At 44.8% G+C, this 143,148-nt stretch overlaps 4 protein-coding genes across 7 annotated transcripts; all 4 read right to left on the reverse strand.

The window, feature by feature from the left end:
* Positions 1-10,672: 10,672 nt before the first annotated feature.
* LOC307206010 (olfactory receptor 1B1-like) lies at positions 10,673-23,045 on the reverse strand. 3 transcript variants are annotated; one of them, XM_079958808.1, is made up of 2 exons: positions 22,885-23,045; positions 10,673-12,190 (listed from the first exon to the last, which is right to left on the reverse strand). In XM_079958808.1, the coding sequence occupies exon 2, from the start codon at positions 12,183-12,185 to the stop codon at positions 11,241-11,243; it is 945 nt and encodes a 314-aa protein (XP_079814934.1). In that variant the 5' UTR covers positions 12,186-12,190; positions 22,885-23,045; the 3' UTR covers positions 10,673-11,240. The 3 variants fall into 3 exon arrangements, with proteins under 3 accessions (XP_079814934.1, XP_079814935.1, XP_079814936.1); XM_079958809.1 differs by lacking the exon at positions 22,885-23,045 and adding an exon at positions 15,974-16,062; XM_079958810.1 differs by lacking the exon at positions 22,885-23,045 and adding an exon at positions 12,398-12,581.
* Positions 23,046-25,456: 2,411 nt separating this feature from the next.
* ICAM5 (intercellular adhesion molecule 5) lies at positions 25,457-52,775 on the reverse strand. 2 transcript variants are annotated; one of them, XM_079958688.1, is made up of 12 exons: positions 52,640-52,775; positions 52,187-52,270; positions 44,264-44,536; positions 42,185-42,502; positions 37,790-38,068; positions 34,626-34,868; positions 33,411-33,653; positions 32,799-33,041; positions 31,559-31,798; positions 30,449-30,691; positions 29,083-29,346; positions 25,457-27,346 (listed from the first exon to the last, which is right to left on the reverse strand). In XM_079958688.1, exons 2-12 carry the CDS (start codon positions 52,266-52,268, stop codon positions 27,129-27,131), a joined length of 2,646 nt encoding a protein of 881 aa, XP_079814814.1. In that variant the 5' UTR covers positions 52,269-52,270; positions 52,640-52,775; the 3' UTR covers positions 25,457-27,128. The 2 variants fall into 2 exon arrangements, with proteins under 2 accessions (XP_079814814.1, XP_079814815.1); XM_079958689.1 differs by lacking the exons at positions 42,185-42,502; positions 52,640-52,775 and having other exon boundaries at positions 52,187-52,631.
* Positions 52,776-62,964: 10,189 nt separating this feature from the next.
* LOC307206004 (intercellular adhesion molecule 2-like) lies at positions 62,965-83,207 on the reverse strand. The gene is made up of 6 exons (XM_079958799.1): positions 82,892-83,207; positions 81,744-81,809; positions 79,976-80,233; positions 70,410-70,727; positions 67,476-67,796; positions 62,965-65,940 (listed from the first exon to the last, which is right to left on the reverse strand). The coding sequence occupies exons 2-6, from the start codon at positions 81,805-81,807 to the stop codon at positions 65,831-65,833; spliced, it is 1,071 nt and encodes a 356-aa protein (XP_079814925.1). The 5' UTR covers positions 81,808-81,809; positions 82,892-83,207; the 3' UTR covers positions 62,965-65,830.
* Positions 83,208-89,067: 5,860 nt separating this feature from the next.
* On the reverse strand, positions 89,068-106,266 carry LOC307205976 (intercellular adhesion molecule 1-like). Its single transcript, XM_079958727.1, has 7 exons — positions 106,026-106,266; positions 99,412-99,675; positions 97,254-97,574; positions 96,381-96,659; positions 94,622-94,897; positions 92,855-93,097; positions 89,068-91,863 (listed from the first exon to the last, which is right to left on the reverse strand). Exons 1-7 carry the CDS (start codon positions 106,171-106,173, stop codon positions 91,679-91,681), a joined length of 1,716 nt encoding a protein of 571 aa, XP_079814853.1. The 5' UTR covers positions 106,174-106,266; the 3' UTR covers positions 89,068-91,678.
* Positions 106,267-143,148: the final 36,882 nt, after the last annotated feature.

Below are 143,148 nucleotides of genomic sequence, written 5' to 3' on the forward strand. Positions count from 1 at the left end.
TCTCTGGATGTCAAGATCCAGGTTTGGGGCAAGTACTCTTTGGTGAGAGAGCCCCAGCAGAGATCTAAAATCACAAAACATGCAGCGAAGCAAAGTGTGGAAAATATATAGTCTTCTAGACCTTTATTGGAAGCTGCCCCTCCCTGCACTGAATATTGTTACCTGCCTGCCTGAGGTGGGAAATATATATATGTATATATATATATTATTAATTTTTTAAGAGAATTTTTCTTTTACAAATTATATAAACACACTCATATTCAAAATGATAAACAATTTTTTTTTAGACTTCCCCCCGCCCCCTCCGCAATCCTCATACTTTTATATTTATTCCACATTTCCTTTATAACTGTATTGCCAGTTTGTAAATCTTTACGGCTCTTTTCCCTTTTACAATACCCTTTCTCATTCACAAAGCCTCTTTAAAACCAACTAGCGTTGTCTGCTCATCACAAATATTTTCCAGATAAATCGTAAACTTTCTCCAGTCCTGAGTGAACTTGTGGTCTTTTTGGTATCTAATTTTTCCTGTCAATTTGTCTAGTTCAGCAAAGTCTATCAGTTTCCGTCTCCATTCTTCCAGTGTCGGTAGTTCTTCTTGTTTCCATTTTTGGGCCATTAAGATTCTTGCCGCAGTCACTGCATATTGAAAAAGTTTATAGTCACTTCTATTGATTTCTCTTCCTGTGATTCCCAACAAAAAGGCTTCTGGTTTCTTCACAAACGTATATTTAAACATCTTTTTCAACTCATTATGTATCATTTCCCAGAAACCTTTTACTTTCTTACACTCCCACCACATATGGTAAAACGACCCTTCCCTTTCCTTACACTTCCAACATTTATTACAGGTTTTATACATTTTTGCTAGTTTAACGGGAGTGATATACCATCTATATACCATTTTCATAATGTTTTCCTTTATCGTCATACATGCAGTGAATTTCATGTTTTCCTTCCATACTTTCTCCCAATCTGCTAGTTGTATATTATAACCAAAGTCCCTGGCCCAATGTATCATAACCGATTTAACTTCTTCGTCTTATGTTTGCCATTCCAATAACATTTTGTACATTTTTGACAGTACCTTATAATCATTATTTATTATTTCTTTTTGAAATCTAGACTCTCCTTCAATATATCTCCTCTCTTTACAATCCTTTTTAAACATTTCATTTGTTTGGAAGTAGTGCAACCAATCATATACATATTTTTCGGCTTGTTCATATGGCTTCAATTTCCACTTCCCCCCTTCTTTAATTACAATGTCTCCATAAGTCATCCAATCCTCTCTCATGTTTATCTTTTTAACACTCATGACCTCCAGTGGGGATAACCAATGAGGTACATTCGGTTCCAAAATATTTTGGTACCTATCCCATATTTCTATTAGGGCACCTCTAAAAATGTGATTGGCAAAACCTTTATGAACTTTCTTCTTCCCCAACCATAAATATGCGTGCCAACCAAACCTGTTGTCAAACCCTTCTAAATCCAATAATTTGTTGTTTTTTAGTGTTATCCAGTCCTTTAACCAACAGAGACAAGATGCTTCATAATAAAGTTTCAGGTCTGGCAGGGCGAAGCCACCTCTTTCCTTCGCGTCAGTTAGTAACTTAAATTGTATTCTTGGCTTTTTGCCCTGCCAGATATATCTTGAAATCATTCTTTGCCACTGTTTGAAGATCTTTGTCCCCTTGATTATTGGGATCATTTGAAATAAGAACAACATCTTTGGAAGCACGCTCATCTTAATTGAAGAAATTCTGCCCCAGAAAGATAATTTCATCCTACTCCACACTTCAAGGTCTCTCTTTATACTATTCCAGGTTGTCACGTAATTGTTTTGAAATAAATCAATATTTTTTTGGGTTAACCATATTCCTAAATATTTTACCTTCTCCGCCACTTCCATCTCTGTTTCTCTTTGCACTTCTTCTGTTAGACTTTGATCCATATTCTTCACCATTAATTTAGTTTTCCTTTTGTTTAATACAAATCCGGCCACCCTTCCAAATTGATCAATTTCTTTTATAACTTCTTTTAAACTACTTATCGGATCTTCTACCGTAATTACCAGATCATCGGCAAAGGCTTTTATTTTATATTGATTTCGACCTACTGTGACCCCCTTTATTGATTCGTTTTGCCTGATTGAACTAAGCAGGACCTCCAGAACCGTAATGAATAACAGTGGTGAGAGAGGGCATCCCTGTCTTGTACCTTTCTTTATGTTCACTTCCTCTGTAATTACATTGTTTACAATCAATTTTGCTCTCTGTTCTGAGTAAATTGCCTTTATACCATTATAAAAGTCCTCTCCCACTTCAATCATTTCCAAATTTTTCAACATAAATTCCCATGAAACATTATCAAACGCTTTCTCTGCATCCACAAACATTAATACGGCTTGTCTCTCATTACTGGCAGTCAAATATTCCAAAATATTTATTATATTTCTTACATTGTCCTTCATATATCTGCCAGGAAGGAAACCTGCCTGGTCTTCATGGATATGTTCTTGCAGTATCTTCTTTAATCTTTTTGCCAAAATACCCGAAAAAATCTTATAATCTGTTGTCAGGGACTCAGCGGGAGCGCAGCGAGGAGAGGAGATGGAGAGCGAGGGGGAGCAATCCGAGGGCAGCGTAGGAGAAGATGACAGCAGCCCGATAGATTCCATGAGCCTCTCCAGCGAATCGGAAGATTCACAGAAGGGGGCGCCGATGGGCAGGGCAAGGGGCGACCCAAGGGGGACACCCCAGAAGCAAGGGGCCAGCGGGGACTCCCAGAGCAGCAGTTGGAAATCAGGACCAGCTTCCCCACCAGAGCGTAGTGGGGGGGAGGAGTCCCAGGTGTCAGAGCCCACATATGCACCACCAGCGAGAGAAGATGAGTCAGGGTTGGCCACCCCTCCATCGGAGAGCGAGTTAACGGTCAAGAGGAAAGTTGCAGGCTGGGCGCGCACGCCAAGTTCAAATGTACAGGCGAGCGGCACAGAAGGTAGCCCGGATAGGGAACCAGGTCCTAAAGCCCGCCGGAAGGAGGGGGAAGAATCATCAGGGTCAGCGTCAGAGGAGTCCAGGAAGGATGGAACCCTAGTGGGCAGGAGGGCCCAGAGGAGAAAGGAACTTAGGAAGAGGTGGAGCAAAGCGAGAGTCTTAAACTGGTGTGGAGGGGGCGGAGACTCAGACGGGACTTCGCCGGTCTAAGGTCGAGACGTAGAGCTGCACGCTGCGGCTTTAAAATGGAAACTGAACCTCAATAAAGACTTTTGTACATAACTACAGCCTAGCGTTGGTCCTCTGTGAGCTGGGACCTGGAGGCAGCTCTGACATCTGTGTTTAGCAGAGATATCGGTCTGTAATTCTTAACTTGTGTGAGATCGCAATCTTGTTTTGGTATGAGTGTAATAAAGGCTTCTTTCCAGGTTTCCGGTATATCCTGTTGTTTCAAAATATTATTCATAACTTCTTTTAGTGGTACCGTCAAGGAGTCCCTCATTTCTTTGTAGTAAGTTGCTGTAAATCCATCTGGTCCTGGTGCCTTCCCTTTTTTCATCTCTTTTATAACTTCTACTATCTCTTCCTTCTCTATTGGGGCATTCAGTCTGTCTTTCTTTTCTGTTGGGATCTTTTGCACCTTTTTTTTCTTTTAGAAATTTCTCTATCTTCTTTATATTATTTTTTTCTCGTTTTGCATACAAATGTTTATAAAAGTCCAAGAATCCTTTTCTAATACCCTTTGGGTTTTCTATTTCTTCGCCATCCACCATAATTTTGTTAATTGTACTTTGTTCTTTCCTTTTTTTAATTTGCCAAGCAAGCCATTTTCCTGGTTTGTTTGCGAATTCGAAGTTCCTTTGTCTTAGTCTTTTGATGTTCCATTCGACTTCCTTGTTTATGATCATGGCGAACTGTGTCTGCAAAACTTTAATATTTTGTTTTATTTTGATGTTATTTGGCTTTTTAATTAACTTTTGTTCATTGTCCATTATTTGTTTTAAAATTTCCTTCTTCCCTTTCTCTCTGTTCTTATTTTTGATCGCATTCTGTTGAATAAAGAATCCCCTCATTACCGCCTTGCTTGCGTCCCAAACTATACTGATCCTTGTGCCTTTATTCATGTTATCTGAAAAATATTCCATCAATTTTTTACGGGCTTCTTGAATAATTTTTTCATCTTCCAAAAGGTAGTCATTCAATCTCCATCTGAATGTTCTCTCTTCATACACTTTTATCTCCATTTTTATCGGATTGTGATCCGAAATTACTCTGGGTTGAATTTCTATTTGCTGGATTCTGGTAGTTAATTCATTCGAGATCCAGATTTGATCTATTCTTGACATGGACTGATTCGGTTCCGAATAAAATGTGAACTGTTTTTCTAGTGGGTGTCTAAGTCTCCAGATGTCGATTAAGTTAAGATTTTGCACCAATGAGAAAAAAGTCTTCGGTAATTTACCTTCTTTACTGTCACTTTTTTCTCTTAATCTGTCCATTTCTGTTGATACAACTCCGTTCATATCTCCCATTATTATCATTTTTTGATCCATGTATTCAAACAGTCTTTCTTCCAATTTCTTATAAAAATCAGTCTTCTTTCCATTGGGTGCGTAGATCCCGACAATTATTAATTTTTCGCCCTGCCAATTGATCTGTATTGCAATTATTCTTCCTTCTTCGTCTTTGAAGATCTGTTGAGCTTCTATATTTTTCCTTACATAAAGAACTATGCCTCTCTTCTTTTCTTTGTCTGAGGATATAAATTCGTTTCCCAATCTATTGTTGATCAGAATTTTTCTATGTTTCCTTGCCACATGTGTTTCTTGAAGACAGATGATATCCAAATTTTTCCTTTTTAAATATTGTTCAGTGTTATTTCTTTTCTTCTTTTCATTCATTCCATTAATGTTCCAATTCCATAATTTCAGTGCCATATTTTCTGTTGATTAAAAAATATAAAATTTTTGTTCTGGTTTATCTTTTTATAATTCCTCCTCTTTTTCTTCTTCCTCCTCCTCTTCTTCTTCTTCCTCTTCTTTCTCCTCCTCTTCTTCATCCGTCCCTCTGTTCTTTTTGTACTTTCCTTTTAAAAGTTTTCCTCCCATCGGGTCAATTCCTCCTACCGCACCTTCTTCCTCCTCCTCCTCTACCGTTAATTCTTTGTATCGTCTCTGAAACTTACTTGTTTCTTCGGGACTTGTAAGTCTGTGTCTCTTGGCTTTGTATATGAAAGAGATCCCCTGAGGGAATTCCCATTTAAATTCAATCTTGTTTTTCTTCAGAATTTGGACCAATGGTTTATACGGGTCTCTCCGTTTCAACAATCTGACCGGTATGTCTTTAAAAATAATTATGTAACTCCCATCGATGTTCAGACGTTTCTCTCTATTTTTTTGGAGTATTAAATTCCTCATATCTTTGTCTTTAAAGGTGATCAGGCAATCTCCTGTAACCTTCCTTGTCTTCGTTGTCCTTACTCTCATCCTGAATGCATTCTGAACCCTCTTCTCTACATCCTCTTTTTGTAGTTCCAACCATTGAGCAATTTCCGTTATTAATTTAACTTTAATATCTTCTCCTTGAACTTCTGGAACTGCTCTCAGCCTTAAGTTCACCTCCCGTTGCCTCAATTCATTCATGGAGATTGCATCCCATAACTCCTCCTGTGTTTTATTTATTTCTGAGATTCCTGCCTTCATCTTCTCCTCTTCTTTTTTAACTTCTTTTATCTCCACTTTTGTCCTTTTTAGTCCTTCCTCAACAGATTGTGTTCTCTTAGTAACTTCTTTTATTTGGCCTTTCAATTCTTTTACTGTATCGTCAATTTTTTGGTCCATTTTCCCAATTTTATTATCCACCTGCTCAATTCTAGTATCTACATGTTCCAATTTATCCTCCAGATTCTTCTCACTTTGTCTAATTTCTGCGAACATCTTTAAGATTTCGGCTTTGAAATCTGCCTCAGGTTTTGAACCTCTTCTTTCTCCCGGTGTTCCTCCCTCCCCAGCTTTCTTTGGTAAGTGAGACATTTCCTCCTACTTTTCCAGCCCAGTCCCTTTTCCGTTAAGTCAATCCCACTGCCTCCCTATTTTAGTTGGGACCAACCCCCAGTATATAATTATATCCCTCCTCAAAACAATTCTTATATCAAACATATAAATGACACTTTTCATCAAACATATAAATGACACTTTCATCCAATCAAAGTCAATCAAATTCAGTCCAAATCAAAATGTAATCAGATTAAGTCCCAGCAGTTAGAGTTGTCTGCAAAAGTCTTCTTGCCACCAATTAGGCTAATCCAAACATGCAATTATTTATTTTAAATGTAACCAACTCTTGCCAATTGTTGAAGCCAGGAGGAACTATGGGGAAAATTCTTAAAATGTTGATGTCAAAACCAATCTTCTGCCACTAATTAGGCTAATCCTTATATTAATATGAGTTAATAGTTCTTTTAAGCCAAAAAGCCAAGAGTTGTTTGTCAAACAAAAAATAAAAGTCCCAGAAGAAAAACAAGTTGTTGTATGTCTTCTGACCACTAGGGGCCAAAGATCCCAAACAGCCACCGTCTTAAATTGCTCAAATATTCCAATAAAAAGAAATTGCAACAAAGAAAAAATAAAGTGTTAAAAGGTGAACCAAATTATAGCCAATCCTAAAAGGATAGTCCCGATCAATTTAAGAATTTAAGAACCTTCCTTCCACAGCAAACATCAGACAGTCTCATAGATCTTATAAGTCTTTAACAATGGAGTCTGGAAATCCCCTTTCTGTTGCGCAGTTTTTATTTTACCACGACACCAAAGTCTGGTTGCGTTAACTCAAATTCACAAGCTCCAAAAAGGACTTAAATAACTCCGTCTTGTTCCTCTGTCCCCCCTTTTATTTTAAATCTTCTTTGCTAATTTGTATCTTCCCAAAAGGGTTATTTTTTTATCCAGTTAAAGGGGAGAAGAAACAACAGCCGCCAGCGGTAACTTACTTTCACTTTTGATCGCTTTGTTGTTTGCATGCGTCTAAGCTGATTGCAGATAAAAAGCCGGTCTCGTGAGTTCAAATTTTTTCATCCGGTTTCTTTCCTTAATTTAAATTCCTTCTTTACATCCAATTAAGTCCGAATTTCTTCCAGATCGAGAATTGAGAGCTCTCCTTGCAAGCCCGGGGCTTCGTTTCTCGGAGGTAGCTATGGCATCCCTGCAGCCCGCTCCCCCCCCGCCGTTCTCTTCACCCCTTTTAGGAGTTACCTGACGGCCGGGTGGTTCACGTTTCGGCTGCCTGCGGGAACCTGAGTGTCAGAACACCCTCCTGACACTACTTCGAGGGGTCACTGCGCCCTGTGACACCCCCAATCCTCCGAAAAACCCGGGATTCCCCGAGAGGGAAAATCCCCGCTTGCGCTCGGATCGCTGTCAACCGGAAGTCCTCTGAGGTGGGAAATATATGTAGGAGCCACAATAAAATGAAAATGTTACCTCATCATTGCCTAGGTTTTCCTATTTTCTTTTGCCCTGGGCTAGACGGGCACATCAAAGACATACAAAAACAAGGGGGTGAAGGAGCAGATCTAGTCCATCTTCAAAAAGCAGCAATTTCACATTTGGAGCTACAGGTGGTCCTTAATGAAGGGGTTGTTTATGTGTGAGCTCCCATATTTTAAATAAGCATAAGAGACACACACAAAAAGGTGATCCATAATGAGATTTGGGGTCCTTCATACTGGTGGCTTTTAGTGGGCATATTCTGCAGAATGCCGTTGACACAATAGGATATGCAGGTCCCACTTACCAAACACAATGCATTCTCTGGAAATCATTTGTTGGGCAAACTCCAGCTGTTTTGTTTTGTTTTTGAACATATTTATTGGTTTTTCAATTGATTTACAGCCATCCTTTTCATACACAACAACATTTACAATAAATATTTGAGATCTCTCAACATTACACCATTGAATATGTATGCATAAACAAAAAAATGTTTCAGCAGGAAGTTAAGGACCTGCACCAACTGAAAACACAGTAGCTTGTCTGTCCCTGAACATCTGCAAGTGCAACCAGTTACCATCATGATCACAAATCATCATGAATGCTCAATTCAAAAAACATCTGGAAGGGCCCTATAAAGGGGGAAACAATTCATGTTGATATTTATTATCCTATACATTTATTTATCTCCAAGACACCTGATGTTGCCTCAGGCACCATACAAACACCTCTGGGATCATAACCAGGTCACAAAAGGAACAAGTAATGTGAAAAGTAAGCTTAAAGAAAAATGCTAGATATATTACGAACAATACAGATGTAGATACATTTGCCAGATGAAAAAGGAGTCGTCAAGAGGGAAAAGGGAGAGCAAAGAGTTTCAAGCAGATTCAGAGACTACCATAGTAGACAGTAGCAAATTGACTATTATGTAGCTTTTTATATTATAATTATGAGATCATGCATTTGGATATCTGGCCCCAGAACCAAGCTGGATGCAACAGTGGAAGACTCTCAGTGTTTGTTCTCAGGGAAATTCCTCAGAGAAAAAGGATTCTTTCCCTGGAAAATGGTATATAGAGAGATCTATATATAGATCTCTAATGATATAGAGAGAGATGATCCTGTTCCAATTTGGAGCCCCCCCATCCCACATCTGCTATCCATTTTTTTTTTTAAAAAAAACAACTGTGAGAGATCTTATTCACTGAACTCCTACCATCTTGTTGTACCATTTGTCACCATTAGGGATGAGAGAGAAATTCAGGGACTTCAAATCCAAAATTTCTGAAACAGTATGAGAACCAATACATGGCCATCTTTTGAAATTTCTACTTATCTGACTTTTGCAATGTAATTCTCCAACAAAACAGCATTTACAAAAATGCATATATTAGTGGAAAGTATTAAAAAAAGATATTTAAAGAAATAACATTAAAGTATTATATTAGGAGAAGTGGTTTGCAAAAATGTATGACTTGTTCAAAACTGCATGTGAAAATGTGCTTTCTTAAAAAAAGAACACACAAAAATGCTGACAAATCTTCATTAAGACTCTTTTTAAAATGTCACACATTGTTGCAGAACATTGTGGAGAACTGAATTCAAGACTGGAAAAATGAGAAATGGAGAGAACCCCAACTGGCAGATCCTTCCACCCATGAGTCTTCACCATGAGTCTTGGGGCCCCTTTTCCGAAAGGGGAAGCAAGAAATAATGGCCAAGTGGAAGAGAAATCATTGGCTTCACTTAGGGCTGGAGGCCCTGTGGCCCTCCAGGTGCTGCTCCATCCCAACCACACCTGAAGGGCCACAATATGGAATCTGACTAGAGTGGGTTATTGGGGAAACAGTAAAGAAAGACAGATAGAGGTGAAATGATTTTCAAAGAGAGAAAAAGCATCATATTACCAGTTGGTACTTCAATCACCTATGTCAGAGGTTTTCGACCTTTTTGAGCCCATGGCTCCCTTGACCAACTACACTCTTTCTGTGGCACCCCTGTGGGGCTCAGGAGCCCAGTTATGTCACCCCTTGCCTACAGAGGCAGCAGCCCCTCAACACTTTTTGAACACCCTCCCATGTGGAGTGTTCCCTCAGCCGCCTCTCCTTGAGAGTCCTCCGGGCAGCTGCAGCTGCTGCCTCTGGTCTCTGAGCTGCCCATCCTGCCCCAAAGAGAGATGTCTCCTCACACTGCCCCATAGGGGCTTGGGACAATAGCAAGGGCTGGCAGACTGGCTGGCTGGCTGGCCTAACCTCGCCTGCCTGCCTGCCTGCTTGCTTGCTTACTTACTTTGAGGCCAGCCTGAGAGGCACCATTTGCTTGTAGCCAGGGCTGCTGCAACAAACAGCTGTGCAAGCTTTTGGGAGGCAGAGACAAGAGAGGGCATCAGAGGAGGGAGGGAAGGAAAGAGGGACAGAGGCCAGTGTTCCCCACGGCACCCCTGACCATCATTCAAGGCACCCCAAGGTGCCACAGCACACTGGCTGAAAACAACTGATCTAGTGGAAGTTCATTGCATGGCTTGTTGAAAACCATTGACTTATGTGATTGAAAGGGGTGGTGTTGATGTGCCCAGATACACAGCTGCCTTCATTTTCATGGTGAGTTGAATACAGATGACCCCTGTGGCAAATTACCACAGTACCCAAATCACAACACCATGGAGAGCCAGTGCGCCAAGTAATGAGGAGTAATTTTACCATCACCATCCTTTTCAATTGGGAAGCAAAGAGCAGCTCTTTCATCTAAGGCAACAGTATGGGGTGAAACTGAAGGTTTCCAGCTTGGGCAAAATGCCAGAGGAATCCTGAGGTTAGTAAATTCCCCTTCCTCTGAAGTAAATACAGTACTCCATTGGACTATTTCAAGGTTATCTAACCCAAGGGGAAAGGCAATAGCTTACTTCTTTAAGCTATCTACTTCGGAATCAGATGCAGTATCTTATGGTTAAGGAAGGCAACATTTTCCATTCCACCCTCTCAGCATTTCTCTCGCTGTCTGCTGTGCTGAAATTACAAAACATATAATTTTGTCACAATGGACAGTGAGCCAAATTATGAAGCTTACATACAGTAATTTGCACAATTCATTATGTAAAATGTGTATGTATTGTTGTCATCACATTATACCATTCCATTCATTTAAATGTGAATGAAATGAAATGCAAATGGGGGGGGGGGGACCACGCAACATCACCAGTTATCTATTATCTGAGGACTGAAAGCAACAACAACAGCAAATACCTACTGAATTTGCTGCACTGATTTCCATTCCAGACAGGAGAAGAATAGGGAAACACCAGGAATTTCTGCTCCTGTTTCTGTTTTTGTTGGAGTTTTCCAACATCCCTATTCATAGTGCACTTAGGCTGAGGACAGGTTCCAACACGGCGCACAAGGCCATTTCCCCTCAAACCATGCCCACCTGTACCACAGCTGAAGTCATGTATGATGTCATACATGATGGGGCAGGTAAGAATGCAGCTCCAAAGGAAAAAATGGGGTCATAAAGTGAGCTCCCACCTGTTCATTTGCAAGTGGGGCTCGCTGTCAGCACCCATCAGTTGACTGGTCTTGACAGTGAGTTCCACTAGGATCAGCTGTGATAGGGACAGTGCACCTTCAAAAGGGCCTGCAGACTGGTGGTGACAGAATGTCATATGACTGCATAATCTGTAGGGGGTGGGGGGATCCACTTTCCCACCTCCATGGTAGTGGACACAGTGGGAATGGAAGGAACATGTTAACTCTCACGGTTGCTGTTGAGAAAAGACTCTCTTTCCCAGGAGGTGTCTAAGGGCCCCTTTCACATCTTTATTCCTTAGGCTGTAGACGTAAGGGTTGGACATTGGGGTGATTACAGTGTACATGATAGCAAAGACTGCTCCTCTTTGAGCTGAGTAACTGGAGGCAGGTTGGAAGTAGACACCAATGATGGCCCCATAGAGGAGCACCACCATAGTGAGATGGGAGCCACAGGTGGAGAAAGCTTTGCGCCTCCCCGAGGAAGACAACCTCATGACAGCCACCACAATGCGGACATAAGTGAGGATAATGAAGACAAAGGGTCCAAGGATGATAAGTCCACCTTCAAAGAAGATGGCTGTTTCATTGATGCTGGTGTCTGAGCAGGACAGCTGCAGCAAAGGGTCGTGGTCACAGAAGAAGTGGGCCAAGTGGTTGTCTCCACGGTAACTGAGACGCAGGAGGAGGCCAGCATGGAGCATGGAGTGGAGGGTAGAAATAATCCAGCAGCCGGCTACCAAGTGTCCACAGACCTTCTGGTTCATTACCGTGGTGTAGTGCAGTGGATTGCAAATTGCAACATAGCGATCCAGAGCCATGACACTCACCATTAGAAGGTCAGTCACACCAAAAACATAGAAGAAGAAGAACTGAGCCATGCAGCAGTAGAAAGGGATAGTCTTGGACGTGGAGATGATGTGAGCCAGCATCTGGGGCACTGTGACTGAGATGAAGCCCATGTCCACCATGGAGAGGCTACGCAGCAGGAAGTACATGGGACTCTGGAGTCGGGCATCCAGAGAGATAAGAATGATCATCATGACGTTGCCCAGAAGCCCTGCCCCATACATCAGCAGAAAGAGTAGGAAGTAGAAGGGCTGCTCTTCAGGCTGGGAGGAAAAACCCAGAAGGACAAACTCAGCAACATCTGTGCCATTCTCACAGTCCATGGGATCTGCAGAGAGAACCAATCATCAAGTCAGAATGAACAAGAAGATCTCAAAACCAGTGGTGGCTGATACCCATTGGGACTGATGAAGAGAGAGGAAAGCAGGGAGGCTAACAGGTGGATCAAGAGCCAATGAATCCAGCTTTTGTCCCCACCTTCCTCTCTGCGATGTTTTTCAAGGGCAAAACTGAGATTGAGAAGAAGGAAGCTGACCATCAGGGCCACCCCGGGACTGGTTGTAGGTGGAAATGGGGGTTGTCTGGGGGTAGGCTGAGGCTCACAGGGCAGTGACTTATTTGCCCTAATGGGCCAGATTCCACTTCTCATCATAACATAACCTATGACCACAAGGCAAGGCCATCTAGAGGTAGAAGAAAATGCTGAATTAGTTGCCATAGAAAATTTCAAGGTTTGGATTTTGAATTTGAAAGCTGATCACAACAGCTGAAATTTTAATGCTTTCTAAAGTGCTGTAGTGTTGTTTGATCTTAAAAACTATCAGCTCACAGATGCTGTCAGATACTAGGTACCATTGCGCTAGCTGTGAAAACATAGTACATCACTGAATACTGTTGTGTAACAATTATCAGTGCAGGAGGACAATGAAAGGCTTTAGGGTGATATCCATACATGACTTCCTTTTGCAGAAATGGAACTGCCCCTTCCTCTTTCTCCTCTGTGCATTGCCAGCATCCCCTCTAAATCTGCAGGGGAGGCTGGAGAACAATTGCTTAGCTGAACATCTACTATTAATATCCCCCTGAAGAAATATTGGGATTTGGATATTAGTCATTTCAAATGCAATAAACTGTAAGTGCATTTATTATACAGTGGTACCTCGGGTGAAGTACTTAATTCGTTCCAGAGGTCTGTACTTAACCTGAAACTGTTCTTAACCTGAAGCACCACTTTAGCTAATGGGGCCTCCCGCTGCTGCCGTGCCACCGGAGCACGATTTCTGTTCTCATCCTGAAACAAAGTTCTTAACCTGAAGCACTATTCTGGGTTAGCGGAGTATGTAACCTGAAGCGTATGTAACCTGAGGTACCACTGTATTCTTATTATTTTGCATGGCAACAGTCAAATAATCCCAGATACTAAGTATTGTTGCTTATCAACTGTCAAATATGAACAGCCAAGCATCAAATGCTGTATTTTTCCATGTATAACACGCCCCCACCTATAAGACGCTCCCTATTTTGGGCAACTCCAAATTAAGAAAATGGGGGGAGATTGCCCAGTGTATAAGACGAGCCCCAATTTTTAACCTAATTTTTAAATAAAAAACCTAGACTTATAGATGGAAAAGTACAGTAAAATATTTTCTATAGATTTATATATATAATGAATGTATATGCTGCTGTTATATGCTACTATATTCTCTCAGTAGCTTAAAACATATAACAACAGTTTAAAACCATATTAAATATGAAACAATGCACTAGGCAGAATAGTAGCAGTGTGGCTGTAATAATAATGATTTTATTATTCATACCCTGCCCAGCCACTCTGTGCAGTTCTAACAGAAGCCATCCTGCATATTATACTTCATATATTCCAGAGCTCATGTTTCTAACATGGATTTAGGTTCTGGGATTTTGTACTTGGCTGAGAATAGTTCCTGCTTCCAGGGAAGGTTGTTACATGAATAAGAAGGGTAAGAGATATCTGTGAATATTATTATTATTATTATTATTATTATTATTATTATTATTATTATTAACAATTATATCTCAGCTTCCCTCCAAGGACCTCAAGATAGTGTACATGATTTTCAACCCCTCAGCCTCCATTTGACCTTCACACCAACCCTTTGAGGTAGGTTAGACTGAGAGATGAGTTCAAGATCATTCACTAAGCCTCATGGCTAAATTGAAATTTGAACCTTGATCTCCCCAGTCCTAGTCCAACATTCTAATCTCTAATCTCTGCATTTTAACAGCAGTGTTTGAAATTCCCATTGTTCTAGGCACATTTTGCGACAGGGAATTTCATTAGCACAAGCAGTTTCTGAGCTCTGGGTGCAGTACTGCGCCTAAGATTACAGATTAAAACTGCAGAGTGGAAGGAAAGAAGGATCTTTTTCTGCCTCTCCACTTCCAGCTACTCTCTGAAGACTGGAGAAGAGACCCTCTTAAGAATATTAGGGGGGTGGGCAGGGGAAGGACTAAACCATATGAAAAATGAACATAGCATTTTAGCTTCAGTTGATTCATTTTCAGCTTTGTATTCTTGTTATAAAAAAGCGTGCCTAGACATTCCATTGTTGGGCCATAACCAAGGTTTAAGGTGCTGTTTAGCTTCTAGCTTTCAAATCTCAGTTTCTAACATGGCTCTCTGTAAACCCCAAGCAGAACTGATTATTATTACTTAAAATACTTAATAGAGGACAATGAACCAGAGATTACCTTAAAAGTGGCTAAATTCTGTGCTGCTGCTATAAAATTAAGGAGACAAGCTTTGAATGACTCTAAAGGCCCAATGTCTTAATATATTTTAAATTAGTAATTAAGGTTTTAACATATGTTTTATATCTGAATTCTTTATTGTGTATTCACTCATAGAGCTTAATTTTAATCTATTTATTTTTGTATGCTCTCTGTTGTTGTACATGTTGCACTCTGATCAGTGACCGAAATAAATCAATTCATTCATTCATTCAACATGGCTCTGCAGAAGGAAGATGAATACACTGGAAGATGCGGAGGCAGGGACTGTGGAGAAGAAAATGTTGAGTTCAAAAGAAAAGAAAGGCTAGAGGTTTGGATCTAAGAAAGCTGTGTAAAAGATGGAGAAACTCTGGGAAGGGAGAGAGAGAGGGGAGGAAGCAGCCAGGTCCCTCCGTGCCTCGGCTGCCAACGCACCTCTAGTCTCCACTCTGGCACGGGGAACAAGGCTGTCCAAGGTAGAAGAGCAAATCTCTCTTCTCTCTGTCAGAGTGCACAGCTTCCAAGGAGATTTTGGCACCTGAGGTAGCCTGGGATTGAACCTGGAACCCACTGATCTGTGGCCCTTCCCCTGTGGTCTACTGCCAAGTGCTGTTAAAAACAATATAAAAATATTTATTCCCCCTAGTCATATAGCCTTTTTGTACTCCTACTGGTTGTGTTCTCATATAAAGTGTGGAAGGAGACACTAACAGGCTGTGTGGATGAAGTAACGCTGACCCGCCCTGGACCCCACCATCTGTGCTCCCAACTCCCAAGCGGTTTTCTTCCAGTCTCACTTTCATAGTGGCAGTGAGCCTGGCTGGTGAAAAAATGCTCAGGGAGATGCAGCCTGAGGAGACAAGAGAGAGTAAAGCTCAGCTGTCAGGTTCTCTCACCTGCATGTGTGTGTGTGTCAGATCTCTACAACTTAGCTGTTTGATCCAGTGATTTTCATGCACAACACTGTGATACACAACACTGTGTGTCTGAGAAACCCCACATGCTTAACTTGCCAAACAAATGGTTGTTGGTGGCATTGGGGCATCCCCAAAAGTAGAATCAGTTTTAAAGTGGGGAATGAGGCAACTAATTTAGAAGTGCGAAACTTAACTGATATATTCTGACCTTCCTTTCCCACTCACCTGCACACATACATTGCTCACGGGTACACAATAGCATTTCTGCCCCCCAGCATCAGAGCATTTCCATGCTTCTTTTGGACCTGGGCTAAGAAATTCAACTTCTTACCTCGCATCCACCTGGACAGACAATGCTTTCCAGAGCTTGTTGTTGCTACTGTGTGAATGTTAAATAGCAGTAAAGGAGGCACCACAGAAACATCTTGGCGCTCCCTGCTTACCTGTATCCTGATGCTCCTAACTTCACACCAAAAATCAATCTTCTGGCACAAAATCAAAGCACCAAGCACAATGGAACAATGTCAAAGTCAGACACAGCTGATCTGTTAGGAAGAGCCAACAAGAAGCCAGGAGGCATCCATTTAAAAATCAGCACTGAAGGTCCCTGGGGATGTTTCACATGACGTATGAATAGCTCTTGGGGTGCTGCTGTCTTTTTTTAAAAATAATATTTATTAACATTTTAAAGACTGTAAAAGAAAGACAAAGAATTAAACAAAACAAAACAATACAATGCAAAAACAAAAACACCACACAACACCAACCCCCAAACATTAAATTAACAAAACCAAACAAACACAATTTAAAACACATCTAATAAGTTCAGTATCTTAACTTTCATTTACTTGTTTCAACGACCTCCTCACACCTCCCTTTTTGTATTCCACTTTAATTAACTGTTTCAGCAATTCCTTTCCATCTTCCTCTGTTTTCTGTCCTGTAATTTATCTTAGCAGATTCTGACCTTATTTTTCCCTTTAATATATAATTGTCTTAACATATTTTAACTTTATTTTCCCTTTAATACTCTAATAATCTATTTGTACTTAATTCCTTGTAACATTTCTACTAAAGCCATATAGCTCCTTTCCAACATTTTTCTAACACTCATTAATTTTACAATATTTTTATATCTTTAAACTTTTTCCAATATTTTTATATCTTTAAACTTTTTCCAATCTTCTTCCACCGACTCTTCTCCCTGGTCCTGGATTCTGCCAGTCATATCTGCCAATTCCCTATAGTCCATCAACCTGGTGATCTTCTGTCCGATGCTCTTAACTCTTTTCCAAGTCCCTTCTGCGAGTCTTCTTCATATTTATACATGAACTTTACTTTGTCTTCCACTGATCTTATTTTCATTTTCCTTCCTTTGAGGCTAAAGAGTAGATCTCGGGGAAGCTCCCACCTAAAGATGATTTTATTCCTTCCCAACAGGGCAACCAAATCTCCGTAGTTAAATCTAAGATCCGAAAGGTATTTCAGGACATCTTTCAAAATTTCCACTCTTGACTGTTGTTCTTTGAAGTTCCTCTGGTATTTCCAACAGTCTCTTATTTTGTTCTTCTCTTTTTCCCCTCCTCTTCCAAATCCGAGAGCCCTCACAGTTTTAACCTCTTCTTGACCCAAGTCCCGGTCCCAAAAGTCATCAAATTCCTGTGTAAGGAAATCTATCAAACTTTCCTTCTCCAGTTCAGGTAGAGCTCTGATCCTTGAAATCTGATTTTATTTAAATTCAATCATAGCAGGCATCAACTTTTAATCATCAAATTGCATCTGTAAGGCTGGGACTCTCTCTCTCTCCAATTGTGTTACTTTAGGTTCAACGGCAATAACTTTCTCCCTAGCCTTCTCCGCAGTTTGTCATGTCAAAGTAGATTCCTGTGTCAGTTTCTGAATAGTTTCTATATTGGTGTTCACTTTTTGTCCCAAATTGTCAATTTTGGTGGTTACCACATCCGCCTTTTTTGTGAAGCTGTTCCAATGAGTCACTTATCTTGCATAATACATCCACTAAGGCCTCTTCTGTCAACATTCTTAACCGATTCAAGGTCCCCAGAATCTCACAGGTTTTTATCTTGCAGCTGGAGATTCCCCCAGCTCAACTCTTGTGACAGTTTCAAAAGCTTCCTCTAGAGGGAAACAGTTCCTCTAGAGGGAAACAGTTTCTATTTGTATTAGTCCTTTTAAACTCAATTCAAACAATAAAGTTAGTTTCAATTTTCTGTTACTTTTACTCCTTTTTAAACGCAGACGGAGACCATGGAAACAATGTATTCCTCTTATTTAACTGTCAGTGAACGTTCTAATCACGGTCAGTCATGTTGGCAGCCCGTTTCCAGGATCGGAGCGGTCGTATATTAACTCTGTTCGCTCTCTCCTGCAGGTATACTCAGTCCAAAACTTTCCCCCCTCTTCTCCTGCCACCAAGGGGGGCTTAGTATTTTTTACTGATGGAAATTTAGTCCTTTACAATAGGCTTTCCAAGACTTCAGCTTGCATCCTCATTGCTTCAATCTATTTACAAAAGGGGAAGGTGGACTTCCTGTTTTAGACCTCCCCGTTTCGGCACCAAATTAAGACGTTTAAAAATCCAATTCTCAGCTCTACTCACGGGTAGTTGCTTTAAGATCAAATTGTCCACAGGAAAAAGTCAGCGCTCTCCGGCAACAGCTATGCGGCTTCGCTCCGTGGAAGAAGCAGTCAATTCGAAGCACCGCGCTGCTACCCCACGTCGCTCCGGATCCCCGAAACCGGGTTTCCCCGTGAGTAGGGGAGGCGCAAAAGGTGCCTGCCGAATCCCACGTTCACAGGCTTCACCCGCCTGTGATTTCTAGTGGGTCTCCGCTTTCGCCGCGGCGGCCAGACCCAGATTTCCACGAGGCAAATTCCTCCTGATCAGAGGAATTCAGCCATTACCGGAGGCGCTAAGCCGGAAGTCCTCCGGGATGCTGCTGTCTAACTCCAGAACAAACTCAAACTTAAAGGGTTCGTCACATGGGCAGTCTCCTGCCACTGTAGTAAATAGTTTTAATGCAGGTCATCCAAGTTCCACTCTTTATAATCTTGTTAGAGATCTGTGGGTGCTGGATGCTTGGGTTTAATTAGAACTGGGATGTGAAAATGGGTCTTAGTAACCACAGCATCCTTTTCTAAGTACTCACAGACTGACTGTTGAATCACTGGGTAACAATTTTTTACTTTTTGAATGTTGCCTAGATTTCTATAACTGATTTAGGGTATTTTTGCACTGCTGAATCAGGAAATGGCATCTGTTTCTCTCTATCAGGTCAGGTTTTTGTGTTATGTTGATTTGAAAAAAATCAGATCTTGTGACAAAATCGATTGCATTTTTGTGGCATTATCAGCTGACATATCACCAACACATATCATATCATCAACACATATCGTCAACACATATCATCCTAAATATGTTTTTAAGAGAAAAAAAATGTTTTTCCAACAACATATATTGATTACCTGATAGAAACATTGATTACCGTAAACTGAATGATGGACATTGATAAAGGTAAGTACACGTAAATTGCATGTTGCTTCACCATTTTTCAAACTTCAGGGCTTGAACTTCCACTTCTTGGAACTCCTGGAATGCTCAGCGGCAGGGAGGTCTCTCTTCAGAGTCCAACAGTAGTCAGCCATCATGACTGCGTCCCAGCGACCCTGATACCTGGTCTCCATCTCTTTCATGTCCTGATGGAATCTCTCCCCCTGCTCGTCACTCATTGAACCCAGGTTCTCAGGAAACCGGTCCAGATGTGAAAATAGGTAGTGCATCTTGACGCTCATGTTGCAGCCCTGGTTTCTGAAAGCAGTCAACATGTTGTTGACAAGTTCTGCGTAGTTTCTGGCCTTATTGTTGCCCAGAAAGTTCTTCACTACCAGAACAAATGCCTTCCACGCTTCCAGTTCCACTTCATTCATTGAGTTTCCGAACTCTGGATCTCTGATGAGCTGACGGATCTGAGGACCGTCAAAGATGCCAGCTTTCAACTTCTCCTGGAAAAGCCTGGCACAAGTAAGTGAAGCAGTCACCATCCTTGTCCAGAGCCTTGGTGAACTGCTTGATTAAGCCGAGCTTGATGTGCAGCGGTGGGAAGAGTATTCTGTCTCTGTCCACCAGAGGGTCGTTGATGACGTTCCTTTCTTTGTAAGGCACCAATTCCTCCCGCACAGGTCAGTCCTTCTTCATGTAATGCTGAGCACAGTCCCTACTATCCCACATGCACAGAAAACATGGGTACTTGGTGAAGCCAGACTGTTGTCCCAACAAAAAGTTCACCATCTTCAGGTCAACACAAATAAACCACTTATGCTGATCATAAGCAATTTTCTCCAGCACATACTTCACCGCTTCATAGTTCTCCTTCAGTGTAGTCGAGTGAGCCAGGGGTATGGAGGCAAACTGGTTGCCGCTGTGTAGCAGAACACATTTCAGTGATCGCTTGCTGCTGTCAGTGAACAGTCTCCAATCTTTGGGTTCGTACTGTGGCATTCCAAGCTTGAGCAGAAGCTGCACAATATCTGCACAGTACACCAAGTCCTTCTCTTCCGAGAAAAAACGGAGGTACTCTTGATGCCTGTTGCGGAAGAAGCTGATGCGAGCACTGTCAGAGAGGAGGTTTTTTTCCTTCAATCTGGATGCCAACAGTTCGGCAGAGTCCTTTGACAAGCTGAGGTCACAAACTAGATCATTCAACTCCTTTTGGGAAAATGGATGTGGAGCATCAGCTTCAAGAACCACTTCTTCTTCTTCTTGATGTCCTTCAACACTGGAGGCATCTTCGTCACTAATGTCAGGAAGTTCTCCGAAGATAGGCACTGGAATTTCATCACAATGAGCTACAGGACGACGTGCTGCTCCGGTTCTTTCTGTTGATCCCAGTCACATAAACAGCGCAGAAGTAGCAGTCAGTGACATGGTTTGTCGGCTCCCTCCAAACCATGGGAATTCCAAAGTTCAGACTCCTCTTGCCATTGGTCCACCCACGTAGAGTCTCGGTGCATGCCTTGCACACCATGTGTGGTGCCCAAGCTTTATCCTGGTCACCAAGTTTAATACCAAAATAACTTTATGCTTTGCCGCACCAATTTATGGAAGATTTTGAGGTTTTATGACTTCAAACTGATCCCTTTTTGACATAATCACCCAGAACTATCGAACCTGAATACTTCTTGTCATTAAAATAATCATTTCCAATCAAAACAATTATTCGACATGGCATTTTACCCCCACCAACTTCTTCTAAAATGCTCCACACATGTGAACAAAAACGTAAAAAAATGACATGTGGCCATAGCTCAAAAACATGACCTGATTGTGCAAAACCAATGTGATTTTTGGATTCAGCGCATCAGAATCGTCCTAAATCAACTGAAAAAACGCAGACAACAAATTTGTTGTTGACCAGTGATCTGTTCTAGGACCTTTCCTGGTATCAATGTCAAGCTCATCGGTCGGTAGTTATGTCAGTCCTCTCCCCCCCCCCCTTTTGAGATGGGGACATTTACCTGTCCCCGGTCTGCAGGGACCTCACCTGTTCTCCAAGAATTCTCAAAGATCATAGACAAGGGCTCTGAGATTACATCCGCAAGCTCCTTTAGAACCCTTGGATGCAGCTCATCAGGCGCTGGATGTCAGAGAACTGGACCTTCTGACAAGCAGCAAAACCGAGCTGAGCAGAAGCAGATTGGTCATCCCTAGAGGAGCAGGAGGAGAAGTAAAGGCCTTCATTTTTGGACTCATCTATCCATCCTCCTGCCCAACCCAGTGAGGAACCTTCCCTAGGGAGCAAGGCCCTGGGGTAGGAAACGTCCCCATGAGCAGGGTCTCCAGATGGGACCAAACAGGAGGAAGAGCTGGGCCATGGGGTGGGGAGTGGGCTTCATTCTGCAGGTGCCCATGCTGTTGCGAAGGGTGGGCCACATGTAAGCAGGATCGCAGGTGGGCCCAGGGAGCCTGACCACTCGGAGAGTCTGGAAGACCCTTCTGCAGGAAACCGGGGCAGAGGGGGATGCATCTGTGAATATTGTGGCATGGGAGGGAGGGAGGAAGAGCGTTGCACCCACAAATGCATCTCCTTGAGAAAGCATGCCTGGTGCCCCTCCAGAGGAAGGAGGAGAAGGATTCCCACAGGAGGGGGGAGAAGCAGTTAGTCAAAGGAATTCAACCTTTGTACACACAGAGAGACGGAGAGTTACAGAGAGCAGGAATTCAGCACCAAGGCTCAGATAGTGACACAGACACAGAAATAGAGAGAGGGGAATCACCCCGATTGCATAGACTCACGCGATTAGCCGAGAAGCGTGAAAAGTACAGGTGGGGGTTTTCCTGTTGGGGGAGAAGGGGGCGGATATGGGGTTTATGCACTTATATGTGGGCACTCTATTATTACAATGCTTTCATTCTACAAATCACTTCACCGGCGCACTCTACAAGCCTTCTGAGTTTCCTTCCATGGGACTTTTCACATCACAAAGTTCAGGCAGCCAAGGGAGCCTGTGCAGCGCTGGAGAAACATCACCATAATCATCATTAAACTTTATATACCACCCTTCATCACACGATCTCAAGGTGGTTCACAGTTAATGGAAAGAAACATGGGCCAATGATAAGATGTGCTCAAAGCACTGCACCCACCAAAATTCTGAAGTACTCTGAGAAACACAGAAAAATGGGAGGCTCTTTCACAGAGGAATAACATTTCCAGAAATTAGAGAACAGAATGTGGCCCAGCACTAGCTTGAAAGCCATTCACATTCCGTGAAACACGTCTATGAGCTCAGCAAAACCTCACTCCAGTTTGAGGAAAACATTTAAATAAATACACATTTAAAATTCACCCACCCAGTGGAGCCTCATAATCAGATGCTTTCTGTTTTTGCCATCAAAATGAGCTGTTTTATTTAAGTCTCTCAATACCATTTTATCAGCAGCTGGATTTATTATGGTCTACTCATCTGCTAGGGGGATGCAGGTGGTGCTGTGGTTTAAACCACTGAGCCTTGGGCTTCCCAATCGGAGGGTTGGCGGTTTGAATCCCCGCAACAGGGTGAGCTCCCATTGTTCGGTCCCAGCTCCTGCCAACCTAGCAGCTCGAAATCATGTCAAAGTGCAAGTAGATAAATAGGTACCACTCTGACGGGAAGGTAAACAGCGTTTCCGTGCACTGCTCTGGTTTCATCGGAAGTGGCTTAGTCATGCTGGCCTCATGACCCGGAAAAACCGTTTGTGGACAAACGTCTGTTGCCTCAGCCAGTAAAGGAAGATGAGCGCTGCAACCCCAGAGTGGTTCGTGACTGGACTTAACTGTCAGGGGTCCTTTACCCTTACCTTTTACTCATCTGATATTGTGTCCCTCCTAATGGGCCATTATGGGCCATTCAGGAAGAAATGTTGGCAGCTTTCAAGTGCTCAGTAATAATAATCTTGCATTGGTTGAACAGGATCAAACACCATTCACGCTCACTGTATTGTTGCTACTGTTTGTAAGATTTTTCTAGTAAAAAAATAAATGAGGGAAATGATATTGGTTATGAAAGCACCTGGATCCGGATTATGACAGGTTCATTAGTTTTAGAGCCAGATGTAGCCAGTATCGGTGTGCAAAACATGTCCCTTCATTTCCGTAGTTTCTCATTTTTCCACTCCATGGTGCACAGACTGAGTCTGCTCACACTATGACTTAAATTGCACATCTGAAGCACCTTCCCCCCTGAAAGAATTTTGGGTACTGTGGTTTGTTAAGAGAGGTGGGGAATTGTAACTCTGTAAACTATAATTCCAGAATTCTTTGGGGGGGGGGGGAAGACTAGTGACAGGACATCCTGCATGACACCTGAGGGCAGCAGGCTAGTTTAGGGGATGCAGGCCAGGTTGCAAGGAGTGCGTAGCTCTGTCCACCAACAGAGGGCAGAAAGTCCTTGGCTGCTGCCACTTCCATGCCGCAAAATATCTGCCACCTGAGGCAGCTGCCTCACTCTGCCAGATGGTGGGGTGGCCCTGAGCCCAATATATTTTGCTGCTTGAGGCAAGCCAACATACATAGCAGAATATTCAAGGATGGCCAAATTATAATTAGGTGGTTTGCAATTTAACAGAACCACCTGCGCCATCGGGGCCTTATAAGGCCCCCCAGATCTCCTGCAATGATTTTGCAAAGTTTTTTGCAGATAAAGTTGCTCAGATTCGAAAAGAGGTAGACTCCACCGTGGGAGCAGGGCCAGGGCAGGAAAGTGCAAGAGTCTTGTCTTGTCTAGTTGCATGGGATCAATTCCAATCTGCTACCATCGAGGATGTGAACAGGCTGCTTGGACAAGTGAAACCAACCACCTGTCTCCTTGATCCTTGCCCATCCTGGCTCATAAAAGTAAGCCGGGAAGGACTGGGCTCTGCATAGTGGTGAATGCTTCCCTCTGTGAGGGAGTCTTCCCAGCCCTGCTGAAAGAGGCAGTCATTAAACCACTTCTTTAAAAAACATCTCTGGGCCTGGCCAATATGGCCAACTATCGCCCAGTCTTGGGCAAGGTGACTGAGTGGGTGGTTGCTGAACAACTCCACGCACACGGGAGGATGCGGACCATTTGGATCCCTTCCAATTGGGATTCAGGCCTCATCATGGGACTGAAACCACCTTGGTCGTGCTGGTCGATGATCTCCGACGGGTTAGGGACAAAGGTGAGAGATGTTTCCTAGTTCTGCTGGATCTCTCAGCGGCCTTAACATCATTCTGGACCGTCTAGAGGAGTGGGAGCTGGGGGCACTGTTATACAGAAAGTGGTGGTGGGGGATGAGTGTTCAGACCCCTGGGCTCTCACTTGTGGGGTGCCTCAGGGTTCCGTCCTCTCCCCCATGCTTTTTAATAATCTATATGAAGCCGCTGGGAGAGATCATCAGGGGGTTTGGGCTGGGTGTTCATCAATATGCAGATGATACCCAGCTCTACCTCTCTTTTAAATCAGAACCAGTGAAAGCGGTGAAGGTCCTGTGTGAGTGTCTGGAGGTGGTTGGAGGATGGATGGCGGCTAACAGATTGAGGTTGAATCCTGACAAGACAGAAGTACTGTTTTGGGGGACAGGGTGCAGGTGGTTGTGGGGGACTCCCTGGTCTGAATGGGATAACTGTGCCCCTGAAGGCCCAGGTGCGCAGCCTGGGAGTCATTTTGGACTCACAGCTGTCCATGGAGGCGCAGGTCAATTCTGTGTCCAGGGCAGCTGTCTACCAGCTCCATCTGGTACACAGGCTCAGACCCTACCTGCCCACAGACTGTCTCGGCAGAGTGGTACAGGCTCTAGTTATCTCCTGCTTGGACTACTTCAATGCGCTCTATGGAGGGCTACCTTTGAAAGTGACCCGGAAACTGCAACTAATGCAGAATGAGGCAGCCAGACTGGTGACTGGGAGCGGCTGCCAAGACCATATAACACCAGTCCTGAAAGACCTACATTGGCTCCCAGTACGTTTCGGAGCACAATTCAAAGTGTTGGTGCTGACCTTTAAAGTCCTAAATGGCCTTGGTCCAGTATATCTGAAGGAGCATCTCCTCCCCCATCATTCAACCCGGACACTGAGGTCCAGCACTGAGGGCCTTCTGGCGGTTCCCTCACTGTGAGAAGTGAGGTTACAGGGAACCAGGCAGAGGGCTTTCTTGGTAGTGGCGTCCACCCTGTGGAAGAAAATAAACAACTATCTGACTTTTAGAAGACATCTTTAGGGAAGTTTTTAATGTTTGAAGTTTTATTCTGTTTTAATGTTTTGTTGAAAGCCACCCAGAGCACCCGGGAAAACCCAGCCAAATGGGCGGAGTAGAATGTATGTATGTGTATGTATGTATGTATGTATGTATGTTACCATTGGGAAAGGAACCTGACTGAGCAAGCAGGGAGGCAGTAAGTATAGCAGATGTGTGACTAAAAAAGCATTTATTTATTTATTAAATTTGTTTACTGCCCTATCCCCGGAGGTCTCAGGGCGGTTCACAGAATAAAATCACAATATAAAAGCACAAAATACATAATCCAAATAGAAACAAGAACAACCCTATAGCCATGACATTTGCCATCATGCATAGTTTGATCTTTAAATGGAAGCACCCTGAGGAAGGTCTCCTTTTCAAACTTCTAGGCAGATTTCTCAACAGAAACTCAGCTATAAGCATCTCTTACAGGGGTCTCCCATCCCTGAGCTTCGGGCTTCATTCTTTCAAATTTCAGCAGTGCCATGTGACTCCCTCAAGGTGGGAGACTCTCCTTCCTTGGAGGTTTCTAAGCAGCGGTGGGATGGCCATCCGTCATGGAGGCTTCAGCTGAGAATCCTGCATTGCGGGGGGTGGACCAGATGACCCTCAGGGTCCCTTCCAACTCTACAATGCTATGATTTTATTATATTTCATCATACTTAGGTCCAGTGGATGGGGAAAGGTTCAGCTTTTGAATCTACATATGCCAATCAATTAAACTATCTTAATGAAAGGCATGGATTTAAATGGGAATCATTTGATTCGGCTGGATTTCCTCATATTGTTTTTCAGAAAATAATGGATTTTACTTTAGTATAATTAAAATAGCATGATGGTTACAATACAATGGAACAATGTTAATCCAGATTAAGCACATTTTCATGGTATTTTAATCTAGTTTGACTCAGTCTCTGGGTAACCAATGATTTATAAGTGCATTTGTTCAATGTCCTTTCAGGTTCCTCATCTTCAGAGTACAGTGGTACCTCGGGTTACATATGCTTCAGGTTACATACGCTTCAGGTTACAGACTCCACTAACCCAGAAATAGTACCTCGGGTTAAGAACTTTGCTTCAGGATGAGAACAGAAATCGTGCTCCGGCGGCGCGGCAGCAGCAGGAGGCCCCCATTAGTTAAAGTGGTGCTTCAGGTTAAGAACAGTTTCAGCTTAAGAACAGACCTCCGGAACGAATTAAGTATTTAACCCGAGGTACCACTGTATGTTTCTTTCTTTCTTTCTTTCTTTCTTTCTTTCTTTCTTTCTTTCTTTCTTTCTTTCAAAAATGGCACTCTTCATCTTGTCATAGAAATGATGAAGTCCTGCTCCGCATGCAAGAATGTGTGATCCAAAGCTGCCATTTCCCATTTAGCAAGGCCCCAGTCAACTGCAACCTCCCAGAGTGAAGCAGAATAATGCTTAAATCATTTGAAGTATGTATAAACAGACTACAAATCAGAATGGCAGTGACCATTGACCATTTTGAAGAGACAATGCAGTTCCATATTTCCAGCAGCAGGCGCAACAGAGAATCTGGGAGGAGGAAGATGGATAAACCCATGTAGGAGAGTGCCATGCAAAATGTTTGGCTGGCACCCTAACCATGGGGCACAAAAACTGGCTCTCCACCCTGACAACCCTCAATGGTGTCTCTCTCAATGGGCTGTTCAGCAACTCCACAGTGAAGCAGAGCACTGTATAATCCAGTGTATGACCCCTTCCTTCAGAGACAGAGATGGTGATAGAAGTCTGCTGGTTGTACAGGAAAGGTGTCTTTTAGCGATCCCTCTCTGGCTGTGTCTCAGCAGGCAAGGCCTGAGGTACCTGTCCAGAGACTTGTTCAGGTTCTGGTGAGCTGTATACCATAGATGTCACCATCACAGGTCCTCTCACGGTTTAGGCAAGTAGCTTCGGTGGAATTCTCTGCATCACGGACATTGTACTCTCCTTTTTTACAGGCTGTGGATTTGAGGTAGTAAATGACCCCAGCCATTCCTCCCAGGACCAGCATGGTGGCAGCAGCAATTGCTATGACAGCAATAATGTAAAGCCAATGATCTGCAAAGGAGGAAGCAGAGTATTCTTAACAGCGTATTCCTAACAGTGCGTTGCCTTACCAAAGGAAGGTTTTCTCCTCCAGGTGTTTCCCCATTGACTCAGCCTTCCCTCCTGCTCTTTTTCAGCTTGCAGGCAGGGTGGGAAGAATGGCTCTCTGTATCTTTTCTCCTGCAAGTGGAAAAACAGCTGGGGTGCATGTGATTCTGAACAGAAAAACAGAAAGAAAAAGGATAAAATGAACTCCCACTCTTCACCACCCTGCCATTCCTCTCCCACATATTTTCAGCTTCTGGTGGCTGCAGTTCATTTTTCTAAGAAGCGAGGCAGGAGATTGTACCCCCAAGGTAACATTGTAGGCTTCTCCATACAACCTGTTGAGCATTCATTCTGATTTGCTCTGCACAAAGCTTACACAGAGGTTAGGTGATGTTTGGTCTTTGCTGAGCATTCATTCTGATTTGTTTCTGGGGAGGTTACATAACAATGAACATCCATCCAGATTTGCTTGCATGGTGTGTATACTCATCTAGCACTTGCTCTCCCCACACTTTTCAGTGCATTTTCCCACCACTTTTCTAACCACAAAGAGTTTGTTTGTTTGTTTGTTTGTTTTAATAATAATAATAATAATAATAATAATAATAATAATAATAATAATAATTTATTGTTTGTACCTCGCTTATCGGACTGTGCTGCCCTGGCCACTCTGGGCAGCTTCCAACATATATAAAAACATAATAAAACATGAAACCTTAAAAAGCTTCCCTATACAGGGCTGCCTTCAGATGTCTTCTAAAGGTTATATAGTTATTCATCTCCTTGACATCTGATGGGAGGGTGTTCCACAGGGTGGGCGCCACTACCAAGAAGGCCCTCTTCCTGGTTCCCTGTAGCTTCACCTCTGTGAGGGAACTGCCACAAGTGCTGGATCCCAGTGCCTGGGCTTAACGATGGGGGTGGAAACGCTCCTTCAGGTATATAAGGCCATTTAGGGCTTTAAAGGTCAGGACCAACACTTTGAATTGTGCTCATAAATGTACTGGGAACCAGTGTAGGTCTTTCAGTGTGATATGGTCCCAGTGGCTGCTCCCAGTTACTAGTCTAGCTGCCGCATTCTGGTTTAGTTGTAGTTTCAAAGATAGCTCCACGTAGACCACATTGCAGTAGTCCAAGTGGGAGATAACCAGGGCATATACCACTCTGGTGAGATAGTGCACAGGCAGGTAGGGTCTCATCCTGCATACCAGATGGAGCTGCCCTGGACACAGAATTAACCTGCGCGTCCATGGACAGCTGAGTCCAGAATGACTCCCAGGCTGTGCACCTGGTCTTTTAGGGGCACAGTTACTCCATTCAGGACCAGGGAGTCCCCCACTCCTGCCCACCCTCTGTCTTGTTGGGATTCATCTTCAATCTGTTAGCTGCCATCCATCACTTTTAAAAAGTGAATTTGTTGTGCTATAATCCACTTTAATAGTGCAATCCTAAATTTCCAGTATGCATTTCTATGCCTGCTGTAAAATACTGACAGCCTAGTTTTCTTCCCCTGGCTTAGATTTAAGCTTCCAGGACACACACCTGTTAAGCACTTGCACCTGCTGCTCACATAGTCTTGACTGACCTGCTCCTTTGCCAGCACTCAGTTGGGGTGGATTGTCTAGCTCTGACTTCTAGCACTCAAGATGCAACCCAAAGGGCACGCGGTATTCCAAATCCTTTCTGCTATGTGGCCTCACCTTCCACCTTGATCTCCACCTGGCTGTGCTGCTGCCCATGCTTGTTGCTGGCTGTGCACTCATACACACCACTGTTCTGTCCATCTGCGCTGGCAACAGTCACTGTGCTGTTGTTGCCACCGTAGTTGAGGTTGGAGGCCTGAGGCACCTTCCAAGAGTAGCTGGCAGCTGGAGACCCATCCGCCTGGCAGGTGATGGTAAAGTTTTCTCCCCTTCTGATGGGTAAGGTACCACTGACAGCCAGAATGGAGATAACAGGCCTGTCTGGAAACAGAAGAGAAGGAGGCTTCAGGTCAGCCAGCAAACCCAAGAAGAGGCTACCTTTCTTTGCTCTTCATCACTGTGATATTTGGGTGCTGCTAGCAAGCTCAGTTGAAGAGTTACCAGGTGTAACTCAATTGATCACCCTAACTTTTCCATCTGAAGCACTTTCCCAGCCTGGAGACGTATCAGTGGAAAACTCAGAGGGAGGGGAAATGAATAACTTGTGGTTTAGTCCACCTGTAATGCAATGTTGCATTGCAGTGTGGTGTTCCAGCAGCAATGCCTTCTGAAAATTTTGGAGAAATACCACCCACCAAAGAAAGCAACAGAAAATTGAACACTTGGAAAATTGAATACAGTCATACCTTGGGTTGAATATGCTTCATGTTGAGCACATTCGAGTTGCGCTGCACAGCAACCCAGAAGTAATGGAGTGTGTTACTTCCGGGTTTTGCTGCTCGTGCATGCGCAGACGCTCAAAATGACGTCACGCATATGCGCAGAAGTGGTGAAAAGCAATGTGCGCGTGCGCAGATGTGCCGTTGCTAGTTATGTTTGCTTCTGGATGCGAACGGGGCTCCGGAATGAATCCTGTTCGCATCCTGAGGTACCACTGTAATATTTTTGGGAAACTGGGCCAGGACTTTGGTCCAGCCTTGGTTTAGACTGATGACTCACCTTTCAATTTTTGCTTCTCTCAGTTTCTACTTTTTCCAGTCTTATCTTAAGCTGAGCTCCACATTTCTGCATCAATTTGCATTTTTTAAGTCCTCATGAAAATTCTTTAGCAATTTAGTGCAATTTTATCCTCGTACACATGACTGTATGCTACTTGGCTTCATATGCACATATTCTGCACATATGCAGTGTTCTCTAATATATGCATTCATATGTTATCTTCATTAATATATGCATTTTTATGCATAGTTTCCACATCTTTGTATAATTGGAGAATTGATTGGAGAACTGTATCACAAAATTTGGATGCATGTGTCTTTTGTAGGATAGCTGTGTTTCACTTTGTGTACTGTTGCAGAAAGTGTGAATTAGGTATGTTCACATTAAAAAAAAATTAGTGAAACAAATTCCTTCACCTACTCACATTCCACTTGCACATTCACCAACCATCTCTCAGTTCCATGGCCATTGGTGGCCTTGCATTGGTAGATGCCAGAGTCATTCCTGCTGACATTCCGTTCTCTGTAGAACTCCTCAATGCCTCCCTCCTTGGCACAAATGACCAGCGGGGTGGGAGTCCCATTGGCTTCACAGGCCAGCGAATGCAAAGTCCCCTCAAGCCAGGTCTGGTTGCTTGGGCAGCTGGACTCATCCATTTTAGGTTTGGCTGAAACACATTGATATAACAAGAAACTCCTCTTGACATAAGCAGGGTGAGCCTCTGTATGTACACAGCTGCCACCAAACTATGTCACAGAAGGCTACATTATCCACCAAACTATGCCTAAATTAATGCTCTGCAATGAGGCGGCTTGGTTTCAAAACAGATTTTGCATTGTTGCCATTTCAGTTGGCTATTTTGTAATCTTTCAGTTTAGGCTTCCAAAAATTTTGTGATAAATTATTAGCTAATATTAGCTCATCCTTGGCATTTCAGATGGTGCCCTCCAGATATCATGGATTACAGATCCCATCAGCCCCTGAAACCACGGCCAATCTTGAAGGAAGATGGGAGTTGTAGTTAAAAACTGGAGGGCACCACATTGGCTACCATGTTGGTGTTTAGTTGTTTAGTCGTGTCCGACTCTTTGTGACCCCCTGGACCAGAGCACGCCAATGGCTACAAGGACAAGTTTTTTCTGGTAAGGATTTCTGCACCAGACATTTTGGATGCCACTCTTGGACGCTTGGCTTAGGGTCAAAGCTAAAGTGTATCGCTTAGGAACAGAGAGATTTGGATGCAGAAGGTTGAAATATCCTGTATAATACATATGCAAGCAAACAAATTCCCCTCAAAGCGGCTCAAAACCTGGGAAACCTCCCAGACTACAGTATTCTTCTTCTTCCTCCTCACCTGGCAAAAAGGGAAGATCAACCCACCTGAAGTAGGTGGCAGGAGGGAAGTATAGACTCCTAGTGGAACAGGATGCCACCCAGCTTAACCAAGGACTAGGGCCAGTTCTCATGCCAGGTGAGGGTGAGGGGGTGACTGGCTTGATGTGTTGCTTCTCCAGAGACCACAACCAACACTCACTTTCCACTGTAACCACAACTGCCTTAGCCACTGTCCCAAGCCGGTTTGTGGCATTGCACCAGAAGGTTCCATTGTAGAGTGGGATCCCTTGTCCTTGGCTAAGGTAGTATGTCATGCCATCTTTGGTGCATGTAACCTCTGGAGGCGGAATCCCCTCAGCTTTACAGATAAAGGAGGGCAGCGCCCCCTCCACCAAGATCCAGTTACTTGGACAGCTAGATTCATCCATTTCTGGTTTATCTGAAATGTTAAGAGAGACAGTGACATTTTGCAATAATTCCTAGACAGATTTTTGTGGCAGCTGTGGAAGCAGTTCTTTCTGGAGTTAGTGAACTTGAAAAACCACCAGGTGGGGCAAAAGCTATAAACATGTTGCATAAGAAACACCCACCCATTAAGGAGGCAAATTCAGAACAGATGGTGAAGCCAAGCTGCTGGAGGTGTGGTCAGGGGAGATTTCCCAAGAGCCACATAGTGGGCTCCCTTTGGCACCCAGGCCTGAGGTTCTCCCCTCCATGCCATGCCTCTTTGTAATGGAGCTGAAACCAAAACAGGCCTCTGCCTTGCCAGTGTGCCTCAACCCTTTGCCCCAGGAGGCCACAAACTCCCTGCCTATTGCTACTCCACAGTTTTAGGCTTGATCTTTAAAGAGGAACAATGGTAGGAACTAATCATAAGCCAGCTGAAAAAAGAGTTAGGGCTGTTCTGATGAACAGGCTTCAATTTCAATATTCACTTTAAAGAAATTATATTCAAAGCAATGAAATAAATTACACACCCACTCACGCCCAAATTCTCCCATTTCTAAGCATTTGTGTTTTTTCCTACTGCTAGTCAGCCTTTGGTGGCTTTTGCTGCTTCTTCTTGGCATTTTCCTTCCTCTGTCTTCTTTCGCAGCCCTCAGCTTCAGTTTGCCACACTGTCATTTAGTAGAACTTTGTTCCAAAGAGCCCACAATCTCATCATGTCAGGTATGCCATTAACAACAGGACTAAGCCACTCTGTGGGTCAGTGAGGACTGTCAGGGCAAAAAGAATCCAAATGGAGGAAGGACAAAGGTATTAAAACAGCAGTCAGAAGCTGCTTGCACCAAGAGCCAGAAATCAGCTAAAGCAAGAAGCACTCATGGGAAAAAAAAACACAGAACGATGCAACTTTTTTTGGCTGGGTCCTGAAAGCAGCCACTCAAAAACCTACCAGCATGGCCCCCCCATTTGACAGAAGGTCAGGGCTCACTTACACTCCACTTGAATGCTCACAGCTCTGGTGCTGGAGCCATGCACATTTGTGGCTGTGCAGAGGTAGGTGCCGGCATAGTCTCTGGTGACACTCTGGAGATGCCCAGGGCTGTACGTCACACCATCCTTAATGCACTCAATGGTTGGCTCTGGGTCTCCCCCAGCAGAGCAGATGAACATTTGCTCTGTCCCTGATGTCCAGATCCAGCTATGGGGGCAACTCAAATCATTCATCTCAGGCCCATCTAGAAGACAGGGAGAAAAATAGAATCTGATTTTACAGTGGTAATTATGGTAGGATAACACAACCCTGCTAGTGGCTCACAGTTGCGGCAGCCAGAGGAACTGCTTGACAATTCCCACTGAAGACATATGGGCCTCAACAGAGCAAAAAATATACCCTCCTATACTTCTTACATTTCTGGTGGGAACCTGATCACCTTTTGCCACTATAAAGCTAGACAAATTTTATGGTCAGTTGTCTACTCTTACATTCTGTTAAAACCTGTGGGATTAAAGTATGGATCATCTGCACATGCCTAGTTGCTGCTTCTGCTTGGATTCTTCAGCATCAGCTGCACACATCATGCATGCAAGGTGCAAGTTGCACTTACACTCAACTCTGCTTGTGACCATCTTGCTGCTTGATCCATGTGCATTGGTAGCGTTGCAGTGATAAACACCAGCATGGCTTTGTGTGATGTTCTGCAATTTGTTGGAATTGTACACTTTTCCATCTTTCATGCAGGAAACATCTGGAACTGGGACCCCATGAGCTTGGCAAATGAAATCCTGTTGGCTGCCTTCAACCCAAGTTTGGTTACTTGGGCAGTCAGACTCACTCAGCTGAGGCCCGTCTGCAACAGAGAGAAGATGGACAGTACATCTACTGAAAGCTGGGCAGGAATAACTTGTCTTACACCAAAAAGCAGCCCAAATGACCCCGTGGTCTTATAATTAAGGATGTGGCCTCAGGTGACAGCCAAGGCCAGGGAGGAGGATGAGTTGATCAAGTCTGTGTCTCCCACACTGCCAGCTGAAGAACCTGAGCCTGGCAGCTTTGGACCTGCAGATCCTGGACCAAGACTTTAAGAGACCAGGGCCAGGGGCCAAATGCAGCCCTGCAGGCCTCTCCCACCAACCCTCTTTCTCTTCTCCCCACGCCAACTTCCTGGAGTGTTTAGCCTGGCCAAAATGTATACTCCCCCCCAAACCCAGAATATACTTGAGCCCTGCTCATGCTTCCTTCTTGCTTGGGTGGAGGACTGAGAGGGGCATGAGAATGTGCGTGGAAACCAGCATACTAGACAAAGGTAAAAATGGTGTTCACCATTCAGTACACTTTTGCTTCTGGTCTCATCCAGCACTGGCTTGCCTAGAATGGGATGTAACCCCAGGGCTGAAAAGCCCCCCCCCCCAGTAGTAGATGGTCCATCCGTCCGAAGTCTGAGCAGCCAACTACCTCCCACTCCATAGCTCCTGCCCAGTGGTCAAAGGAACAGGCAAGGCAAGAAGCAGAGAAGCACTCACTGGCAGGCAAGCGAGATGCCACTTCAGAAGCCAGGCTCCTTGGGCAGGAGGGGCTGGAGCCAAGGAAGCAGGGTGTGCACAAGGCTTCTGCCAAGCTTGAGCTTTCGTTTGAGCAGGTTGCTCACTGAGGTCTCTCCAAGGTGCTGCCACACTGTGAGCTCCTGCTTGAGATCAAGACCCAGTAGGCTGTTCCACCTGACATACGTGATGCTAAATTCAGAGCTATTGTCCCAGGGTGGCTAGCTTGGACCCCATTCTTGCTTGCCTCACATAGATCATAACACAGAAATTTCACTTACATTCCACGTAGATGGTGACTGTTCTGGTGATGGAGCCAAGCTCATTAGTGGCAGTGCAGTTATAGACGCCGGTTTGGGTCCGGTTAACCCGTTCCTCTTTTTCCATGTTGTGAGCCACACCTTCTTTGGAGCAAGCCACAGTTGGCTTGGGGTTCCCCTCAGCCAGGCAGTGGAGGGTTTGGTGTGTCCCCTCTACCCACGTATGGTTGCTGGGACAAGTGGACTCATCCATTTCCGGCACATCTGCAATGTGCAGAGGGAACACACACATTGGTTGATGCTCTTCTCTCTTTGGGTAAGAAATAAAGGGGGGGGGGAGGTTTAATGTTGGAGAATGTTGGTCTGGAACATTTGGGTGGTGTTGGGCAGATGCTTACTTAAGCCTCATTGGTACAGGCAAGTGTATGTGAGAATGTTTTAAGAAAAGCTGGGCCTTGCATGAGGCAGATCAGGTGACTGCCTTAGGCAGCTGGTTGTCATAAAAGGGGGAGCAACCCAAGGTAGTTGCCCCACTCTGCCTTGTGGCTGAGCAGGCCTTGCCTGTTATGTTTTGGGCTTCAGATATCAAAAAATCCTGGGCTGACTCTGGTTTCAGAATTTTATTGTCACAAGCCGCCTCACAAGTGGACTCTTTGTTATTGCATTTGCAATTGTTCAAGATAAAACCTATTTTGGAAAGAAACTACTTTTGCCATTTTATGGGTCTTTATTGTTTGTTTACAGATAGTTGCCAAAAGATGAAAGAACTTGATATCAATATCAAGCAGTAATCAGAGCAGATTAATGAATTTAAAAAGTCAAAATTCTTAAGAGATCAACACAATTACAACAACAAGCAGGTGTACTGGTGGTTTAATAAGGGAACTACAAATTTCAAGAAAATCACTCGGTATGATGCTACAACTTTGAATTCTGATTAGGACACATCAGAGCCACCCTTATGTCAGGAGATGAGGGAGTTGGGGTTCAACATAATGCTGGTGGAGGCAACTCATCCTTGAGAGCTATGTGTAGACCTAATACCAGACCTAATACCAGAGCTTTTAAGAAGGAAGCAACTACACCTCAGAGTTCAAATTTTCACTCCCGCTCATTGAGGATGTACCACAGGTAGCAGTAATTAATTTGTCCTCTAGGCCACTTACGGCTTTAGAAACTGAAGTATTGAATCTGGGCTTATCCTTTGCCCCCACTCCACAATATAACTCTTTTCAGACGCAGGTTGGTCTGTATAAACTTATACGTGTAATAAAACTTAAAGCATATTTTGGCGATGAGTCATTGTGAGTCATTTTTGACCCAAATCACATTTTATACTATCTTTACTGGATGCCACCATTCAGACTTTCCGTAACACAGTTTTGTGGGAGATTTCTTGAATAGAGGACCAATCAGTTAGAATTTTCAATAATATGTCAAGGGCACAAAGAACATCTTTAAGGGATCTATCACAGGATGAGTCAATAGTTATCAAACTGGTCAATAAAGGGGGAACTGTTGTGGTTTTAAATACAACAGACTACAATTTTTAAATACAATGACAACTTTCTGATACCACATATTACACCCCCGTTACATGTGATCCTAGTGGAGGAGCGGCTTAGGCAGCGCAAAGACAAGCAGCCAGGCTCTTCCCACTCTGAGCCAGAGAGGAGAGGCGTGATTTTTGCACCCACCTAGGCCTGCACACTTGGCCAACCAACAGATTCCAAGATCCAAAATGAAGACCTTGCTTCCAATACCATCCAAGTCAACTCCCTTTCTCTGCTTCTGTGACAGAAGCCAGGACTGATGCCATACCCCCCCCCCCATCACCAGCCCCAGTCCCAGGAGTCCTTGACACAGCCACTGTGGCATATAATCACGTTTTATCCTGACAGGCGGGAAACTGCAAATGAGTTAAGTCTGTTTCCTTTTCTCCTTCTGGCTGTTAAATTCTGTGAACACTGTCTTATTATCACTGCATGTGAAGTGGCAGTGGGAGTGTGATAGGCCTCGCTGGATTTCTGTTTTTGCAGCAGTCTGCAAGTCTCAGAGTGTCCTGGCACCTGCTGAAAGCAGTTAGGCTGGCATCCAAGCAGCTTGCAGTTGTGGCAAGGGGGCAAGAGGAAGAACTGCATCACTGGGGAAAGGTATGACCCCGGCTGCATACCAGGGTGCCATCTTGCGGGGGACTGAGGGCCCCCCAAATTTTCAAGGAGGGGACAGCCCCTCAAAATTCTGTGGCTGTGCACACCTCATGCATGCACACCATGCGTCATGTGTGACTGACGTCAGCGTGTTGCACGGTGTGCGCACATGGCATGAGCACATTGCACAGGGTGCTGACGTTAGTTGCTCATGCCATGCAGTGCTGGCACCCTCAATTGCAGGGATAAGCCAGCATGCTTGCTGGATGCACACTGTACATTTAACGCACATTACACACCATAATTATAAAGCACATTTTCCACCCCCCAAAGACCTATGTTTAAGTGCCCACTTAAGTGCACCACATACATTGCCTCAGCAAACTGTGGCTGTGTACACCCCATTCATTTAAAGCATATCTCCCTCCTCCTAAAGGAACTGGAGTTTATGAAGAATGCTGGGAATTGTAGCTCTGTGAGGGGTAAACTGTGGTTCCCGGATTCTTTGTGGGTGGGTGTGTACACCGTCCCAATCTGTTTCTGAGGTCTGGCTGCATAAGCCATTCAAGTGGCAGCAGTGAAGCAGAAAACAATAGGAAAGGGCTGTCATAAGACCACCTGTGGTATCACAGAAGATGCTGTGGCCTCAGGCTAGGCAAGTTTGGGAAGGAGTACAAAGGCCTGGTTCTTCTGGTTGTGGAGGCAGAAAGCTGTTCAAGCCCTGCTTTCCTCCATATTCAGCAAATATGGAGAAAGGTGCAACCACGTTTTTCTTTAGCTCACCAGGTGGATCTCTACCCCTACGTCTCCCACCTCATAGACCCCTTATGCCTCCTGTTCAAGTTTTCTGGAGATGTGGGGCAGGCATTCACACATGTGACCTCTGACCTTGCAGTTTGAAAACAGAGCATTGCTGCTTGAAAGACACAGCTGTAGGGATCTGCTGCTGCATCTCATATACAGTATATATATATTATGTTTTTACCGTAAAAAGAGCAAAACCAAACATTATTGGAAGGGAAGTTCTATACTCACAGAAGACAGTAAGATTGGCAGACGTCTGCTTAAGGATGGTCTCACCACCAATCCCCCATTCTGCTTCACATAGGAATTCCCTCTCATTATCTTCCTTCTCAGCTATAAGGGTGGACTGCAGAGAGAGCTGGTTGCCAGAGACCAGGGTCCTTCCAGAAGCAATTTTGATTTGAAGAGAAATGCCGGGTGGCTGAGTATCAGAAGAATTGCATATAATAGTCACAGAATCATTCACAAGAGTCTGAGATGGAAGGATCTTCAAGGAAGGCTCAGGGAAACCTGCAGTTACCATGAAGAAGATTGTTATTTGTATAACTACTCAAAAATGCTCCCTCTGGTTTCCAGCTAGATGCTGGTGAGCGGGAGTGTTTGTTTTGAGCTCTCTGGCTGTCTAGTGCCAACTGGAAGCTACTGGTACGTCAAAATGTCAAATGCCAGCCATTATCTGAGAAGTCTGTGGCCATAAAGCTGCTCTAAAATGAAGATGTCCTTAGGGGGAAACTAGACGGGGTGGTTAAATGTGTGGTGTCCACCAAAACCAGCTTTCACATGCCTTCTCCCCCTCCAATTTACAATGACATGAACCTTACACATTTCCCAGCTTCGTTTCATATCATTGGCTGCCAAACAAAAAACAAGGTCCATTTTTCTAAATCAGGAGCAAGGAAGCCTTTTTATCCCATGGGACATATTTCCTTATGTTCCTGGGCCCACATCATGCCAGCAGTGGGCGACGCCAGAGGCAAAAGTGGGCGGACCAATGCATGGAACAATGCAAGAGGCTGCATTTCCAGCCACACAGAAGTCCAAGGCTTCTACACCCACATCTTTCCATCCTCCTGTGAGGCCAGCAAAAGACGTCATCACAGTGCAAGTTCCAGCAAGACCAAAAGGCACGAGGAGGGTTCGATGTAGAGGTGCTAAAGGGTGTGGCCGGGGGGGGGGGTCTGAAAGCCAGGCAGAGAGGCCTGGACAGCTCCTTTGGGGAACACAGCCAACCACATATTTATCATGACGCCTGGTTTGTTTAGACCTCAAGGGTCCAGATCCAGAAAGTCTTTTTTGCTGCCTCCTCTTAATGAGAAATGAATAACTAGGAAAACTTGAATGGTAATGGGAACCGTGGGAACTGCAAAATCATCTGCCAGTTGAAAATACATAAGCATGAAGAATAGGTCTGTCTGGGACAGAATGTGTTCTGGTGCAACCCATCATGCATAACTATGTGCATCTAGAATTGGAGCAGCTTGTGGATGCTTTAAAATTAAGAAAATAATGCAGTCATTCATGGTTTGCTCTTACTGCTGCTTTAGCTGTTCTTCCCAAATGATATTTTTGTAAGAATCTGGTGTGTTTTTAATTACATGGCATATTTATTTCTTAAAACTGCCTTGAGCTCTTTAGAAAAGTGAAAAATAAACCCAGCAAATAAATGATGTTTACCAATTTACCATGTCTTCTGTGTGTTTGTGAACTGCTAACCACTTGTGATAGGAATTTTGAGGTCTTAGATATATGGTAATGTTCATAACCACACATACATAGATCAGCACAGGAAGACCAACCTGGACCCATTTTGATTCCTAAACTGAGCAAATGTTTTCTCTGCAAGGTCAAACTGGAAAAAGCCTCCCCATTGTCTCTTTCCTCACAAATCCTGTCTTAAGGGCACATTTAAGATCTGAATAGGGTGTGAGCCTGTGACCTGGCCCAGGAAATAAGTATTTATCATTACAAAAGACTGGCCAGGCTACCCAGGAAATCCATTCAAGTAACCTGCCAGATAGGAGATAAACAAAAAACAGGAGAAAAACAATATTAAAATTTCTATTTTGGACCGCCTTTTCTGTGATGTAGGTGTGATGTATCTGAGGGGTGGTCTTAGGTTACCCCCCTTCTGTGATGTATGTATGATGTTTCTGGGGTGGTCTTGATCTACAGGGTGGCAATTTCAATAGTCTTCATAAGGCCTTGCACACCATTTTTCTGGGTCCTCCTCCTTTCCTGCGTGTGAGGGGAGCACCCTGTTGCAACAGATCAATAAAGATCAAGCTTACTAGCTGCTTTGCCTCTCAATATTCTCTGGTTGGCTCTGTTATTTTCTCCTACCAATAGGGAACCTATTTAAGGACTCTATATGGGCTCTTGGATAACCCATAAGGGAAAAGGGCACTTTTTATTTACAACACACTCAAGAAAAGCTGCCTGCATTTCCCCCTTTCATCACTGAACTCTCCTAATGCATTTGCAGTATGTTCCATTTGCTCAGGTGAGGTTGGGGGCAGCTTGTCTCAGGGTCCTTGAACAAAGGCTGTGAGTCAAACATCCCTCGCAGCTTCATTAAAGCACCATGCTCAGAGACCAAAAAAGAAAGAAAGATTGAGGGGAACAGGCAGTGTCTTTGTCACAGAGTTATTAATAGACTCCCACTAACAGGATTATAATAATTGCATATTTCCTGCATGCCCACCAGCAGTAGAATGCCTTTCCTGAAAACAGAACTGGAAATTGGTAGTTACTCAGGGGGAAAAAATACAAGCTATGTTTTTTTGTTCTGAGAATGAGGTCCTTGCTAAACTGGCTCACATCAAGAGCCTCTCAAATCCAGCATCCTGTAGCTAATTGTATTCGCGCAGAGGAAGTGACTGAAAAGCTGTAGGACCCAAGGAAGGGAGCAGGCATTCTGAAGTGGTCCAGCTTCTTGTGGCCACTTTCAGCATCAGAAAATAGCTTTATGTAAACTGGTTGGACTGCATTAAGTGCCCTGAAGTTTCCTGAAATATTTATTTGCTAATATGATCAAAGAGGTTCATGAAAGGCTGGGAAACAAAAATGAGGGAAAGAGCCTCTGAATGGGGGCTATTGATTCCTTCTGTTTCATTTCAAGGTACTGTTTCAGAAGTTGGGCACCTCCCTGACTCTCTGCTGAGCAGTAGCAAGACTCCAGGTGGGCTCCAGGTGCTCACCCAGGGCTTGTGCTCCTTTGGAGAACTGAAGATGCGGAGGAGACTGTGGAAGCTTTAAGAAATATTATTCATTCACATATTTACACCTTCAGTCTGTGTGGAGGGAGTCCAGTTCTTACAGCACGGTCATCTTAAGAGGGGCTACTACCCTCAGCAGAGCAGGACTGGAGTGCAAGGCATCTCTCCCAGCCTGCCTTCAGCCAGCCTGCCCAAGATGGATCTCCCCCTTTGTTCTCCCTTTCTTCTTCCCAGCACACCTTGCTCAAAAGACTATCTATTCCTCTGCCACCTCAAACACACACCCTGTCACCATGGCAACCTCTATCTGCCCAGGCCCAAGATTCCTCTTTGGTGGGCCATCAACACCTTTTGTCATGTTAATGCCTCTATCCCAGGTGAGACCCTAGCTTGGACAGGAAGCTTAGCCTGTTTTTCCACTGGCCTCCAATCTTCCCTTCAATACGCTATCAAAATCCTACGATTATTAATTTCTAGGGTTTGCGGGGGGGCTCCCTCAAATCTATAACAGTACTAATAAGTGAAAGCAAAATGAATCCCAACTGCTTAACGAACAAGGGTGGTTCTGTCTTGGGACCAGCTGCTTGCCACCACTCAGCCAGCTGAAGACACGCTTTCCAGCCCAACAAGGAGTGCAAGTCAGCAAGCTTATGTAGCAACCAGCCAGTTGCCCTGGTGACAGAGCTGGCGACAGAGGCATGGAGGAAAACCCCCATTGCACTGGCAACGTGTTTGCACCTTCCTCTGCCTGTTTCTCTCTCTCCCCTACTTTCCCCTACTCTCCCTACTCTATTTTTCCCCTACTCTCCCCTACTTTCTTTTCCCCAGTTCTGCTGCCTTGCATTTGACCTCACCATGCCTCTCCGACCTCTGATTTGGTCTTGCATCGTTTATTCACATGGCCTTTTAAGAGCGAGAGAAACCAGGAAAGCTGGTTCCCATGTTATGCTAAGCCAATGCTCTGGTGTGTTTCCTCTCAGTGCAGCAAAGAGGGAGGAGGGCAGGCATAGTTTGAACACCAGCAGCACACTGGCTCATTCCCAGTAAGCTAGGTTTGGCGCTGGCTGACTGTTCATGTGCATACCAAGATAAAGGGAAGACAACAGTACTGAGGCAGATGGACCAATGACTGGACTCTGTCTAAGACAACTTCTTATATTCTCATGTCCTCATGATGCTGGACACACAAATTTTAAATACACTTTTCCAATTTTCATTCCACTTATATAGAAGTGTATGTGTGCTTAATGTGTGACAGTCTCTTGCCAGTTCATTCTTCAAATTCTGAGCTATTTTCTTTCTCTTTTTACAGTAATTCAAGTCATTAATTTTCAGTGAAAATTCCAAAATTAATTTTCATTCTTAAGAGGAGAAGAAATAGTATACAAACGATAAAAAGCTTGCAACTCACCAAAGACCTTTAGGACCTTGATGAAGGCCGCCTTCTCCAAGAAGGGCCCTTCCGGCCTCAGGTCCAGGGCTGCATGGCAGGTGACTTCCTCCCCATGTTCGTCCTGCCGAGCAGCTATGGTGTGAGTCACCACAACATCACTGGCTTCATTGTCACTGTGCTCCTCAAAGGTCTTGACATACAGCTCCTCCTTCCCTTTATGCAAGGTCACAGTGAGGTTCTGGACGGGGGCAACGCTGAAAACCCGGCATGTCAAGTTATATTCCTTACCCACCTCCATCAGTGGCAATGGATCCAACACTACCTGCTCTGGAATCTCTGGAATGATATGTGGAAGCACATTGGGATGGGATGGTAAGAAAAACACTGGGGCCTCATTTGAGCAGTGGAAGGCTTGGTTCCAGGTGGGCTCCCTTCAGAGGGACCATCGGCCTCCCCTTGCTTCTTGCCTCAGACTTGCCTCATGTTGCATTTAGTTTCTCTCATTATGTTGTTTTGTTACAGTTTTCTCTCAGTTTATTATTAAAGCTTGTTTACATTTACATGAGCCACTTATTTCTCTCAAAGAAAAAGAATCTTTGCTTAGGGAAGGCGTGGAATGTCCTAAACTTGGGTTTGCCAGGAGGATTGGTTTTGCTAATCACCCTCCACCTCCACAACAGGGATTACACATGAATGGCAGCTGCTGCTGTTGAAATCCCACCAGTAGGCCACATCCACACAATACGTTTAAAGCATTATGATGCTACTTTAAACACTCATGAATACTTTAACACCCCCCCCCAAGAATTCTGGAAATTGTACTTTGTTAAGGTTGCTGAGAGTTATTAGAAGACCCCTCTCCCCCTCCAAGAGGTACAATTTCCAGAGTTCCCTGGGCAGAGCAATTGATTGTTAATTAACGACAGTGGGGGGCTGCAGAGCTTTTGGCACAATAGGGAAATGCATGAGAAAAAGGGGGTAATTGTTCAATGCACAATTGTTCATAACCTACCCATAAATAAATCAAAATGAGTGCTCAATAAATAGCCAATATCTTTGTGCAACAAATCAGGATGACTGCTCCATAAACAGCAGAATCTCCAGGAAGAGCAAGAACTCAAGGTGAAGGGACAGAAACAAAGGAGAGGTAGGCTGTTTTCTGCTTTACTTGATGATATTTGCTATTTGCCATTCCCATGACACTCAGGCTCCTCCTTAACCACTAGACATAGCCAGGTTCTGCCACCTGACATGCCATCCTTAACCTTCCACTACTATGTCACCAGGATCCATCCCTGTTGACCCTCTGCATGAGGCCCATTCAGGCAGTCAGGGTGGAGAGTCTAGAGTGGTCAAACCCCCTACTTTACAGGGGACAGTCCTTTAATTAAGACTTTCAAATATTATTGGGAAGGTCCTCTGCTTGCCTGGCTGCCTAGTCCAAGGCCAGCTTAAAGATGAAGAAGCCTAAGGAGGGAGAGCAGAAGGCACCTTGAAGTTGCCTCTCAGCAGACAGGAGACTGAACTGGCCCACTATCCACAGACTCTCCATGATGTGAGCTGCATTAAATTTCTATTTAAGCTCCGGTCATTCTTTTTAAATGTATGCATTTATGCAAATTTTATGCAAATCTCTGTCCTTCTTTGTCCTATTTTTTATGATGCATACAACAAAGGGCCACCACAGTGATCAGGAGATCATCCACCAGATCCCAAGAAAACTCCTTTGGAGTCAAAGGCAAGCATATTCACGCCTATTAAGAAATGTGCATTTGAGCACCTCTCCTTGCTCCTAAGAGGCGATACACCTCAGAACTTTCAAATGGTGCTGCTCATGCTGGGATTTGAGAAAGGAAGGGATCTTAAGCTGTGGGCCATCCACTGCAATGCCATCCTCCCTTGGGAAGGAAACTAGCTTGGCCTGACGCCGTTCATCTTGTTCAGTCTCTGAGGCCAAACTGGCTTGGATTTTGTATTTGCCTAGATCAGAGACTGCATAGGAGCAAGCCACTACAAGTTCCCTAGAGAAAAGTAAAAAGATGCAAACACCACATTTTGTTTTGTTTTTAAAATAGCCTTTGCTTCATAGCTACTTACGATACACCGTGATGTTTGCATGCACAGATCTGTGCTTTCCATAACAGCTGAAGGAGCACTCTGCAGTGGGTGCCCACTCCGTGATGTTCACAAGCTGGAAGGCTGCCCAGCCAGTCCCATTGTCTCTCTTCTCCTTGATCAGAGATGTCTCCAAGCTTCCCCTGGCATCTGTTTCCTGACAGCTGGCACTGCAGTTCAGCCAGAGAGACCCACCATGCACCACCACAGGGTTTTTCGGCCAAATGGTCACATCAAAAGTGTGCTGTTCAGCTCCTGAAATAGTGCACATGCTCATAAGCGTTTTGTCAGGGAGTTGGCAAAAAAGAAGAAGGCCACACAGAGATGACAGGGTCCTAAAACAGAGAAGATCTAATATTCCTTGCATTTGGGGCTTGGGCTGCTCTACATGCCACAGCCATTGCCCACCTGAGCCAGGGCTCGGACTGTCCTCTGTTTTGCTCTCCAAGATGTGGCAACCCTACCTAACTTGCACTCCCCAGCAGGCCCATGCAGAGCTTGTCTGAGGCCCAGGGTGGGAGTCCCAAGTCAACTGGGAGGTGCAGGGCATGACAGTGTAAGTCTGGAAAGCCCCTCATGCTCCTCTGAGGCCTGAGTAAGTGTACAGACCCACCAAGTGCCCCTATTTTCCAGAAACAGTCCCAGATTTACAGAAATCATCCCAGTTTCTGATTTGATCCCAAAATCTCCTGCTTTTCCTTAGGACTTCCCTATTTTCATCCAAGGGTATGGAGTTATGCAATCCCCAAGCCAAGGTAATAAGTAACTACACATCTGAATGCAGCCCTGTATGGGGAAGGGTTTTTTTTAATGTTTAATGTTTTATTATGCGTTTATATATGTTGGAAGCTGTCCAGAGTGGCTGGGGAAACCCAGTAAGATATATGGGATATAAATAATAAAATTGTAGTTGTTGTTGTTATGGAATAGGGTGTCCCTATTTTAATGTGATCTCAGAACCACTGGCAGTCATCTTTGAGAATTCCTGGAGAACAGGCGAAGTCCCGGCAGACTGGAGGAGGGCAAATGTTGTCCCTATTTTCAAAAAGGGGAAAAGAGAGGACCCAAATAATTACCGCCCAGTCAGTCTGACATCAATACCAGGGAAGATTCTGGAGCAGATCATTAAGCAAACAGTCTGTGAGCACCTAGAAAGGAATGCTGTGATCACCAATAGTCAGCATGGATTTCTGAAAAATAAGTCATGTCAGACTAACTTGATCTCGTTTTTTGACAGAATTACAAGCCTGGTAGATGAAGGGAACACAGTGGATGTAGCCTACCTTGATTTCAGAAAGGCATTTGACAAGGTGCCCCATGATATTCTTGTAAAGAAGCTGGTAAAATGCGGACTTGACTATGCTACCACTCAGTGGATTTGTAACTGGCTGTCTGACCGAACCCAAAGGGTGCTCATCAATGGTTCCTCTTCATCCTGGAGAAGAGTGACTAGTGGGGTTCCACAGGGTTCTGTCTTGGGCCCCGTCTTATTCAACATCTTTATCAACGACTTGGATGATGGACTCAAGGGCATCCTGATCAAATTTGCAGATGACACCAAACTGGGAGGGGTGGCTAACACCCCAGAGGACAGGATCACACTTCAAAACGACCTTGACAGATTAGAGAACTGGGCCAAAACAAACAAGATGAATTTTAATAGGGAGAAATGTAAAGTATTGCACTTGGGCAAAAAAAATGAGAGGCACAAATACAAGATGGGTGACACCTGGCTTGAGAGCAGTACATGTGAAAAGGATCTAGGAGTCTTGGTTGACCACAAACTTGACATGAGCCAACAGTGTGACGCAGCAGCTAAAAAAGCCAATGCAATTCTGGGCTGCATCAATAGGAGTATAGCATCTAGATCAAGGGAAGTAATAGTGCCACTGTATTCTGCTCTGGTCAGACCTCACCTGGAGTACTGTGTCCAGTTCTGGGCACCACAGTTCAAGAAGGACACTGACAAACTGGAACGTGTCCTGAGGAGGGCAACCAAAATGGTCAAAGGCCTGGAAACGATGCCTTATGAAGAACGGCTAAGGGAGCTGGGCATGTTTAGCCTGGAGAAGAGGAGGTTAAGGGGTGATATGATGGCCATGTTCAAATATATAAAAGGATGCACATAGAGGAGGGAGAAAGGTTGTTTTCTGCTGCTCCAGAGAAGCGGACACGGAGCAATGGTTCCAAACTACAAGAAAAAAGATTCCACCTAAACATTAGGAAGAACTTCCTGACAGTAAGAGCTGTTTGACAGTGGAATTTGCTGCCAAGGAGTGTGGTGGAGTCTCCTTCTTTGGAGGTCTTTAAGCAGAGGCTTGACAACCATATGTCAGGAGTGCTCTGATGGTGTTTCCTGCTTGGCAGGGGGTTGGACTCGATGGCCCTTGTGGTCTCTTCCAACTCTATGATTCTATGATTCTATGATCAGAGAAAAGTTGGAGGGCGTTAGTGTACCTGGCTGCCACTGCTCTGCATGGGCCTGCTCTTCAGCATGTTACCTAAGGCAGAGTGTGGTCTTAAAAGTAGACCTTGGACAGAAAGTTCCCCAGCACTTGACTGGACTTTTGTATTTCTTAAGTGAAAGTTGAAACTCTTAGGAAGCTTTCCTTTGCTCATACTAAATTTTGCTTGTACAGTGGTACCTCGGGTTACAGATGCTTCAGGTTACAGATGCTTCAGGTTACAGACTCTGCTAACCCAGAAATAGTACCTCGGGTTAAGAACTTTGCTTCAGGATGAGAACAGAAATCGTGCAGTGGTGGCAGCGGGAGGCCCCATTAGCTAAAGTAGTACCTCAGGTTAAGAACAGTTTCAGGTTAAGAACGGACCTCCAGAACAAATTAAGTTCTTAACCCGAGGTACCACTGTACTATGTATAACTATTGAACACTGCAGAATTTGCTGTGTTCCACTGGAATCCACTGACTGGGAGCGGCTGCCAGGACCATATAACACCGGTCCTAAAGTACACTGGTTCCCAGTATGTTTCTGATCACAATTCAAAGTGTTGGTGCCAACCTGTAAACCCCACATGGCCTTGGTCCTATATACCTGAAGGAGCGTCTCCACCCCCAATCGATCAGCCCTGACACTAAGGTCCAGCTCCAAGGATCTTCTGGCGGTTCCCTCCCTGTGAGAAGTGAGGTTACAGGGAACCAGGCAGAGAGCCTTCTCAGTAATGGCGCCCGCCCTGTGGAAAGCCCTCCCATCTGATGTCAGGGAAATAAACAACTATCTGACTTTTAGAAGACATCTGAAGGCAGCCCTGTTTAGGGAAGATTTTAATGTTTGATGCTTTATTATGTTTTTATATGAGTTGGAAGCCACCCAGAGTGGCTGGGGCAACCTAGCCAGATGGGTCAAGTATTAATAATAATAATAATAATAATAATAATAATAATCCCTTTTCTGACCCCTGGTCCTGTGCTTCACACTCAGTTTAATTGGTTGTTGTAGGTGTCTCATCTTTCCAGTCCTAAATTCAGTTCTCTTCATTCCACATCAGCTTGCAAAGTATTTTGTTTAAAGTCCCCAAGAAAATTCATCAATTAGCTTCTCTTAATATACACAGCTTTGTATGTATTTTTATCTCATAAACACAGATTTGCAAAGCAATTGTTCCAATTACAATGCATTTTCATACATTATTTCCACTAATATATACATCTTTTATGCACACTTTGCCCTAGTGTTTGCCCTAGTATAGAGAACAGCTGGAGAACAGCACTGCAAAATTCTGAGAGTTGGGGATTTTGAAGGATGGCTGAGTTTCAGTTTGTGCACTGTTTCAGAAAGTGAAAATTATGCAGATTCACCTTTAAATGCAAACTTAATTGAATTCTCCATCCCTTTGTTGTTGTTGTTGTTGTTGTTTAGTTGTGTCTGACTCTTGGTGACCCCCTGGACCAGAGCACGCCAGGCACTTCTGTCTTCCACTGCCTCCCACAGTTTGGTCAAACTCATGCTGGTAGCTTTGAGAACACTGTCCCACCATCTCGTCCTCTGTCGTCCCCTTCTCCTTGTGCCCTCCATCTTTCCCAACATCAGGGTCTTTTCCAGGGAGTCTTCTCTTCACATGAGGTAGCCAAAGTATTGGAGCCTCAGCTTCACGATCTGTCCTTCCAGTGAGCACTCAGGGCTGATTTCCTTCAGAATGGAGAGGTTTGATCTTCTTGCAGTCCATGGGACTCTCAAGAGTCTCCTCCAGCACCATAATTCAAAAGCACCCATTCTCCGGTGATCAGCCTTCTTTATGGTCCAGCTCTCCCTTCCATACATCACTACTGGAAAAACCATGGCTTTAACTATACGGACCTTTGTTGGCAAGGTGATGTCTCTGCTTTTTAAGATGCTGTCTAGGTTTGTCATTGCTTTTCTCCCAAGAAGCAGGCGTCTCTTAATTTCGTGACTGCTGTCACCATCTGCAGTGATCATGGAGCCCAAGAAAGTAAAATCTCTCACTGCCTCCATTTCTTCCCCTTCTATTTGCCAGGAGGTGATGGGACCAGTGGCCATGATCTTGGTTTTTTTGATGTTGAGCTTCAAACCATATTTTGCGCTCTCCTCTTTCACCCTCATTAAGAGGTTCTTTAATTCCTCCTCACTTTCTGCCATCAAGGTTGTGTCATCTGTATATCTGAGGTTGTTGATATTTCTTTTGGCAATCTTAATTCCGGCCAGGGATTCATCCAGCCCAGCCTTTCACATGATGAATTCTGCATATAAGTTAAGTAAGCAGGGAGACAATATACAGCCTTGTCGTACTCCTTTCCCAATTTTGAACCAATCAGTTGTTCCATATCCAGCTCTAACTGTAGTTTCTTGTCCCACATAGAGATTTCTCAGGCTCGCCGTAAATCCAGGAATGGAAAGATCTGCCGATTTTGGTTCTCTCAGTTTCCCAATTTTAAATTTTGTTTGCCACATTTCTGCAGCAATTTGTGATGGTTTTAAAATCCTCATGAAAATTCTTCAGCATTTTAGTGTGAATTTCTCCTAATAAACACATTTTTCTATGCAGCTTTGACTAATGTACACAGTGCTGCTAGCAATTCCTCCTACTATAATGTTTTTATATGATATTTTCACCAACATATTCTATAATACTATGATTCAATTTAATGCACTCCCCCCCCCCCCAATACATGCATGTTTGTAAACACTGGACTCATTGACACATCACTTTTCCTGCTGCTTCCACCCAGGAAAACCCACTCTTTATCACTGAAGGCTCATCCAGACTTCCTTTTGTGGCATGTTTCTAGGCACAAGTTCATGCTTTAAAGCCCGGTGTCTGGGTGCTAAGCCCACTCTTTACTGCTGAAAACAATTCCTTGAAAAACCAAATTGCTGTTTGTTCCAATTCAGCATTAAAGATCAGGTTATCCTGTGGAAAGTGGCAGCAGGAGAGAGAGAGCACCCACTTCTGCTCCATCCCCCCTACACTGATTGCTATGTGGCCCCCAATAGATTTCCCCCCACTTTCAGAAGGGACGGGGGGGGGGATGTTTCTGCATCCCTGAGCTAGAGAGTCCATGAGTTAAGGAAAGTGATGAGCAGATACAAAGGAGATCTGCAGCCTTCATAATTGTGTGGAAGGAAGAATGTTGTTAGCTTTAAATGGCACCCTGTGACATGAACTCTGCACCCTGTGACATGAAGTGGCTGCTGAGAATCTGGGGAAGGGTCAAGAGGCTGCTCCTCCAACATCTAACTCAGGGTCACCAGAGCTGCAGAAGATGAGGAGTGGCAGGGAGAGTTAGTGAAAGGAAGGGGTTTTCTGGTGGAGGAGTGAGGGGTTCCACGGGTGGAGCAAAAGGAGCAGAAGTATCTAAGAAGACATGCTGGGTGGTTAGGAAGGAATTCCATCCATCCATTCCCCGCCTTTTCCGTTAATGGGACTTAAGGCTCATGGACAAAAATAAGATCTGCTAAAAACATAGAAAAAACAATAATTAAAGAACAGTTAAACACTGATAGAACACACACACACACACACTATTCAAACCATACAAATAATTACAATAAAAACAGCATAGCACCAGCCCTTCCATTAAAAGCAGTCAGTTACCAAAACGTCTTCACCTCCTGCCAGAAGGACAAGAAGGAGGAAACCATTCTGGCCTCCCTAGCCAAGGAGTTCCAAAATTGCCCAGGAGCTGCCATCACTGAGAAGGCTCTCCTCCCCACCAAGCGTGCCTGTGAGGGGGCGTGCCCAGGAGAAGGGCTCCCACAAAGAGCTCAGGGCCCAGGCCGGTTCGTATGAGGGAAGAGGGTCTTTCAGATAGCTTGGACCTCAGCCATATAAGGCTTTTAGGTCATAACCAGGACAGTTTGAAATGTGCCCGGAAACAGACTGGTAGTCAGTGGAGTCTACAGTTTTCAGTGAATGCCTTTGACGCTTTCAGGACCCATCTTATTTTGGGCGATTCTAATTTTTAATTGTAAATTTTAAAAGAGTTTTAAACCATATTTTAAATTGATGTAACATGCCCAGGGACCTTAGGGTGAAGGGCAGGTAAAAAATAGCAACAACAGTAACAGACACAGAGCAATAATTTAGATCCGTCTCTGTCCAGGGGTGCTTTCAAGCTAAACTTTGCCACAAGCATGACAGCAGAGAGCAGGGAGGAAGACCTACAGGGGAAGCATATGCATTCCGTTCAGTTACGTATAGTTGTGTCACAGAGATGCACAGCGGTGTGTGATGTATGTGTGTGTGTACAATGACCAGATGCATAAGAAGAGCCCTTGGGCTGGATCAAGCCAAAGCATCGTGTTCTCCAGAGGCCAACCAGGTGCCCCAAGGGGACGCCCACAAGCAGCACCTGTGTGCAGAAGGAGAGGGTTTCTACACCTTTAATAGTGGAAAAGCTGCCATCTGTCAACATTTTCTGCCAAAGGGAGAGGAGTCCTGCTGTTCTCCTTTGCTTCTAGCTGTGGGAATGCAACAAGAGGGAAGTAAATTGTTGCAAGGGTCCCTGAGTCTACAGGATAAGGCAAAGGAGCTAGAACTCCACAATCATGACTTCCAGCCCCTCCCTTTCAGAACCCTGTCTTTCAACTCTGCCGACACTTGAATTGAGACTTCTTTGTTTCTGATGCTGTGGTGTGGGAAATAAGAATTATTAATTTTTTGGCCCTGACCATATGCAGAGTATCTCTCACGCATTGCTGAGTACCACAACCATCCTCCGTGGAGTGAGAATTAAACTTCAGAACTCCATTCTAAAAGCCAGAGATAAAACCTCAGGGCAGACTATTATCCCAGTGGACACTTTACCGGGACATCCCCTGGAAGAGAACCCAAAGCACCTCTGGGAACGCACAAACACAATTTTCTTAAACAGCGGGAGGTTTTCTTACAATCAAGCAGTATATAAATTTTGTTAAATAAATGCAGTGCTTAAACCATCAGTTGAAAGAGCTTGAAACAAAAGCTTTCCTCACTGGTTCACTTTATACTATAAGCCAAGAAGAACGAGTCTTATCCTTTCCCAATGAAAGCGGGGGGTGGGGGGTGGGGTGAATGCAGGATGCAGCATTAGAGGATGATTTACAAAGGGGGGGGGGGGGGACGACCCGCAAGCTGTCTGGTCACAGGCACGTGCCGAGTCCCTGTAAGATATCTAGACAGAGATGCCTGTAAAGTCCCCAGGAATTGCGCGCGCGCCTACACACACACACACACACACACACACACACACGGTTGGAGAATGACCTCCTTGTTTCTAGCTTCGCACAGCCCCGGCGAATTCATCCAGCTGCATCCATCTCAGCAGATTCCGTTAGTGGCGAGGAAAGGCGAGCCTCCCCTCCAGGCCCCCTTGCTTTGTTACCAGCTCCCCGAGAAGCCCATCGCCATCGACGGGAGGAAAGGAGCGCATCGGCTGAGACCCTTACCTGCCAGCCCCAGAAGCAGCAGCAGCAGCAGGAGGAGGAAGCAGCAGCCGAGCAAGAGATGTCCCAGTTTCTGGGTCTTCATGGCTGAGAAAGCAAAGCTGAGCTGGAGAGAGAAGCCTAGAGAGCGGAGGGGGGAGAAGGCGGGCGGGGGGGGGCTCTGGATTGGTTTAGCGTTGCTAACTTGGTATCTAAGGGAGAGGAAGCAGCAGAGGCGGCCCAGAAAGCAGCAGAAGCTGGAGACCTGCTGTTCTCGGGGGCCAGAGGCTGCGTGTTTCTCTTCCCACCCGCCTCAACTCCTCAGGAAGAGACCCGGCCCCATAGCATCAGCAAAATGGTCCACCCATTCCTGCATCCCATTTCCCATTGTGGGCAGCGTGATGGATGCCACAGACGGAGGTGGGGCGGGGAAATGCAGGACCCCCGCTCGGATTGCCACAAGCACAAATGGGTCACCTGAAAAAATGGGCAGAAGCCCCCCTGCAGTTTAGTAGCCTTCCAGGTGCGGGTTGTGAACGGCACAGAGGAAGAGAAAAAGCCGGAGAGGGAGAAGGAGATGAGGTGCTTGAGATCTTGGTGGAGGAGTCAGAGAACTTGTTTGCACAAACCTCTTGCTCTTCCAGCAGGGGGAGCTGCCTGACTGCAGGTCTCACATGGAAGGTCTTGAGCCTTCTTGGGTCAGCACCTCCCTCTTAAAAAGCCATGGCAGCAACAGAGCAGAGGTGTAGGGGGGGCGCTGGGGGGGGGGCGTCACCCCGGGCACAGTTTTGCAGATGCACAAGGCAGTTGTGAGCTGTTGTGTCCTTTTCAGCCCCCTTCCAGCTGGAGGGCGCTTGAGAAGGACACAAACAGCTCACTGCGCCCTGCCAGCCCAACGCCTTTCTTTCGAGTCTCACCAAGTGCTGCTGGCCTCACAGGGTGCCATGCATGCACCCCTCAAAGCCAGCTGGCCAGAGGGTGGGGATCGGTCCGGCGGTGTGCCCCCATCCCCAATGTGTGCCCTGCTCCCATGGCGCACTGTGAGTGCCCTGGCACACACTTGCCTGCCCAGGCACCAGTGGGAAACACTCTGCCACGGCATCAGGAAGATAATTTGAGGAAGGGCACAGGAGAAGCAAAATATAGTTCTGGGCAGGTCTGCTATGAAACTAATGAAGCTTAAGCTTCAGGCCCCCTAATCGTGGAGGGAGGGCTCCAGCAGAGACTTTAGTCCACATTGTCTAGGAGAACCAATTTGAGTGGCACAACTCACATCTTTCTATGATGCATCATGCATGAATGTAACAGTTCTCTAATTTTCATCCCCTGCCCCATAACTTGAAAACTATAAGGCATAGGCAAGAAAACTATAAGGCATAAGGATTTTTTATTCACACTTTGACATGTGAGATAATACAGTAATTTTATTCAAAATTTGAGATGCAATAGTTGTTTTTTAAAAGAACAACCCATTGTAGAAGAGAACAGTGTTTACCCAGACCTTGTTTCTGGTTGCAAAGGGACCTCCATTACAGGTCAAGCTTCAGGACCCCTGAAATGTAGGTCTGCCACTGGCTGTGTCACACACCTCTGAAGAAAAATAATAGTATGTCTCAATGAAAGGGGTCCAGCAATTGGGGCAGGGGGCAAGTGAGGGGAAATCTCCTTTTGGGGGCATGTGCTCCCTTGCCTCTCTTCTGGCACTGCCCATACTAGAAGGCCCACTCCCTCCAGGCCCTTCTTCCTGCATGGTGACAGCTGTCATCAAAATGGGGAACTCCTTGAGAAGGCACCCTTTTCCTGCTTATTACTTGCCAGGTGTGGTTTGCACAAAAAGAATATGATAATGATGATGAAGGTGGTGAGGATGATGGTAAGTTCATCAATATGGTGCATACAAGACTTGACAGAATAACATTCCTCCTTCAGTAGGAGGGGAGGGTATTAACTGGATGGATGGATGAATATAAGTCAGATTTTGCAATCTAAACTTTAACATTGTCTATCAAAGGAGAGGCAAGGGTAATGAGACAAACAAATGCAGTTACATGTACTTAAGTATTGTTTCAGTTGTGATAAGGACACAGAGGATCTCTCAAGATATTTGTTTCTTTTTATAATTTTTTCAAAATACTCACAATTTACTGTGAAACAAGTGACTCACTGTGTCCTTACCACAACTGAAACAATGCTTAAGTGTGGGATAATCAACATCATATAACCAACATGCCTAAGTCTAATTAATGCATGAAGGGGTTAATGTTATAGAGTAAGCTGCTCTGCCAGGCTTAGCTAGTTCATTCCCCTTCACCATGGGAGGAAGGGAATAAAACTATTGTTCCCTCCCAGTCTACCTGAGAAGCTAAGAGTGTGAAGAGGTCTGAGCTGGTTGCTCTAAGCTTAAAACACATGACTCTTACAAGCCTTTAATGTCTTCCTATACCAATAATTTAGGCACTTTCACCACTGTAACTAAGCAAAGTTCTACTGCCTGTGTTTTCTGAATGCTGTGTAGAAAAGCACATGAACCCGACCTTTGGAGAGCTTATAAGTAAACCATTTTTTAATTTATCAAATGTGTGGTCTTTCCTTAAGCTAGGAGAAAAGGGGACTATTTTGGAAAGAATTTGGGCATATTTTAAAGGTCTAACAGCCTAGATTTCCATGCTTTAAATTGCTGGATGTTTTGTGGTTTTAAATCTCTGCTGTGGTTCTTTCACCAATGAGTACTTGCCCCAAATGTGGATCTTGGCATCCAGGAATTCTCCTTTTATACCTATTCTTTTTTCTTGCCACCAACAGTAAGTCACCACACCTGGACAGCAAAGGAGAACACAAAAGACAAACACCTGGGTGGGGTGCCACTGCCCCTCCCCTAGCTAGGCTCTGCAATGGCATTTCCTGGAGGAGTCCTACCCTACTTCCTGATGATGATGCTCTGCAAGGGCTTTTTCTCAAAGAATGACCCAGCTAAGCCTGGCAGGACCGCTTACTCTATGGCATTAACACCTTCATGCATTTATCAGACTTAGAGAAGATGGTTATGAGAGGCTGGTAATTAAAAAGGAAAGACAGAGACTTGCTGCTGGGAGGGAGAGGCAAGTGCACAGCGGCAGCACGAGAAGGTGGGTGGGTGGCAGCGGGGATGCTTTGCCTCAGGTACCAGAATGTCTCCTGCTGGCCCTGCTTTGGGCTATGAACATTGCTGTGAACCCCTTCAACTGAGCCCAGAAATGAACTGTCAGCAAATGCACTGTTTTTGAACAAGGTTTTTGTGCACTCTGCTTTGATATTAGTATATACACTGGTACCTCGGGTTACATATGCTTCAGGTTACATACGCTTCAGGTTAGACTCCGCTAACCCAGAAATAGTGCTTCAGGTTAAGAACTTTGCTTCAGGATGAGAACAGAAATCGTGCTCCGGCGGTGCGGCAGCAGCAGAAGGCCCCATTAGCTAAAGTGGTGCTTCAGGTTAAGTACAGTTTCAGGTTAAGTACAGACCTCCAGAACGAATTAAGTACTTATCCTGAGGTACCACTGTAATACACACAAATAATTTTAGGGGTAGTGGACTTGCTAAAAAGGAAGGTCTAAAGGGAAATGAAATGTGAAAATTAATAGTGAGTGATGACTAAGTACTTAATGTTAGTCATTCACAAAACAGGTCTTCGTGACACAGACATTGTGGCATTGGCAAGCCAATTACAAATATAATGCACTTTTTAAAAAAATGTTTCCATCAAGTCCACAAGTAATTGCACTGAACCTCTTGATAAATTGTAATAATTCTGCAATTCCACACTCTAGCTTGTCTTTGAAGTTTCTTTTCTTTGAGTGTCCTTCCTAGAACAAACTTCAAAGGGAGACTGCAACATGAAATTTCACATACATGCACACAGACACACACAGACAGACAGACAGACAGACACACACACACACACACACACACACACACACAAATTCAGGACAATACTTTGTGCATCTGATGAAGCAGATTAATTCATAATAATACATAATATTAGTTGTTATTGTATTAGTTGTTAGGATTAATCAATACACCTTGTTGTTTTTACGTACCAGAAAACTGCATCAGTAAACCTCTAAGGATAAAATGGTAGAGAGCTAGAGAACCATGCCTTTTCCATTGTTCGAAAAAGGCTGGTGTCCCTCTAGATGCACTTTAGTGGGAAAGGAGAAACACATAGACATAGGCTTCTAATGGGCTGAGATGAGCACTACCAAAGCAGAAGGTGGGCAGATGACATAACTGTAGTGACAGATGGCTCATCCCCTATTTAGGAAGGAAAGCAAGAGGCCATATTGGAGCCTGGACACCTTCAAGAATCTGGTCTTGTGGGTGTGCCGATAAGTCTTGCCAGCTCCTGGAGAGGATTCTTTGGCAAGCCTTCTTGTTCAAAGGTTGTTCCAATGGCAAAAGCTAAGCTGCCCAGATCCACTTCATTTTGCTCTCCTCTCTGGGACACAAGGCAAACTTTCAGAGAGCCTCTCAATTCCCAGCACAGGGCAACCTTCCCTGACTCTGAAATGTAAACTGTGCAGCAGGTACAGCTAGAAAGCACTTCAAAGTGGCCACCCACATTGGCCCGACCCTGGCTTAGGTGCCACTCATTCTTGCCTCGGCCCATACCTGCTTCTGGAATTGTGTGCATGTGCATAAATTAGCTCTGTTGCCATAAGGACTCAGATGGCAACCATCTCTCCCCGCCCCCCTATTCCCCTCCTACCATGGCCGTAACTAGGGGATGGTGAGGTGGGCCCCCAACAGGGGCACAGGCAATGGGGGGGGGGGCAAAATCAGCTAAAATTATGTCCATAAATATAAATATCAATTATTGCCTCATAAGAAATGGTTTTAAACAGAGGGTGAATTGAATAGTTGAAAGGGAGGGAGGTTGGAGGAGAGGTGGAAAGAAGAGCTAACTTGTCAGTGGCTGGGGGGCGCAATCTGGATGGTTCTGCCAGGGGCGCAAGATCACCCGGCAATGGCTCTGCCTCCTACCTCCGAAACAGGAGCTTCCAAAGGGAAGAGCTATTTAGGGCAAGCTGACTAGCACTGACCAGCAACACAGTTGTGGGAATCAGCAGGAGTAGTGGTGAAATGCCTGTGCGTGGACCTGTCTGCTGTGGCCCAATGTGTCCACTTCATTTTTTACTTTTATTTTGCAGGGAAGGCCATCCTTAGAGAACGTGCTCCTTGCCACTCTCCCTTTGGGCCATATCTCCTGCCTTGTCCAAAAGGAAAAGGCAAGGCAGGTGAAGATTGCTCTTCTCACTGCTGAGAGAGGGAAGGTGGTCAGCAGCAAGTGGAGGGGCATAGCCCCAGGGCTTTGGGGTCAGTGCAGTGGGTCCCTTGCTCGGATGGGGGGCCTAAGCAGGTGCCCAACAATGTCAACCCCTGGTGCCAGCTCTGATGCCAATCCTAAGCTATTGTGAGACTACCAGCTCACCGGTATACCCTCAGCTTTGCTGGCTTCCTCATTCAGCCTGCCTGCTCAGGGGCTAATTTGGCTACGGAGCCTCTTCCCCTGGACCACCAGTCCTAACAGGTTCTATGAAAGCATCGCCATCCACCTGTAGCCCAGGTGTGAGGAACCTTTGGTCCTCCAGATGTTGCTGAACTACAACTCCCATCAGCTCCAGCAAGCATGGGAGTTGCAGTTCAGCAACATCTGGAGGGCCAAAACTACCTCACACCTGGTGTAGCCAATGCCTCCGCAGTAGCAAATGCTGGTTATGAATCTACATTTGGGAAGTAATCCCTTGTGCCCAAGCAGGAGGAAGCTTGCTAGGACCAAGGAAAGACCCTGCAGCACTGATAAGTTCATAGGTCTTCAGCCTTGAGATTCACAATGCATGGATGGCAATGACGTTTAAGGGCAAAATCCACCTGCCCCATGGATCTCTCTTGTTCCCAAAGGTGCAAGGTACATCTTCAGCTTGGCCATGGGATGAGATGCTTTAGCTCAGAAACTGGAAGGAAAGACGCAAGATGTAGCATGGAAAATCCAGCTCCCGAGCAGAGCCAAATGACGTGTTCCAGTAAACCCATTTTTAAAAATAACTTTCTATGGTTTTGATCAGTTTGATCAGTTTATGTATCCTTTTAAAAGTGTTTAAATTGAGAAGATGTTCTGGCTGGGGTTCTGCATCAGCTAAAAAAACATTCCCCTTCTCAGCTGCTATTTGCCCTGAAATTAGCAAACAGCTGCATTCAGAACAAATTGGAGCTAAAACAGGGATTTTTTCAGGCAGAAATTGGCATGGAATCCAGATCCAGGAAGCCTTGTGGCCACTTTTTCTTCAAAATAAAAGTAGCCAGTTTAAGCACATTTTAAAGGTGGGTTGATTGTGATGCGTCATTTGGATTATTCAGATAGTGCACGGACATGGGTTTTTTATTTTTATAGTTTTCAATTGTTTTTAACTGTTTTGTGTGTTGTGGGGGAGGTTATTCGGCTGTTTCTGTTTGTGTTTTTACATAGCAATTTTATCTTGTAAACTGCCCTGAGACCTCAGGTATAGAATGGTATACAGTATAAATTTAATTATTAAGAATAATAATAGCCTGAGACAGGCCTTTTGTGGTTTTGGCACACTGGTGCCTATGATGCTCCCCTCACTTATTTCCTTACCTGGCATAAAGTGGGGTGGTTTTTATCTGGTAAAAATTGTTATTTTTTCCTGAGTTTTGTGCCAACTCCTGCAGCCAAGCTGGTGCCAAGTGTATTGCTCTGCTTTCCTTTGGGCACATCAGTGAAGCTGATCTTCTCTGGGCAGCCCAGGAGCTCCATGCACACTGCATGGACCCATGCTTGTGACCCATGGAGGCCACTTCAGTGCAGCTAACACAGCAAATACAATGCAGGAGGCAGCAGTTAGGGGCTACCAGTCTTGGCAGCCACAGCAGGTGCTATGATTCTCCTCTTCACCCCTGGAGACTCACTCCATTGTCTCTCAAGACAGATGAATGCCAACAACAACAACAAAATTGGGTTTTTAATGGCTTTTGAATAAGTTTTCAGTGGTTATTTTTTAAACAAGCCAGAGCATTCTACTATTTGTCTTAATTGTTCTGTTGTAAATTGGTTTTAAAATAGGTTTTATGCCACCTTGGAAATGTAGTGCTGAAAGGCAGGATAAAACAATATTGAACAACTGGATGAATGTCTGCTGGTGGCCCCTTCCGTTCTCTCACCTCAAGCTGTGTGCTGGCTTGATAGGCTTGCAATTGCTTTTTTGTGTGGCAGGTGCTTCTCAGGTGGCTTATTCTATAATCCTTGACACGCTTGCAGAAAGCTCCATTCAACTCAATGAGTTACTTATGAGTAAGCATGCACAAGATTATGCTCTTATAGTCTGATTGGGAACAAGCGGCTGCAAGGGTTATTCCTAGCAGCAGCCTGCGTCTCAGTAACAGGAATAACAGTCTGGGCATATGGGGGCAGTTTCAGCCTGCACTTGAAGGTGCCAGATGGTTGCAAAAAGCCTTTTTGGGAGGCGTGCAGGATTGCTATTTCAAATTCCAACCCAAAAGCACACTCTTGAATCACGTGGAGATGAACTGCACCCCCTCCCAAAAAACCCACTCAGAGGGGGGGGCATGGGTGTAGCCAAGGGGCAGCGGCCCCCCTAAATCAAGTAAGTAAATAAAAATACCTAACTGACCAATCCTGCCACAGATAGCAGTCCCCCTAACATAAAGCCTCCCCCCCCCATAAATCCTTGGTATTCCCATGGAGAGAACCCTGTTATATTGTGGGAATATCCATTATGAACAGATAGGAATTTGGCCAAGTATGTACTCTAACTGAACTGTATAGTCATTTTGACACAAATTTGGGGCTGTTCCCTTCACTGAACTGTAAAGATGTTTGGGCAAGACTCCTCAGGGGCAAATTAAATTGGTTTAATTTAGGGCTCATCCACCTTTTTGCTTGACCCATCTTTTGATCACGAAAGATTAATTCCCCTGGACCTGAGACTTTTTCTTGCTGCTCCATTGCTGGGCCTTGTGAAAATCTGAGCGCACCTGCTGAACTGAAGCTCTGTTTAGTGAAATATCTCTTCGGATTTCCCACGCACCTGATAAGATCCAATTCAGCAGGTAAGATTGGATTTTTGCAAGGCACAACTATGAAAGACAATAAGACCTGGGGAAATTTGATGGCACACAATGCGATCAAAAGACAGGTGAAGTGAAACTATGGGCGAAGCCTTGGTGTCTCCCTCATTTGTGCTAGTTAGGTGTTATGAGTTATATCCAGGCAGAGATCCATTTTCAACCCCTTTTCTACCAAGCACTTGGGGAATTATCACAGACCCTAATTTAAAAGGGCACACACACATTTTTTTAAACAAAGCTACAATCAGTGACCGGGGGGGGGGGTGTTGCAGGTGCCCATCAACAATCAGTTGTTCTGGGCAGCAGACTGAGCACCTGGTGACAGTCTCCCTGTTACTGTGAGATGCATAGTATTTCTGCTTATAGTAATCACCACACATAAGGAGACCAAATGTGAAGAAGTATAGGGTGGCTTTATACTGCTATAGATTTGTGCGGGGTGGGGGGGCTAAATGATAGGATTTTAATTATTTGAAGTGAAGTGTAGGTGGGTTCCCATGAGGCAAGACACAGTGAACTGCAAGAACCTTTATGGAACTACATAATTGGGAAACAGGGGCAAAGCAACTGCTTATATACATTTCTGAAAGCCTGGGCCACTCCCACTCCCAATGTGATTGGCTGTCTAAACTGCGAATCACGACTCAAGAGTTCAAGGGACAATGGCAGAGGTCCAAATCCTGAAATGTTCTGTGATTGGACAACATGTATTGAATCAGAACACAGGAGCTCAGAATCCTTAGTCCAGACTCAAGCTCAGGCAAACACAGACCACTGAATACCCCAAGTATTGTAGGGGCAACAGGAGGTCGGTGGAAAAGTACAGGCTAATTTTTCTTTCCAAGTCAGAGACTAACCTGGGATAGAGCCATTAACATGACAAAAGGTGTTGATGGCCCATCCAAAAGGAATCTTGAGCCTGGGCAGACAGAGGTTGCCATGTTGATGGGGTGTGTGTTTGAGGCGACACAAAAAGAGAGTCTTTTGAGCAATATGTGCTGGGAAGAAGGGCGAGATAAAAGACTAGGATCCATCTTTGGTAGGTTGGCTGAAGACTGGAAAGATGGCTTTGACTCCAGGGCTGCACTGCTGTGGTGAACAAGCCCCATTTGAACAATCCCCATTTGCCGTGTCTCAATTCTCCAAAGAACACAGGCCCTGTGTCAGTGCCTGGAACCCCAAAGACCTCTGCTATTGCTTAACAGATGGGGAATTTCAGCCAGTGCAGCTTTGCAATGACATAATCACAACTGCAGCTTTTGCCAGCCTGCTACCCTCCAGATGTTTTGAATAACAACTTTCCATCAGCCTAGCCTAGAAGGTACCCACCCGGCTGGCAAAGGCCGTATATGGAGCAGTATCTCAGTTCAGTTGCAGAAGGGATGACTGGCGAAATGAAGGACTCAGGAGAATGAAGAAAGCAGAGAAATAAACACTGGAAGTTGGAAGGGAGGTGGTTGATCCTGGTAGACAAGTGTAGGGTGCATGTAGGGTACATAACTGCCACTGCACAGCTCTGCTCTCTTCTCTTCTTCATGCCTGACATCCCAGTCCCCCAGGTCGCTTTCCTTTGGTGACTCCCTTCCCCACTAGGCACTGGAGGGCTCCAGCAACTTCCTCCAGGCTGCGTGTCACACTGAGCCAGGTTTGTGCCTGCTGGAGGTGGCCCTTGACCTATTTGAGGCATCAGGAGCATGACTCACACGCGTGGGGACTCCAAAGCAAAATGAGGAAGAGATGAAGGGCTGAGTGCAGCCGCCTCCAGCCTCATGACTTTGTGATATCTTCCCTGCCAATCCCACCTTGCTTTCCTTTCCGTTCACTCCAGACAAAAAGGACTTAAATTGGTGTGGGTGGATGAGAGAGAGAATTTTCTCTTTAAGCACAAATCTGCCACAGCAGAGCGTATGCTATCGCCACCCAGGGCAGATCTGTGACACGCAGGACGCACAGGAGCAAGGGCGAAGAGGGAGCCCAGTGGGGCTTTGCCAGCCCTCCCTCATATGCCAGAGCCCAGCAGAGGAGAGGGACAGCAACATTGCTGCTGACTCTCCGACTCTCCCGCCCCTGGGTCAGGCCTGACCCGGAGTGGAGCTGCAGCCAGCTGGTGGCGGTGAGCCATCACACAAGGCCATCACACGAGCCACAGCTCCTCCCTGGAGGCCCTGCCTAGGCACGGCTTCCTGCCCCACAGCTCTAGCCTTGATGAGGGAGCCTGTTGTGGGGGCGCCCGGTTGTGCCCTCTCAGAAAATGCATCCAGGGCCATGACCCCTGCAGCCCCTCCAGGCTACGCCACTGCAAACCTGGTACTCTTTTCCCATGTGCCAGGGAAGTGACAGTGCCAAGCAGACTCTGTGTAAACACATTTCATCTGTAATCCACGCTCTTCCTACTCCTTGTATCACATTCTCCTCCTACCTGCCCATACTGTTTGCCTAGGTACTCCTGATAAGTGAGGGCCCACCAAACTAGAAATGATATTATTCGGGTATTTAAGGTTTGTCAGGTTTTTAAAAACAAACAAATAAATAGATTTGCAGGTGAGCACCCACTCTCCCGTGAATTGGATCAAGATTGTGGAGAAGCAAAGTGTTAAATACTGCCACAGTCCTGATATACCACACCTATCTGAAAAAGCAAAACAAGCAGACATATGAGATCCAAAGTTGTCTATTTGCTTTTTACACCATCTTCAATAACATTCAAGATGCTTCATAGAGGTGCAGAATTCACCTTGCGGCATTTCAGAGTGGGATATTGATATATCTTCCCCCTTTCTTTGAAAAGGACCCTTATGGCTAAGAATAATTCAACACAGGGATGAGTGGAACCCATGTGTAGAACACATGAACAGGTTTTTCAGTGCAAGAACATATATTACACACATACTGAGAAACTGTACCCAATCTGAGTCTTCAAGAATCCACCCGAATGGAAGACTCTCAGAAGTGATGAGGAGCATGTAGATTTTGTGCTAATTCTACACTGAAACACTTTATACAAAATAATTCTGTAATATGCAAAAAACCCACAAAAACTCACAAATTTTTTAAAAAAGCTTTTCCTACATAGGTTCCTACATTCCCACTCATTTATGTTCAAGATCAGTGCTGTTTCTAGAAAAAGAGGTGCCAGAACCCACCATGAACACCTCCCTTGTTCTCTTACCAGGGCAATGGCGCCTACCTGAAAGGTGCCAGAACTGAGTTTCGGTGAGTTCCAGCTGAGAAAAAGCTGTTTAAGATCAAATGTATTTGTCATACATAGCTCCAGTGGATGGTGGGGTGCCACAATTCTTAGGTGTGGTGTAGTGGTTAGAGTGTTCGACCAGGAACTGAGAGACCAGGGTTCAGATCCTCACTCAGCCATGAAACTCCCTGGGTGACCTTGGGGCAGTCACTTTTTTTTAGCTTAATCTAACTTACAGGGATAAAATGCAAGGATAAAATGGGGAAGGGAAGGACCATGTATTGTCATACATGGTCCTTCTCTAGACTCCTTGGAGCAAAGGTGAGGTATAAATGTAACAATAAAATAAAATTTTAAAATGGTGGTCTCACTGACCTGTGGACACTGATCAAAATCTTCCAATAAAGGTACTGCATAACCTTGGCTCTGTTATCTTCGTCTTGTACTTGCATGGAGAGGGGTGAAGCAGTAACACACCTTTGAGAGTTGGAAGTTGATATTTTTCAGAAAGAATGTGGCATGTGCCTTGGCTTGCTTGCATGAGCTTGGAGCAAGACGTGCTGCAGCATGAGGTGGAAGAGCAAACTGCATCCCAGATCTGGTGTTTGGAGGCAAGTCCTTCCGCCACATCATGATTTGGCCTGCCCTTGCATGGAGCACACTTGTCCAGACTTTTAAGAAGCTAGCAAACCACCTGGGATCCCGAGTTCAGGCTTGTGCAGAGAGGTGGGGACAGCCAGCTTCGCTTGCCCCAGGCCTTGGAGGATGAAGGCAGCTGAGGAGCCCTGCCAAACTTACGCTGTCATGGCAAGAACGCCCCATGCCAGAACACCCCAGCTGACCACGGACTTAATGGGCAAAATGCACTGCAAGGCTTCGACAGTGTTACTGTGTACCTAGATCAGATTAGGTGGTGACATCTCCTGCCCCCGGTCTCAGACAAGCTCTGCACAGGTCTGCCTGAGTGTAAAGGAGGTTCTGGTGATAGCAGCTGTATCCTAGTCTGACCTGCTAAATTGCTGCCCAGGGACCTTATGGTGAAGGGCGGCAATAAAACAAATGAAGGAAAACCACAAATATAGACTTGTTCCCCTTTAACACGACTGAGTCGCAGTCATGCACTGTAGCAGTGGGGCAAGACAAATAGGACAGAAAAAGCTTCACTGCACTTTTCTTGTTTCTTCACTTGGATGCAATGCACAAAGGTGCTCTAAAGGAGAACCTTTCCCCCCTCAAGGAAAAAAATGCCCTTTTTGTTTTTCTTTCATTGGTATGCATTTGAGCTCAAACTTTCCCTATCAAAGTGACTCAGTGTCAGTTGGTGACAACTGTGCACCAGAGTTTAAGGAGGATGTTGACCAGCTGGAAGGTGTGCAGAGGAGGGCAACCAAGATGATCAAGAGTCTGGAAACCAAGCCTGATGAGGAACAGTTGGAGGAGCTGGATGTGTTTAGCCTGGAAAAGGGGAGATTGAGAGGAGATATGATAGCCATCTTCCAACATCTCGAGGTCTGTCGCATGGAACAAGCTTGTTTTCTCCTGCTCTGGAGGGCAGGACTTGAAACAATGGTTTCAAGTTGCAAGAAATGAGATTCTGACTAAACATCAGGAAAAAGTTTCTGACAGTAAGAGCTGTTCAACCATGGAATGGACTCCCTCGGGAGGCGGTGGACTCTCCGTCCTTGGAGGTTTTTAAGCAGAGGCTGGATGGTCACCTGTCATGGATGCTTTAGTTGAGATTTCTGCATTGCAGGGGGCTGGACTAGATGACCCTGGGGGTCCCTTCCAACTCTACAATTCTATCGGCAAGCCAGGCATTCCCCGTCTCATATTTGTGTAGCTGGTTGTAGACAAAGCTTCTGAAATATATGAGAGGTCCTTAAAAACAATGAATGGGTGGCACATCATCCAGACAGCTACTGCCACTTGGACATCTGATTGGTGCACCTCCAGGAGAAGGAAGAGAGCAGTGGAGGGAAATAAGGCTATTGGCCTGACAACATGCCTCTCCCCACCTCCCCTGGGTGTCAGGCTCAAGACCAAGTCTGATTGTTTCCTGCTTGGCAGGGGGTTGGACTCAATGGCCCTTGTGGTCTCTTCCAACTCTATGATTCTATGATTCTATGATTGTGATTCCGGCTTGTGTTACTTTTTTTAAAAAAAGGTTCACAGTACTTTTCCATGTACAAAATGCTTCATAGTTGCTTTATGACTCATAGCTCATTGCTTCTGTATTGGATGTTCATAAAACACAAGTTGTGCGGTCGTCTTTATCTCTGTGACAAAGCTTTTTCGACTTACTTAGCTTGACATTTGTTCTGCCCTCCTGGCTTCTATTTAGAAGCTGCAGGCACCCAGACCAGATAGTAGACGAGAATGCCCACCAGCAGGAGAGATAGCATGGCTATAGAAGAAGCAGCTACAACTATAGCTGTGCAGGATTCTGAAAGTGAGAAGAAATGTAAGAGAAGAGGAAAGCAGGGAGGCGGGACAGGCAATGTCCCTAAACATCAGCAAAGGTAACAGGCAAACTAAATCAGCAGTGGGGAGCCTGTGGCCCTGCAGATGTTGCTGAAATGCATCTCCCATCAACCCCAGCCAGCATGACCAAGAGAGAAGGTTGATGGGAGTTGTAGTCCAACAACATCTGGAGGGCCAAAGGTTCCCCACCTCTGATCTAGATCCAAGGGAGAGAAAAAACACAAACATTCATCATATTGCCCAACTTAGGCCAAGGATCTCCGGAACATTAATGAGCAAATTGAATGCTTCAATTTCACTGTGTTCAACAAATTTGGGATCACAGTTCTCAAACAGTAAATTCAATGTCACTTTATGTCCCACAAAATTAGCTCTGAACATGCAGTGAATTTAGAGAATGTTATTGCTGAATGGGCATATCTGATTATATGTCAGCATCAACTTTCAGTACCTGAAAAGTTATATTGTACTTTGGAGGTTGCCCTGCAAAAATCTGCTCTTTAAAGCTGAAGCACAACAAAGGGCAATTCAGATTTGCCCCAGATTGCCATTTACTCTGATTTAGCTTTAAAGAGTGGGTTTTCACAGGGAATACTAATACAAATTTTATTATTTATACCCCGCCCATCTGGGCGGCTTACAGAATATATAAAACATAATAAAGCATCAAACATTAAAAACTTCCCGATACAGGGCTGCCTTCAGATGTCTTCTAAAAATTGTGTAGTTCTTAATTTCCTAGGCATCTGAAGGGAGGGCATTCCACAGGGCAGGTGCCACCACCGAGAAGCCCCTTTGCCTGGTTCCCTGTAACTTCGCTTCTCACAGTGAGGGAACTGCCAGAAGGCCCTCGGAGGAGAGGAAAGCTCTGGAGCAAAACACACACACACACAAAGAGTGCTTGGACATGGAGCTGTGCCTTGGAAAGTGTGGAGGGCAGGCAAGGGTGGGTAAGATGCTGGAGAGTGGCTGCCAGTCTGAATAGTAATTACAGAGCATGCTGGACATATAAGGCACTTTAGACACATGAGTGAAACCTTACGCTGCAACTCTTTACCTGAACTGTGCCCACTCACTTGCCCTTGCCACTCAGAGAAGGGAGAAGACAGTAGATGAGCAGCCTCCCTCAACCTGGCACTCTCTAGCTATTTTGGACTACAGTTCCCATCAGCCTCAACTGGGGGGGGGGGGGGGGCTGATGTAGTCCAAAACACTTGCAAAGCTGGAGAAGGCTGGTTGGTTAGGAAGGAATCTGTTCTCTCATCAATGTATTTTTATTTGTTTGTGCGTTTAAATTATCTGTGGTAGCTATGCACTTATGCTACTTGAGGACAATGGTTCTTATACATTATGGTGAGATTGAAGCTGCACAATCCCAAACTGGAGAAACTCACTTAAATGTTGCAAGCCCTGAGCTGAAGCATTGATTCATATAAAACAGTGGCTGGTTGGTTTGTTAAAAAGGTGACTCAGAGCACGTTATGCCTACAAACTCACCAGCTGTCCTGAGTGCCACCTTGTGGGATGCAGCAGTGAAGGGCTTTTTGTGGGGGCTGAAATTCAGCATCACGTGACAGTTAGCCGCCTTCCCATGGTCCCACGGTCCCAGGGTGATGGGGTGGGTGACTGTAACGTTGGCACGCTCAGGCCTGGTATAGTTCCAGAGTTTCTGTGAATGTAGCCTCTCTGCCCCTTTGAAGAAGGTCACTGTGAGCTTGCTGAGGGGGGCCACTCTTACAATGTGGCATTTCAGGTTATAGTGCCAGCTTTGGCCTGTGGAAGACTTCTGGAGCTCCATGATCACCTGCTCTGGAGGGTCTGAAATAACACATAAAGCAAGGGAAACATTAAGATTGCCAGGCAGCCCACTGGGTTTCCATGTTCCTCTTCTCTGTCCACTGCACTGCCAAGATATGAATGCGTCAAATGCCTCTTGGCAGTGCCATCCTTGATTCACACTGAACTTGTTAGTGTTTGACTACACCATCCTCATCAGACCCATGGGGGACAATGTGCATGTGCTGAAGATCATCTAAGCTTTCTATTTTTTAAAGGATCTCTCGCCTGATGGTTTGCAGGTTTGTGATGGCCAATGGTTTTTAGCAAACAAATTTGAATCACTGTACAAATTGACCTAATCTGCACCTCCCAGAATATGCTTTGTGCAGATTGCCACCTTCCAAATGTGCTGGTGCAATTCTTAGTTCAAAAACATTATGAAAATAAATGTTAAAACTAGTATTGTAGGGCAGAAAATACATTTAGAATTGCCATTTTGGGGGAGAAAAAACCTGTATTTAAATGCTAATTTTCATACTGATTGTTTTGTTTAAAATTATAGATTAATATGAAAATGGGACAGAACAGGTTTGTGAGTAGGCATGTACGAAACTGACATGGGGCAGAAATAGACTGATTTGTCCATTTATTATAAATATTTACCAACAGCAGGCATGTGGCCCAAGGAGAGCACTGCCTAATCTTCCAAGGGCCACATGGCGGTGGTGAGCCAGAGGCAAAAGTGAGCTGAGCAACGACTGTGACTCTTACCCTTGCAGAGGTGGCTACATCTGAAGCCTGCAAACGCCAGAGGTTTCCACACACATACAAACCGCAAGCACACCTCTTCATCCACCCTCCAGGCAAGTGACAGACATTGTCATAGTTCAAGGACAGATTCCTCCAGGAGGATGCAGGGAGGAGTCTGAGAGGGACATGGCATGGGTGGGGTCACCCTGAGGGTCAGAAAAGTGAGGCTGGGGTGGGGGGGCATTAGTCTCCAGACCTGAGGTACCCCCACCCCTGCCTATAGCTTTAAAATGTTATGATTTTGGGGCAGGGGGCAGATTCCTCATAATCCTAAATGTAGTAAATTTAGCTGATTTTTGGAGTATGAAGGGAAGATGCCAGGCCAGTGGAAATAAAGGCTAAATCAGTTCTCTTGTTCAGGAGATTGCAAAAAGAGATGCCATTAAAATAAGCACAAGGAGAACTACGGTAAGTGGCAGGCCATTAAGATCAACGGACCATGCAGATGAGAAGTGGGCAGAAGCAGAAGAATTGAGAGGTGAAGGTTGCCAGGGTAAACGGGGGCAGAGGGTGTCCTTTTCCAACAGAGATTTTGGGAGGAAGGGTTTGTGGGAAGAAGGGGAGGGAATGGGCAGAGCTCCATGCAGGGACGGAAGGGCAGCAGCCAGCTGGCTGTGGCAGAGGGATGAGGGGATGGTGCTTAGGATTCCTCTGAATCCACTGCTGCTGTGCTGCTGGGAAGGAGAATGCTGTGAACTCTCCCTCCATCAAGACTCAGGTTGCGAATATGTGTACAATGAACCATATATCGTAAAGACACTTATCTCCGCTGTGCCTTAATTTCTCAACAGAAATGCAACCCTGGTTAAGTGCCAGGACCTCTGGGATCTTGCTACCGCTCAGAAGGGATTGCCTCTGTAACAATATCTATATCAAGTCCCATGTATGAGAGTGTAGAGGGACACTTTTTTTTTTTAAAAAAAAAGGTGGCTCTCATCCCCCCCCCCCCCCGGTGCAGCTTCTGACTGGGTGGTGAGAGAAGAAGAAGAAGAAGAGTTTGGATTTGATATCCCGCTTTATCACTCCCCTTCAGGAGTCTCAAAGCGGCTAACATTCTCCTTTCCCTTCCTCCCCCACAACAAACACTCTGTGAGGTGAGTGGGGCTGAGAGACTTCAAACAAGTGTGACTGGCCCAAGGTCACCCAGCAGCTGCATGTGGAGGAGCAGAGACACGAACCCGGTTCCCCAGATTGTGAGTCTATTGCTCTTAACCACTACACCACACTGGCTCCCAGAGGGGGAGAAAAGGTACTCTCAGGCTCACCCACACTTCTGCTTGTTCTGTTCCTAGAGACCATGGATCTCTAGGAGACTTGTCAGTTTCTCCACACCCTTCCTAAGGAAAATTTGCTCTTCAGCTCTAAATCAGAGCAAACATCAATCCAGAGAAATCCCAAATTGCCATTTGCTCCAACTGAATGTGAAAGAACAGTTTTCTCCAGGGAAAAGCAGCAAGACAAGCGGAAGTGTGGATTAGTCCTCAGATACAACATTGAGACGAGGCTAGGTAGGTTGTAGAGGCCCAGTAAGCTTCACAAAAACCTGTGCTTGTACAGACTTCTGCATGTCCCACATCTAAAAATGTACGGGCCCAAAAGGTTTTCCTCTTGCCCCGTTCCATTCCCAGGGATAACCCACTCTTTAGCGATAAATTGGAACAAATGGAAATCTGGGGAAAACCTGAATCGCCGTTTGCTCCAATTGAGCACTAAAGAGTGGTTTCCCTGGGGAAAAGCAGCAGGACAAGAGGAAAGTGTGGATAAGCCCTTAACTCCTCAAAACCAGACACTTGTGCTGCCATAGCCACCATGCCCCAAACTTTCCCTGGTACAGCCACTTACATGCCACTCTACTTTGATTATTTGATGCCTTTTCCAAGAAGGGCCCTTCCGGCCTCAGGTCCAGAGCTGCACGGCAGGTGACTTCCTTTCCGTGGCCATTCTGCTGAGTGGTGATGCTGTTGCTTGTCACCACAACACTGCCGGCTTCAGGATTCCTGTGGTCCTCAAAGGTCTCCACATACAGCCTCTTCTCCCCTTTATACAAGGTCACGGTGAGGTTCCGGATGGGGGCAACATCGAAAACTCGACAAGTCACATTATATTCCTTACCCACCTCCACCTCTGGCAGCGGATCCAACACCACGCGCTCCGGAGCTCCTGGAACAGAATAAAAAGTGACAACTCTTCATTTGTTTATCTATTTTAGAGGGGCAGAAGAACATAAGGGTGAAGGTTCTGCCCCTCTGTGTCTCCTCTGGAAATAATTCTTCCTGCATGCCCCCAGGACAGAGGGTGGTGTGCCCAGGCCTTAAGGATGAGGCCCATGAGGTCATGAGGCAGCCCCTCTCAGCCCACTTCCAGCTTCCTCCTTTGCAAAGCGTGTTGAACCAAAGGTGAACTGTTCCAGAAGCTTTGCTAACACCAACTTGGTAGTCAAGATAACCCCACAATTAGCTGGTGGTTGTTGTAGCAGTGAGCTGATTTATGCTTATATTCACTTGCTTTGATATAGGCTAAATGGCTTTGCTGTGATGCTGTCCTTACCTGTGGGCTTGGGATACTGGGCTCTGAGCCCAGGAAGGGGAACTATCTGTCAGACTTGGGTATTTGCCACCTATGCCCTCATCTGGGCAGGTGAAGCAATGGGAAGCCTTAGGCAAAGTGACAAATGCTGCTTTGTGTATGAAGAATGTTATGCACCTTTGCTTGGGCACAGACAAGCCATCTCTCTGCTGTGGTGTCTGTCCCATATCTGCAAAGGCTTGGGAAACTGGCAGGCTGATTCACAGTAAGTCTATACCTTTCTCTCTTTTTTTAAATAATATTTATTGCTTTTTTTAAAAAGGAAAAAGAAAGAAAAGAGAGAAGCAAAAAAAAAAAAAAAGAACAAGAACAAGAAAAAATAAAACAATACAATACAGTGGTGCCCCGCAAGACGAATGCCTCACAAGACGGAAAACTCGCTAGACAAAAGAGTTTTCCGTTTTGGAGGTGCTTCGCAAAACGAATTTCCTATGGGCTTGCTTCGCAAGACGAAAATGTCTTGCGAGTTCCTGTGGGTTTTTCCCCCCTTTCCCCCCCCTTTTTCTAAGCCGCTAAGCCGCTTATCCGCTAAGCCGCTAAAAGTCGCTAAAAGCCGCTAATCCGCTAATAGCTCTAATCCGCTAAGCCGTCAATGGGCTTGCTTCGCAAGACGAAAAAACCGCTAGACGAAGAGAATCGCGGAACGGATTCTTTTCGTCTTGCGAGGCACCACTGTACAATATACAAAACACAACCTCAACACCTCACCCAACATAATAAACTAAACAAAACAAAACAAAAACAATTTAAAAACATACATCATTCCTTTTCCATATTCTAACTTTCATTCCCTTATATCATCGACCTCCTTTCACCTCCCTCTTTGTATTCCACTTCCATTAATTGTTTTAGCAATTCCTTTCCATCTTTCTCCATTTTCTATCATATAAATGTCTTAACATATTTTTAATCTTATTTCCATTAAAATTGATATACTTATTTAAACTTAACTCCTTATAGCATTTCTACTAAGGCCATAAAAATTCATTCCAACATTTTCCTGTCACTCATTAATTTTACAATATTTCTATATATAGACTTTAAATCTTCCAATCTTCTTCCACCATCTCCTCTCCCCGGTCTCGGGCTCTGACAGACACTTCCGTCCACTCCATACAGTCCATCAACCTGGAGATCTTATGTCCGAGGCTCTTAACTCTTTTCCACATCCCTTCTGCAGTTCTTCTTCATATTCTTTGATGCTAAAGAGCAGATCTCGGGGAAACTCCAATCCAACGACACCTCCATTCCCTCTCGACAGGTCAGCCAAATTTCCACAATTAAAGCTAGGATCCATAAAGTATTTCAGGGCATATTTTGAAATTCCTCCAACTCCAAAGGCCCCCCGAGCTCCAATCTCCTCCTGACTCAAGTCCATATTCCAAAAGTCAGTTAATCCCTGCATAGAGGGATCTTTCCAACTTTCCTTTTCCAGTCCAGGCCAGGCTCCGATCTTCAAAGTCTGACTTTTTCTAGTTTCAATCATAAAGGGCCTCAACTTATAGTCTTCGATTTGCCACTGTAAAACTAAAGCTCCCCCTTGTATTGCTTTAGGTTCGACAACAGCAACTTTCTCCTTCTCCTTTTCAGCAATTTGTCCTGCTAAAATAGATTCCTGTGTCAAATCCTGAGTAATTTCTGTATTGGTGCTCACTTTTGGTCCCAAAAAGTCAGTTTTAGTAATCATAACATCCAATTTTTTATGAAGCTGTTCTAGCAGATAATTTGTCTTGCAAAATGCAGTTACTAAGGCTTCACCTGTCGACCTTCTCGAATGTCCAAGGTCAATCTCTAGTTCCCACACTTCTTATCAAGCAGCTGGAGATTTCCCAGCTCCACTCTTGTAACAGTTTCAAAAGCTCCCTCTAGAGGGAAACAGTCTCCACTTGTATCAATCCTTTCAAAGAAAGTTCAAAAAGTAAAGTTGGTTTCAATTTTCAGTTACGTTTCCTCCCTTATAAACGCAGAAGCGGACAATGGAAACAATATATTTCTCTTATTCAACCGACTGTCAACATCCATTCTCTTCGCTGTCAATGAACTCTCCCAAAACGTCAATCACTGTCAGTCCGTTCCCAGGTTCAGAGCAGTGGGAATTTAATTTTAATCACTCTCTCCTGCAGGATACACGGTCCAAAATTTCCCCCCTCTTCTCCTGTTTCCAAGGGGGGTCTAATAATTTCAATCGATGGAAGTTTAATCCTTTACATAAGGCTTCCAAGACCTTAACTTCCAAGCTCTTTGCTTCAGTCTATTTACAAAAGGGGAAGGCGGACTTCCTGTTTTGAAGCTTCCCCGTTCGGTGTCAAATTAAGGTATTTTAAAATCCAATTTTCTGTACTACTCACGGGTTGTTGTTTAAAGTCCAATTGTCCACAGGAAAAAGTCAGCGCTCTCCGGCAGCAGCAATGCAGCTTCACTCCGTGAAAGAAGCGGTCGATTCAAAGCACCGCGCCGCTCACCCCATGTCGCTCCGGATCCCCAGAACAGGGTTTCCCCGCGAGTAGGGGAGGCGCAAAGGGTGCCAGCCGAATCCCAAGTTCACAGGCTTCTTCCACCTGTGATTTCAGTGGGTCTCCGCCTTTGCTGTGGCGGTTCAGACCCTACTTTTCACGGAGGAAGTTCCTCCCGTTCGGAGGAGCTCTGCCATTGCCGGAGGCGCTGACCCGGAAGTCAGTCTATACCTTTCTTTACAAAGCTCTGCAACTGATCACTCTGGCACCTTTGACATCCTTCTCTGGTATACCTGCACCCCACCCCTCACACCAGGCCTCTTGGGACGGACAGCAGAGCCAGAGCAGAGTCCGGGCATGCAGTCCCGCAGAATTCCACCAGAGGGCGAGAGCCTCTCTCTGATTGGCTACCAAGATAGCCAGCCAGAGGGGAGGGAGAATAAAAAGAGCAGTTTCTGAGGAAGTGTTGAGCTAGAGATAGAGACCTGGGTTTTGGTCAGTTAGTTAAGCATTTCTCTTGTTTTCTTTGATTTCCTCTTGCCCTCCCTTGGCTAGGCCTATGCATAGAGATAAAGCTAGAGATAGAATTTTCAGGGACAGTTTTGGGAGGGAGAGTTGTTGAGTTGATTCTGCTCAATGTGTGTAACATCCACTCTGAGGAAATTATCTACAGCGAGAGAAATGAGTCTTTTGGCTTAGCCTGGAAGACAGTGTGGAGTGTCTTGGGAGAGCATTCAGACAGGAGCTAACCGGAGGGCTAAGGCTGAGCCAGGAGAAATAGAATCATAGAATCATAGAGTTGGAAGAGACCACAAGGGCCATCGAGTCCCACCCCCTGCCAAGCAGGAAACACCATCAGAGCACTCCTGACATATGGTTGTCAAGCCTCTGCTTAAAGACCTCCAAAGAAGGAAAATCCACCACACTCCTTGGCAGCAAATTCCACTGTCAAACAGCTCTTACTGTCAGGAAGTTCTTCCTAATGTTTAGGTGGAATCTTTTTTCTTGTAGTTTGGAACCATTGCTCCGTGTCCGCTTCTCTGGAGCAGCAGAAAACAACCTTTCTCCCTCCTCTATGTGCATCCTTTTATATATTTGAACATGGCCATCATATCACCCCTTAACCTCCTCTTCTCCAGGCTAAACATGCCCAGCTCCCTTAGCCGTTCTTCATAAGGCATCGTTTCCAGGCCTTTGACCATTTTGGTTGCCCTCCTCAGGACACGTTCCAGTTTGTCAGTGTCCTTCTTGAACTGTGGTGCCCAGAACTGGACACAGTACTCCAGGTGAGGTCTGACCAGAGCAGAATACAGTGGCACTATTACTTCCCTTGATCTAGATGCAATACTCCTATTGATGTAGCCCAGAATTGCATTGGCTTTTTTAGCTGCCGCGTCACACTGTTGGCTCATGTCAAGTTTGTGGTCAATCAAGACTCCTAGATCCTTTTCACATGTACTGCTCTCAAGCCAGGTGTCACCCATCTTGTATTTGTGCCTCTCATTTTTTTTGCCCAAGTGCAATACTTTACATTTCTCCCTGTTAAAATTCATCTTGTTTGTTTTGGCCCAGTTCTCTAATCTGTCAAGGTCGTTTTGAAGTGTGATCCTGTCCTCTGGGGTGTTAGCCACCCCTCCCAGTTTGGTGTCATCTGCAAATTTGATCAGGATGCCCTTGAGTCCATCATCCAAGTCGTTGATAAAGATGTTGAATAGGACCGGGCCCAAGACAGAACCCTGTGGCACCCCACTAGTCACTCTTCTCCAGGATGAAGAGGAACCATTGATGAGCACCCTTTGGGTTCGGTCAGTCAGCCAGTTACAAATCCACTGAGTGGTAGCATAGTCAAGACCGCATTTTACCAGCTTCTTTACAAGAATATCATGGGGCACCTTGTCAAATGCCTTGCTGAAATCAAGGTAGGCTACATCCACTGCGTTCCCTTCATCTACCAGGCTTGTAATTCTGTCAAAAAACAAGATCAGGTTAGTCTGACATGACTTATTTTTCAGAAATCCATGCTGACTATTGGTGATCACAGTATTCCTTTCTAGGTGCTCACAGACTGTTTGCTTAATGATCTGCTCCAGAATCTTCCCTGGTATTGATGTCAGACTGACTGGGCGGTAATTATTTGGGTCCTCTCTTTTCCCCTTTTTGAAAATAGGGACAACATTTGCCCTCCTCCAGTCTGCCAGGACTTCGCCTGTTCTCCAGGAATTTTCAAAGATGACTGCCAGTGGTTCTGAGATCACATCTGCCACTTCTTTTAATACTCTTGGATGCAGTTCATCTGGCCCTGGAGACTTGAATACATCTAAACTAGCCAAGTATTCTTGTACTATCTCCTTAGTTATTCTGGGCTGTGTTTCCTCTGCTGAATCATTTGCTCCAAATTCTTCAGGTCGGGCATTGTTTTCTTTTTTCTTTTTTTTTAATACTTTTTATTCAAACTTTAGAAATACACATGTCTATATAAATATGCACTGTACAAATCATCATATCACTAAACGTGTAAACATACATATAAATAAATTATTATTCGTTTACATGATACACTTATCTCTTCCTCTGTTTATACAAAAAAAAGGAAGAGAAAAAAAAGACCTTTATTTAGTCCTGGACTTCCCTCCACCCTATTGGTAAGTATCAAATAATCCTACATTCACATATTTTCTCTTAGTCTTAAATATTAGACATTCTCTGTTAGAGTTAATCCAGCCCCACCAGTGTCTTCTACAGTTTATTTTCAATATATTTCCAGTATTTACTCCATTTTTTATGAAATTTTTGCTCATCTTGGTCTCGTATTCTACCCGTTAATCTAGCAAGTTCGGCGTATTCCACCATTTTAACCTGCCAATCACTTATACTAGGTATGGTTTCCATTTTCCAGTTTTGTGCCAGCATAATTCTTGCGGCTGTGGTGGCATAGAGGAATATACTCTTGTCTTCTTTTTTAATCTCTTTACCCAACATTCCTAGCAGAAAGGCTTCAGGTTTTTTTGGAAAAGTATATTTGAGAATTTTTTTAAGTTCATTATATATTAGTTCCCAAAATCTTTTCACTTTATTACATAGCCACCACATGTGGTAGAAATCGCCTTCTGCTTCCCCACATTTCCAGCATCTTTTATTCTTTAACCTGTAGATTTTAGCTAATTTCACCAGTGTATGATACCACCTATATATCATCTTCCACATATTTTCCCTCAATGCCATACACGCCGTAAACTTTGTATTGTTATTCCATAATTCTAACCACCTTTCAAAATCAATGTTATAACCCACGTCTATCGCCCACTTTGTCATTGCCTCCTTCACCTCCTCATCTTTAGTGTACCACTCCAGTAGTATGTCGTATATCCTAGACAATACTTTACTCTTTCCCTCTATTACCTCCACATTAAACCTAGATTTTTTATCTTCAAATCCTGATTTCTTTTTGTCTTCAGTTAACAAACCATTCACCTGGTGGTATTGTAACCAACTTGTGAAAAAAATTTTTATCTCCTCATATGGTCTAAGTTTCAAGCCTTGTTCTGATTTGATTATAAGTTCTTCATAAGTGGCATTCTTCTCTTCCATATTAGTTTTCTTAATAGTCGACACCTCTATTGGTGAAATCCACCAGAGAGTCTTCCTTTCCAAAAGATTTTTATTCCTTTCCCATACCTGGAGTATTGGACCCCTAAAGATATGGTTTAGGAAGCCCCTGTGTGCCTTCACTTTTCCGTACCACAGGTACGAGTGCCACCCGAACCTGTTGTCGAAGCCCTCCAGATCTAGTAATTCTCTATTTTCCAATCTTATCCAATCTTTTAACCACAATAAACATGCCGCTTCATAGTACAGACTCAAATCCGGTAGGGAAAAGCCCCCTCTTTCCTTTTTATCTACTAATATTTTCATTTTAATTCGTGGTCTTTTTCCCTGCCAGATGTATTTCGCCAGAGTTCTCTGCCATTCTTTACATTGCTTTAGACCTTTGAGTACCGGGATGGTTTGAAATAAAAACAACATTCTGGGTAGAACATTCATTTTTACAACTGCTATCCTTCCTAAGAAGGATAGTCTCATTCTGTCCCAAATTTCCAAATTTTTCTTAATGTTTTTCCAGGTGGTCTCGTAATTATCTTTAAACAGGTTAATATTTTTAGCCGTAATCCATACCCCAAGGTATTTTACCTTTTTTACCGTCATTATTCCCACCCTTTGCTCTAGATCTACCGTTTCTTCCTTAGTTAAATTTTTAACCAACATCTTAGTTTTGTTCTTATTAACCTTGAGTCCTGATACAGTGTCAAATTCTTCAAATTTTTGTAGAGCTTCTTTTACGCTATGCTTTGGATCTTGAAGAGTTAGTACAATATCATCGGCAAAAGCTTTGATTTTATATTCATTCAATCCTGAGTTCATTCTGTGCTTTAGCTTTTCTGACTTTGTGTCTACACGTGCTGGCTATTTGTTTGAATTCCTCTTTGGTGGTTTCCCCCCTTTTCCATTTTTTGTACACATCCTTTTTTAAGCTTAACTCAGTTAAAAGTTCTTTAGATAGCCACCCTGGCTTCTTTAGGCACCTTCCATGTTTCCGTCTCATTGGTATTGCCTGAAGTTGTGCTTTTACTATCTCCCTTTTAACAAACTCCCAGCCATCTTGAACTCCCTTTCCTTTTAGTATTACTGTCCATGGGATCTCACCCAGCACTTCCCTAAGTTTTATGAAGTCGGCTTTCTTAAAGTCAAGAAATTGGTCTCCTTCCAGCAAGAAGGGGAGACTCCCAGCGCAGCAGCCTGGCCAAAGAGCTGCTTCCGTCTGGACAAATGGAGAGGTTGAGAGAGACAGAGGCTGGCTGGCTGGCTGAGGGAAGTCCCTTCCCCGGCCAGCAGCAAGGGACAGGGGGCTCTGCCAAGAGGCGTCTCCTGCCCCCACCACCAGCGGAGAGACTACTGTGGCCCCGGCACAAGTAGCACCACTCAAGGGGGTCCACTGGACCTGTCCCTCCTGGAGTCCCATAGCCTGGGGAAAGGCTGCTCTGGCACCAAGGGTCTCAGGAGCTGGAAAGAGGCTGTCACCAATCCACTAAGTCTGCTGGGACCAGAACGAACTCTGGGGCCCTGTGCTTGCTGTCGTGAGAGGACCTCAGCAGAACGCAAGGCGAGCAAGAAGTCACTGAAGAGGACTTGCTCTTGTTTTGATCTTTTGTGGGCTTTTGGACCTGTGCTACCTGAGGAAAGGAGCGCAAAGCTGGATCAAGGGCCTGCTGGTCTTGTCATGTTTAGGCATACTTCACCACCACCCCTCCATCCAGAGATCATGGGGCATTTAGTGTCCAACTCCTTCAGGATGCACACAAGAGACAGAGCTCCTGTATGTACATTCTGCAAAATAATCAGCTGAATTATGCAAAACAGCAGCCTGACATGCACAAATAACGGGGAAATGGAAATTTGCTTTGTTTGCTTCCATCACAAATGTTATCACTTCAAGTCCCTGAAGCCAGACTTCCTTGATGGGTGCCCAAACCAGACTAGATGGGCTTTGCAGGGGAAGGTTTTCCTACTGGTTGTCTTTCAATGTGGAACTCTTTCCTTCAACAAAGTCAGAATCCGTGCATCTCCTAAAAGCTATTTCTGTTTTAGGATTATCATCATCATCTGTCTTTGTTTGTTTGGTATACCGCCCTTCATCTGCCGATCTCAGGGGAGTTCACAACGTTGTTTTAGGGCTAAACTGGGCTGGCGGAGGTGGAGCTGGGAATGTCCCCTACCTGAAACTCCGGAGAGTGCAGACAATACACTCTAGGAGCCAGGTGGGCGCCAATGGTCTGACTTGGCATGAGGCAGTTTCCTGTGTCCTGTGTTCATTTCATTTTAACCAAGCGCTTTTGTGCAGTTAATATATCTGCCAGGCATCTTGGGGAATCTGCTCTCAGTTACAGTGCTGGGCTGGATGGGCCCAAGGTCTGAATCTGTATTTTTTATTTTCCTTGACAGGACTCATGACAGCTTACAGATAAGAACAAGAACCATTAAAAAGTCCATTATTAAAATACAACTGAATATTGGTAAAATTAAAACGATATAACTATATGAAATCTGTTTAAAACATGCCAATAGTTACCATAAAAGCAGCACAGCACCAGCCCTTTCAATAAAAGCAGTCAGTTCTCAAAGGGCTGTTGGAAAAAGAAAGACTTCCCTGCCGGTGGGGTGCACATTCAACCACTTTCTTGTCTGGATTCCTGCTGAATTTGAATCTGTGGCTCTAAGCAGAGGAAACCCCTCCCTGTGTTCCACTGAGTAAGCTCCACTTTCCTTCAAGGTGAGCTGAATGATTATTCCAAGGCAGTCTAAAATATGACTTACGGTAAACGGTGATGGCTGCTTCCTGAAATGTATTACTTTGACATGTAGCATAACACTGTGGTTTTGGTTCCCAGCTGCTGACGTTGGTGAGGCTGAAGGCTCTCCAAGTAGGACCCTCCCCTGCTGGAACACTGTTTAAGCTGGTCTCCAGGGCAATGTTCTTGCAACTGGCACTGCAGTTTAATACAATGGAGCCTCCAAATTCCACCACAGGCTTTATGGGCCAAATCCTCAGAAACTCCTGCTCCTGCTGAGCCCCTGAAAACACAACAGATACAACTTGTATGAAAATGCAATAATATAGTGGGGAGGGTATATAAATGTTGAGGAAATGTTTGGGGGAAGCAGGGGCACTGAGTAGGGGGGAGTGGGGGGCCAGGCCCCCATATTTCTGATTAAAGGGCCAGGACACCCCAAAGTTCTTTGCAGCTGTGCATGCATGCCACGGGGCATGCTTGCATCACATGCGCAAACCGCAGGACATCAGCACGCCCCATAGCATGGGTGAATGATGTCAGCACGGTGTTCCCCAGATACAGGTCTTTCCTATAAATCGGGGGAAATTGTCACATGACAAAGACACATGAGAGCAGAAGCAGCCAAGCAGCCTGGGAAGGGCTGGGACTGCACAATCATTTGGGCCTAGTCAAGTTATTCAGGCCTAACTGCTAATTGGGGAGTCACTCTGACATGGGACATTCTCCTTATAAGTAGCAGCCATTTTCTCTCTGTGTTCTCAGTATGATTTCAGTCAGTCAGTTGTGAGCAGAGTCAGTATGTAAGCTCAGTCAAACTGTTTGGAACCATGTTGTTTATGAAGAAGTTTATTTTAACTCAATAAAGCTCTTATTCTTTCACTTAAAAACTCTGCATTGTTAATTTACGCTGCGCGTCAGAAATGAGGCTCCAAACCAAAGAGAGTCACAGACGATTTGTTTTGGTGTTTTGGGTGAATCAATTTTCACTTTCTGCTACTCCCCTTTCAGTGCCCGCTGCTTTCACATTGCTTTCATTTTCAGCCATGCTCATAAATATTTCTGGCCTTATACGTTTTCTCCCTTTTGACGCCTCAGATTTGCACAAAACCAGCTATTTGCACAAATTACTGTATTTTTCCGTGTATATATTTTTTCAAGTTTAAAATTGGGGGTTGTTTATACACAGATAGTGCATATGGGGGATTTCTTTATCTGAAGTCCCCCAAAATAGGGGTCATGTTATACATGGGGGGGGTGTGGTTTATACATGGAAAAATACAGTACATGAAAAATGGTGTGCCAGAAATGGCCTGACTGTACACTTTTGTGTATTTGCTGTGTGGAGTTTTTTGTGTGTTTTTTTAACCCACCATGGTGCCCATGCAGCCATCTGTGTGCCTGCCCCATCTGTATTTCATAGTATAGCAGAACCAACAAATTAGAAGGCAGGGACAAACACAAAAGGGAATGCCTACTGCTATGGATGGGAAAGACCTAAGCTGCTCCTCATACACTGTATGTGTGGCTGTGGACTGGGGGGGGGGGGGGGAGTCAGCCTCTAAACGATGCCCCAAAGTGGACAGGCCCCTATAAACAACCCACAGGCATATCAGAATAAATGCTCATTGCAGTACAACTTGACTTCCCAGCAAATCAGAATGAATATCAATAACCGCTAAATAAGCTTTGTGCAAGCAAATCATTGCAAATGCTGAATAAATAGCTCCTCTGGAGGGGCCCTTTGAAATGGGATTGAGCTGAGTGTACAGTCCCAGTTTCGGAGCACCAACCTGGAAATGCCGTGAGGGTCACAGCACAGCACAGAAAGGCAATGCAGAGCTTCCAGGATCTCATTACTGTTAAGAAAGAGAGAAAAGCAGAGTTTTAGCTTCCAAAAGAATTCTCTCCGACCTTTAAAAGGAATCCAAGGTTTTCCCCTTGGTTTACTTCTTCTGGTTTAGAAGCATTGCCCAATGATCCATTGATGAGTTTGTAAAGTTGTCATCAACACCAACCCAAATGCTTAGGAATGTACATGAGATAATGTCAAGAAATATAAATATATAACCAGCAATTTTCTCATCAGGGGCATATGAAGCCGCTTTGGGTCCATTGTGTCCAGTACTGTCAATTCTCTTTTCAAACATCCTCTCAGTGAAGATCTGTCAGGATCCCAATCTAGGTTTTTTTACACTCCAAGTTGATTTCTTTTTCTTTTGCAGCACTCTTGTAATGTTTAAAGTTTTGTTGCTGCTGCTTTCTGTTTCCCTTTAGATTACTGCAGTTTAAATATGATCTTTTGCCTCTTTGACACCTATTTTCCCCTCTGCATTTTCATGGTCTGAAGCTACCCTGAATACCCTTTGAGTAGCAGAGCAGGGCATTACTTACTTACTTACTTGCAATGCAAGCGTGGGCATCTTCAATCATAGAAGTAAGTCCCACTAAGTTCAAAGGGACTTTCTCCTTTGTGTGATTGCAGCCATACTTATTCTAACTTAATTCTTTCCTTTCATTTTGACTTCTTGCTGTCTTTTTAATTGATTTTAATTTTTAATCAGTTTTGTAATCTTTTTCAATGAGGTAAGGTATATATATAAATAGCAGATAAACAATTGACTTTGCTTTTCTATTAAGTAGCAACACAAATCCCATAGATTTACTTCTTTTCCTTCACCATGTCCTCTCCTCCCCTTGCTCTATGAAACTCAAAGATATACATGAGGTTATTCAATTTTATTCTCAACAACTGCCGTGTCAGGTTGGCCAGGCTGACAGAATGATGGGCCAAACCAGACCCCCAAGCAGCTTCTGTCAAAGGCAGCAGTTTGGCTTCCATTATCCACCCCCACCTCTGGCTAGCTAGACGAGGAAATCCCAGGGTTTGTGCACTTTTCCCAGTGCCCAAGAAGTGACAAGAGGGGGCTGGCTCACTTACCTGCCGGGATAGTGACAAAGGGGGCTGGAAGAGTAAAGAGCACCCAAGCAAGACAAATGGCAGGTGGTGAGGCTGGTGTTCTCTCCTTGCTGTGAGACTGCAGGGTGAGCTATATGAATATAAGGAGAGCAAGCAACATGCAGGAAAGATAAGGCGGCTCCGGCTGGTGGTGGGCTGAGGGCGCTGTATCCTTTCTGCTAGAGGAAGATAAGTCAGAAAAACTCAAGAGTGCCTAGAAAGAACATTCTGGAGGAGCAGGCTAGGCACAGCCTAGCCAAAGCAACTGCCTTTAGTAAGAGAAAGAGTTGGGGGAGGAGCTGAATCTATCAATTTTGCTTTATCTCAGTTTCTCATTTTCCCCGCCTTCTGTTCAGTTATCCACATTTTGCATTTGTGATTATGTTTTTAAAAAGGATTCCTTATTAACAATTGTGAGCATTTTAATGAAAATTTCTTGTAATATACACATTTTTGTATGCAAATTTGACTAATATTTTCACTTTCCTCTAGTGCTTTTCAGCCAGTGCACCCTGGCACTGTAGCCTTATGAGGCTTTGCCCTCGGGTGGGGAAAATACTGCGCCTGGGAAAGGGAAGTGGGAGTCAACAGACACTCAAGGAATAGTTTCGGAGAAAAGGCTTTTATTTCTACCATCCATGAACTGGTAGAAGGAGCAAGTGTGATAGTTCACAAAAGCATGCACGAAGTTCACAGTCCTGTGCACAAGCATATATACCCCTTCCAGATCCCTCCTCCTTCTTCCAGAGTCCTGCCCCATGAGTTCCTCTGAGCATGAACAGAAAGCTGTCTTGGGCTCTTGGTGCCCTTCCCAGGAAAGGGGGGGGGGCGGATTTCAGAGTGTTCAGATCTGTTTCCATCTCTTGTTCTGGCATGGTTCCCGGACAGAAAGCAAGTTGCAATGTGGTTCTTTAGCAAGGCCAGAAGGCCTGAGAAAGGCCTGAGAAACAATGGACTGTTCTCTACTTTTGTTACAGCAGAGCGGAATGTTTCTGATGCTTAGCTGCTGAGAAAATGATTTTGAAAAGCTTTGAGAAGCTTTGAGCCTGCTTTGGGGGGGGTGACTTTGGGCCTAGGTGGGGTCACCTGTCCTCACCTTCCTTCAGCACCCAGGGGCACCTTGAATGTTGGTCAGGGGTGCAGGGGGCAGCACCGGCCTCCATCCCTCCCTCCTTCCCTCCCTCCTCTGATGCCCTCTCACGTCTCTCACAAATCCAGAGATTTGTGCAGCTGTTTGTTGTAGCGGCCCTGGCCTTGGAGAAAGTAAGCATGCGAGTGAGGGTTTCCGAGGAGAGGAGGCTGAGGGAACCCCCCACAAGGGAGGGTGTCCAAAAGAGGGGTGGGGGCTGACAGCTCAGCAGGCAAGGGAGAACAACATAACTGAGCCCCTGAGACTCGGGGCATGTTTCCCTACAGGGGAGCTGGAGAAAGAATGCAGTTGGTCAAGGGAACTGTTAACTCATAAAAGTTGAAAACCTGTGCTCTAGTACATGCAATTTGCATACATTATTTGGCTAGAACTGCATTACAAGAGTCAGAGAAGTGTGAATTTTCTAAGGATAGCTATGTTTCAGAAAGTGTAAATTGGCTAGGTTAGCATTAAAATCCAAACCAAATCACTTTTCTCCCCATCCCTAACAAGAGTTCAGCATGTGCTGAAGGCTGAAGTTCTGGCTGAACACAGTGGGATTTACTTCTGAATAAACAGGCATAGGATTGTGCTGCCCCTTCTCGCCTTGTATAGAATCACTGAATTGTAGAACTGGAAGGGGCCCCAATAGTCATTCATTCATTCATTCATTCATTCATTGCATTTATTTCCCACCTTTCTTCCTCCAATGAGCTCAAGGTGGCGTACATTATTCTCACACTGCTCACTGAATGCCCACAATAACCCCGTGAGGTAGGTTAGGCTGAGAGGCAGTGACTGGGCTGAGGTCACACCAAATGAGCTTCATGAGAATGGGGATTCGAATCCTGGGATCCTGGTCCCTTCCAGGTCCTAGGCCAACACTCTCACCCCTCCGCCGCACTGGCCAACCCCCTGCAATGTAGGGTAAGGTTACCAGATTTTTTCCAAAGAATCCGGGTATACTTTTTTTTTTGAAAAGAGAATTTTTTTCTAAAAAAAAGTTATTATTTTTTTTAAAAAGAAGTAATATCTTCTCTTCTGTGGTCTCCTCTGTCGCGTGGCCTTCCTCTGGGCCCCAGCCTGCTCTCTTGGAGTGCTAGCCACCATGGAGTAGGCTCGGGTGGGGCCAGGACTTGGCCACGTGTCCTTGCCCTCCCAGTGCTCTACTACCTCTCCTCCTCAGTGGCGGCAGCAGCGCGGCAAGGTCGGGGCTCCCCTCTTTTTTCTCCTTCCTCTTTCTCTCTCTTCCTTCTCCTTCTCCTCTCCTCCTTCTCCCTGCGTCAGCTCCACGGTTTTCTTGGCCCCAGAGTGCCGCTGGGCAGTCAGCTGGTGCTCTTGCTCCAAGCTCGATTTGGGTCGCAGGGGGGTCAGTGGTTCCCCCAGTTGACGCGCTGGGCGTCCCTAGTGCCCTCCCAGTAGTGGCGGCGGTGGCAGCAGTCTCAGCAGCCCAGAGCCAGCCTGGTAGCGCAGTTGGCTCTGGCTGGCCTCAGGAGCTGCTCACTGTCGTAGCGCCCGCCATTTTGCCTCAAAGGAAGTCCCCATATGATGTGTCTTGTGCCGTTGAACCAATCACGCAACATTCATTCCCTACTAATAAATCTACAACACTTAAAATATAAATCTGGGGACATTAAATGAAATCCGGGGACAGATTTATAAATCCGGGGACTGTCCCCAGGAAACAGGGACGTCTGGTAACCATAATGTAGGGCACATTGTCTCGTGGGTTCAGTAAGATGTTAAAAGTAGCAAGGGGGGAGCGGACCACAAGGAAGACTCATGTCACACCTTAAAACCTGACAAGCAGTCAGAAGATCCTGCAGATCAAAGGTAGGGCTCTCAACCACCAGCCTCATTTGCACTTCAGGCTTCCTATACATCTGCTCCCATTATGCAAATTAATTCCACTGGAGTCATTGTGGTTTCTTAAGCAGCAACATACATCTACTTTTTTAAAAAAGGCAATGCACAAAATGGACATGCCTCACATCTGTCAATTTGCCAGCATAAACAGTTGGAAATATGGCAGTGGAAAAAGTTTATATTTTGCTACAATAGTGTTTGCATCGTTAGGTAGATCAAAGCGTCAAGATTTCAATAAATGGGGGGAATACTGTAAATAATAATAATCATTTTTTTCCAGGAAAAAGACGTGCTGGTGCTCACCATGAACCTCTCCCTTGTTCTCTTAGAATGGTAACGGTGCCCGCCTGAGAGGGGCCAGAGCTGAGCTCCAGCTGCAAAAAAAAGCCCTGATAATAATAATGGTCTGGTGGAAACCAGCTTAATTCCAATTGTGTTTGAATACAAAAGAGAAAGAGTGGGTGGTGTCTTCCCGGAGGCTGTTTCTGCCCCACCTTTTAAAGAGCAAAACATTTGTAAAACGTATGGAACTCTCCAAAGATTGAAATATCTGTATACATGATATACATGGGAGAAATTGTGTATTTTTTAAAAAAACTTTATTATCCCTGAGGTTATCCAGAACACCAAATGGCTCGGGTATCTTCCAGGTGAATCCCCACAGGACTGGGGGGCAGTGGCTACGTGAGTAAAGCCCCCCCAACATCCTAAGGCTGTCAGAGAAGATTCCCAGAAGAGGAAGGGCAAAGGGCCCTTCAGGACGCCTTGCGACATGGGAGGCAGTGGGTGACAGTTCTGCCGAAAGGTACTCTCTCAGACCCAAAGAATGGATGTGCCAACAGTATGAAGATGGCATTGCCTTAAAAATGCCTCTGCAGAAGACACTGAATGCACTTTGGGAGGCGCCCTTTGCTACTCGCCAGCAGGTGGCGCCCATTCACAGATCCTCAGACTCAAGGATCGCGGTTTTTAAATGCCCCTTATTTCCAAGGAGAGGAGATCCAGCTGCCCCTGCTTGAAGTTTGGGCCTCCAAAGGGCTTGACTGTGACTGAATGCGGCCTCTTCCTAACGAGATCATGACATTCTTTGCAGGGGAAAGAGCAGAAAAAGTAGTGTGAGGAGATAAATGGGGCAGCCATGACCACTACTGGGGGGCAGACAAGGATTTTACTGCACACCTGAAAGGCACAAACCTTGTGACTGCGATTTGGGACCTCAAGGAGGGGAGGGGGCTCTCTGGAGGGACCCTGGAGCCCCCCCTGTCAGCTGGGGCTACACACCATTCTGGGGGTCCCATCAGCTTCCCAGGGGGGAGCAGGGGGAGGCCTTGCACCGGCTTCCAGGAGTTTCCCAGGGGGGCGGGAGTAGCCTGGGGTGCAACTGGGGGCGGGCGGTGGAAGCATAATGGAAGAAGAGAAGAAATTTTTGAAAAACCCATTCAGAGCTGTTTCATGCGTTGTGTAATGGCGCTGGCTGGCAGGTCGGGTGCAGGGCAGCAGCAATGCTTCCCCTGGACCTGGAGGTTGTGCTGGAGGCAGGGGGTTTCCCCGGCTTCGGGGATAGCTAATTGTGGTGATTTAAGAATGCTGCTGACAGAAATAGAGCCAAACATGAATAAATTGATAGCAGTGCACTAGGTTCAGCCTTCTCATTAGGATTATTTTTAATGTTATTCATAATTTTTATTTTCATGTTATCCTTCTGTAGCCTTACTGGAGTTCAATTATTGGGTCTGCGTTGCTCTGGGATAGGAGGAAGGAAGTCAAATGACACCGAGTTGGTTCAAAGAAAGAGTTTATTCTGCTCTCCGGAGAGCAGAAGGCACTTGCGTGGTGAGTCCACAGCAAGTACAAGGAAATGAGAAGCTTCATGCAGTATATATATCCTCCAGGCACCCTCTCCCTCCTCCCCTCGGAGCCCAACCACGTCAGCCTATGTACGCAGATTGACATCACATATGTTCCCTCTCTCTCAACCATAAAAGGATCTTCCTTCCTGTACATCTGACCATAAAAGGATCTTCCTCTTCCTACTCTTATCTGGGAAGAGGTCGTGATCTCTGGGAACACGCTTTTGGTCCCCACGTATTTTGTGGTGAGCACATAAGATAAAGTATTGACGTGTTTTCTTTGTTCCCCTAAAGGGTCAGGGTCATCCCTTGCCGTGACTGATAAAGGAGAGCGCTTGTTTATGCAATTGTGTCCTTATTTTGCTTTTGCTCAACAGCTCAAGTTTTGAGCATTTAAAATGCTCTTTTTTGAAAGAACAAAAGGGGGGGTTGAGTCAGTTTTAAACTTGCTACACAGAAACCCATTCCTTCACTTCGTTATCATAATTTTCTGTGTGTAATGTGAATGTTACTGTACTATGGTTGATTTTACGTTACGCCAGAGGTGGTTTAGTCCTGCTGGCCACATGACCCAGAAAGCTGTCTGTGGACAAACGCCAGCTCCCTCGGCTAGTAAAGCGAATGAGTGCCGCAACCCCAGAGTCGCCTTTGACTGGGCTTAACCATCCAGTATTGCCTAGCTACTCTGTTCTCAGCAACAGACATTGGTCCAGTTCATAGAATCCAGCTGTGCACTTAGGGAACTGTGATGCAGAGACATAGCATGTGTTTCAATTTGTACAGTCTCTTTTCTCCCAAGCTCGTTCCATTTGTGAGGGGGCAAAATCACTTCAATAATATTTTTTAAAAAATAAGTAAATTATATCTCGCCCATCTGGCTGGGTTTCCCCAGCCACTCTTGGCAGCTTACAGCACATAAAAAATTGTAAAACATTAGGCATTAAACATTTCCTGATACAGGGTTGCCTTCAGATGTCTTCTAAAAGTCAGATAGATGTTTATTTTCTTGAATAATAATAATAATTTTAAAACAGCCAGAAGATTGAATGCTCAGCTCACATCATAGGTTACCCCAAGTTTAGGTGATCTGGTTTCAGGATTTTGTGGCTCCTTTTCAGGGGCAGCAGGAGCAGGTCTAAGACCCTGGGCAGGATTCAGCTGATGAGTTCCATCAGCAGAAGTCCTACGCAAGGCCTTCCACATGCATAACAGGGCTTCTCCCAACCTTATCTTTTCTAAAACATTATTGTCTCACATCAAATATAAACGATCTCTAGAAAAGAAAACTGAAAACTGAAAACAGACACTGTATGTACTTATGTAACCCAAGAAAATTTTTAATAAAACAATTTTTAAAATAACAACAGGGCTTCCACCTCCCTCTCCAAGCCTCCCCATTTATTAATTTTATTTACTTATTTCATAAAATGTATATACTGCTTGACTGTAGGAAACCTGAAAGTGGCTTACAAAAAAAGACAGAACAATAAAATTATCTCTTAAAAAAATTTACAACCATAATTTAAAATATACAGAAGATTAAAACCACAGTAAAATAGACTAAAACCAATTTAAACTCCTACAAACTTTCAGAATATCTGGGTAGGCTTGTCTAAATAAGAACATCTTCAGCAGGTGCTGAAAGGACTACAGTGAAGGTGCCTGAGAGCAAGGGGCTGGGCGTTCCAGTGTTGATGCTGCCACACTAAAAAATCAAGTGCTGACAGATGTGGGTCATGTGCAGCCTCTGTGAAGGTGCCAGTTCTGCCAACAGAAGTGGTCAAGCAGTCATATGGGGGGCAAGATGATCTCAGATGTAAACTGATCCCAAGTTGTTAAGGACTTTATATGCTAATAGGAACACCTTGAACTTGGCCTGGGAGTGAGCAGACAACCAGCACAGATCTCTGAGCAAGAGGTGCTCTATGCTGACGGGGCGTCTCTTCTGCCAGCAATTGTGCTGCAGCATCCTGCACTGTCTTGCAGCTTCCAGACCAAGTGCCAGCGAAGCCCCACATACAGCATTGCAGCAATCCAGCCTTGAAATACACATGAAGCCACTTTAGAAAGTTGGTGTGTCAGTGCCTCCCAGGTGTTCTTTTACTGACAGGTGGTTGGACTAGATGACACTCAGGGTTCCTTCCAACTCTACAGTTACATGATTCTATGATTTATTTGCAGTGATAAACCTCTTTAAAATTTTATTGTGCTTTTAATTGTTGGGAGCCGCCCAGAGTAGTTGGGGCAACCCAGCCAGATGGGTGGGGTATAAATAATAAATTATTCTTGTTATTAATTATTACTATTATTAAAAATCTCTAATGTCTAAGGTATGGAAAGTCTACAGAATAATAATAGTGAAATATCCTTGAATTTTAAATTCAGAGCATTCCCATTTTTATATATGGTTGCATGATAACACTAACAGAGCAGCTAAGGAAGCATAATCACAGCATATGCCGTCTGCCTCTCAGAAGACACCGTGTCCCACATACTGTTCGCAGTCTGCAGTTCTTCCTGGTAACAGAGACTCACCATGCTGCAGTGAAAGTTTCATTCATTCAGGAGATGGCATGAACAGAATTTAGCAAACAATTTTATTCTCCAGGCAATAAGACAAGAACATAAAAATAAATTCATTGAGAATGACTTGCTAGGTTTTGAAGCAAGAAAATTAACTTGCAGTCCCTTCAATTCAGTTGCTGTTTGGGTGCTCAGCCTCCAGAATAGAAGCTCAAAGATTTTTGAAACAGTGGGGTAATTCTCCTATACAAGGTTAGATTTAAAACAAGGAGTCATTTAAAAAAATCTAGATGACAAGTTCAAGGTTCTTCAAGAGTGCTTTCCTCCTAATGTATGTAGACCATTTCATACATTTTAGGCATACACCCATAAAGCATAATTCACAAAGCAGATTTTGTTGGTGTTTTTACATATAAATGTGGCTTTGAGCCACATGTGCAAAAATGACACTTTAAGCTTGCGGAAGTGTGGAAAAACTGAGCATGTGGAAACACATGACCCAACATTTTTCAGCAGTCATTTAAAAGCCTACATTATTTTTAAACCATTCTCATATCCTTCACATTAAAGACTTCAGCCTGGCCTGACACTGAAAAAGACAAGTTGTCTTAGAGTTATGACATGTAGTATCTTTAAAGAAGAGAATCCTGAGTTCATGGATCATGATAAAAAACCATTTTATGTTGACTATGCCACCACATAAGAATCTTGGCTTTCCTTTAAGACCCAACTGGTGCCAGATTGCACCCTGGAAGAGCTTGGATGGTCCAAGGAGGAGACAATTGTTTTCACAATGCAAAATGCAAACATGATCTTGCCGGCTTATAGTCCCAGTGGGGCGAGGTGAAGGATCCAGGCAGACGATTCATTTCACACTGCAGGAATGGAAATCTAAGTTCTGAAAGCATCCACTGCTGCGGAAATAGTCCATCCTTAATGAGGCTCTTCCATCCTTCCGCCTTCAACACACCTGCCTGAACTCTTTGTGTTGCTTCTTACTGAGTAACTGAATGTTGTCAGCTATCTCTCAAAGCTTATGCTCTGGCAGCTTTTACCCCCTCCTGACCTGTAAGCATGAGAGTCCAACATTCCGGTTCTCAAAACTTCAAGATTCCAAGGCTTGGATGGAAGAGAAGGTTTTAAGAAAACATAAAAGGGACAAGTTTCTGATCACAAATCTTTTTCTGAAAGTGCAGAAACCATCCAAACTCCTTAAGACAAAGTCCAGTTGGAGCACTGCCCATCAGTTGTTCAGCATCTCAAGAATGCTTTCCCATTTTCTCCCCCTGATCACTGGCTAAGTGGGGAGGATGAACCTGAATAACAACTGCAACTTGCTGGCATGGGCTCAAGTTCCTCTTCAGTTTATAGCAGCCACCTGTCCACTTAAACATTCACAGACTATACATTGCCATTCAGGCACTTTTGCTCCATGGGGCTCCCTGTTACTTGCTGCTGCCGCCGTCTTAGGTGGTACTTCTTGATCTTACTTCTGTAGTGCATGTAATAAGCCACCCCTACTGCAGAAGAAATAACCACTACGCAGAGAACCCCAATTATGATTCCAAGGATGTCAGGCTGGTAAGCTGCGAAAGGCAAAGACAAGTGGGTTAAGGTTATGGGCCTAAGAATTCTGCAGGGCTGCAAATCTGCAGAACACACACAGCTTTGCTTTTTAAAGGGCAAAATTCAAGCCCTCGTGATTGAAAGGACATGTAGGTTGCTAAACACCAAAAGCTCAAGTAAATGAGCCTGGACCAGTGGACCACAGAGATTCTTGCCTCTTTCGCTAACTTTAAGACCTCTGGTGATTCCTACACTTGTGTTGCTGTTGCATGCTAGGTGTGACTAATCCTCCAAAACTAACTGCTTTCTGGAAGTTCCTGGTATTTTAAGGGTTGGAAGTCTGGTTGCAAATTGAAATGCTAAGACAATTGAGCTAATCTGCACATTTCCGAAAGTGGAATTTTGTGTAGGCTACACACAAATTGGAGGTTATGAAGCACTAAGGCCTATCAAGGGGAACACAGGAGCAAGTGTCAGAAGAGTCAAGTCCACTGATTTGGGAACCTGAAGGTATCACTATTACCTGTGGTAAGTGCACACTTTTATGTTGGTCCACTGTCGTCTCTGACTTTGAGGCTGAGAATATGTGACTTCCAGAGGCTGGCACCTGACAAAAGCTGTTCAGCGAGCCAACAAGCGTGTGCAAGATTTCAAGAGCACTCACATCAAAACCCAAAAGTGTCTTTCCGTTGGACCTGTGCGATTAATGCCTGCAGGTTGTTAGAAAACCTGGCCAGTGGCCTGGCTCGGCTTGGCATCCCATATCCAGCTGTGTACTATCTTCAATCCAGAAAGATTGAGGAAGGTTCTCTCTGTTGGCCTCCTTGGGATCAATTTATAACCTACACTTTGGTCCTGCTTTTTAGCAGAGTAATTTTAAATAATTCCACATTCTTGGCAGTCTGCTACAAATCCAAACCATGCGAGTCTTTCTCTCTCTCTCTCCTTCTCGTGTGTGTTTGTGTGTGTGTGTTTCATTGGAAGACGATTTGGACAAGGAGGTTAACTTACATTCAATGTGTATGATCACATCTCTTACATCAAATCCATAGGCGTTGGTGGCATTGCAATGATAGATGCCACCATGCTCTTTTGAGACTTGCTGCTGTATCCCAATGTTGTACGACACCTCATCTTTCCTGCATTCAACAGTTGGTGGCGGGTTTCCTGAGGCTGAACAGATAAAGGTCTCTTCACTGCCGTCCTTCCAGGTCAACTTATCAGGGCAGCTAGAATCACTCATTTGGGGCGCATCTGGAATGGAGAAGACAAACGTGGTTGTTTTGCCTTGGCCATAAGGGATGAATTGCAGCATCTTATTTCATCATTGCAAAACCGCATAAGATTTGGTGGTAATCTTGTGCCCTTTAGGCAGCGTGCACAGGATGCTCATGGATCCTAGAAGCCACCTGGATGCTCCAGTCTAGCAGCTTGCACAGAAACTTGAGAATCCCAAGGCTAGTCCATGCATCCGTATTCACTGCATGATGCATGTGTGAATAAACCACCAGAGGCCAAGCACCATAGATGGAAGTGTAGTATCGCTTCAGATCACAGAATGCATTTCAGCTGAGCTCAGTTCATACATTCAGGGTCAAAACAGATGTGATGTCAGGAGTTAACATCCATAATCCAGTCCTACAATTATTATTTCTTCTTAAAGAAAACATGCTAAAAGAAACCACAGGAGGGGTTGGGGGTGGGATTGAACCACAGCACTGGAGGGAGTACACACACACACACACACACACACACACACACACTCCTAGGTACTAGTATATCCCTTGCACACACCATTTAGTATCTCTCATTGGGACAATTTGGACCAATGAAATGGTTGAGGGAGGGAGGTTAACACCCTCCCAGCTAAATGGCACAGGTCTGAATCAGCCCCTCCCTGCCCCGGTTTCACTGTTTAAAAAGAACCGGACATCCAAACACAATCCTCCCAGCATCGAACATCACATCAGATGTGAATAATCAGGAGTTGATCAGGTTGTGTAAGTGGCTCCAAGATTTGAGAAAATGCATTGGGAACTGACACTGGAAAAGGACCTGTGCTTGGGTAGGAAAGACCTGATGGCTTCCAAGAATAACCTCCCATTTTATAGGCCAGCTTCTCAAGCAATTTCCCTAACCCTTATTTTCTCATTCATGGAAATTAATTAATTAACCTTACACAATAATTAACCCCACAAATTGTGCATATATCACATTGATCCCAATGATGAGCTAAATCTATATTTGGTCTGCACCACTTCAGAAGGCAGGGGGTAGTGGGGGCTGACATGACTCAGTGCTCCATGGTGCAGACAAAAGATTAAGAACTAGCATATAAGGGAAGTGTAGGGATTGATTGTTGTGCTGTTTTTGTTGTAATTATTTGTATGTTTTAATTGTGTGTGTGCGGTTTTAATTCTACCAATGTTTAATTGTTTTTTAATGATTGGGGTTTTTTATCTATGTTTTTAGTGGTTCTTATTTTTATCTGTTAGCTGCCTTGAGTTCTGTGAGGAGAAAAGTCGGAAAATAAATAAATCAACAACCACCATGTATAAAATAGCTCTCAGCCATGTGAGCCCCTGTCTACAGTCTGAGGTGGTACAGTCCAAGCACAGGCTGCCTCATGCAGAACTAGGCCTATATATATGGACGACAAGCTGCACAGGTTGGATAATTCATTCCCACTGCATAATTTATTTATTCTTTGTTGCATAATGCGAAGAGTTCTGAATCTCTAGAAATAAAATATTGTTCAGAAGAGCATTTTCTACTCACAGAAGACAGTGAGATTTGCAGCTGTCTCTTTCACAACCGAGCGCCCATCAACTTTCAGCTCCACTTTGCACATGAATTGCCTCCCATTATCCTCTTTCTGGGCCGTAAGTGAATACTGCAGAGAAGGACCATCTCCAGATAGTAAGATCTCCTGGGTGTCACTGATCCGCATGACGACACCAGGGGACTTGGAACCATCAGACCTGCACATAACTGTCACGTTTGTGTTGACAGGGATTTGGGGGTGGTCAATGTGCAGGGTGGGTTTGGGCAAACCTGCAAGAGAATGTAGCAGAACAGCCATTACATATCTAGATTGCTTGACTGACTATAATTATTACACCATGAGCTAAACCCTATCAAGTTAAAAAAATTGGTGAATTTTTAAAATAGGCTTGAGGTAAATTGGCAGGTTTTAGCCATGATGGTGAAATAGCTTAGAGCAGTGTTTCCCAACCTTGTGCCTCCAGCTGTTTTTGGACTACAATTCCCATCACCCCTTGCCACTGGTCTTGCTAGTCAGGGATGATGGGAGTTGAAGTTCAAAAACAGCTGGAGGCACAAGGTTGGGAAACACTGGCTTAGAGCTCTCCATGCTTAGAGGCAGTGTACAAAAGGTAACAAGTAATAGATAAAGGACCTCTGGATACTTAAGTCCAATCAAAGGCGACTATGGGATGAGGCAGTCATTTTGCTTCAGGCTGAGGGAGCCGGCATTTGTCCACAGACAGTTTTCTGGGTCATATGGCCAGTGTGACTAAACCACTTCTGGTACAATGGAACACCATGATGGAAGCCACAGCATGCGGAAACACCATTTACCTTCCCACTGCAGTAGTACCTATTTATCTACTTGCATTGGTATGCTTTCAAACTGCTAGGTTGGAAGGAGCTGGGGCAGAGCAACGGGAGCTCACTCCATCATGCGGATTTGACCTTCCGATTAGCAAGCCCAAGAGGCTCAGTGGTTTAGGCCACAGCGCCACCCACTCCCTGTAGAGGCAGGGTACCTGTGCCAGGCAGGGTACCAGATGCTAGGGACAAACAGGAGGGGCAGGGGAAGCTGTTTCTTTTCCCTACTGTTTGTGGGCTTCCTGGAAGCATCCAGCTGGGCCAGACAAACTGATTTAGATGCTTTTTTGGACAGGCAGGAAAGTTCCAGTCTGTTGCTCAACCCATTCATCATCCCCCTCTTGGTGTGGAGACGTTGGCCAGACTCTGCTCCCTAGAATTGCATGTTGAAAGGCTGTTAACTAATGGGAGCCAAATGTCTGTCATTTTGACAGGCATGCAGGGAAGACTTATGCCTGGCAACCCCACTGCAAAAGGCTGTACTTTATAGGTGTTGGGCCAACAAATGCTGGTGGAATGAGCTCAGGATTAGCCTGATGAAGAGGAGACTGAGAAGAGATAAGATAGCCATCTTCAAATACCTTAAGGGCTGTCACATGGAAGATGGAGCAGCTTGTTTTCTCCTGCTCCTAAGGCTAGGACTTGAACCAATGGTTTCTAGTTACAAGAAAGGAGATTCCAACTAAACATCAGGAAGAAGTTTCTGATAGTAGGAGCTGTTTGACAGCGAAACATGAGAGGTGGTGGGCTCTCCTTCATTTGAGGTTTTTAAGCAGAGGTTGGGTGGCCACCAGTCATGGATGCTTGAGTTGAGAATCCTGCACTGCAGGGGGTTGGACTAGATGACCCTTGAGGTCATTTCCAACTCTACAATTCTGATTCTATGAAATCCAGAAATGATACTCACTGTAAACATTCACAGTACTCTCTGCAATTTTGGTCACTGGCCCCAAAGAGACTATGCAGATCAACTGATGTTCTCCTGCTGATATTGAGGTCACCTGAGCCTGGGCACTCACTTTGTGCCCTGATATGTGGTTGCTGGAGTTCAATCTCTCCCCTGCAAACAACAGCTGAAACACTGCCTTTTGAACCGGAAAAAGTCCAGACACCTCACATTCCACAGGCATGCTAGTATTGATCTCTACAGAGCCCAAAGTTTGAAGATATGGGTCCATAGGGAAAACTGTGAAAACCATGAAAGAAATCATATCAGTTATGAAAAGAGATACAGAAATGAAAACAAGCTACTGAAGAAATAAACTAGAGGTTTGCAGAAGTTAAAACAAGTGAGCTTTCCCAAAAAACAAAGGAAGGCAGTAAAGATATCCAAACCAGCCCAATGAACATCAAACCTGCTCAGTTGGCTTAGATGTTAGTTGGCTTCCATGGACTTACTGCCCTCTCTGGTTTGTGGCAAATGGAAATAAATCATAAGCAAAATTACAGGTAGCCACCTATACCAAAAAGATTACAACCAGTTGCAGTTTCATTCAGTACCCCCAGCCTTGCAGATGCAATAGCCCTGTCTGCACCCCAATGCCATTTCATAAATAAAAATGAAATAGATCCATCATGGATGCAAAACAGAAGCAAGAAAGAGTGTCCTTTCTGACATCCAAGGGGATCTGTATGGGGGAGTGACAATGCAGGTTGGGGGGGCTCCATTACCTCCAGAGTTTTTGCTTGGATTTATGCCCATTAGCAGTCAATGAATCTGCTTCTTTTGCCATTGTGCCCGCTTCTTTTAGAGGACGTGGGGCCTCTGATGTGAACTCACCAACAGTCTCCAGCGATTTGCTGAGGGAAGCCATTTCCAAGAAGGGCCCTTCCGGCCTCAGGTCCAGAACTGCACGGCAGGTGACTTCCTCTCCGTGGTCATTCTGCTGAGCGGTGATGCTGTTGCTTGTCACCACAACATTGCCGGCTTCAGGATTCCAGTGGTCCTCAAAGGTTTCCACATACAGCCTCCTGTCCCCTTGATACAAGGTCACGGTGAGGTTCCAGATGGGGGCAACATTGAAAACTCGACAAGTCACATTATACTCCTTACCCACCTCCACCTCTGGCAGCGGATCCAACACTACGCGCTTTGGAGCTCCTGGAATGGAATAAAAAGTGATAAATCCTATTGATTTGACTTTCTTCAATAATGTTTTATTCTGGATTGTTGTTGTTTTTTAAATGTTGTAAACCAGTTTGAGATTTTCCCCCATAAAAATAAAGCAGTATAGAAATGAAATGAGTAATGATAATAATTTATTTCATTTACAGATCACTTCCTATGAAACAGGTCAAAGCAATTTAACAATAAAAAAATGCATAAACAATTGAGTATCAAATACCACCCAATCTTCATTGGTTAATAAAATTCAGAAGTAATGGAAAAAGAAAGGATACACGTTCTGTGTTTCTTTCTACACCAGTCTTGGAAGCGATCCCTGCCGGGCATCTCAGGACCAGGGGGCAGCATGTCCTGACCTTAAGGATGAGACCCATGAGGTCTCTGCTTCAACTAGGCAGCCCCTCTCACCCCACTGCCGTCTTCCCTCCTGCCTTTGCAAAGATAATTTTGCTTGGGAACCAAGTGGGGCTGACAGAGAGGGCTGACATGGGCAAAGCCATTAAGAGCTAAGAAAGGACAAAACTTCTGGGCATGCCACAGCAGGCTGAATTATGCAAAATATTAAAAGTGGCAGGAAGCATGCCCATTTGATTAATTTACATAATATTTACAGGTTGCAGAATGTATCTCTTCAAGGCACAGACATTTCCACTGTCAACTAAAATGTCAACAAGGATGGGGCAATGAAGGGAATTCTATAACTTGGGGGCTACCGCAGCAAGGCCCTGCCCCTTGTTCTCAGCAAGTGAACCTCTTTCGATGTCGGGTAAACCCTCCAGGCTCTATCTGGTTCTCAGAACTCTCCTCAAGCTGCAGCCCCTTTCCCCAGACCATGCCCCTCACCAGCCCAGCTCTGAAGCCTCACTGAATGATTTTGCCTGTTTGGAATATGTCCTTGAACTTGGATGTCTCTTCCTTGTCTGGATGGAGGATAGAGAAGATGCATGAGTGTAAATTGGACATTAATTTCTCCACCCACTTTTGCATCTGGCCCTGTCCACCACTGGTAGTGCCCCTGGGCTGTCCAGAAAAAAATGCAGCCCTTGGGCTGGAAAAAGTTCGCCCAACTCTGAGGTGGGCCAAGCAGCTGGGCCTTGGAAGGGAACCTCAACCTCTGGGCAAATGGCTCTAAGCTGCTTGGGGCTTTTGAGGTTGGCACCTGCCTTTCACTTTACAAGGAAACTTCCAGGGCAGCTTAAAAAACAAAAGCATAAAAACAAAGCTCTTTTAATAAAAACACTCTATAGCTGCACTGCATTTCAAATTGTTCTTTCCTTCTTTCTTTCTTTCTGCTGTTAAACTGCTTTGAGATGCTTTATAAGAAGTAATTCATAAATAGAATTGAACAAATAATAGTAACGGGAGGAATTGAAGTGCAGCAACATAGAAGTAAACATCAACAGCATTCAAAGCAGATTTAAATGAGGAAATAAAAGAAAAACCAAAGGCCTGGGCAAATACAGAAGTATCCTGCTGGGGCTGAAAATGCAACAGCGTCAGCACCACAGTGAACTACTCTGGGGAGACAGTCCTGAAGACAGGGCTCCCATTCCATGATCACAAATGACTGTGCAGGAGATCCCTACCTGGTCCCCTGGACAGCCACTCCAAGTTAGATTACCGGGTTATGTGGATTCAGAAAGCAGCTTTGCATGCTCAGGGTAGTAGCCAGCCACTTTCTTTCCTGGCCTCTTGCTGAATTTGAATCCATGTCCCTCCTCTTTTCCACTGAATAACCTTCAAGCCAAGCAGCACTCCAAATCCTCTGCCCTGAGTGAATGATTATTCCAGGACTGCCCAGTATATGACTTACGGTAAACTGTGGTGGTTATCCTCTGATATTTCTGCTCTGTCCCCCCACAAGTAGCAAAACACAATGGCTTTGGTTCCCACTCAGTAACACTGGTGAGATTGAAGGCTTTCCAAGTAGGCCCAGTCCCTGCAGCAACGGTCTGTAAGCTGGTCTCCAAGCCAATGTTCTCACAATTGGAACTGCAGTTTAATACCATGGAATCTCCATACTTCACTGCAGGCTTTTCTGGCCAAATCCTCAAGTAGTAGTCCCCTTGTTGAGCCTCTGAAAACACAATAGATACGAAATGGAAACAAGAAGAATTACCGACAAAAGAAGAGTGGCAAATGAAGTTAATGGACTATGCAAAATTAGATAAATTAACAGGATGGATTCAAAACCTGCGGGATCAGAGATTCTTAGAAGACTGGAGTAAATATTTGAACTATTTAAAAAGCAATTGTAATAAACAGATTACGCTAGTAGGACTGCAAGAAGTTTCTGTAAGGAGGAATGTGTGAAATATTGCAATGAAGATTATGAAGAGAATTATTAGTTAATGATAAGTAAAAGTAATAGAGAAATTAAGAAATGCAGAATAAGTGATAAAGTATGGAAAATCTTCAGAGGTTGTTGATGGAAGTCTAAAATATTGTGTAAAATAAGAATTTATGTTAAATGATTGTTGGAAATTATATGTTAAAAAATCAATAAAAATGTACAAAAAAAAGAAAACACAATAGATACAACATGTACAAAAGTGCAATACTAAATAGTTCTTAATTAAAAAACCCCAATAAGAAGCAATAAAATGGTGAGATTACAGTGGGGGGAAAGAAGCAAGGAAAAGGCAAAAGAAAGAAAGTAGTAATACCAAATAAGGTGAAACTGAATAAGGTGAACTCTGCAGTTCCACAGATTGTTTCCCTTATCTCCTTCAGTCCAGAATACGCCTGTTTTTAGCCAAATCTTATTAATTTTTAAGAAACAGGTGTCCCTGCTCTAGAGAATGACTCCAGAGAGTGCCCAGTTTCCGTGCCAGGCTTGGCACCAAAAGTCCTCTGCCCCCACATCTTGTTGCAGCGGCCAGATAACAGACTCCGTGAGTAAGACAGCCCTCTCCTACCCTGGAGAGGTTGGCAGGACTAATTACCCTCTTATTAGCCCTGAATTTCTGGCACGACTGGGGGTCCAACCTCATGGGAAACAGCCATTTCCCTCAGCAGGAAACATAACTCAGCTGATAAAGCACGAGACTCAGGGTTTGAGCCCCATGTTGGGCAAAATATTCCTACACTGCAGGGGGTTGGACTAGATTATCCTCATAATCCAACTCTACAATTCTGTGCTCCTTCTGGGGTAGTTTGTCCACCTTTGATCCCCACCCAGCTCTCACCTGTGGCTCCTTGAAGCTGTCGGCATGTGACAGCAGCCACACCCCAGAAATGGCTTTGACTGGCCAGCTTAACCACATGAGGGTAGCCAATGGGACTTCCCCTGCATGTGAAGACAGGCTCTGGCAGATTAAGTGGAGGAAACCAATAGTGGGCCACAATGGTCAATAATGTGTTTTCTGCACGTGCTGTAGAGGGAAATGAGGGGCAGATGGGGATCATCAACCTGGGAAGGCAGCCCATCTAGGAGAAGGAAACTCTGATCCTAAACCTCTGCTGCCTTGTGGTTATACTCATTCATGAGAAAGGCTTTGGGCATAAACCCTGACAAGAAATCCATACCTGCTGCCTCACAGGACATCTTCAGGAGAAGAAAAGGCTAAGGAGCAAACCCTACACAAATTCAGAGTGGAGTCCAAAAGATTTTGGCCTTGTATGCCTCTTTCCGGCAACTCTTGCAGCCAGCTGGTGCCAAGAGTATCACTCTGCTTTCCTTTGGACCACATCAGTGAGGCCAAGAAGGCGTCTTGTAATCTGGGCAGCCCAGGACCTTCATACATACTATCCAAGCTTGTGCCCCACAGAGGTCACTTCAGGGCTGCGAACACAGCAAATACAATGCAGGAGTCAGCAGTTACCAGTTACCAGTCTCTGCAGCCACAGCAGGAGCTATGATTCTCCAGCGGTTTGACTCCCCCCCCCCCCCGAGAGGCGCACTCCATTGTGTCCATTGAGACAGACGGATGCCAACAACAACAAATGATATTTTAAATCAGGCATAGGCAAACTCTGGCCCTCCAGATGTTTGGGACTATAACTCCCATCATCCCTAGCTATCAGAACCAGTGGTCAAGGATGATGGGAATTGTAGTCCCAAACATCTGGAGAGCCAGAGTTTGCCTATGCCTGATTTAAATCCATTAATGGTACTGATTAGCCATTGAAATACTGGAGTCCTTTTGCTTCTATTTTTAAACAGAAGCTTCTGTTCGTGGAACCAATGCCTTCTCCTCCCTCCCCCATGATTCTTGAGAATTAAGAACAGAGGCACTGTAATAGACATGCCTTAGGTGTGACTTTAAATCTCCTTTGAGGAGACTTTTAGGCTTCCTTTTTCCTTTGTTTAATGACTCACTTTTTGACTTGCTCTTTAGACTGCTGCCAGTAGATCAAGAAGAGGAATTCCCTGCCACTCCTTATTCTGATTAGTGCTGAAAGAAAATCAGTCCCTTTCCAGGAATGGCTCAACTCACCAAGTGAATTGCAAGAAGAAATACTGGGGCGGGAAGGAGGAATACATCAAACCCTTGGAATGCAAGGCTACACAAACACACTGAATAGGGAGCGCAAGCCCCAGAAAACACAGAGGAACCTAACTCTGCCAACATGCGTATAAAGGTAAAGGTAAAGGGACCCCTGACCGTTAGGTCCAGTCGTGGTTGCTATCTCCCCAGAAGAAATATTCCTTATCTACATCTAACCCTTCCATCCCAATAATCTCACTTTGCAAATAAAAGGAAATACCGGTAATAGTACTGGGACCTTCAATCTGGAAACCTCCATTCACTTGGTTTCATAACTCAGAGTGAAACGCTAATTTCTCAGGATCTCACTTAAGCAGATGTCTGTTTTGGGAAAACACTCTGAAGGACTATGGGGGATCTGTGATTAGATGTCTCTTTAAAACAAAAACTTAGCAGCTGGGGAGGGGGCCCTAAAGAAGAGATTTAGACTGCCTCCCTCCCAAAGTAGTATTTGTCCCATAAGGGAAAACAAGTATCGTATGGTTGGCATCTGTCTGTCTCAGGAAACAATGGAAGAGTGCACCTCAGGAGTGAAGTCAAAAATGAATTGAGATTTTTATTTTGTGAGGTGGTGGGTTCCACTTAAAGGCTGACAGCTTAATTAAGAATAGGAAGATAACTGCTTTAAAAAACCCAGTAACAGTGCAGCTTATTCACCCCCACAAAAGGGGTAATATCGCAATTTAAACCTTGCCCACCTTACCCCCCCAACTCTGAACACCTAGGATTCCTCATGACTCAAGGGAATATTCAGCATGGACCCTATAATCACATTTGCTGTGATTGAGAGTGGAGAATGATAGGGAGAAATCCTGTGAACATGGCAGGGTGCTTAAAGCAACTTTTTAAGAGTGCAACCCTATATGTCTATCATAACATCTACTCAATAAGACATTGAGAAAGTTAAGTGCTCAACAATTCACAGACACTAAAATATACCCCCCCCCCAAAAAAAAAAATCCCCTGAGTGTGGCAAAAGGGATATAATGTTTGTGTTGGCTATATAACAATGCCACTCAGAAAAGCATTTTGGCGCAGTGGAGAGGTGACAAACACGAGCAGCCTTCATGGCAGAGCTGAATCTGGATTTCCACATGCAAACTCAATACTGTAGCCCAAGCCTCCCAACCTGATGTCCTTTAGATATTCCAACTACCACAACTCCCATCATGGTACCTCGGGTTACAAACCTAATTCGTTCCGGAGGTCCGTTCTTAACCTGAAACTGTTCTTAACCTGAGGTACCACTTTAGCTAATGGGGCCTCCTGCTGCGTGGTTTCTATTCTCATCCTGAAGCAAAGTTCTTAACCAGAAGTACTACTTCTGGGTTAGCAGAGTCTGTAACCCGAGGTGTTTATAACCCGAGGTTCCACTGTATTCACCATTGGGAGTTGAAATCTCCCTCAGGAGGTGTGAACACTCATTCATTGAAGGCTTTTAAGCGGAGATTGTATGGTCATCTGTCATGGCTGCTTTAGCTGAGATTCCTGCATTGCAGGGGGCTGGACTAGATGACCCTCAGGGTCCCTTCCAACTCTAAAATCCTATGATTCTATGTTTCTTTTGGTCTAATATCTGGAGGGCACCAGTTTTTGGAAGCCTGTCATCAAATACTGCCTGTTTTGTTTGGCAAAGGGATGCACCTACACGTGATGCAGAACATTCATGATTAGGGTGGCAGTCCTCTGCACACACAGCTGGGAGTTGCTGTGGCATCCATTTGTCTCGAGGGACAAGGCATCACCAGGGGTGAAGCCAAGCTGCTGGAGAATCATAGTGTCTGCTGTGGCTGCAGAAACTGGTAACTTGTAACTACTGCTTCCTGCATTTTTAAAATTTGTGCGGAGGTCCTGGGCTTGCCAGATGGCAAGACTGATATGGTCTGCATCATGTCTGTATCAGAGTGAAAAGGTTTTTGGAAGCCACATGGCAGCAACTTGTATTTGCCACTGAGTGCAGCTCAGGGCTGGGCATTCCAGACTTCCTCTCTGGGGAGTTTCCCCAGGCCACACCCTCTAACTGGCCCTGTTCTGCACCAGCCCCCAGTGCGTTTCCCTGCCTTAAACTGTGACGATGGGGAGGACGTGCGTGTGGGAACCCCCGATTCTTGTGCAGCTGGAATGCGTTCTGTGCAAAGATTAGAGTCACACCCATTGCTTTGCTCACCTTTTGTGTCTGGCCTTGCCATGCAGTCCCCCCCCCAGGCTGAAAAAGGCTCCCCACCCCTGGTGCACAACTAATCTTGCCTTTCTGATGAGCATATTATGTCTGTGTTTATCTCAATCTAGCTCCTCTCAACTCCCATACACCAATACATATGGGGGAGAGTGGTCATTTGAATTGAGGGAAAACAGGCTTTTGGAATTCCACAAGGAAGACTAAAGTACAAAATGGCTTTAGTGCTGAGTATTTTCATTATATAAATTTGTGGGTTGGTTTGTTAGCTATTCCCCCCGCCCCATTCTCTGTTCTATGTAACTCCAGAGATGCACCCGCTTCCAAAGGCTGTGTTCTCTGAACCAGTGAAGCAAAGAGTGTCTCCACTCTTAAGACAAATGCAGTGGATATCTACAAGGCAGCAAGAATGCAAACACAATGCTGGGAGAGAATTCTCTCTGGGCCCGGGGACATGGACATATGAAGCTGTCAGACAGCTGCTCCATCTAGAGAGTGATCAGGAGTAGGCAAACTTCAAGCTTGTTAGAAATACCTTGTTTTTAATAAGAACCCCAAGATCTACAAACCAGAGGCAGGTGCAAAAGACATACAGTTAGAATTAAAGATCTGAGCATTTTCTCCTTCTAGGGATTTCTTTTTAGTACCAGAACTGAACTGAGTTCTGATCACGTCCTTTTACACAAAAAGGTCTACCTCTTGTTTAGCTTTCTTCATCTCACCATTCTAATTTTAGATAGAAAAAGAAATGTTGCTTTAAAAACAGCTGGGAGTCAGAAAGCTGCAAACCCAGAGGCCAGTCAGAAGATCTGCCCTCTACCTAGCAGTTCTCTCCAAGGTCTCTGACAGTGACTCTCCAGCATTGGGACCTGGGATCCTTCTAGCCAGGGATTGGACCTGGGTTGTTCTGCATCCAAAGCATGTGCTTGAACCCTGGGCTTTTGCCCTCCTGGACATTTTACCTACATTGAGCTGAGCTTGAGGAGGCTGCCCAACAGGAGCCAAACAATCACAGAACCAGAGAATGTTTCCACCAGAGGTTGGAATGGTATGTATGTTGTTGTTGTGATTTGCTCTTAGTGAATGTGAACTCATACTTTGGCACCATAGCAATTTAAAAAAAATAATTCACAACTGTGTCTGTTTCATCTGCTCTAACTGAAATTTTAATTGAAGCCAGCTGCACTGACATCTTTCTTGTTTTCTTCTTGTAATTTTGCACTCCTGAGTCCTTCCATAGTTATACTAATCAGTTCACTCAAGGAATCAGGCAGAAGGTACCTTCTTTATGAGTAAAAAAAAAATGTTCAGGGAGGAAAAAGTACACTCAGCTGTTGTTTGAAAGTAGCCAGAAATGAATTGCTGCTGCTTTTCTCATTCCAGGAAGCATAACACCAAGGTCAAGCAAAACTCAGGGTTTCCCCCAGCTAAGAAAGGTAGTAAGGCAACCCTGCGCCTCAGCCCAAGAGGAGGGGAGGCGGGGGGGGATTCTCAAACCTGGAGGGGCCGGCAAGCAGGGAAAAGCCGAGAGCCCGCTCACCTCTTTTCAGTGCCGTGGCTCCACCCTGTGAAGTCTGGCTCAGAGAAAGTGCCTCGGAGCATATGGAGAGTGCATTTCTGACCATTCGCCCCTTTTCTAAGACGGCGAGCTCGTGGTTCCAGCCTTCGAGACTGGCCCTCGCCCGCCCCAGCACCTTCGGCCGGCGGGACAGACGGACAGGGGCGGCCGGAAAGGCGGACTCCCTTCGCCCCCTTCCTTACCTTGCGCGGCAGAGCAAGCGGCCGAGGCGAGCAGCAGGAGGAGGGCGGCGGGCAGGCGCGGCATGGCGCGGAGCGGGCGCTGCGGCGGAGAGCCCTTCAGGTGCGCAGGCGACGCCGAACCAGTCCCGCCAGGCTGCCGCCCGAGCATCCGCTTGTGGCGCCCGCAGCCTCTCGCCCGAGTTTATACGCCCCGAGGCGGTTCCGGGAAAGGCTCCGCTCACGAGGGTCGGGGAAACTCCCGCCGCCGCCGCCGCCCGGCCCCCTTTCCAGGCCGGCCTCCTGGGGGCGGCGAGGGGCTGCGCTCGTCACGGAGCCGCGTCAGGTGTCGTCCGAGCGCCCCTTCGCCGCCTTCCGAGGGGCTTTCCGACCCGCTTTTCCTTCTGCCGCCTCAGCGCTCGGCCCCCACTCAGGATCATTTAGGAAAGCGGATCCTCGGGGAAGCCCCGTCTCAGTCGGGAGAAGGCGAAACCCATTCCGCAGGGGGCGAAGAATTCTGTCCAAAAGCTTCACCAAGTCAGACTATTCGGGGTCTATCCTGGACAACTCTAAAAAATGAGTGAAACAGCCTTTCGGCCCCTCCATATTTGTGGGCGAAGAGCCGAGCGCGCCCAGCGCTGAGGGCGTCCCAAGCAGCTCGGCCTCCCGCCCGCAAGCGCGCCCTCTGCGCCCCCGTGCCCGCGGGCGGCAGCCTGGGCATCTCTGCGAGGGGCGCCTGGTTTGCCCCCCCCCGTTGTGCATGACGTATATATGATGTCACGCAACACTGCCCCCCCCATGTGGCCCAGGTTGAGGTATCGACCACCCATGGATTGCACACCCCTCATTCAGTGGCGTTGGTGGAGTTTTTGTTAATTTGTGGGGAGGGGGAGTCACTGCTGGGCACCTGCCCCCCATCTGCACCCAGAGGGTCTGTGGAGCCAACTGACTTCTACTCAAAAGGAAACTCACAGAAATAAAGGGACCTAATTTAGCCATGTTCATTAATGTCAATGGGTTTATGCTGAGTATGACTAACACTGAATGCAACCCCCCCCCCCCCCACTTTGAGAGCCTGAGGTGGCAGGAGGGAGGAATAGGCTGCCTTTCTTGTTTTGTTTTTTGTCTGCTGCTAACAAATTACTTTCCAAGGAAGAGAGCTTGGGGAATGCGCTGCTTCCGCCCACCCACAAAACAGCAGAATATATTGGCACGGGAAGAGGTTTTACTGTCTACCAGTGGCTACTTTCCTTGCAAGGCACTAGAGTAAAGGTGCATTTTTCTCAGGGGAGCAAGTGGGGCTTTTTTCCCAAAGGCAGCGTGGGGGGAAATGCAAAGTTTGCATGGGGGGCATCAGTCCCCTGGATAGATCTGCAGATCCGTATGTCCCTTTGCCTGCCAGAGGCTGGTTGATTTTAGGCAGTTCCCCACTGGCCTGACACAGTGGGGAACTTTCCACCTAGGCGGTGACAGTGCTGGAGCCCTCTTCTTGCAGCGCCCTCCCCACACTGGCACTCAGCATCCAGACTCTTGCTGGCTGCAGGAGGGTGAGCAGCAGCAGCTGTTTCTGTCACTCACACCCCATGTTCCCTTCTTCCCTGGCCCTGCCTGCCAGTGACACTGCTACTGCTTTGGCCTGGGTGTTACTAATGGACATTTTGCAAAATTTTAAAAATCTGCCCGGATAGCCCTTTTAAACCGTAAATAGAGGATGTACCCGGTAAAAACCGGACATATGACAACTCTACCCCAAAGGGGTGATTTCTAGTAAGTGGCATTCAGAAGCATAGAGCTTTGTTAGTTACAGATTGTTTGTTCTTGTTGTTTAGTTGTTTAGTCGTGTCTTACACTTCGTGGCCCCCTGGACCAGAGCACGCCAGGAACTCCTGTCTTCCACTGCCTCCCGCAGTTTGGTCAAACTCATGCTGGTAGCTTCGAAAACACTGTCCAACCATCTCGTCCTCTGTCGTCCCCTTCTCCTTGTGCCCTCCATCTTTCTCAACATCAGGGTCTTTTCCAGGGAGTCTTCTCTTCTCATGAGTCACAGATAAACTTTGTTAAAAAAAAAAAAAGGTAAAGGACCCCTGACAGTTAAATCCAGTTGTGAACAACTGGGGTTGCGGCACTCATCTCGCTTTACTGGCCAAGGGAACCGACATTTGTCCACAGACAGTTTTTCCAGGTCATGTGGCCAGCATGACTAAGCCGCTTCTGGTGCAATGGAACTCCGAGACCAGAGCAGTGCACGGAAATGCCATTTATCTTCCCGCCGGAGTGGTACCTATTTATCTACTTGCACTTTGACGTGCTTTCAAACTGCTAGGTTGGCAGGAGCTAGGACCAAGTAATGGGATCTCACCCCATCATGGGGATTCAAACCGCCGCCCTTCCGATCGGCAAGCCCTAGGCTCAGTGGTTTAGACCACAGCGCCACCCATGTCCCTAAACTTTGTTAGTCACAGTTAATAGACCATGGTGCAGACCTGAAAGGGTTAAAACACTTTATAGCATTATGATCATAGAATCATAGAATCATAGAGTTGGAAGAGACCACAAGGGCCATCGAGTCCAACCCCCTGCCAAGCAGGAAACACCATCAGAGCACTCCTGACATATGGTTGTCAAGCCTCTGCTTAAAGACCTCCAAAGAAGGAGACTCCACCACACTCCTTGGCAGCAAATTCCACTGTCAGACAGCTCTTACTGTCAGGAAGTTCTTCCTAATGTTTAGGTGGAATCTTTTTTCTTGTAGTTTGGAACCATTGCTCCGTGTCCGCTTCTCTGGAGCAGCAGAAAACAACCTTTCTCCCTCCTCTATGTGACATCCTTTTATATATTTGAACATGGCTATCATATCACCCCTTAACCTCCTCTTCTCCAGGCTAAACATGCCCAGCTCCCTTAGCCGTTCCTCATAAGGCATCGTTTCCAGGCCTTTGACCATTTTGGTTGCCCTCCTCAGGACACGTTCCAGTTTGTCAGTGTCCTTCTTGAACTGTGGTGCCCAGAACTGGACACAGTACTCCAGGTGAGGTCTGACCAGAGCAGAATACATTGCACTATTACTTCCCTTGATCTAGATGCTATACTCCTATTGATGCAGCCCAGAATTGCATTGGCTTTTTTAGCTGCCGCGTCACACTGTTGGCTCATGTCAAGTTTGTGGTCAACCAAGACTCCTAGATCCTTTTCACATGTACTGCTCTCAAGCCAGGTGTCACCCATCTTGTATTTGTGCCTCTCATTTTTTTTGCCCAAGTGCAATACTTTACATTTCTCCCTGTTAAAATTCATCTTGTTTGTTTTGGCCCAGTTCTCTAATCTGTCAAGGTCGTTTTGAAGTGTGATCCTGTCCTCTGGGGTGTTAGCCACCCCTCCCAGTTTGGTGTCATCTGCAAATTTGATCAGGATGTGCTTGAGTCCATCATCCAAGTCGTTGATAAAGATGTTGAATAATACCGGGCCCAAGACAGAACCCTGTGGCACCCCACTAGTCACTCTTCTCCAGGATGAAGAGGAACCATTGATGAGCACCCTTTGGGTTCGGTCAGTCAGCCAGTTACAAATCCACTGAGTGGTAGCATAGTCAAGACCGCATTTTACCAGCTTCTTTACAAGAATATCATGGGGCACCTTGTCAAATGCCTTGCTGAAATCAAGGTAGGCTACATCCACTGCGTTCCCTTCATCTACCAGGCTTGTAATTCTGTCAAAAAACGAGATCAGGTTAGTCTGACATGACTTATTTTTCAGAAATCCATGCTGACTATTGGTGATCACAGCATTCCTTTCTAGGTGCTCACAGACTTCGCCTGTTCTCCAGGAATTCTCAAAGATGACAGCCAGTGGTTCTGAGATCACATCTGCCAGTTCTTTTAATACTCTTGGATGCAGTTCATCTGGCCCTGGAGACTTGAATACATCTAAACTAGCCAAGTATTCTTGTACTATCTCCTTAGTTATTCTGGGCTGTGTTTCCTCTGCTGAATCATTTGCTCCAAATTCTTCAGGTCGGGCATTGTTTTCTTTATCGGAGAAGACTGAGGCAAAGAAGGCATTGAGGAGTTCAGCCCTTTCTGTGTCCCCTGTTTGCATTTCAGTTTCTTTGTTCTTCCTTTTGCTACGAACATACCCATAAAAGCCTTTTTTGTTGCTTTTAACCTCTCTAGCAAGCCTGAGTTCATTCTGTGCTTTAGCTTTTCTGACTTTGTGTCTACACGTGCTGGCTATTTGTTTGAATTCCTGGTGGTTTCCCCCTTTTTTCCATTTTTTGTACACATCCTTTTTTAATCTTAACTCAGTTAAAAGTTCTTTAGATAGCCACCCTGGCTTCTTTAGGCACCTTCCATGTTTCCGTCTCATTGGTATTGCCTGAAGTTGTGCTTTTACTATCTCCCTCTTAACAAACTCCCAGCCATCATGAACTCCCTTTCCTTTTAGTATTACTGTCCTTGGGATCTCACCCAGCACTTCCCTAAGTTTTATGAAGTCGGCTTTCTTAAAGTCAAGAAATTGAGTCCTAGTATGCTTGGCTGCTCCTTTCCGCTGTATAGTAAACTTCAGAAGAGCATGATCACTCGCGCCTAATGATCCTTCCACTTCTACCCCACTAACCAGGTCATCAACATTGGTTAGGACCAGATCTAAAATGGCTGTTCCTCTTGTTGCTTCTCCCACTTTCTGGACAACGAAGTTGTCTGCAAGGCCAGTGAGGAATCTGTTTGACCTTATGCTCTTGGCTGAGTTTGACATCCAGCAAATATCTGGGTAATTGAAGTCCCCCATTACTACTATCTCCCTTCTATTTTATATCTCTACAGTCTTACCTTACAGATGCTTCAGGTACGTTTTCGGGTTGTGCGTTTTCGGAAGTATCGGAACAGGTTACTTCCAGGTTTCGGTGCTCACGCATGCACAGAAGCACTAAATTGTGCTTTGCGTGTGTGCAGAAGCACTGAATTGCAACCCACGCGTGTGCAGATGCGGTGCTGCGGGTTGCAAATGTGCCTCCCACACGGATCACATTCACAACCCAAGCGTCCACTGTATTTCATTTTAAAATATTGTTAATTTGGCAGGTAGGGGTAACTCTGTATGATGCCTGAATCCTTTCTAATTCCTGGGGTATTGAATCCAGGGTTAAAATCTAATGAAGGAGTAAATTGTTGAAGTAGCCAGGCCAACTTTTTGGTAATGGTCTTCTAGTATAACAAAGGATGTTACATATAGCATATATTCAACACAAAAAACAGCGACAATTTGTTGTTGACAAAGGACAGCTGGACATCTAAAGGGCCCCATTACCTTCTGGAGCTTAGGGCCTCATCAAACCTAAATCCGTCCCTGGTGTAGTTCGCAGCAGCAGCAAGCACTGCAGTGGTTCTGGTGCAAGTTGCAGGGAGCCTGCATGGGGACAGCAGGGATTTCTGCTGGCTACTTTGCAGAGCTGGGCTTTCCTGGCCAATGAACAGGCCGGCTCTCCTGCCTTGGACAGTCTCTTTTCCTGGAACACAGCTGGAGCTGCTGCTGCTGCTGCTGTAATCCAAAGTGAGCTGTGAAGTCTAGCCCTGCCCCCACCCCCAATATAAGAGAGTCGGCCAGGGGCATAGGTGGCAAAGTGGGTTGTTAATGTATCCTCTCTTTTGCACGTCAAATTATGGCAACCCTCCTTTGGTTGGCCCCTGTAAGAACAGGATGCTGGACTAGATGGACCATGGGCCTGATCCTGCAGGCTCCTCTTACATTCTTATATTGCTATTGGTCAAATGGTGCTGACTGTGACGTGTTTTTTATATACATACATTTTTATGACAAAAAATTGATATTTTTTATTTCAGTGTTATAGCGCTATAAACACTATAATACAATAAACAAACAAACAAACAACTGGTGTTTGTAGTATTATACTTCAATTTCTCTTTTTTTTATAAAGAAATGCTGAAAAATGCAAACTAAAATGAATGCTAACTAAAAATCAGTTAAACAAATAAATGGGTCAGAAAATGGTATTCACTGCAAGAATTACATTGAATGTGTGCTGAGCTTTGAAAGGCTCCGCCAATAAGTTCTCTCCCCCCCCCCGCCCCCCAGTCTCCAAGAACACAAAGAGTAATAAAGAGAGCAGAACAGAGGCCAGAGGTGCACAGTTGCAGTTTGAGACTGCTTGGGAAACATTTGGGAGAGGAGTCGTCTTAGAGAGGGTGGAAGGCAGGGACTTTCTCCTGGCAACTGCTCCATAAGGCCAAGACCTATGGGGAAGTGTGCTGAGACCACTGGGCTGAGTTGTATTTCGTTTCCTTGAAGAAAGAGTTAATGTCACTGGCATCAGAGATTTGCTTCCTTTCTTGCAGACCTGAGTCTGACTCCAGCCCTGACACCTGGCACCTAAATCTAGGTAATGATGATGCCCTGGGGGAAGCATAAACAGGGAGCCACCCCTGGGAAGGCTTGTTCTCTTGTGCCACTGGCACAGCTGTGCCTGGGCTCCTCCTCATCCCCTCCTGCCCCTTGGGTATAAGGAGGGAGTTTTATCTTTAGCAGGCTTTTAGCCTTCATCACTAGACTAGTTTATTGAAACACTAACCTAAAAGGATCTATAGGTTGACGTGTATATGTGCAAAACAGAAGGAAGTGAGAGGGAAAGGAAAGAAAACCAGACTCATCTTACTAGGTCTGACTCATGGAAGTTACCGTATTTGGTTTTCCATTGTGTGAGGGCTTAATCTGAAAAGAAGTCAGCAATCCAAGTCTATCACCCAGCAGACAAATGCTAGTTTTAGTTAGTTCACATGGCTGGTTCAGACCTCATCATCTTATATGGGAAGCTGGGTCTTGTGCTCCAGTGCACATCACAGCAGAACTCACTGGTCATTTTGTTGTCCATTTGCTCAGTTTGGAGAGATCCTTTTGGGGCTCACACCATTTTCTCAACTGAGAACCACTACCATTTGGCTTCCTCTTTTCCTCTATATGTGGCTTATTGGCTTGTATCCAGAGAAATTCCATAGGTGGGTTTTTCCAATGTTTTCCATTGTTGTTCTATAGAGTTCCTGGTATCTGCTGCATCCATGTCAGAAGATCTTTTGGGCAAATTTTCTTCATAGTATCTGCACACATAAATAGTAGGGATAACTGAGGAGAGATGTGAATATGTTTTGATAATAACTGATATCTCATGAAAAAAATCATTCCATAATAGGGCAACCTGTGGGCATTCTATCAGAAATGGAAAAAGGTCTCTTATTTCCCACAACATCTCCAACGTTTTGGTGAGGTAATGTAAGTAATATGAGGCAGCTGAACAGAGCTATGATACCACCGGTGTAAAAAGTTTAAACATTCTCTCTCATGTACAGATACTGATTTGCATGGCTTAGAGATCAGTGACTGAAATGTGCTTCAACTCTGTTCCACCAGTCAGGAGCTTTCTGTGTTCCTCAACTCTGTATCGAATTTCTTTCTTCTTGAAAAACAACAACATTTAGGCTACAAATTGGGGTTTTAATATACTGAATTTTATTTAAATTGTATTTTATCATTTCATACACACTTCCCAGAGAACAATTTTATTGGGAGGACATAGAAATACAGTGATACCTCAGAACTCGAATGGCTCCGTTCTCAAACATTTCAACTCCCAAATGCTGAAAACCTGGAAGTGCGTGCTCCGGTCAAGGGTGTAGCAAGGGGGGTGCAGTAGGTTTGGTCCACCCTGGGTGTCCCCACTGAGGGGGGTGACAAAATGGTGGGTGGCCCTCACTGTGGGGCACGCAGGCCGCCTGAGTCATGTGTATCTCCTGGGAGTGACACAGTGGCTTGAGTGCCTGCAGGCTCCGCGCTGCCCCAAACAGTCTGCCCATCGCCTCCCCCCTCAGATGTAGGGCGACTGAGTGGGAGGAGGCAGGCAGACTCTTTGGAGGCCCCAAGGTGCCCCTGTGGGTGGGTGGCCCTGCCCCCAGGCGCAGGGCATGTGTGCCACCCTAGGCACCTGATCGGCTTGCTCCGCCACTGGCTCCGGTTTTTGAACCTTCCTCAGAACACAAACATCTGATGCGACTTCTGCTGTGCAAAAACCTAGCTGTTGGCCAATCGGAAGCCGCACCTCAGAACTCGAACGTTTTGGAAGTCGAACAGTCTTCCCGAATGGATTACATTCAAGTTCCGAGGTGCCACCTGTAGAGAAAATAAAATTTATCTTAAAAGATAAGGTCGAGGGCAGTAGGATTTGTGGAGATGTTCAATTCCATTCACATCTAAAGGGGAATTTCCCTAATCTGCACTTTCCAAAACAAAACCATCTTTGACATTTTGCAGTGCACTTCTCCAGTCAAGGAAGGGGTTCAAACATGCATATACTGGCGAAAGCCACATACCAAACATTAGGGAAAACTACTTGGCAAATGTACATACAGATATGTGTTGATTAGGAGGATTCCACCGCAAAATGCTGGTGGACTTAAAAAAAAAATGATGTGGAAAAGCAGAGAACTGTACTTAAGACTGAAAAACTGAGAGAAATCAAAATTGGCAGATTTAGCCATTCGTAGTTGGGAGTTTATTTCAGTAAAGAGCAGGAAGGTATTTTTTGAAAACGGAAATTCCCATGATCCACTGATGTGCCTTCCATTTTATCACCTGACTGCAAAGTCCGGTTCTTCTAACAGTAAGGCACAGCTCAGCTCACCTGCTACATGAGGACGTAGAAGGTGCCTCTGCACCTGATCCTTTGTGTGCTGCTAATTTCCAAAATCAACAGAATGCAGAATTAAAATGGTTGTTCCACATGGCTAATCTAGCACTCTCTTTCTCCATAAGAATACCACAATGCTTGTTCTCATGGGCAAGATCTCAAGCTCGGTTGGTTATAGTGTGGGGCTCATAGTGCCAAGGCTGCAGGTTTAATCTCTGTATGGAACAGCTGCATATTCCTGCATTGCAGGGGTTGGACTAGATGATCCTCAGGGTCCCTTCCAAAACTACAATTCTATTATTTTACTTATTTCCTCAAGACTGAATTGCTGCAATGCTCTGTTTGAACTTGCTTTTAGAAACAGCCTAGAAATGTCATCTGGTGGGAAAGGGTGCTGTGCTGCCATACAGCCCCTACGGAATCAGTAAAGCAGTTGCCTGGAACTCAAAGATAGTAGAATATAACTAAACTTGTTCCACCTGCATTGGCTGCCTCTTGGTCTATGGGTTCTGTTAAAAGTACAGTGGTACCTTGGTTTTCAAACAGCTTAGTTCCCAAACAACTCGGAACTCGAAAGCTACAAACCCGGAAGTAGGTGTTCCAGTTTTCGAACTTTGCCTTGGAAGCCGGACAGGCTCCTGAGCTTTCATTTTTACCCTTGCGCAGCTCATTTAAGTCCCACCCCCCATCGTAATTAAAGCCTTCCATTTCTGATTGCAGTGTTCTGAGGTGATATTTGGTGCTTTTGTTTTTGCTATTTTTGTGTTTTTGTTTGTGTGACTTTTTCATTTTTGTGCAGTGGCTTGTTTTTTGTTTTATGATTGATGGATTGTGTGACTGCGGAAATGGATAAAAGCTCCTCATCCAAACAATGACTGTCATCAGCACAGGTAAGGAAAAAAAATAATTTTAATTTTTATCATCTACAATACTGTCTTATTTATTTTATAATACAGAACACTGATTATTGCTTTCATTCTATGGATCATTGGTATTGTTAGTAAAATTCATGTTAGATTGCTGTTTTAGGGGTTGTTTTTAAAAGTCTGGAACACATTAATCCATTTTGCATTACTTCCTATGGGAAAGCGCACCTTGGTTTTGGAATGGACTTCTGGTTGGTTGCACTATCGACAATTACACGAAACATATGAAAAAGACAGTAAGAAAGGATTTAGCTATACAAGATCTAGGTTTCAAACCGAAGTGATTGAAGGGAAAGTGAAATTACTGAAGGCTGCATACAGCATACTGCTAGAATGGGAGACGAAAGATGAAGAGGTAAAATCAGTCATGATCAAATGGGCACAAGATGTAGGTCACAACATCATGATGGAAGATTGGGAAAGGTTATGGAAAATTGACCTAAAATTTACAGATTGTTCTTTGCTGAGGGAGAATTATATGAAGATGATGTACAGATGGTATATGACACCAGTGCAGCTAGGGAAAATGTACAAAACTAGCTCAAATATATGTTGGAAGTGCAAGGAAAAGGAGGGGACTTTTTATCATATGTGGTGGGATTCTAATGTAATTTTTAAAAAATTGAGAAATGATATACAATGAATTGAAGAAAGTGTTCCATCTAACATTTGTCAAAAAACCTGAAGCATTTTTGTTAGGGATTGTAGGGAAAGACCTGCCAAAGAAGCTGGAAAACATCTTCATGTATGCGACAAGAGTGGCGAGAGTCTTAATAGCACAAGGATGGAAGACTGAGGAAACTGATGAAAGAAGTATGGCAAGAGAAACTGATGGACTATGCAGAACTGGCAAAACTGACACACAAACTACGGGACAAGGATAACTGTGACTTTAAAGATGAACGGGAACCTTTTACAAAGTACTTAAAGATGCAGCAAAGTGAATTGGACTCCTTGGTAGGTTTTGAATAAACAATCACAATTTTTTTATTGATGACAAACAGCTAGACAAATTAAGGATCTATAGAAATCTGTAATATGAAGAATAGCATTGATAGAGAAACCAGAGATTGGAACTGAGGGAAGTTGGGGGTGGGTGGGGAGGTGGGTTGTTTTATGGGAGGGAGGGGGAAATGGGGGGGGGATTAAGGATGATATATTTTAAGATAATATGTTTTATTTAAACCTTTAATAAAAAATATATTTTAAAAAAAGGTCTGGAATGGATTAATCCATTTTGCATTACTTTCTATGGGAAAGCGCACCTTGGTTTTGGAATGGACTTCCGGAATGGATTAAGTTTGAGAATCAAGGTACCACTGTATTTTGATATCATGTTAGTGTACAGCAAAAAAAACCATCACACATAATTTAAAACCGTACAAGGCAAAAAAGCTTCAAGCAGTTGAAAGTGAGGGTTCCTGCTGCATCTCTGCAGCCTGGAAGCGGAGGAGCCCAGCTCCTCTCTCGCTTCTCCAGATGATCTCCAGGAATGAGCCGGGATAGGATTGCACTTCAAGGACACATCCCAGAACCACAGAGGGGTGTGGCCTGGGAAAGGGGTGTGGTCTGAGGAGGGGTGTGGCTTGGGGAGAGGAATGGAGGGCCGCATCCTGCTCCTGGGCTTCAGGCTCCCCACACCTGTTTTTTAAAAATGAAAAGGTAGCACCAAGGCAGTCTGCTCTCCCCAACACAGTTGGCTTTTTCTGTGCTCTGAAAAAAGGATGAAAATAGCACAGGGAAAATACAGGAAGGCAGGGAGAGATTTTGTGAGAATGTTATGTATTTGCTCAGTAAAAAATGGGGGGGGGGAATGCTTCCAGAAGGGAGTGTAATAGTATAAAACAGGGAGCCCTAAATTTTTTGAACTGAAGAGCAAATGTGGAATTCAATAAACCACGATGGACACATAATGCACAGAAGAAAATTTGACAGTGCCCAGATCCCACCCCTACCCAAACAGGCAAAACACCAACACCCTAAAAATATATAAAACACAGGCAAAAAAGGGAACCTGCCCCCCCCAAGGTCAGCATTTGCAAACAAACAAACTATACCTGTGCACCATTAAAAAACAGAAGGGGCAGCGGTGCCTTGGTGGGTGCTAAAGGAGGTATTTGTTGGGGACTGCAGTTGTAAAGGGTTGTCCAGATATCACAAGCAGATGGTTGGCAGCAGTGGTCATCCTTGGAAAGCCACCAGGGCTGCAAGCACCCTGGAAGGGTGTTGTGTATTGAGTCAAAGTATTTTATATCTGTATTATTATTGTCTGTATTTGCATTAGAGTAAAGTAACTGCCTTTTGGTTCCAGAGGGTACAGCTACTATTGGTTCATTTAAGCTGCTGTATTTGGATCCTCTGTCTTATTGGTTTCCTCCAAAAGGCAGGACTGTGATTGCCTGTTATTGTTCCCTCCAAAATGTATCCCTTCTAGCTAGTTCCCTGTCCCTATAAATGTAGCTCTCCCCTCCTCAGGTCTCAGTCTTGTTGCTTTAATAAAGAAGTGTTACTAGAGAACTGTCTCCAGCACATTATGTCAAGAGAGCTGAAATCACAAACCCCACGTCACAACAGCTGGCGACGAGGATGGGATCCGGAATGCTGAGGAGCGGTTAAATGCAGCCCTGCCTCAGAGTCCGGATTGTAGCTAAGAACAAGACTCACTGGCCAGCTGAGAAAACGACCCTGCCCACAGGACAATGGAGAGTCCAAGGGTATTGGAGCCCTTCCAGCCATCAGAGCCCCACACGTAGGAAGACTACGTCGAACGCTTCGAGTTCTTCGCAGTGGCTCAAGGGATCACCGATGCCAGCAAAAGAAGGGCCACATTCCTGAGCTACTGTGGGCCTGAGATCTTCAAGCTGGCCAAGGCATTGCTTGCCCCAGCGAAGCTAAGTGAGACATCTCTCAGAGATATTCTTGCCTGCCTAACAAGCCATTTAGCGCCTACTGAGACCAAGATGGCCCGGCGGATGGAGTTTCATAAGAGGCAGTAGTGTGCTGGGGAGTCTGTATCTGCATTTCTAGCTGAACTGCGGAAGCTCGCTCAGCACTGCGACTTCCAAGATCTGGAAGAGACTCTCCTGGATCGGTTTATCGGTGGTCTGAGCAGCAAGAAAGCCAGAAGACGCATCGTGGCCAAAGAAGAGGTTACCCTTGCTTCAGCCTTGAAGGAGGCCACTGCCACGGAGAATTATGAAAGAGAGGAGCTTGATGCCAGTCGCAGGGCCCCTAAGCCACAGATAGAAGTTGCGCATGCCATGGACGAGCTAGAGGCTACTCCGAGCCAGAGCCCAGTCCATGGGGTCGAGTCAGTGCGTCAGGCCTGCACAGTGCACAAAGATCACCGAGGCAGGTGCCCTGGTTGTGGCGGAAACCATGAGCGGAAGAGTTGTCGTTTCCGGGATGCTATGTGCTGGACGTGCGGAAAGACAGGTCACATCGCCAGGGTCTGTAGATTGGCGGCGTTGGGAGCGACAGGAGCACCTAGACTGGAGCATCGCAGATCGCCCACAGCAAACCATGTTCTAAAGGACTGCCACTACGTAACGGAGATCAACGGGAGGGTCGTGCAGTTTCCAGCGCAAGGCAAGGCACACGTCAAGGTGAAGATTGAGGGTCAGCTGTGCGACATGGAGATGGACTCCGGATCTGGATTCACTATTGTGTCGGACCAGACCGCGAGGACATTCTTTCCCAGGGGTAAGTTGCCCCCTCTGGAGCCCTTCCCGGCAAGTTTGCAGTCATACTCAGCGGGCCGCATCCATGTCATGGGAATGTGTGCTGTGAGAGTACAGTTCCGGGACAAACAGGCGGTACTCAAACTGGTGATTGCGAAGGGCAGTTGCCCCAGTCTCCTGGGCACTGACTGGTTCCCCGCCCTGGGACTGAGTATAAAGGTAAAGGTAAAGGTACCCCTGCCCGTACGGGCCAGTCTTGACAGACTCTGGGGTTGTGCGCCCATCTCACTTAAGAGGCCAGGGGCCAGCGCTGTCCGGAGACACTTCCGGGTCACGTGGCCAGCGTGACATCGCTGCTCTAGCGAGCCAGAGCCGCACACGGAAACGCCGTTTACCTTCCCGCTGGTAAGCGGTCCCTATTTATCTACTTGCACCCAGAGGTGCTTTCGAACTGCTAGGTTGGCAGGCGCTGGGACCGAGCAGCGGGAGCGCACCCCGCCGCAGGGATTCGAACCGCCGACCTTTCGATCGGCAAGTCCTAGGCGCTGAGGCTTTAACCCACAGCGCCACCTGCGTCCCCGGGACTGAGTATATCAGGGCTTAATTCAATCCAAACCTGCCCTGAGATGAGCGAGGCTTTATGCAAAGAATTTGCTGGTCTTTTTAATGGAAAACTGGGTTGTTATAAAGGGCCCCCAGTTGACTTCGAATTGGACCCTGGGGTGGCCCCAATCCGACTCAAACCAAGGCGAGTGCCATTTGCACTGCAACCCAAGATCGAAGCAGAGCTGGATAAATTGGTCAAGCAGGGAGTTCTCTCACCCGTGGACTCCGCTAAGTGGGAGACTCCAATCGTCACGCCCCTTAAAGCAAATGGGGAAGTCAGGATCTGTGCTGATTACAAATGTACTATCAATAAGGCACTCAGGGGAAACTCATACCCCATTCCAGTCGTATCACATCTGTTGGCTAAACTGGCTGGGGGCAAGGTGTTCGCCAAAATTGACCTGGCGCAAGCTTACCAACAGCTGCCAGTAACCCCACAATCAGCGGAAGCACAAACTATTGTCACACATAAAGGGGCGTTCAGAGTTAACAGATTACAATTTGGAGTTTGTGTGGCCCCAGGAATTTTTCAAGGGCTCATGGAACGCCTGTTAAGAGGTCTGCCGGGGGTCTTGCCATTTTTTGATGACGTTTTGATTGCTGGAAAAGACCCACAGGAACTGGGTGCGCGTGTCCGTGCCGTGTTGCTCAAGTTCAAGGAGGTGGGGTTGCAACTAAAAAAGGAAAAATGCAGTTTTGGGGTGCCAACTGTGGAATTCTTGGGGTTTAAAATTGATGCATCAGGCATCCACCCCACAGATGCTAAGGTTAAGGCTATCACCGAGGCACCACGACGACAGAACAAGACGGAGTTGCAGTCATTCCTGGGACTTATTAACTTTTATCATTCGTTCTTACCCCAGAAAGCTTCGGTAGCTGAACCATTACATAGACTGTTGCAGAAAAAGAATGTGTGGCGATGGGGGCAGGAGCAGCAGAAGGCTTTTGACTCCTTGCGAGGAATGCTGAGTAGCAAGAGCGTCCTTGCTCATTATGATGAATCGAAGCCGCTGGTCCTGGCATGTGATGCCTCTCAATATGGCCTGGGGGCGGTGCTGAGTCATAGGGAACCGGATGGGTCGGAAAAGCCCATCTCTTTCTATTCCCGTACATTGTCGCCCACGGAGCGCAACTATGCTCAAATTGACAAAGAGGCGCTTGCAATTGTGGCAGGAATCAAAAAGTTCCATGATTATGTGTTCGGTCGTCATTTCTCCATTGAAACGGACCACAAACCACTGTTGGGGTTGTTCAACCCGAACAAACAAACGCCACAAATTCTCTCCCCCAGAATGTTGCGTTGGTCTATATTCCTGAACGGGTTCCAGTACACCTTGACCCATGTGCCGGGGAAACGGTTGTGCCACACTGATGCGCTGAGTCGATTGCCCCTTCCTGGCGGGAGCAATGAGGATCCTGCTCCAGCGGAGCACATAATGATGCTGGAAACACTTCCGGGGGCTCCTGTAACGGCTGCTGATATTGCTGAGAAAACGAGGAAAGATGCTGTTCTCTCCCGTGTGCTCACTTGGGTGGGGAGGGGGTGGCCAGGTGGTCCGCATGAAGACAAATTCAGGCCTTATGCGACAAGGCAGCACGAGTTATTCATGCATAAGGGTTGTCTCCTGTGGGGAGATAGGGTGATCATCCCAGCACCACTGAGAAACAGGGTTCTTGAGACGCTTCACATGGGACACCCGGGAATGGTCAGGATGAAGTCGCTAGCCCGATGTTATGTGTGGTGGCCTGGAATGGACCAGAACATAGAACAATGAGTACGAACATGCAAGGCATGCCAAGAGGTGCGGCCAGAAGTGGCCAGAGCACCAGTTCACTGGTTGGAGCAGTCCAGAGCTCCCTGGAGCCGGCTGCACTTAGATTTTGCTGGGCCATTCCAGGGGAAGGTCTTTTTGGTTATCGTCGATGCATATTCCAAATGGTTAGAAGTGGCGATGGTCCCTAGCATGGCATCAGCTGCCGTAATCAAGGTGTTGAGGCAGCTGTTTGCAACCCACGGGTTACCTGAGACCATTGTATCAGATAATGGGGCAGCTTTTGTATCCCCAGAATTCAGGGCATTCTTGGCTGATAATTTCATAAGAGGGGTCACATCCGCGCCCTTTCACCCATCCTCCAATGGGCAGGCGGAGCGCATGGTAAGAACAGCCAAAGAATCCATTGCACGCTTAATGGAGGGTAACTGGTCAGCTTGCATCGCCCGAATGTTATTTTTGCAGCATGCGACACCATGTACTGCGACGGGCAAGTCGCCAGCTGAGCTGCTCTTGGGTAGAAGATTGGTAACGGTGCTGGATTATGTCCACGCGGATAAAATGCCAAACCGTAATTCAAGAGCAAACCCCCAGGCTGAGACTGACACAACAAGGTATTTCGCCCCTGAATATCTGGTCTGGGTGAGGAACTATTCACGAGGTTCGCGGTGGGTGGCTGGTGTGGTCACCCGGACTAGTGGACCTGTGTCCTATTATGTGACCTTGGAAAATGGGCAAGTTTGGAAGAGACATATAGATCAGCTGAGGCGCCGGGCGCTCAGCAGGGAGGAGTCTGATAATTCATCCCTGGCTAACGACGCAGAGCTGCAAGACCAGAGTGAAAATGGCCCAGAGATGCAATCACCAGGGGCTTCAGCAAATGAACCAGGGTCTGCTAGTCCTCAGGATAACAAGGTACAGGTAGGGGACCCTGAGATGTCTGGGACTCCATCTGTTCCTGACGAAACCCCTATAGCAGCCCCCCTACCACAGGTGACACCCAATCCAGAACCGGCAACACCAGTTGTCAGGAGATCAAGTAGAAGTTGTAGGACCCCACAGTACCTGAGAGATTACGTCTGCTGTGCTCACTAGGGGGGGAGGGGTGTTGTGTATTGAGTCAAAGGATTTTATATCTGTATTATTATTGTCTGTATTTGCACATTAGGGTAAAGTAACTGCCTTTTGGTTCCAGAGGGTACAGCTACTATTGGTTCATTTAAGCTGCTGTATTTGGATCCTCTGTCTTATTGGTTGCCTCCAAAAGGCAGGACTGTGACTGCCTGATATTGTTCCCTCCAAAATGTATCCTTTCTAGCTAGTTCCCTGTCCCTATAAATGTAGCTCTCCCCTCCTCAGGTCTCAGTCTTGTTGCTTTAATAAAGAAGTGTTACTAGAGAACTGTCTCCAGCACATTATGTCAAGAGAGCTGAAATCACAAACCCCACGTCACAACAAAGGGCGTGTTGCCAAACCCTGCTGCTGTGCAGCTTCCAAGGAGCAGCTCCAGCCACCCCACTACCCTATCAGAGAGCAACCCAATGGCATATTGCTGCCCAACCCCTGCAAACAACACCTGGAACTGGTCCTGTCTCAGGCCTCTTCCTTCAGGTTTCTTCTTCAACCCATTTGCCATGGGCCAGGAATTGGCTTCACCTGCTGAGCTGCAGCCTGAAGGAGCAGAAGGCAGAGTGACTCCGCAGGCTGCTGCCTTCTTGCTCCTGATGTGAACCAGCTGGCTCCAGCTTTCTGAAGCAGGGTTTCCTGCCTCAGTCAAACCTTGCTGCTTCTTGCTTCTCTTGACCTTGGATCCTCAGCTTTCTTGACCCCCGGACCATCTGACTACGTGAGCTGAGATGCTCCTGCCCTTAGGGCTGAACCTTGTATATGGCTCTGCCTCCAGGCAAGGACCCCCTGAGACTTGGCTGGTTGGCTGGCCTCTCCCACCACTGAGCTCTGCCGTTTGTTTCCAGCAACTTGGCTGAGGCCAGAAGCCCTGCCTAAGAAAGCTGGATTGGCTAAAAATTACAGGAAGGGATACTGTAAATACAAAGTGTTTCATGTCAGCACCACATTTTCCATTTCAAGTATTTTAGAGCTGATTGTATGCGGCAGTGCCCTCTTTATGTATTCACATGGTGTATGTGGAATACATTGTCCTCTAGATCCAAAAACACACACAACACATATGATAAGCAAACAATACTCCAAAGGACTTATTTTGTGAACTTGACATTTAAATTGTTTAATTGTGACAAAAGCTCCTGTTTCCAAAAAAAGGACAGGGTAGGGATCTCTGAAACATGGAGGGGAGGAAAAAGAAAAAGTAGAAAGGATAGTTCCAGGGGTTGGGTCCCTTCCAACTCTACAATTCTATTATTCCCTTAGATTTAACAGAAAAACAAGCCGTTGACAGCAACAAACCCATATTTTTTCAGCTTTGCTTGGAGGGCAGTCTCCCCCCAACCCATTCTTCTCTCCAGGATTTCTCTCACATACCTGTAGTTGCAACACCACAGGGGATCCCATCTGGAGAGCCAAGCAGCCTCAGTCCCTCTCCCTGCCTCCCCATGTAAAAGAGCCTGTAAAAGGCAAAACCCCCGGCTAGCCACCCCTCCTGTTAGCTACGGCTCTGCATTAGTAGTAGTACCCTGCCCATCTGGCTGGGTTTCCCCAGCCACTCTGGGGGGCTTCCAGCAAAATATAAAAAATAATAAAATGTCAGACTTTAAAAGCTTCCCTGAAAGTTGTGTAATTCTTTATCTCCCTGACATCTGATGTGCTTTACCTTGAATCTCCTTGTCTGGGGGGGGGGGGGGCTCCCTCTCCCTTAGCTTTCTTCCATCCCAGAACTTACTCGTGATCACTACTCAACCTGGTCGGTCCCTATATTACTGCCAAAATGACCACATTTCCATTCCTTCACAGGAGTTTGCTTGCAAACTCTGTAGCTTTTTGGGCAGAGCCCACAAGTGGAATACAGTATAAGGTGTAATGAAAATGTGATTGCTGAACATGATGCTGTCAGAAACCAGGAACACAGATTCCTGATGACTGCCAAGAGAGTTCTATGAAGGGAAGGAAATGACTGTGATGACATACAAATTAAAGAAAGCCCACAAACAGTCTGCAAGCGACAGCAAGTGAGAGAAGAAGAGTGGAACAGTTCTCTGTCCCTGTTCAGTGCTCAGCAGAGAGGTCAGGTGGACGTCCAGAGGAGAGAAGCCCCTACCTCTGCACCCAGCATTGAAATGCAGGGAGAGGTTGCCAGAAGGATGTTCTGCATGACTCTTCTGGCAGTTCCTAGGAGACAAGTGGTCACATCTGCACCATAAGGCACATGATGTTGTTTAGTCGTTTAGTCGTGTCCGACTCTTCATGACCCCATGGACCAGAGAACGCCAGGCACTCCTGTCCTCCACTGCCCCCCGCAGCTTGGTCAGACTCATGCTGGTAACCTCGAAAACACTATCCAACCATCTCGTCCTCTGTCGCCCCCTTCTCCTTGTGCCCTCCATCTTTCCCAACATCAGGGTCTTCTCCAGGGAGTCTTCTCTTCTCATGAGGTGGCCAAAGTACTGGAGCCTCAGCTTCACAATCTGTCCTTCCAGTGAGCACTCAGGGCTGATTTCCTTCAGAATGGAGAGGTTTGATCTTCTTGCAGTCCATGGGACTCTCAAGAGTCTCCTCCAGCACCATAATTCAAAAGCATCAATTCTTCGGTGATCAGCCTTCTTTATGGTCCACCTCTCACTTCCATACATCACTACTGGGAAAACCATAGCTTTAACTATACGGACCTTTGTTGGCAAGGCGATGTCTCTACTTCTCAACATGCTGTCTAGGCCTGTCATTGCCCTTCTCCCAAGAAGCAGGCGTCTTTTAATTTCGTGGCTGCTGTCACCATCTGCAGTGATCATGGAGCCCAAGAAAGTAAAATCTTTCACTGCCTCCATTTCTTCCCCTTCTATTTGCCAGGAGGTGATGGGACCAGTAGCCATGATCTTCGTTTTTTTGATGTTGAGCTTCAGACCATATTTTGCACTCTCCTCTTTCACCCTCAATAAAAGGTTCTTTAATTCCTCCTCACTTTCTGCCATCAAGGTTGTGTCATCTGCATATCTGAGGTTGTTGATATTTCTTCCGGCAATCTTAATTCCAGCTAGGGATTCATCCAGCCCAGCCTTTCGCATGATGAATTCTGCATATAAGTTAAATAAGCAGGGAGACAAAATGCAGCCTTGTCATACTCCTTTCCCAATTTTGAACCAGTCAGTTGTTCCATATCCAGTTCTAACTGTAGCTTCTTGTCCCACATAGAGATTTCTCAGGAGACAGATGAGGTGATCAGGCACTCCCATTTCTTTAAGAACTTGCCATAGTTTGCCATGGTCGACACAGTCAAAGGCTTTTGCATAGTCAATGAAGCAGAAGTAAATGTCTTTCTGGAACTCTCTAGCTTTCTCCATAATCCAGCGCATGTTTGCAATTTGGTCTCTGGTTCCTCTGCCTCTTCTAAATCCAGCTTGCACTTCTGGGAGTTCTCGGTCCACATACTGCTTGAGCCTTCCTTGTAGAATTTTAAGCATAACCTTGCTAGCGTGAGAAATTAGTGCAATTGTGCGATAGTTGGAGCATTCTTTGGCACTGCCCTTCTTTGGGATTGGGATGTAGACTGATCTTCTCCAGTCTTCTGGCCACTGCTGAGTTTTCCAAACTTGCTGGCATATTGAGTGTAGCACCTTAACAGCATCATCTTTTAAAATTTTAAATAGTTCAGCTGGAATACCATCACTTCCACTGGCCTTGTTATTTGCAGTGCTTTCTAAGGCCCATTTGACTTCACTCTCCAGGATGTCTGGCTCAAGGTCAGCAACCACACTACCTGGGGTATATGAGACATCCGTTTCTTTCTGGTATAATTCCTCTGTGTATTCTTGCCACCTCTTCTTGATGTCTTCTGCTTCTGTTAGGTCCTTTCCACTTTTGTCCTTTATTATGGAAATCTTTGTACGAAATGTTCCTTTCATATCTCCAATTTTCTTGAACAGATCTCTGGTTCTTCCCATTCTATTGCTTTCCTCTATTTCTTTGCATTGCTTGTTTAAGAAGGTCTTCTTGTCTCTCCTTGCTATTCTTTGGAAATCTGCATTCAATTTCCTGTATGTTTCACGATCTCCCTTGCATTTTGCTTGCCTTCTCTCCCCCGCTATTTGTAAGGCCTCATTGGACAGCCACTTTGCTTTCTTGCATTTCCTTTTCATTGGGATGGTTTTCGTTGCTGCCTCCTGTATAATGTTACGAGCCTCCATCCATAGTTCTTCAGGCACTCTGTCCACCAAATCTAAATCCTTAAACCTGTTCCTCACTTCCACTGTGTATTCATAAGGGATTTGACTTAGATTGTATCTTACCGGCCCAGTGGTTTTTCCTACTTTCTTCAGTTTAAGCTTGAATTTTGCTATAAGAAGCTGATGATCTGAGCCACAGTCAGCTCCAGGTCTTGTTTTTGCTGACTGTATAGAGCTTCTCCATCTTTGGCTGCAGAGAATATAATCAATCTGATTTCGATGCTGCCCATCTGGTGATGTCCATGTGTAGAGTCGTCTCTTGTGTTGTTGGAAAAGCGTGTTTGTGATGACCAGCTTGTTCTCTTGACAGAACTCTATTAGCCTTTGCCCTGCTTCGTTTTGATCTCCAAGGCCAAACTTGCCAGTTGTTCCTTTTATCTCTTGACTCCCTACTTTAGCATTCCAATCCCCTATAATGAGAAGAACATCCTTCTTTGGTGTCACTTCTATAAGGTGTTGTAAGTCTTCATAAAGGTAAAGGTAAAGGTACCCCTGCCCATACGGGCCAGTCTTGACAGACTCTGGGGTTGTGCGCCCATCTCACTCAAGAGGCCAGGGGCCAGCGCTGTCCGGAGACACTTCCGGGTCACGTGGCCAGCGTGACATCGCTGCTCTGGCGAGCCAGAGCCGCACACGGAAACGCCGTTTACCTTCCCGCTGGTAAGCGGTCCCTATTTATCTACTTGCACCCGGAGGTGCTTTCGAACTGCTAGGTTGGCAGGTGCTGGGACCGAGCAGCGGGAGCGCACCCCGCCGCAGGGATTCGAACTGCCGACCTTTCGATCGGCAAGTCCTAGGCGCTGAGGCTTTAACCCACAGCGCCCATATGGGCAGGGGTACCTTTACCTTTACCTTTATGAAGACTTATAGAAGTGACACCAAAGAAGGATGTTCTTCTCATTATAGGGGATTGGAATGCTAAAGTAGGGAGTCAAGAGATAATTCATAGAATTGGTCAATTTCAGTTTCTTCAGCACCAGTAGTTGGTGCATAAACTTGGATTACTGTGATGTTAAAAGGTCTGCCTTGGATTCGTATCGAGATCATTCTATCATTTTTGAGATTGCATCCCAGTACAGCTTTTGCCACTCTTTTGTTGACTATGAGGGCCACTCCATTTCTTTTACGGGTTTCTTGCCCACAGTAGTAGATATGATGGTCATCCGAACTGAATTCACCCATTCCCGTCCATTTTAGTTCACTGATGCCCAGGATGTCAATATTTATTCTTGCCATCTCATTTTTGACCACCTCCAACTTACCCATGTTCATGGTTCTTACATTCCAGGTTCCTATGCAATATTTTTCTTTACAGCATTGGACTTTCCTTTCGCTTCCAGGCATATCCGCAACTGAGCGTCCTTTCGGCTTTGGCCCAGCCGCTTCATCAGCTCTGGATCTACTTGTACTTGCCCTCCGCTCTTCCCCAGTAGCATGTTGGACGCCTTCCGACCTGAGGGGCTCATCTTCCAGCGTCATAACTTTTATATGCCTGTTGTCTTTGTCCATGGAGTTTTCTTGGCAGGGATACTGGAGTGGCTTGCCGGTTCCTCCTCCAGGTGGATCACGTTTGGTCAAAACTCTCCACTATGACCTGTTCATCTTGGGTGCCCTGCTCGGCATAGTTCATAGCTTCTCTGAGTTCTTCAAGCCCCTTCGCCACTGCAAAGCACATGGCTCCCATCAAAGAATCCTGGAAACTGTTTACCACCCACAGCTACCATTCCCAGTACCCTTAACAAACGCTATTTCTCAATATTATTTGGGAAAGGCCATGTGCTTTAAATGCACAATGCAGATATGATGATGATGATTTTGCACACAAGTAATTTTTGTGAGCTTAATTTCAAATTTGCCATAAGCAATGTATCCAGGATCACTTGATTCCTCAGGATGGTGGCCCACTAATCTCTTAGAGGAGATGCAAAAGCATTGAGCATAATTGTTACTCTGCAACAGTCATTTTTCTCCTGATTAAAGAACAATTATATATTGACTTTTTTTGTAAACAGACTTGATTTCACTATGTTCTGTAATGGCCTGACAAATAGACAGTGATGTACCAAAATTGCACAAACAAATCCAATCATTTTCAAGGGCAGCCAAGTGAAAGTGGCGTTCCTTGTTTGTTAGATTTTTATGAGGCCAAAGGAATAACAGGAAAACCTTGAACAGACAATTTCTAGGAAGGATTGCTTCCTTTTGATGAGTTATTAAGAACAAACTATCAACAGAAACCTCTAAGTGTTGCTTTCTGTCTCTTCCCAGGGGATGGGCAGAAGATAGATTGTGGGGCATTCATGAACCACTGGACCACCTAAGATGTGCAATTAATTAAAAAATAATGATGAGCAATTAGTTTTGCTACAGAGAGAAAGTCATAAATTGAAGCCATCATGCACTTTTGCAGGGAGCAGGGACTGAGTAGTAATTAAGATCTGGGTCTCAACTGCCATAAATCTGCTGGTGAACAGGAAGCAACTTGTATTTTTTTATATATATATAATAATATTTATTAAATTTTATATAACCAATAAAAGACATTCATAATAGCATAATATTTTCCATTATCCACATTTCATTCTCCACTTTGGACTTCCTCACATCTCTTGTTCCTGCTTTCTAAACATAAATTTTACCAGCAAGTTATTAACTTGATTTAATTCATATAGTATAATTTTCCAATATTTAATGTCTCAAATTTTGGGGTTTAACATACTCTTATTGAAGCTTAATCATAAAATATTAATTATCCCAAATTTATCTTTTCATCTTCCAATTGAATTTAAATTTATATTCTTTATAACTAATTTGTTGAAGCCATGTTTTTGCTAATCTTACATCTTTCTTAGCAATCATACAATTTACAATATTTTTGTAGATAGTCCTTGAATTCTTCCAGTCTTCCTCCACCAGTTCTTCTCCCAGGTCTCGGATTCTGCCCGTCATCAGTCTATCAGTTGCATCTGCCATTCTTTCAGTTCTTGAGTTTTCCAGCTTTTAGCGATGAGTATCCTTGCTGCTGTTGTAGCGTACATAAAAAAGGTTCGATCCTTCTTTTGCACACTCTGACCAACAATGCCCAAGAGAAAGGCCTCTGGTTTCTTAGGGAAGGTATACTTAAATACCTTTTTCAGTTCATTATACATCATTTCCCAGAAAACCTTCACTCTAGGGCAAGTCCACCAGAGGTGAAAGAATGTTCCTTCAGCTTCTTTACACTTCCAACATTTATTATCAGACACATGGTATATCTTTGCAAGCTTGACTGGGGTCATGTACCATCTGTATATCATTTTCATAATATTTTCTTTCAAGGCATTACATGCCGTAAATCTCAAACCTGTGGTCCATAACTTTTCCCAGTCAGCTAACATGATGCTATACCCTATGTCCTGTGCCCATTTTATCATGGCTGATTTGACCATTTCATCCTGTGTATTCCATTTTAACAGCAAATTATACATTCTTGAAAGTATCTTAGAGCTGGGTTCTAACAGTTCAGTTTCTAACTTTGATTTTTCCACCTGGAATCCTACCTTTTTATCCAACTTAAAAACTTCTTTAATCTGAGCATAATGTAGCCAATCTCGCACTTTATCTTTTATTTTATCCATACTCCAATTATCTCCATCTTTTTCTATTATTTCCCAATATTTCGGCCATTTGGCCTCCATATTGAGTTTTTTCACGGCCTTGGCCTCCATTGGTGATAACCACCTTGGGGTCTTGTTTTCCAATAAGTCTTTATATTTCAACCAGACATTAAATACTGCTTTTCTGACAACATGGTTCTTGAAATTCTTATGTATTTTAGCCTTGTCATACCACAGATATGCATGCCACCCAAACGCATTGTTGAATCCTTCCAAATCTAAAACATCAGTGTTCTCAAGAAGTAGCCAGTCTTTCAACCAGCAGAAAGCTGCTGATTCATAATACAACTTTAGGTCTGGCAGGGCAAATCCCCCTCTTTCTTTAGCATCCGTTAATATCTTAAACTTGATTCTGGGCTTTTTGCCCTGCCAGACAAATCTTGAAATATCTCTCTGCCACCTCCCAAAACACTCCATTTTGTCCACAATCTGCAAAGTTTGAAACAAAAATAACATTTTTGGCAATACATTCATCTTAATTGCAGCAATACGTCCTGTCAAAGAAAGTTTCAATCTTGACCAAGCATCTAAGTCCCTTTTAATTTCAGACCATAATTTCATAATTGTCTTTAAATAAGTTCCTGTTCTTCACTGTTATATTTACCCCTAGGTATCTCACTTTTTAAACCACATTTAATTCTGTCTCTTTCTGAAACCTTTCTGATTCTGAAGAAGTCAATTTTTTTTCCAAAACCTTAGTTTTTTGCTTATTAAGTTTAAATCCCGCCACTCGACCAAACTCGTAAATCAGTTGTAATACCCTTTTAGTACTGGGCTCTGGCTCCTGTAGGGTCAAAACTAGGTCATCTGCAAATGCTTTCAGTTTGTATTGTTTCGCTCCGAACTGGATACCTTCCACCCACCGGTCTCCTCTAATCATATTCAAGAGCACCTCCAGGACCGATATAAATAACAAAGGGCAACCTTGTCGTGTTCCTTTTTCAATTCTAAACTCTTCTGTCACCACACCATTAACTATCAGTTTTGCCTTTTGCTCTGAATAAATTGCCTCTATCCCATTATAAAACCCCCGCCCCACTCCCATTCCTTCCAAATTTTTCTTCATAAACTTCCAGGAGATATTATCAAAGGCCTTCTCAGCATCTATAAATATCAAAACTGCTTTTGTATTAATATTTGTTTGCAGGAGTTCCAAAATATCAATAATGTTCCTTGTATTTGCAAACATATGTCTACCTGGGAGAAAGCCTGCCTGGTCCTTGTGAATTACTTCATTTAAAACTTTTTTAAATCTACTTGCTAAGATGTCTGCAAATATTTTGTAATCCACGTTTAGGAGGGAGATGGGGCGGTAGTTCTTAAGTTGTGTCTTTTCAGCTTCTAGTTTAGGTATCAATGTGATGAAAGCTTCTTTCCACGACTCCGGTGCCTTCTTCCCCTCCATAATCTCATTGCAAACCTCCATTAATGGATGTATCAAATAGTCTTTCAATGTCTTATAATATTTGGAGGTAAGCCCATCTGGCCCTGGAGACTTGCCCAATTGCATGTTCTGAATGGCCTCCTCGATCTCTAATTGTGTTATTTTATAATTCAGGATTGTTCTATTCCGGAGAGTCAACTTTGGTAAACCATTCTTCTTTAGAAACTGTTCTATCTCTGATTCATTTTGCGGCCCTTGAGTATATAATTGTTTGAAGTATCTCTGGAAGGACTTTCTGATTTCCACAGGGTTCTGAATATTTCTTCCCTCAATTTCTAAATTTGTTACTGTATTCAGCTTTTGTCTCTTTTTCAGCTGCCATGCTAGCAGCTTTCCACATTTATTTGCCGATTCAAAGGATCTTTGTTTCATTAACTTAACTTTCCACTCCACTTCCTGGTTTATCAATTTTGAATATTGTGCTTGATAATGTTTGATTTCTCTTAATATCTCCTTTGATTTCGGTCTCGATCTTAACTTCTTCTCGCCTTCTTTAATTTTCTCCAAGATCTTATCTTTCTTATCATTCTGTACTTTTTTCTTGATCGTATTCTGTTGTATCAGAAACCCCCTCATGACCGCCTTACTTGCGTCCCATACAGTTCTTTTTTCCACCGTAGTATTCAGGTTTATCTCAAAATAGTCCTTCAAAGCTTTTTGGGCCTTTTTAATAATGTCCTGATCTCTGAACAAGTTGTCATTCATCCTCCATCTAAAGGAGCCGGTTGGCGTTAATCTCATATCCATCTTCACTGCATTATGGTCGGAGCAAGTCTTTGGGCAGATTTCCACTTTTTTTATCTTGGGTGCCAGGCCTCTAGTTATCCAAATTTGGTCGATTCTTGTCCATGTCAGTTGGGCTTCAGAAAAGAATGTTCCTTCTCTTCCTAGAGGGTTCTTTGTTCTCCAAATGTCAATCAAGTCCATGTTGTCAGTCATGTCAAAGAATGTTTTCGGTAGTCTGCCGTCTTTTGCCACGTTTTGGCTATGTGACTTATCCATGTTGGTTGATACCACTCCATTCAAATCTCCCATCATGATGATGTTATCATAGTCCAGATAATCCAGCATAATCTCGTGCAGCTTCTTGTAGAATTCCGATTTTCCCTCATTTGGTGCATAAATTCCTAATAACAAAAACTTTTCTCCTTGGGTCTGGATCTCTATTGCCAAAATTCGTCCTTGTTCATCTTTAAATAGAAATTTTGGTGACAGGCTCTCTTTTGCATATATCACCACACCTCTTTTCTTTACTCGGTCCGATGAAATAAATTCTTGGCCTAATCTTTTATTTATTAACACTTTTCTATGTAGCCTAGTCACATGTGTTTCTTGCAAGCAAATAACGTCCAATTGTTCTTTTTTCAAAATATGAAATATCCTTCTCCTTTTCTCCGGGATGTTGGCGCCATTTATGTTCCAACTCAGAAGTTGCAGAGACATCCTGGTCAAATCTGTTATTGTTCTAGTGGTGGTATCTTTTTATCCTGGTCCACAGACCCCAGAGGTATAGATGTGGGTTCAGGCTGTGGTCCAGCCCCTAAGGGTCTTTCAATCCCTTTCTGAAGGTCCTCTCCGTACGAATTCAAAAATTTATCTCTGTCTTCAGCTGTTTTAATTTTAATCTTCTTCCCCCTAAACGTAAAAGATAATCCCTGTGGAAATTCCCACCTAAAGATAATCAGGTTGCTCCTCAACAGCGTGACCAATTCAAGGTAGGTGGATCTAAGAGCCAAAAGTTGTTTAGGAATATCCTTGTAAATCTCTGCTCTTTTGTCCAAAATTTCAAGTGACTTTCCGTAATGTAGTCCTAATATTTTATCCCTTTCCTCCTTGGATCTCAGGGTAATCAAACAGTCTCTGGGCTTGTCCTCCCTTGTAAGTTTTCCAAGTCTAAAAGCAGTCACGATTTTAAAGTCCTTTTCCTCCTCCACAGGCCACCACTTGGAAAATTCTTTTGTTAAAAACTCAGTTAAGTTCCCTTGTTCGTGTTCAAGTTCTGGTATAAACCTCAATTTTAGGTTGTTTTCCCTGGCCCGAAGTTCAATCATAGACAGATAGGCCTGTTGTTCCCCAACCTGCTTATGGAGTGGTCTCACCTCCTGCTCCAATACTGCAGTTCTCTGTATGGCTTCCTCTGCCAATCTCCGATTTTCTACAGTGGATTCAGATAAATTGCTAATTGCTTGAGCGTTCAAAATAACTTGTTCAGTTAACTTGTTAACAGAGTCTCTGGTCTGATCGATCTTTGCCGTTTGTTCATCCACCTTTTTATCTAGGCCTTCCAATTTTTCAAGTATTTTGTCTAATACTGAAGCAGTTCCACCTGCTGCCATATCTTCACCCGACAGCTGCTCACTTTCTTCTAGTTCCAAAACCGCAGGGACCGATGATCTGCGCGGCTGGGAAAGTAAATTCAAAGTTGTTTGCTTTTTAGCTTTACCCGCTCTTGTTTGTCTCCCAGTGCCGCTCATTCCACTTCTGTCTACGAGTCAAGGTCAAACTGAGTATGTTCTCATGGGAATCCACAAGCCCATGAGATAAACAACCACATAGGAGGAAAGGAAACCGAAAGGAAAGTCACATATAATTATAAATCCAAGGATCCTCTAGGGGGAGTCCACTTGTATTGTAGGGAAGAAGTCAAATTAATTAATATCAGTTATTAAAATTTTCCAAATTTTCCAAGCTTCAATACTTTAAGAATGTCCAAACAGCCTTTAATTTCTTGAAGAACCTTCAGCAGTTGTATTTAGCAGAGTTGGTCTCAATATATAACCATGTCTCAATAAGTGCAAGATGTAACAATTCAAAGCAACAGTTCCATTTAAGCTCAGCTAATACTGGCTCCAGTAACAAAATATCAAAGTCTTGCAATCTGACAGTTCTAGTGTCTAGGCAGCCCGACTGCCTGGGCTTCTTTATCAATTTGTAAATCCAACAGTGGAGGTATCAGACAGTTCAAAGATTAAAATAAAACTTTCAAAAGTTAAGTCCTGAAATAGCTTAAATAGATGTAAGAATTAATTGTCCTTTGACAGCTCTTCAAAGACTCCAAACGTCAAAGCCTTTGCTTTAGATCTTAAGCAGTGGCAAGAGACAGACTTCCTGGTTGCGTCTCTTGTTTTTAGCCAAATTGCGAAAATTTTGGTCCCAAACCTTATCTTTTCTTGTCTTACTCACGAGTTGTTGGTTCCGAGCCGAATGATTCCAGGAAAAGAGGACAGCGCTCGCCGACAGCAGCTACGCGGCTTCACTCCGCAGAAAGAGCGATTGACTCACAGCACCGCACCCCCCTCTACGTTCCGGAGCCTCTTACGAGGTCCCTTCTTCGTTTTGGGGAGCGCTCCTGGTGCCCGCTGAGTCCCACGGCCACAGGCTTACGCTGCCTGTGGTTTTCCGATGTGGGTCTCCGCTGCGCCGTAGTGGACGACCCGTTCCTGCGGAGCTCCCTCTTCGCAGTTAGAAGAGGGCAGCCATTGCCGGACGCGCCGCCTCCGGAAGCAACTTGTAAAGGAGGAAGAAAAAGCCAAGACAGGAGAAAGAATAGGTTTTGCTTTGAAATAATAGGTCAAGGAGGAAGCCAGCTGCAGGGGAAAATGGACCTTGCTAAATGGGAATTCTGGTCAAACAAATTAGGCTATAAAAGCAAATGTATCTGGGAGTATGTCTCATTTAATCCAATGAGATACTTCGTTCTGAGTAGATATGCACAGGACTGGACTCTTTAGGGTTTTTTTTTGTTAGATTATGAATTCCACTTGCCTATTAAAATAATCAAAGAGACTTAAAATTAAAAAAAAGAATCATGGTAGAGCAAAACTACTGAAACAATGATCCACAACAGGTAAAGCATCCAAAGGTCTAAAACTCCAAATAGTGATGAAAGAGCAAGTCACTAATTAATGTTAATAAAAACCTCAGAAGCCGAACGCCTTTGAACTTGAACATTTCGGCTCCAGAACAATTGAAACTCGGAAGTGATTGTTCCAGTTTTCAAACGATTTTCAGAAGCCGAACATCTGGCACAGCTTCCGCAGCTTCCAATTGGCTGCAGGATGCTCCTGCAGCCAATCAGAAGCCATGATTTGGTTTTCAAACTGTTCCAGGAATCAAATGGACTCCTGGAACGCATTAAATTCGAAAACCAAGGTACAATTGTATTAGGAAACAAATGTCTTTACAATCTGTCAAAATGCAGAAAGAGGGAACCCAGTTAATCTCTAGCAGAAGGGAGTTTCACAGTTGTTGGCCCACCATCCTGAAGTTCCACATGTCTCTTGTGCTCATGCACCTGTTCGGACAGAGCAGGGGCTTTATCCAGGCACTTCATCTGAAACGTAACTGGATTATAAATTATTTAATTTAATCCTAAAGTGACAGGGACTGAAGGTGGACAAATTATCAAGTGACCTGGTGGGTTCTTGCTGACCCAGTGAATGTAAGGGCAGAGCTCTTGCAATCCTCCATCCTTTTCTGGTTCCCACCCTACCCACTTTAAATTACCAACCTCCCCTTGGGAAACCTTCAAAGTGTGCAGAATATTTGGCCCTCCAGATGTTGCTGAACTGCAACTCCCAGCAAACATGGCCAATGACCAGGGATGATTGGAGTTGTAGTTCAGCGGCATCTGAAGGACCAAACAGATCTCCTTCTCTGAGGTCAGAGTTCTTTTTTTCTTTTTGACAAGGGAGATCCTATGGCTCCTTGGAAGCCCTCCCAGGGATTACAGGGCCTTGGCTTTAAGGGACAATTCCAGTATGAATATATATCATTTTTATTAAATTTTCTGTTTTACAATTTAAAATATTCATTTAAACAACCTTAAAATATCAATGACTTCCTTCTTCTCTTTCCATGGTTCATTTTGCATAACATAAATCCCTGCATATTTTATATAAACTAAACCATTCAGTATCCCATTACATCCATCAAAACTTATTTACACTGTTTAATTTATCTTAATGCTGCCAACGTTTTCAAATGTACACAATTTCCCCCCATATATTCAATAAACATTTTCCAATCTTTAAATGTATGTTCTTCTTGTTCTCTTATTCTATAAATTAGGTCCACAGGCTGCACATATTCCATCAGTTTAAGTTGCCATTCTTCTCTCACTCGTTTTCCATTTTTGGGCTAACAATACACGGGCCGCGGTTATGGCATATATATAAATAACCTTTTTTGACACCTGGGAATTTCCATCTGAAAAGTGCTTTAAACATTTTTTTCAGTTCATTATAAATTATTTTCCAATGCTCTTTAACCCTTTTGCAGGTCAACCACATATGAAAGTACCTTCGACCTCATTGCATCTCCAGCACTTATCTGATTCAGCCTTATATATACTGACCAGATGCTTGGAAGCTGTGGCTGGATGGTTTCATGGGAGCTGATTGAAACTAAATCCTTGGAAGACAGAGGTCCTATGGCTAGGGCGGGATGGCATGGGGATGAGGGACCAACTCCCTTCTCTTGCGGGGGCCCAATTAGTGCCATTGCCTTCCGTTAAGAGTTTGGGTGTAATCCTTGACGCCTCCCTTTCCATGGAGGCGCAGGTTACAGCAACAGCCAAGGTGACATTTTTCCACCTTCGCCTCATCAAGCAGTTGGTCCCTTACCTTTCCGACCCCGACATGGCCACAGTGATCCATGCAACGGTCACGTCCAGGCTTGACTACTGTAATTCACTCTACGCGGGGCTGCCCTTGAAGCTGTCCCAGAAACTCCAGCGGGTGCAGAATGCTGCAGCGAGGCTCCTCATGGGGTCTCTGCCATGGGAGCATATTCACCCAGTGCTTTTCCAGCTGCACTGGCTCCCAGTGGAGTACAGGGTCAGATTTAAGGTGCTGCTTTTGACCTTTCAAGCCCTTCACGGCCTAGGACCCTCGTACCTACGGGACCGCCTCTCCTGGTATGCCCCACGGAGAGCCTCAAGGTCCATAAATAGCAACACCCTTGTGCTCCCGGGCCCTAAGGAAGTTAGATTAGCTTCAACCAGAGCCAGGGCCTTTTCAACTCTGGCTCCGGCCTGGTGGAACGCTCTGCCTCATGAGACCAGGGCCCTGCAGGATCTGATTTCTTTCCACAGGGCCTGTAAGACAGAGTTGTTCTGACTATTAAGAAAACCAATATGGAAGAGAAGAACGCCACATATAAAGAACTTATAATTAAAACAGACCAAGGTATCAAACTTAGACCGTATGAGGAGGTTAAAAACCAATTCACTAGCTGGTTGCAATACCATCAGGTGAATGGTTTGCTAAATGAAGATAAAAAGAAAATAGGATTTGAAGATAAAAAATCTAGATTTAATGTAGAAGTGGTAGAGGGTGAGAGTAAAATTCTATCCAAGATCTACAATATATTACTGGACTGGTACACAAAAGACGAGGAGGTGAAGGAGGCAATGATAAAGTGGGCGATGGATATTGGCCACAATATCGATTTTGAAAGATGGCTGGAATTATGGAATAACAACATAAAGTTTACGGCTTGTACAGCATTGAGGGAAAACATCTGGAAAATGATTTACAGGTGGTATCATACGCCGGTGAAACTGGCAAAAATGTATAGATTAAAGAATAAAAGTTGTTGGAAGTGTGGAGAAGCAGAAGGCGACCTCTACCACATGTGGTGGTCTTGTAACAAAGTGAAAGCTTTTTGGGAATTAATTTACAATGAACTTAAAAAAAAATTCAAGTACACTTTTCCCAAAAAAACCAAAGCCTTTCTGCTGGCAATGCCAGGTAAAGAAATAAAAAAAAAGGACAAAATGCTATTCCTCTATGCCACCACAGCCGCAAGAATTATGTTGGCGCAAAACTGGAAAACGGAAATTATACCCAGTATAAGTGACTGGCAAGTTAAAATGGTAAATTATGCCAAACTTGCTAGATTAACAGATAGAATACGAGATCAAGATGAACAGAAATTTCAAAAAAATTGGAGTAAATATTGGAAATACATTGGAAACGAACTGTAGAAAGCACTGGCGGTTTTGGAATAACACTTACAGAGAAAAACCAATATCTAAGATTAAAAAGAAAATACGTGACCGTGGAATTTATTTGATACTTACCAAAAGGGTGGAAGGGAGTCCAGGGCTTTTAAATAGAGCCCAAATACAGAGAAATTTGTGTTGGTGTTTTTGTTTGTGTTTTGTATAAATGGGGAGAGAACACAATGCATTATGTAAATAATTTAGAATTAATATGTTTATTAATAGGTGTATTATGCTTTTGTCTTGATATGTGTAATTGTATATTTTGAATAAAAATGTAATGAAAAAAAAAAAAAGACAGAGTTGTTCTGCCTGGCCTTTGGCTTGGAGCCAATTTGATTCCTTCCTTCCTTCCCTCCCTCCCTCTCTTTCTTTTTTCTTTTCCTTCTCCTCCTTCGATGAGACTACATTTTAATATTTTAATGTTCCATTATTTTAATGTTGTATTTTATTTTTGTTTTTAAGTTTGTAATCATTCATCTTGTTTTTATTATTGCTTGTAAGCCGCTCTGAGCCCGGCCTTGGCTGGGGAGGGTGGGGTATAAATAAAAAAATATTATTATTATTATTATTATTATTATTATTATTATTATTAATCTTCTCAAGCCTACTCAGAGGTAGGTACCATCTGGAAATCATTTTCAAGCAGTTCTCCTTCAAGGAATAACATGCTGTAAACTTCAGATCGCTCTTCCAAAGTTTCCCCCAGAGATTAAAATCTATGTTATGTCCTATATCTATTGCCCAGTCCTGGAGGCTTTGACAAGCTCGTCTTTTGTTTCCCATTCTAATAGCAGATTGTACATTTTAGATAAAGGTTTTTCTGTGTTTTGTATAAGTTCTTTTTCAAATTGTGAGCTTTGGTCCAAGAAACCATTTTTCCTATCTATTTTAAACATTTCATGTAATTGATGATATTGTAGCCAGTCTGTAACATGGCTCCTTACATTGTCCATTGATTTCAGTTCAGGTTCTCCCTCTGTGAAATACAGCTATTCCCTGTAAGCTGTCTATGTATATTAGCTCTCTTTATTGTAATGACCTCAATAAGAGATAGCCATAAAGGTGTTTTCCTTTCAAGCAGATTTTTATATTTCTCCCAAACTTTATACAAATTCTTCCTTCATGGTTCATAAAACTTTTATCGATTTTCACCTTCCCATACCAGAGACATGTGTGCCAGCCAAATTTTAAATCATGGCCATCTAAGTCCAGGATGTCTGCATATCTAGTGTAATCCATTCTTTTAACCAGCACAAGCAAGCTGCCTCATAATACATTTGCAGGTCTGGCAGAGCAAAGCCTTCTTTTTCTTTTATGTCTATCATAATTTTATGTTTAATTCTTGGCTTTTCCCCTGCCAGATAAACTTAGAAATATCCTTATTCCATTCCTTGAAACAGAGGGGATCTGAGATGTTGGGGTTTTTAGTTAATGATGCTATATTTCAAAAGAGAAATTTGAAGTTCTTATAGCAAAACATTTTGGCCCCATCATCATCAGTTGCTGTGATAGAAATGATGCTGTTTCCAAGGTGGCAGTCATAGAGCACTGAGGATGGGAAGCTCAGAAGGCTTCATTCTCTGAAGCAAAGTGATGCAACCTCTGTCCTCTGAGGCCATGCAGTTTTAATGTACTCAGTGTGTAGCAACAGATTTCTCCACATTTTTGTCAAAATTGTCAGTTGGCAGTTTCTAAAACATGTGCGTAGGTTGGTTGTGATTTTTAACTGTGTAAAGCTGTATGACATCCCATTTTTTGCATTCAGTAATATAAATTACATTTCAGGTTTGATGTAAAATATTCTGCCCATTCTAGTGCTTTGCAATACAGCTGTCTCCATGAGATACACATGGAATGTACAGTGTTTGAATGAGATAAAATTGCTTAAGTACAGCTGTCACCAACAGCTTATGCAGGAAGCTGGCAAAATGCTCTAACAGAAGACTTGTTGATAACAATGGGTAGCATTCTCTGATTGCCAGGATATAGTTAGGAGATGGAATAATGGAAGTTGGAAGCTATCTTAAAGGTCATCTAGTCCAACCCACTGCAGTGGAGGAATTGCAGTTAAATAATCCCCGAGAGATGGCTATCCAACCTGTTAAAAAACTTCCAAGGAAGGAGAGTCCACCGCCTCCCCAGGGAGACCGTTCTACTGTCAAACAGCTCTTACTGTCAGAAAGTTCTTCCTGATGTTTAGTTGGAATCTCCTTTCTTTAACTTGAAGCCACTGGTTCGAGTTCTACGCTCTGGAGCAGGAGAAAACGTGCTAGCTTCATCTTCCATATGACAGCCCTTTAGATATTGGAAGATGGCTATCATATCTCCTGGCACTGGAAAGAAACATGCTTGCATAAAAAAGATAATCCAGGAATTTAGTCAAAGATGTTTCCAGTTCTGCTCTCTGTTCCCCTTTTCAATTCAAAGAATTCAAAGACTGAGTCATATAATTCTTTAGTGACATATAGCTGTCCCCCTGAAAATCCTGCACTCATCTAGTTATTTATTTATAGACTGAGGACGAGATGGTGGGACAGTGTTCTGGAAGCTACTAACATGAATTTGACCAAACTGCGGGAGGCAGTGGAAGACAGAAGTGCCTGGCGTGCTCTGGTCCAGGGGGTCATGAAGAGCCGGACACGACTAAACAAATAACAACAACAACAACAACAACAACAACAACAACAACAACTTTATTTATACCCCGCCCTCCCCAGCTAAGACCGGGAGGCTAACAACCAATAATAAAAACAAGTTGATTGAAATACAACTTTAAAAACAAGATTAAAATACAACATTAAAACATTAAAATGTAGCCTCATCACAGGAGGAGAAAGAAAAAAAAGAAAGAAAGAGGGGGAGGGAGTCAAATTGATTCTAAGCCAAAGGCCAGGTGGAACAACTCTGTCTTACAGGCCCTGTGGAAAGAAATCAGATCCCATAGGTCCCTGGTCTCATGAGACAGAGCGTTCCACCAGGCTGGAGCCAGTGTTGAAAAGGCCCTGGCTCTGGTTGAGGCTAATCTGACTTCCTTAGTGCCCAGGACCTCTAGGGTGTTGCTATTTATGGACCTTAAGGTCCTCTGCGGGGCATACTGGGAGAGGCGGTCCCGTAGGTATGAGGGTCCTAGACTATGTTGCTATGCTTCAGGCAGAGCTCTGCCAATAGCCCAAGCTCTGATAAACCTAGCCCCAGCCCAAGCTCAGGCAAGTGACTGAAATAAATGTGGTTCAAGAATACTCGTTGGTTGGTTTCACAATACCATGACCCATAGCCCTAGTCTACCCCTTGCCAACCTAGCAGTTTGAAAGCACACCAGCACGAGTAGATAAATATGTACCACTGCGGCTGTGATGGCCTGGGAATCCGATTCAGAGGCTGAACCGGAGGAATTCCAGCCTGCACAGGAGTCCCCGCCTCCAGGGCCGGCTGAGCTGGGACAGGGCCTTGATTCTGAAGCGCCTGCACCTGTGCCGGATCCTCAGGAGCAGGCACCAGGTGAATCCACTCTGGCTCCAGAGGTGGTTGAGGACTCAGTGCCTGCAGGTGAGTCTCCCCCTGGGCCCAGTAACCCTTTAGCCTCTCCTGAACTGCAGAGGCTCAGGGCAGAGAGGCGAAGGGAACTGGTTGCTCCCAGGAGGAGTGCTCGCCTTAAGGCCAGGAGAGGCAGGTCTCCTGGGGGCCAGGACCGCCCCTGGCCTCAGAGAAGATAAAGGCCAGTCAGCCCGGTCCCAGGTTGCGGGAGCAACGTCGTTGAAGAGCTGTTTCGGCCAGCATCCAGTCCTGTTCCCCCAGAGTTCCTGTCCTTGCCCGGCTCCTCGCTGTGGACCCCGCTTTGCCCATGGAGGACTGTCTGCCGACCCTCGACTCAGGTCCTGCACCTCGCCCCACGGTAACCTCCCCCCTGGACCAGCACAGCAGCGGGAAGGTAAACAGCATTTCTGTGGGCTCTGGCTTCCATCACAGTGTTCAATTGCTCCAGAAGCGGTTTAGTCCTGCTAGTCACATAACCTG

This window comes from Podarcis cretensis, assembly GCF_951804945.1.
Source record: "Podarcis cretensis genome assembly, chromosome: 17".
NCBI lineage: Eukaryota > Metazoa > Chordata > Lepidosauria > Squamata > Lacertidae > Podarcis > Podarcis cretensis.

Excerpts from the sequence above, each read along its gene's own strand:
- LOC307205976 (XM_079958727.1), bottom strand. The coding sequence starts at position 106,173 with ATGCTCGGGCGGCAGCCTGGCGGGACTGGTTCGGCGTCGCCTGCGCAC. Across the intron at positions 96,660-97,253 it reads CAAATCGCTGGAGACTGTTG|TTTTCCCTATGGACCCATAT; the intron begins GTGAGTTCACAT and ends TGGTTTTCACAG. Across the intron at positions 91,864-92,854 it reads TGTGATCATACACATTGAAT|CTTACCAGCCTGACATCCTT; the intron begins GTAAGTTAACCT and ends TGCCTTTCGCAG.
- ICAM5 (XM_079958688.1), bottom strand. The coding sequence starts at position 52,268 with ATGAAGACCCAGAAACTGGGACATCTCTTGCTCGGCTGCTGCTTCCTC. Across the intron at positions 44,537-52,186 it reads GCTGCTTCTGGGGCTGGCAG|GAGCTGAACAGCACACTTTT; the intron begins GTAAGGGTCTCA and ends GCACTATTTCAG. Across the intron at positions 33,654-34,625 it reads AGTCACCATCTACGTGGAAT|ACGGGCCTCAGCTGAGTGAG; the intron begins GTAAGTGAAATT and ends TCTCTGTTGCAG.
- LOC307206004 (XM_079958799.1), bottom strand. The coding sequence starts at position 81,807 with ATGAGATCCTGGAAGCTCTGCATTGCCTTTCTGTGCTGTGCTGTGACC. Across the intron at positions 80,234-81,743 it reads GACCCTCACGGCATTTCCAG|GGGCTCAGCAGGAGCAGGAG; the intron begins GTTGGTGCTCCG and ends TTGTGTTTTCAG. Across the intron at positions 70,728-79,975 it reads AGCAGCCATCACCGTTTACC|GAGCTCCGGAGCGCGTGGTG; the intron begins GTAAGTCATATT and ends ATTCTGTTCCAG.
- LOC307206010 (XM_079958808.1), bottom strand. The coding sequence starts at position 12,185 with ATGGACTGTGAGAATGGCACAGATGTTGCTGAGTTTGTCCTTCTGGGT.